General features: G+C 39.6%; 21 protein-coding genes and 1 long non-coding RNA gene across 28 annotated transcripts; 13 read left to right on the plus strand and 9 right to left on the minus strand.

Moving 5' to 3' along the window:
* Positions 1-220: 220 nt before the first annotated feature.
* Positions 221-44566, plus strand: LOC130691364 (trithorax group protein osa-like). The gene is made up of 10 exons (XM_057514304.2): positions 221-677; positions 10970-11071; positions 14050-14539; positions 14596-15011; positions 31457-31529; positions 35170-35353; positions 37207-37523; positions 40882-41183; positions 41267-41522; positions 41932-44566. The coding sequence occupies exons 1-10, from the start codon at positions 564-566 to the stop codon at positions 42075-42077; spliced, it is 2400 nt and encodes a 799-aa protein (XP_057370287.1). The 5' UTR covers positions 221-563; the 3' UTR covers positions 42078-44566.
* Positions 44567-48469: 3903 nt separating this feature from the next.
* Positions 48470-49115, plus strand: LOC130691398 (uncharacterized). The gene is made up of 2 exons (XM_057514348.2): positions 48470-48623; positions 48692-49115. Exons 1-2 carry the CDS (start codon positions 48547-48549, stop codon positions 49056-49058), a joined length of 444 nt encoding a protein of 147 aa, XP_057370331.1. The 5' UTR covers positions 48470-48546; the 3' UTR covers positions 49059-49115.
* Positions 49116-49487: 372 nt separating this feature from the next.
* Positions 49488-51780, plus strand: LOC130691372 (GATOR complex protein NPRL3-like). The gene is made up of 7 exons (XM_057514315.2): positions 49488-49610; positions 49681-49770; positions 49849-49955; positions 50022-50198; positions 50268-51173; positions 51246-51505; positions 51576-51780. Exons 1-7 carry the CDS (start codon positions 49580-49582, stop codon positions 51742-51744), a joined length of 1740 nt encoding a protein of 579 aa, XP_057370298.1. The 5' UTR covers positions 49488-49579; the 3' UTR covers positions 51745-51780.
* A 99-nt stretch (positions 51781-51879) lies between these two features.
* Positions 51880-55541, minus strand: LOC130691365 (kinesin-like protein KIF2A). The gene is made up of 15 exons (XM_057514305.2): positions 55402-55541; positions 55226-55320; positions 55047-55139; positions 54788-54857; positions 54596-54718; positions 54365-54518; positions 54056-54248; positions 53788-53985; positions 53585-53719; positions 53241-53417; positions 53046-53178; positions 52815-52969; positions 52587-52757; positions 52352-52532; positions 51880-52291 (listed from the first exon to the last, which is right to left on the minus strand). Exons 1-15 carry the CDS (start codon positions 55448-55450, stop codon positions 52098-52100), a joined length of 2121 nt encoding a protein of 706 aa, XP_057370288.1. The 5' UTR covers positions 55451-55541; the 3' UTR covers positions 51880-52097.
* Positions 55542-55550: 9 nt separating this feature from the next.
* On the plus strand, positions 55551-56727 carry LOC130691396 (COMM domain-containing protein 5-like). The gene is made up of 4 exons (XM_057514344.2): positions 55551-55893; positions 55968-56160; positions 56251-56370; positions 56426-56727. The coding sequence occupies exons 1-4, from the start codon at positions 55779-55781 to the stop codon at positions 56577-56579; spliced, it is 582 nt and encodes a 193-aa protein (XP_057370327.1). The 5' UTR covers positions 55551-55778; the 3' UTR covers positions 56580-56727.
* A 294-nt stretch (positions 56728-57021) lies between these two features.
* On the plus strand, positions 57022-59416 carry LOC130691371 (leucine-rich repeats and immunoglobulin-like domains protein 1). Its single transcript, XM_057514314.2, has 3 exons — positions 57022-57507; positions 57598-58135; positions 58439-59416. Exons 1-3 carry the CDS (start codon positions 57220-57222, stop codon positions 59371-59373), a joined length of 1761 nt encoding a protein of 586 aa, XP_057370297.2. The 5' UTR covers positions 57022-57219; the 3' UTR covers positions 59374-59416.
* Positions 59417-63040: 3624 nt separating this feature from the next.
* On the minus strand, positions 63041-65648 carry LOC130691370 (nuclear pore complex protein Nup54-like). Of its 3 annotated transcripts, XM_057514313.2 has the most exons (9): positions 65476-65648; positions 65191-65297; positions 64863-65103; positions 64533-64808; positions 64316-64466; positions 63823-64255; positions 63497-63760; positions 63312-63428; positions 63041-63249 (listed from the first exon to the last, which is right to left on the minus strand). In XM_057514313.2, the coding sequence occupies exons 1-9, from the start codon at positions 65531-65533 to the stop codon at positions 63151-63153; spliced, it is 1746 nt and encodes a 581-aa protein (XP_057370296.1). In that variant the 5' UTR covers positions 65534-65648; the 3' UTR covers positions 63041-63150. The 3 variants fall into 3 exon arrangements, with proteins under 3 accessions (XP_057370296.1, XP_059351167.1, XP_057370295.1); XM_059495184.1 differs by having other exon boundaries at positions 64863-65294; XM_057514312.2 differs by having other exon boundaries at positions 64863-65297; positions 65476-65647.
* Positions 65649-67191: 1543 nt separating this feature from the next.
* On the plus strand, positions 67192-71704 carry LOC130691040 (ATP-dependent translocase ABCB1-like). Its single transcript, XM_057513945.2, has 8 exons — positions 67192-67329; positions 67684-67784; positions 67927-68044; positions 68117-69148; positions 69218-69426; positions 69508-71036; positions 71112-71379; positions 71439-71704. Exons 3-8 carry the CDS (start codon positions 68029-68031, stop codon positions 71679-71681), a joined length of 3297 nt encoding a protein of 1098 aa, XP_057369928.1. The 5' UTR covers positions 67192-67329; positions 67684-67784; positions 67927-68028; the 3' UTR covers positions 71682-71704.
* Positions 71705-72767: 1063 nt separating this feature from the next.
* Positions 72768-74144, minus strand: LOC130691388 (CD2 antigen cytoplasmic tail-binding protein 2 homolog). The gene is made up of 3 exons (XM_057514336.2): positions 73862-74144; positions 72994-73796; positions 72768-72920 (listed from the first exon to the last, which is right to left on the minus strand). Exons 1-3 carry the CDS (start codon positions 74013-74015, stop codon positions 72819-72821), a joined length of 1059 nt encoding a protein of 352 aa, XP_057370319.1. The 5' UTR covers positions 74016-74144; the 3' UTR covers positions 72768-72818.
* Positions 74145-75416: 1272 nt separating this feature from the next.
* LOC130691394 (ras-related protein Rab-7a) lies at positions 75417-76700 on the minus strand. Its single transcript, XM_057514342.2, has 5 exons — positions 76542-76700; positions 76115-76353; positions 75859-76056; positions 75631-75789; positions 75417-75538 (listed from the first exon to the last, which is right to left on the minus strand). Exons 2-5 carry the CDS (start codon positions 76292-76294, stop codon positions 75449-75451), a joined length of 627 nt encoding a protein of 208 aa, XP_057370325.1. The 5' UTR covers positions 76295-76353; positions 76542-76700; the 3' UTR covers positions 75417-75448.
* A 250-nt stretch (positions 76701-76950) lies between these two features.
* Positions 76951-79494, plus strand: LOC130691368 (flap endonuclease GEN homolog 1-like). The gene is made up of 5 exons (XM_057514310.2): positions 76951-77094; positions 77221-77261; positions 77350-77406; positions 77470-78538; positions 78647-79494. Exons 1-5 carry the CDS (start codon positions 77038-77040, stop codon positions 79382-79384), a joined length of 1962 nt encoding a protein of 653 aa, XP_057370293.1. The 5' UTR covers positions 76951-77037; the 3' UTR covers positions 79385-79494.
* Positions 79495-80277: 783 nt separating this feature from the next.
* LOC130691399 (DNA polymerase epsilon subunit 4-like) lies at positions 80278-81005 on the plus strand. Its single transcript, XM_057514349.2, has 2 exons — positions 80278-80638; positions 80767-81005. The coding sequence occupies exons 1-2, from the start codon at positions 80396-80398 to the stop codon at positions 80908-80910; spliced, it is 387 nt and encodes a 128-aa protein (XP_057370332.1). The 5' UTR covers positions 80278-80395; the 3' UTR covers positions 80911-81005.
* A 3249-nt stretch (positions 81006-84254) lies between these two features.
* LOC130691373 (protein RFT1 homolog) lies at positions 84255-86909 on the plus strand. Of its 2 annotated transcripts, XM_057514316.2 has the most exons (10): positions 84260-84600; positions 84667-84767; positions 84829-84930; positions 85012-85201; positions 85268-85537; positions 85627-85677; positions 85741-86139; positions 86199-86389; positions 86452-86572; positions 86653-86909. In XM_057514316.2, exons 1-10 carry the CDS (start codon positions 84538-84540, stop codon positions 86800-86802), a joined length of 1638 nt encoding a protein of 545 aa, XP_057370299.1. In that variant the 5' UTR covers positions 84260-84537; the 3' UTR covers positions 86803-86909. The 2 variants fall into 2 exon arrangements, with proteins under 2 accessions (XP_059351439.1, XP_057370299.1); XM_059495456.1 differs by lacking the exon at positions 85627-85677 and having other exon boundaries at positions 84255-84600; positions 85268-85541; positions 85820-86139.
* LOC130691381 (uncharacterized) lies at positions 86841-88629 on the minus strand. Its single transcript, XM_057514328.2, has 5 exons — positions 88365-88629; positions 88146-88283; positions 87860-88081; positions 87676-87798; positions 86841-87614 (listed from the first exon to the last, which is right to left on the minus strand). Exons 1-5 carry the CDS (start codon positions 88413-88415, stop codon positions 86973-86975), a joined length of 1176 nt encoding a protein of 391 aa, XP_057370311.1. The 5' UTR covers positions 88416-88629; the 3' UTR covers positions 86841-86972.
* Positions 88630-89415: 786 nt separating this feature from the next.
* LOC130691378 (sphingomyelin phosphodiesterase 3-like) lies at positions 89416-91817 on the plus strand. The gene is made up of 10 exons (XM_057514323.2): positions 89416-89712; positions 89769-89925; positions 89993-90193; positions 90313-90501; positions 90573-90614; positions 90701-90813; positions 90881-91075; positions 91157-91223; positions 91284-91481; positions 91555-91817. Exons 1-10 carry the CDS (start codon positions 89602-89604, stop codon positions 91716-91718), a joined length of 1437 nt encoding a protein of 478 aa, XP_057370306.1. The 5' UTR covers positions 89416-89601; the 3' UTR covers positions 91719-91817.
* Positions 91818-92810: 993 nt separating this feature from the next.
* LOC130691379 (uncharacterized) lies at positions 92811-94804 on the plus strand. Its single transcript, XM_057514324.2, has 7 exons — positions 92811-93145; positions 93212-93364; positions 93438-93573; positions 93642-93769; positions 93829-93954; positions 94027-94256; positions 94343-94804. The coding sequence occupies exons 1-7, from the start codon at positions 92878-92880 to the stop codon at positions 94634-94636; spliced, it is 1335 nt and encodes a 444-aa protein (XP_057370307.1). The 5' UTR covers positions 92811-92877; the 3' UTR covers positions 94637-94804.
* Positions 94805-95272: 468 nt separating this feature from the next.
* Positions 95273-97024, minus strand: LOC130691380 (ZZ-type zinc finger-containing protein 3-like). 2 transcript variants are annotated; one of them, XM_057514327.2, is made up of 5 exons: positions 96751-96892; positions 96526-96677; positions 96046-96468; positions 95795-95953; positions 95273-95702 (listed from the first exon to the last, which is right to left on the minus strand). In XM_057514327.2, exons 2-5 carry the CDS (start codon positions 96655-96657, stop codon positions 95355-95357), a joined length of 1062 nt encoding a protein of 353 aa, XP_057370310.1. In that variant the 5' UTR covers positions 96658-96677; positions 96751-96892; the 3' UTR covers positions 95273-95354. The 2 variants fall into 2 exon arrangements, with proteins under 2 accessions (XP_057370310.1, XP_057370309.1); XM_057514326.2 differs by having other exon boundaries at positions 95291-95702; positions 96526-96685; positions 96751-97024.
* Positions 97025-98316: 1292 nt separating this feature from the next.
* Positions 98317-99022, plus strand: LOC132087963 (uncharacterized). The gene is made up of 3 exons (XR_009420971.1): positions 98317-98446; positions 98514-98807; positions 98897-99022. It is a non-coding gene; the product is annotated as an uncharacterized LOC132087963 (long non-coding RNA).
* A 379-nt stretch (positions 99023-99401) lies between these two features.
* On the minus strand, positions 99402-102030 carry LOC130691389 (uncharacterized). The gene is made up of 4 exons (XM_057514337.2): positions 101824-102030; positions 100621-101262; positions 100077-100195; positions 99402-99844 (listed from the first exon to the last, which is right to left on the minus strand). Exons 1-4 carry the CDS (start codon positions 101888-101890, stop codon positions 99677-99679), a joined length of 996 nt encoding a protein of 331 aa, XP_057370320.1. The 5' UTR covers positions 101891-102030; the 3' UTR covers positions 99402-99676.
* A 199-nt stretch (positions 102031-102229) lies between these two features.
* LOC130691362 (uncharacterized) lies at positions 102230-105695 on the minus strand. 3 transcript variants are annotated; one of them, XM_059495288.1, is made up of 13 exons: positions 105428-105695; positions 105240-105362; positions 104962-105171; positions 104775-104903; positions 104480-104668; positions 104183-104411; positions 103739-104115; positions 103546-103666; positions 103378-103484; positions 103188-103311; positions 103012-103113; positions 102799-102940; positions 102230-102721 (listed from the first exon to the last, which is right to left on the minus strand). In XM_059495288.1, exons 1-13 carry the CDS (start codon positions 105548-105550, stop codon positions 102334-102336), a joined length of 2364 nt encoding a protein of 787 aa, XP_059351271.1. In that variant the 5' UTR covers positions 105551-105695; the 3' UTR covers positions 102230-102333. The 3 variants fall into 3 exon arrangements, with proteins under 3 accessions (XP_059351271.1, XP_057370285.1, XP_059351273.1); XM_057514302.2 differs by having other exon boundaries at positions 103012-103125; positions 105428-105694; XM_059495290.1 differs by having other exon boundaries at positions 103012-103125; positions 105240-105372; positions 105428-105694.
* A 1394-nt stretch (positions 105696-107089) lies between these two features.
* Positions 107090-108908, plus strand: LOC130691376 (G patch domain-containing protein 3-like). Its single transcript, XM_057514318.2, has 2 exons — positions 107090-108329; positions 108405-108908. Exons 1-2 carry the CDS (start codon positions 107292-107294, stop codon positions 108852-108854), a joined length of 1488 nt encoding a protein of 495 aa, XP_057370301.1. The 5' UTR covers positions 107090-107291; the 3' UTR covers positions 108855-108908.
* Positions 108734-110681, minus strand: LOC130691382 (small ribosomal subunit protein mS29-like). Its single transcript, XM_057514329.2, has 8 exons — positions 110450-110681; positions 110162-110375; positions 110009-110101; positions 109797-109933; positions 109546-109706; positions 109342-109483; positions 109194-109286; positions 108734-109129 (listed from the first exon to the last, which is right to left on the minus strand). Exons 1-8 carry the CDS (start codon positions 110573-110575, stop codon positions 108929-108931), a joined length of 1167 nt encoding a protein of 388 aa, XP_057370312.1. The 5' UTR covers positions 110576-110681; the 3' UTR covers positions 108734-108928.
* Between the last annotated feature and the right edge of the window lie 24017 nt (positions 110682-134698).

The raw sequence follows: 134698 nt of genomic DNA on the forward strand, positions 1-134698 counted from the left end.
GAAGGCGGTGCTTATCCATCCCCAAGAGTAAAAGGCACCTGGTTGGCTTGTTGGCCAAACAGGCCTGTCGAAGAAGACGCGGGGTACGAAGAATAGAAGGAGGGAGGAGGAGGGGGATACCAAAAAAAAAAAAGGGGGCGCCACATATGCACAGACACACACACACACACATTCGAATAGTTGGACAATCCTCCAAAGTTGGTCCGCATTCATTGATTCGGTTGATCTCGGAGAGACAAGACCGCGCTTTTTTTTTGACCGTTGTTTTTTTTTCGGTTCTTTTTTTTCCCCTCCCTTTCACCTTAACGTGCGTGTGTGTGTGTGTTGGTGTCTTCAGCGTGGCGAACGGATTTTGACAGTGCTTCTTTTTTTTTTGCCCACAATTGTGTGTGTGTTAACGAAAAAAAAAAAAAAAAAAAAAACGAAACGAAAAGGGAGAACTTGTTGTTATTCTTCTTACCATTATTATTTCGGGGGGCGATTTTCGGTACATTGATTACCGGAAATTACTTGAACCAGTGTCGTCGGGGGATTGAAATCAGGAGAAACGAGAAGATTGATTGATGCTTTTGTCACCCGGCTCCGCTGAGAAAGTGTCCAAAATTCGCGTCAAAAACCGAGAACCCGTGCCCTCCTATCGGATGGATCGCAACGACGATGAAATCGATGCGATGATGGTGAGTCCCATTTTTTTTATATATTTAAATTTGATTCGATATTGTTTTTTTTTTTTCAATATTGCTTTCTGAACCGACCGGTCTTTGACCCAAGTAATTGAAACATTTTGCCTCCCCCCCCCCTTTTTTATGGTTCATTTTTTTTTGTGTGTGTTGTTGTGGGGGCTATGTTACGTGTTCATCGACCTGCCAAAGCTCTTGAGGGGGGTAAAAGGAAAAAAAGAAAGAAAGGATTGTCGGCTATTTTATTATGACCTGAAAAGAAAAAAAAAAAGGACATTTTTTTCTTTTCTGGTAGTCTACTTCTTTTTTTTTGTGTGTCTTTCGAGAAAAGAAATGTCACACAGCGTGTGACAGTTACCATGTGTTGTTTGAAGATTATGGCTAGTACATTGAGGCGTATTTAATCGACATTGAGAAGAAAGAGATGACCTTTGATGACCTCGCTTTTCTTTCCGCATCTATCAGTTTGACGCGAAAATGTCCAGTCATTTTTTTTTTCATTTTTATATACATATTTTTTTTTTCTGTTAGGGGGGAGAGAATTGATAATAGATAGGGAAAAAGGGAAGAGGAGGGGTTAAGTGGTATCAACTCTTTTTGGTATGAAAAATGCCCTTTCTTTTTTCCATCTAGCCTTGATATTTCCCCCCCCCCCCTCTAAAATAAGGGTGGGTAACCTTTTTTCTCTCTTTTTTTGTGAGCCCATCCCCCTTTTTTTCGTATCGAAATTGGCGCCCTTCCGATCGATTCGAATTGACAAGGGTAAGGGTTTTTTTTTTTTTTTTTTTTTTTTAAGTTGAGAAATAGGAGGAGAGGTCGCCTTTTTTTTTTCCAACAAAAGATCAAGAATGAAAAAACATCATTTTTATAATTGGTACTCGAACCATATTAAAATCTAGAAGAAAAAAGGTCAAAAAAAAAGAAGGGGGAGGGTTATTTTAGCCGATCGGTGAGTGGGAATGGTAGATAAAATTTGCATAGGATTTGAAATTGTGAAACGATTTCTTCGAACATCGACGATGGATAAAAAAAAAAAAAGGCCTGACCTGAAATGCGTCGAATAGAAACAAAAAGAAGGAAAGAAAAAATATCCGATGTACAAGTTAGTTTATATCTATGCCACCCACATGGTTCAAGGTCGGATGAATTTGACCTGTCTCTCTCTAGTTCTTGTGTTTGAAAAAATTAACGTGTATGCATGTTCTATCAAAGTCTCGGATGACGAGGCGGATTCGTCAGAGTTTCGTTTCACATCGTCGGGCATATTTTCTGAATCCCCCCCCCCCTTCTTCCTCCTTGTATCTTTGAATGCAAATGACAAATCGCTTATCATATTTTTGTTTATTTATCGAGTCACGTTTGGACGCCCCTCTGCTATGAGATGAATATCGAAGCGTCTGCGCATTTGAATGTCTGATTGATTGGCGCGCCATTGACTTTAAATCGCAAGCATTTGAATAGGCTCACGTCCCGCTGTCACATTTCCGTTTGGATGGCGTCACGCGTCCCCTCTATTCGAATTGATTCGAGATAAAAAAAAAAAGAAAAAGAATGGGAGTGGGTAGGGATTTAAATTAGAAAAAAAAAAAAAAATTCAGTTTGCGTGAGTCAGACGTGGACTGATTAATTGTGTCAAGTTGACCATATGGTTATAAAAGAAAGAAAGAAAGGGCTGGCGTTTCCTTGCCAACGTATTTGTAATCTGCCACGAGCAGCTGGAACGAGGGATCGATTTTTTTTGCCATCCTCAGCGCATTGTTTTCCGTTGCGGGGTGTTGTGGTTGCTTGCGGACACACGCATTATTGGGCCAAGTCATCCGAGACGATCATGCGTGTGAATCGCTTTGCAATTTGAATTAAGATGAAATCATAATAATGCGCCCCTGTTTTTTTCTTTTTCTTTTTTATTTCTTTTCTTTCTCGTGTGTGTGTGTGTGTGTGTGTGTGTGACCCAACCGAGGGCTTCTCGTTTCGCCAACAGCTGGAGGGCATGAAAATGTCGAGTAAAAACCGGTTTGGCCAAAATAATAATAATAATAAAAAAAATGTTTAAAAGAAAATCCCTTAATGGATCGCGGACACAGAAAATAACCCGAAAAAGCAGAAGCGTAGGAAGAAATATAAATTGGTGTGTGTGTGTGTGTGTGTGTGTCGGTCTATTAACCGTAGAGTAGTAGTAAGTAGTTGTGTAGAGGATGGATATGTAAAAAAAAAAAAAAAAGAGCGAACTGAGAGACACGGGATAGACTTGAATTTGATGGGGGTGAAATAACCTGCGTTTTGGTTCGAAGGTCGTTTTCCTTTTTTTTCTTCTTCTTCTTCTTCTGGTAGGACGACTATCTCGGATATTTTGCCTATAAGGAGGGAGAAGGGGGGGGGGCATTAAAAACACCCACTCTTTGTGAAAAAAAAAAAAACCCCTTTTGGTTCACAAATAAAAAGAGGGTATAAGCCCATAGAGTTAGAGAGAGAGAACGAGAAAGAAAGGCAAAAAAAAAAAAAAAAAAAATGCGCGACTGGGTGTCGCCATAAGATTTATGTCAATTTAGACCCTGTGTGTGTAGTAACCGATTGGTGTGTTTTTTCTCTCTTTTTTTTCTCTCCTTCTTCTCGGCTCCAGTCGTAAAAAAAAAAAAAACGCACACCCAAACCCTTTCGGAAGAAAAAAAAAAAGGGAGGCAAAAAAAAAAAAATCTGCAATTAATGAAGTCTGAAGTTTTTTTTTTTTTTTGCTTATTCACAAACCCGTTTCTTTTTCTTTCTTTCCCCAATTGAGCGGCTTCTCTTACGCGCAATGGCCGGGCCGTGTGTTCCGGTTACGACACTTACACACACACACACACACAACCTGTATATTTTGTATTACTCTATTTTTTTTTTCTTTTTTCGTTTTATGATTGAGAATTATTATTTTTTTTTTTTCGTATTCGAAACATGCGGATGTCAATCGATGTTGAGTTATCGCACTCGGTTCCGCTTTTTATTTTAAATTTACTTAAACCCCTCCCCCACCGTCCCTTCCAAACACACTAATATTGGGACCCAACCGGATGGAGCCATGTGTGTTCTGTCATTTTTTTCAATGTTTTTTTTTTTTACTCTCAAAGTCTCTTCCCCCCCCCCCCCCCTTTTCAATTTAGGGAATTTTTTTTTTTTTAATTTTTAGTTATTTTTTTTTTTTCAAAATGTTCCAGTGAGGGGGAGTAGAACACAAACAAGGGCGTTGCAAAAAATCACGGCACTGAAGGAAAGGGGGGGGGGACTGAATCCAAGGTGCACATTTTCAAGTCGAGATTGAAGCATGACTGGAACACAATTTTGTTTTCCCCCCACGTTGCAATACGTGTGATGGCTTGGCGCGCGCGTTATTTTAGACGCATTTCTTTTCACAAATGACCCGCTGCGGATGTGTATCTCCCCGCCGCGTAATCACTCGCATCGTAAAAAAAGGAAAAAGAAAGGAATCTTGGAAAACAAAAAAAAAAAAAAAAAAAAAAAGGGGGGGGGAAGAAGAGTTCCTTCAATAATTTAAATAAAATGGAGGAAAAAAAAAAAATAAAATGTCAAGAATGTGTGAGGTCATCACATTCAATATTTGAAGAACGGCATTTGGATTGTGCAGGAACGGGAAGAATGACGACAACGGCATGTCTGTTATCTCGAACTGATGATTTGTCACGATATCCTTTTCCAATGAATAAAATGAGTCGCTTCGGTGTTTTGTGTATGTGCGAGAGAAGGAAACGAAAGGGGGGGGGGGGGTACGGTAAAGGATTTTGTGTCAACTAAACGACCGAAACCTTAGTAAAAAAAACAAAAACAACAAAGAATCAAGACTATTTACTACTGGCAAAAGAGACAGGTGCATTAATTGAATCAGACGGGACACGGGATGAAGTGCGGCAACGTTATAAGCTCGTTACAGCGTCGTCGTCGTTTTGATCGCATGCGATCAATCTTGGCCCAAGTCTACGATATGACACACACACACAATGTTGAGTGCACACATTTCAAATGTGTGTGTCTACATTTTCGAATGTCGTATATGTTTTCCTTGTTTGCTTCTTGGATGATTGGATTACACGCGCACGCATAGGCCTTTTGCTCGAGCTTAACTCGTCCCCCCCACCTGGAAAACAAAATAATAATAATAATAATAAAAAAAAGGTACGGGTCACACGTACTAATAATAGGTTTCCTTGTCCTCCTCTTGTTTGTTTTCGATCGAAAAAAGAAACCTTAACGATATCAAGACGTCAGTCAAAATACCACCTTGCCTTGTCTCATTCACCCTCCTATTCGAGACGTGAGATTAGCAATAATGTCATTTCATTTTTTTTATACCGTGTTGATATCCAACGAACCTGTAAGTCACATTCAAGTAGAGTCAAGAGAAACCTTAGATGACAAATATCATCCCCACTCCCTTCCCCCCATCGACTGCGCGCTCTTTAAGATATCGTGATTCCATTTGTATATCATTTGCCGCACGCCCTCCCCCATCGTTCGTTTGCAAACGAGTTGAGTTTTTTTTTTTTTTTCCTATGTGTTTGACGTGCTGATTGAAGCCTTGCGTAGTGTTATGACCGCCTTATTTTTTTTTTTTTTTTTTTTTTTTTTTTTTTTTTAATGTCGTAGCGAACGCCTACGCCAAATATCAGTGTCAATGGATTTTCTGGGAATGAGGAAACGAGAGAGAGAAAGAATAAAAAAAAAAAAAGGAAAGACAATTTAGGACATGTTTGTTGATGCCGTTGAGGAAACAATTCACGCAAACTGATTGTCGTCCGGCTTTTGGTGTCCTGTGTGTGTGTGCGTGGGTGTGTGTGTGTGTGTGAGTAGTGTTTGAGTAGTGTTTGGCTCGTAAAAACCAACTCTTATCCTAACAAGAGGCCGGGTGTCCTGTTGTGTCAAATCTTTTTTTCTTTTTCTAACACACTTGACTGCGTGTGCGTGTTGTTATTATTCTAATAGGCAACAACAACAACGAGTCAGGTGGTGCATGGGAAAAATAAGACGGGCCGTTTATTCAAATGGTCGAACGGAGGGGGGAGAGAGAGAGAAGTCGATGCGCGTTTGATATCTCACGATTCTCTCGTCATTGATTATTATTTACAAGTTCCGCCCCGAGATTTTGTGAAACGTCGGACGGACTGGCTTTGGTCCGGTCTATTTTGAGCGGTGGGCCTTGGTGGTGGGCCACGCGTACCCCCCCCCCACCCCCCCCCCCCCCCCCCCCCCCCCCCCCCGGTGAGGTGGACGTCCACCATCATCATCATCGCGCACGAAACGAGCGTTTTATACGATACCTGGTGCGTGTTCCAGGCCTAGAAATGAATGAATTTCTTTCTTTCTTTCATTTCTCCCCGTTTTTTTTTGTGTGTATGGGCCCCATATTTTGATATGAAAGGTGGGCCCCCCCAAAAAAAAAACAACGATTCCCTTATAGTTTTTTTTTTTTGTGCTGTTGCTGTTGTTGTGTATTTCTTACCTCGCTGGGAGTTCTCTTGGAAGGTGGGGGGGCGTCATGGGGCGTCGGATGGACCATTAGCATTTGCATATCACCAATTACCCCCGCTGATTCTTCACCCTCCTCGCTCCAACTGCGATGGCCAACATTCCTGGCATATAACACACGTTTGATTTATAGACGGACACGAAACATCGCGAGCTGCTGTGCTCTGCCCTTTGCTCTTTTCCATCGTCTTCTTCTTTCTTCTTATGCGCGCGCGTGTGTGTGTGTGTGTGTGTGTGTATTAAATGCCTGGTACACGCGTGCGAGAGCTATGCGTCTCCACCCCCGCAGCAGAGGCCTTTTTTTTTTTTTTTTTCAGAGCAATTTTTCAATCCCCTGGATCTTTCTTCTTCTTCTTAGCGAGGATAAGAGGAGAGAATCCAGAGTGAGAATGGAAATCATCCATCAATAATAGGGAAGAAAAAGACGACGACTGCGTGTTTTGACTATCATGCCAGCGAATGAACAGTTAGGGTGTTACCCCCACCGTGACTGAATCGATATGTAATGGTAGACTATTGCAAACAACGTCTTTTGTTGGGACAGGAAATTTATTTCCATTTTATTTCCGTGGTTGGGGAAGAAGAAGAAAAAAAAAAAAAAAAAATTTATTTTTCATACTATAGTGTGTATGTATAAAAATGGGATGTTTCGTCCTCCAAGTGAGCACAAAAGAATAAGACACAAGATGGATATCAATGGCCCGTTATAAGAGTCGCGATTGGCTCTTGATACGAGGCCGTCTTCTTTCACAAGAGAGAGAGAGAGAAAAAAAAAGGGTAAAGAAGAAGAAGAAAAAAAAAAAAAAAAAGCCCAGCAGGTGACATTGTCTCTACTCTCACGGCCTGATCGTACCTGGTGATAGACACCGAGCATGGAATCCTTTATACTTACTACCCCCACCCACAAAATAAAAATGAGAAAAAAAAATGTATAAATAATATAGAAAGAAAGGGGGGGGGGGGGAAGGGGAGATGGATCTTGCTTGAACTTTTTTTTTTTCCAGGGTCAATAATAGGTCAACATTGTCTATCTCTTTCTCTCTGTCCTGTATGTGCGTATAGATATAAAACTTTAGGTACCAGGAATTCCGATTCATTTCCCTTTATAATTTATTCCTTCTCATTCTATCCTTGTCGCTATATTTTGATGGGAATGGCAACATTTTTGTTGTTGTTGTTTAAAACCTTATCGATCTTTATATATATTTTTTTTTTTTTGGACTGGTCACGTTCGATATTTTCATGAGAAATCGATTGAAATTGACACCGAGTACGACTGTCACTAAAACAAAGAGAAAAAAAAAAAGGAAGATTGTTTTTTTTTTTTTTTTCTAAGACGTTAGTCCCCACTAACACGCGGCCGTCTTGGGTTGTCTTCGGGCACAAACTTAGGTGGGCTTCCGTATAATTCCAATGGGTACGATTCAAAAAGAAAAAAAAAAGGGGGAAGGGGGAGAAGGACATTCAATCCACCAAGTTGAATTTCTAATCGGATTTTGCTTTGCCTCGGCGTCAAGAGTCGTGGTAAAACACACAATCCCATTACAAACGAGTACACGAACTGCTTGCCTTTTTGCATAGACACACGGATAGGGCGGCATCGAACGTTATTAATAAAAAAAAAAAGAAGAAGAAAAATTAGAATAAGAATAAGATGAGTGGACTGGCTGCTCGTTGGATGATGATGCACGTACAACATCCTGTGGATGTTGCCTAAAAATAGGCCTTCAAAGGTGGTGTTCATCACTGTCTGGCATCCGACTTGAATCACGTGATTGTAGGAGGGCGGGCAGGGCATTAGCTGCAAGAAGAAGACGCAGGAGCAACAGCAGCAAACAAGAAAATGAATAAGTGAATGCGGGGGGTCGGTCTTTTTTTTTTTTCTTCTTCTTCTTCTTTCTTCTTCTCCTCCACCACTCTCGCTTGGACCTCCCCCGCATAATGATTCAGTCAGCTGCTACTGTGTGTGTGTGTGTGTGTCTGTGCGTATACCAACACGAAGGGGGCCGATGAGAATAAGAAGAAGAGACAGAGATGAGCGTATTTATATACACGACGGCTTAGCGAATTTATTTAAAACCAAAATTTAAAAAACTTTTTTTTTTTTTTTTTTTTGTATTTTGAATTGTGTCGGCCCGCGATGTCGAATAAACAACCTCCCCGTTGCGTCGTGGTGTGCGCGCGCGTTGGTCCGGCACAGTCCCCTTTTCCCTGGCCGCTTTGGTGATCTATTGATGTTGGAATGCAAATTTTTTCTCTCTCTCTCTCTCTCTCTCTCTCTTTTTCAGTGGAGGCCTATTTATAAATGAAAACACGCTATTTGGCGGATGACGTCGCCGTGCTCCGGCTAGGTTTTCATTGGCACCTAAATTGATGATGGCTGGTTGCGAGTATGCAAATAGGTGCGAGTCTTTTTTTTTTTTTTTTTTTTTTTTTTTTTTGCCCATCGCCATCTTGAAATAACAAATCTAGAGATGGTGGTAGTAACATTTGAGACGCGCACACAGGGAGGGATGACGAAGAGAGGCGATCATTGTGCTGGTATGCGCAAACGGCCAAAATAGAATGCGTTTTTTTTTTTTCTCGGAAAATTAGAGCTGATGGAGGAGGAGGAACAATTGCTGCCGGGCTTGATTGAGGCCGGGCACGTGCGCAAGACGTTGGACTTCATTAAAATGTCGTTAGTGTCTTGTGCCTCTTCTAACGCGCACACAAACACACACACACACACACGACTCTCTTGATGCGCATTTTGACTGATGAGATCTCCCCTTCTTTTCCTCTTAAAAAACGAGGAGAGGAGAAGCACACAAGTTTGTTTTGGATTATTATTGCAAAGGCGAGGACAAAAAGAAGAAAAAAAAAGAGTAGGGGGGGGGGGGGGAGGGATGGCCAAAAAGGTTTGTTTGTGGTGTCACGGCGCAAAAGTCTGATTCAATCTGCTTCCACCACCCTGTGAAACGATGCAACACTCGTTGTGTGTGTGCGTCCGCTATTTATAAAACGGTGTGTGTAGGGGACGGTTTCAGACTAGGGGTTTCTTTTTCTCCAGCAGCTGCCACCTTCTCTCTCTCTATTCATAGCCGTTGTGTGTGTGCGCGAGAGGAACTTTTGGCCGACTAGAAGAAGTTGGGACGTGGTGGATGATGGTGATGATATTCCAAGAGGAGAACGCAGACACAAGTTGTTCCATCTCTCCAACCTCCCTCCCCCCCCCCCACCTCCAAAAGCCTTGATAGTTTCTAAATCGGGAAAATTTATTTAAGAAGAAGATGTACCGTAGCCGCTTGTCTCGGGTTATAGAAAATCGAGTCCCGACTGTCATTCGTCTTGCAGCAGCGGGAACCGACCCCAATAATCATTATTCATTAAGCTTCATCTTTCTCTCTCGCTCTCTCGGCTCTCCCGTGCTCCGGCTGCCGTCACACTTTTGGCTACCCTCCAAACCGACTTGCACCTGCAGAAAAGACAAATTGTCGTCTTGGCCTTATTTTCCCATCCTCCTTTTTTTCTTTTCTTTTTTTTTTTTTTTAAAGGACGGACTAATAATTTTTGATGTTAATAATACGCAAGAAGTAAAAATTGGTTTGGCTCCGGTCTCGTTGTCCAACCCGACTTCTTTGTTTGACACCTTATCTATCAAAGAGTTATCTCTATTTCGACGTGTGTTTCGTTATTGTTTTGTTTTTTTTTTTTTTTTTTTTTTTTTTTTTTTAAGTTTGACTCTGTGCTGTTCAGTTCATTGACGCCTTTACTGCGTTTCTCTATGGCAAAGAAAGTAGAAGAAAATATCGTCGATTTCCGACTAAAAACGGCCCCCCCCCTCCGCTCTGTCTTAATGGATTCTTTATATACAGAGTATTTAAATAGAAAGCGTTTTTTTTTTTTTTTTTTTTTTTTGTTGTATTCTCTGAATAAATATAGACACATCCGCCCCTTTAGCGATAGATTGCCGAGGTGGAAAGAGATAAGAGACGTTTTTCATTTTGCTTTCGACCAACCAAAAAAAAAAAAAAAAAAAAATCGACGTCGGATGGCATTTCTCTCTCCCTTCTTTTTTTTTTTTCGCTTCATGACGAACTCGTCAACACAGCGAAGAAAAAAGAGAGAGAGAGAGAAATGGATGGTGAAAGAATTGTGTCAACTCCACCCAAAAGTCGTCGACACAAAGTCACAACGTGTGGCGGTTTCCCCCTCCCCCCCCCTCTCTCTCTGGTAGCCCTAAGATGATGAACCTTTTTTTTTTCATTTTCTTTTGGTGTTCATCAGATTGATCCTCCGACTCGTCGTATTTGACCACACATTTTCAATTCTTATTTTTTTTTTTTTTTTTTTCGCCCGCCTTTTGTCGACACAACAGAGGGGGTGAGGAATAAAGAGAGAAGGTGGATAGGGGAGATGGGGGGAGGGGGGAGAGGACAGGAAAGAAGTGTGTACACTTGGCAGGTTATCGCTAAAAGGTTTGTTGACACGGAACTCGACCAAACAAAGTCCATCTGACCATTGCCCCGACGCTGCCTCTATAACATTTTGGAGTGGGGGGAGGGGGGGGGGCAGTAAAATAAAAAAAAATATGTCGTGTGTGTCTATTTTTGAGTGTTGGATCTTTTTTTTTTTTTTTTTTTTTTTTTCTTTTGTGTGTGTGTGTTGATTTCTTAAAAGCGTCAGATTTAGTTTTGTTTAGTAACGAGCGCTGCTGACGGATTTGTTCCATGAACTTGCGATGCTAATTTGTTTTTCTTTCATTTTCTTTTTTTTTTTTTTGCTCTCAGTCGGACGGGGAGGGCGATTCGAGTGACAACTTGGATCGTGACGATTCGAGCGACGACGGAGATCTGGACGACGGCGTTGGCAACGATCAGCTGAAGCGACAGGTATCGTCTATTCCTCCTTCATTCATTAAGCCTTGGGAAAACGAGAAACACACACGCACACACAAATTGGATTGGCATACAGTCACTCGTAAAATAGGAGAGAGAGAGCGTACTCTTCAAGTCGCTATTATTGTTTATGTCTGGCTGTTTGAGCAAGAGGAAATTGTTTCCCTTGAACGGCAAAAAAAAAAAAACGAAAAGAATGTCGTGTGATTTAAGGAAAAAAAAACAAAACAAAACATATTTATATGCGTACACGTAGATAAATAACTGCGAATGAACGGGGGGGGGGTAGGAGGGAGTACCGCGGGAGTCGCGGCTTTTATTTTTTTTTTTTTCTAAACCGGCGGCCAATAATTGAAGGTGGTTATTATTATTATTATTATTTTTTTCCTGTGAGCTAAACTATCCACTAAACTCGACAGATGAAATAAACAACCAATGGGAAGGGAAAGAGATCCGAAAAGTACAAGTCGCAAGCAAAGAGTTAACACAAATGAAACTCCTCCCCCCCCTTTTTTTTTTCTTGTTTGTGTGTGTGTGTGTGTGTCTTGCGGTGACACGATGACGAGGGCCGGTTGCTTGCGATACGCAGTCCAAAAGCTTTGCCGTGTCGTGGAAACAAGTCATAAAACGTTCATCGCACTCTGTTGCTCTTCGGGGCCTGGCCATCGTCATACGAGAGACACACGATGCCATGTTTCAAAACTATACCGTACGTTTAGATATATTCTACAACTACCAATCGTTTCTTTTCTCATTCTTTTGAAAGAAAAAAAAAAAGAAAAAAGGAATAAAATAAAAGAGGTGGGCTGGGGTGGTTTGAAGGTAAAAAAAAAAAAAAAAAAACGGGCGGCTGTGAAATGGTTGAGGTGGTATAGCGTTTGGTTCTTCTCACGGTAGCTGAGCGCACCTGTAAATGGCCCTCTCATTAGACTCATTAGAGGCCGTAACGATGACAACAGATAATCAACGTACATTTCTACCTCCTTTTCCCCCCTCAATTTGCATGCTTCCACGACTATACAGATATGTGTGTGTGTGTGTGTGTGTATATATAAGGGATTTACGTATATAGATGTGTGTGTATTTCTCTCGTACACACACGCGTACGTAGCGTCTATATATTTTAATGGCCCTCACATTTCTTTCTTTCAACTCTTTTCTTTTCGTTTCCCCTACTCTGTCTGTGTGTGTGTGTGTGTGTCTTAACTATTGCACTTCATCTACCTGGCAATGTCTCGTCATTTCTTTTTCTTTCTTCCCATCTCCTTTTACAAACTAATCACTTTTTTTTTTTCTCCTCCTCTTGAGGGGGGAGGGGATTATCCGGTGTGGAGGTAAAAAAAAAAAAAGGGCGGGTGCAAAAGAAAAGGAATATCGAATGAAGAATTCCGTCACGAGCTTGCCATTATTGCACTCGGTATACTTTGTCCCTGGCCCCTTCTTTCTCTCTCTCTCTCTTTTAATGTCTTTCCGTCTGCCTTTTTTTTTCTTTTTCTTTTTACCCTTTTATTTTTTATTTTTTATTTTTTTTTTCTTGCTTTTGTAAGAGAAGTATATATATTTATATATCTGGCTCATTCCCAGCAGCTTTTTACACAAGACTACCGAGACTCTGAACGACTTGTAATTATTTTTTTCCCGAGCTCCCTCTCCACCAATTACCTCCTTCTCCTTCCTTCTGTCTAGTAGTCCCCCCCCCCTCACACCCACCTTCGCTCTCTCTAGTCGCAATGAAATGGATCGTAACAATAATATATACAAGTGACATCGATACAACCAAAAGGTCGGACGGCCATTTCAACAAACCTTTGCCGTTGAAAAAAAAAAAAAAAAAAACGTTCCCATGATTTTGTTTGTTTGTTTCTTGTATACCGATTGCTTGTCTGTGTGTGTGTGTGTGTCTATTGCGCAGTGATAGAAACGCGTGCACCAGACTCCCCCTTTTTTTTTTCAACCCTTTTTTTTTTTTTTACACGTATTTATCTACGTATAGTATTTCACCTTCATCAACGCCATAGATAAAACGTGATTAGTCGACTTCTCTTCTCTCTTTTGTCGACCGCAAACAAACGAAAAAAAAAGAAAAAAAGAAAGAAAGAAAAAAAAAACTCTCGGCCGTTTCCTTTGACTATCTCTCTGAACCTGTAATCTAGCCGAAAATAAGGAAAGAGAGAGAGACGAGCAGTATATTAAATAAAAATGCACGACTTTCTTTTTGTGTGTGTGTGTGTGTGTGTGTGTGTGATATCCTTTGAGTAATTACTCATCCTCATTTTTTTTTTTTTTTTTAAACCAAGAAATTAGATAAAAAACTGTAAACATTTTAACGTTGCGAGGCCAAAGTGGCGCCGTTTCGATCTACCGGAAGAACTTAATATGTTTAAGTTTTTTTTTTTTTTTTCGTTTGGCTTTTTCTGTGTGGATTTATCGAATTACCACCCGGATTCTTTTTCGTTCCTTTTTTTAAGAACCCGAAATAGAGACGTAAAGTTGGCGCGGTTTAGAGATTCTATAAAACGCGTGTTTTTATTGTATTTTGTGCTCTTGTCGAACCAAGTGGTGTGGATGTGGATTTACCCCTATAACTTTGTGCGGCCGTAAAGTTTTTTTTTTTTTTTTTTTTTTTTTTTGTTGAAGGAACCCGAATGTTACCCGAACATAAATCTAACCCATCTCAATGTTATCTCTCTCTCTCTCTCTCTCAAAAAAAAAAAAAAAAAAAACTGTGCTTATTTATTTATTTTTTATTTTTTTTAATGCTCGGCGTCATTTCACAGTGTTTGTAGCGTAAAATCGGACATTTCCACTATGGCGATGGAGCTCGTTTTCTTTTTTTTTTTTTTTTTTTTTTTTTTTTAAAAAAAAAAAAAAAAAAAAAAAAATATTTTTTTTTTTTATTACCATTATTATTGTTGTACATATACGTAATTTTTGTTTTATTTTTATTTTGCAAATGAAAAAAAAAAAAATAGGACGGCGGTGATATGGACCAGGAATTGCAGGTTCACCAGGCGCTCCTGCGCCAAGCCGAAGCGGCCGCTCACATGCAGACGCTGATGCAGTCGCAGCTGGGCCTGTCGGGTTTCCCCAATTTGTCCAACTTTCCAGGCCTACCGGGTATGGCCGGTCTGGGTGGTCTCCATCCCGATTTACAAGCTCAGCTTCAAGCTCACATTCAAGCTCTTAGCGGAGGAGGAGGAGGAGGCGGCGGTGGTGGCAACGGACAGGCCGGTCAGCAAGGCACGGGCAACGGAACGAGCAACGGACACGGAAGCAGCAGCGGAAACGAGAGCCAATCTCCGCCGGCCGGCATGGGTCCGCCCAAGACTTCATCGCCGCTCAACAACGCATCGCAAAACAGTTTGCTGAGCTTGGCCAATTCGAGCCATCACAGCATGACGACGCCGGCCTCTTCGCCGTACAACAAGCAGCGTCATCATTCGAACAATGCCATTAGCCCGCCCGTCGCGGCAACGGAAAAAGCGGCGGCGGCGGCGGCGGCGGCAACGGCGGCAACGGCGGCAACGGCAACGGCCAACAGCATCAGCACCACAACAGCAAAGATTCGAAAGACGACGATCAGGACTCTATGGACGGCTCGACGTCGCCGTCGCCACCCGCTTCCATGCTGGCCAGCATCGCCGCGGCCGCTTCTGCTCTTCGTTCGCCGTCCGGTGGACTCTTGCCGCCTTCGTCGGCCGCCACTCATCCATACCTGGCTTCGGCCTTCTCCAACGCTCTTGGCGGACTCTCAGCCCTGACGAGCGGACTTTCGGTCGGCGGTGGTAACGGCAACGGAGCTCACGGATCGGCCGGTGGCCAGCACCCACCTTTGACCCCGTCGCCTTCTTCTGACTCGCCACAACAGACGGACGCTCCCCGGGCGCCCAATTCTTCCCAGCAATCTTGGACTTTTGAGGAGCAATTCAAACAAGTAAGTGCCTTCTTTCTTTTCTTTTCTTTTTGCTTGCCCTTCCTTTTTATTTTCGATTGGGGTGTGGTCGCACCTGTTTGAAATCAATAACGGCGTGGCGAGAAAAAGAAAAAAGGTTTTTTTTTTTTTTTTTTTTTTTTTTTTTTGAAATTTTTGAAATTCTTTCGGCAAAAGAAAAGAAAAATGTGTTGCGGCCAATTGATTACGTTGGAAGATGACGACGACTTGCTTTTTTTTTTTAATGACGAGCGCAATATAAAAAAGACAAGTTGAGAGTGGGGTGGGGGAATCGTCCGACAAGGGATGGGAGGAGGAGATTGTGGCGTGAAAAAAAGAAAAGAAAACGAGGATTTGTTTTTGATGGCAGATTCGCCAATGGTACAAAAATTCGAGATGGATTAATGACCACTCTTCGTCTCCCTTGGTCTTTCAAAATGGCTGCCGCTCGTTTGATGGCCCACATTTACGAAGCCAGAGCATCGTAAAAAATAAAAAAAAATAAAAAAAGCCCAAAAAGAAGGAAACGTTTGCCTCCGTCACCACCCACCAACCCACCCACCTCTTCTCCCGTATTGCCCGTCTCCTTGTCTTGCGTAAAGTTTTATTTTCGATTTTACATATTCGCCAGAACGCCGGGGTCTGAACAAAAACAAAAAAAAAAAAAAAAGAAAGAAAGAAAGAAAGAAAGAAAGAAAGAAATGTCTTGCGCGTCTCTTGGTCACGGCTATATTTAAACTGTTCCTTCTCCTTCTGCAATGATATTTGATGGAGGCAAAAGAACAAAACACGTCGTTTATTTGCGGGATGACTGGATTGCAAATCCAATCCAACGTTCGGACTCTCCTTTTTCTTATTTTTTTTTTATTTTTTTTTTTTTTTATTTACGTGGCTTCATTCTTGATACACATACTGCAACATTCTTATAGCCAGTGATTTATAGTACATGACTTGACTCTGCACACTCTTAATGCATCCGCCCTCCTTCCAGGGCGCAAATTCCAAGTTTTGTTCTTTTTTTTTTTTTCGCATCGAACCGGGCGTGTTTTTTTTGTTTTTTTTCTGTTTGTTTTTGTTTAGGGGGGGGGGGGGGGGCAAAAAAGCGTTGGAAAAAAAAATGTAAGCTGCAAAAACATTGGGGTTTGCATCCGTTTCCTTCGATGTGTTGAATTAGCATCTGGAGTAGGAGGAGCTTTTAGCGCCCCCGTTTTATTTTTTTTTTATTTTTTTTTTTTTTTTTCCCTTTGCCCGTTCTAACCGTCCGTGTCAAAGCTGTTTGATGCCAAGGTCCCCCCCTTATTTTCTTCGGAAGAAGAAGAAGCTCCTGGTCGTGCCCACCTCTCGTCGGACCAACTTATTTCTTATTCCATATGGCCACCACATGGGCTAATGGCAATGCCAGAACCCCATCTGATGAACCATACATTCCTTCCTATTTTATTTTATTTTATTTTTTTTTAACGCACAAACGGAGACGACGACGACGACCCCCCTCGCTTCTCTTTTCGACTTCTTAACGAACCCCACCCAAATTTTCGGAGGGGGGTAGGGGAATTTGGTGTGTGTGGGTTTAGGACGAGAAGAAGAAGAAGTGACTTCATGATTTTTTACACCACCCCTCTCTTTTGACTTTGGGGTGAGACGAGAAGGTCGTGTTGACGATAGGAAGAAGAAGAAGAAGGAAAGGGGGGGGGTGTAGATATCTCTCTCTCTCTCTCTCTTCAATTTTACCCTCTTCATGTATGTTTGTCTACCCCGTGTGTGTGTGTGTGTGTGTGCGTGTGTGTATTGAGTTTTTCTTATCATTTCCCCCCTCCGTTGTCTTTGAATTTTCTAACAGCGGCGGAAGAAGTTTAGGAGAAGGGGGAGGGGAAAGCGAAAAAAAAAAAGATGGCGCATGTTGTCTTGGGGAGATTTATGCGAGCTGCTGTTCCTCCCGACTGCCCTTTTTTTTTTTTTTTTTTTTTTTTTGGCTCCCGATGTATGAAGATATTTGGTTTGGTGGGGAAGGAGAAGGTCACATGGTGAAGAGTTGGGGTGGTGGTAGTGGGGGGGGGGAGGGAGGGGGAGATGGCGTCTGTCCCTCATCGTTCACCAAGGTAGTTAATAGATTAGGCGGTGCGGAAACACATACGGGCCGGATTCCGCTGCCATCTGTATAGAGGGCCAGCCCCACCCTGAAAAGCGTTTCGACGCTCTTCTCCTACTCCTCTATCCGCACGTGTTGTCTTTGCCGTTTTTTTTTTTTTTTTCTATTTCCTTTCTCTATTTTTTCTTTTATTTTTTTTTTTTCTTTTTAAATTTGACTTTGAAATTCCTTTTTCATACATCTAAATTTTCTGTTTTTCATTTGAAAAATGATCCATCATGGATGATGCACGCTAAAGCGACGTCTGACGACACCACCGGTGGATAAAGGGGCGGGCGTTGTTCACTAGGCCAATTTGAATACATTTGACTATCAATTTTCGTTTTGTTCTCTTTCCCTCAACCTATCAATCGACGCGCACGAGCCACGAGATCAAAGACTATTAAAAGGACCTTTTTTATTTCATCTTTTCTTTCTTCCTTCCCCCTTTTTACCTTGAAAAGAAGAGAGGGGGCAGTTACGTAAGTGATGGTCTCGACACGAGCGGCCGACACGTTCCAGGTGTTTTTCTTTTTTCTTTTTTTTTTTTTTTTCTTCTTCTTCTTCTTCTGTCGCTAGGTCCGTCGTCTTCTTCTTTTTGGCCGCTGGCCCACCCAACAAGGGAGCGGCTGCGTATATTTTTCCCACCGCCGCTTGTCCCCATGTCTTTTTTATTGGTAGCGAGAGGTGCCTCCGATTGAACCTGAAAAAAAAAAACACAACACAACACAACAATCTTGACCGTCTGTAAGAAGAAACATGCAAACGCGGACAGCCCAATCTTGATAAAACATTAGGAAACCCAAGCGTTTTTTTTTTTTTTTTTTTTTTTTTTTTTTTTTTTTTGGAGAGATGTGTTTATTCGGCCGATGCGCGGCTATCCCCCTTTTTCTTGGCCCCATCTACGTGTAACGTAGTTAACAAGATGGGGGCCTATGCGTTATACAATAGCCGTGGTGGCGGCCAGTCGGCTCTGTTTTTCTTTTTTTTTTTTTTTCCAACCTGTCCGAAAGAGCTACCTGATGACAGCCGACATTTATCAGCTTGGGAGGGGGGTAGAGCCGACACACGATTGATTCAAAAGCGGGTTCCTCTCTCTCTCTCTTTTTTTTTTTTTTGATTACAAATTCTACCTGTGTGTGTGTGTGTGTGTGTTTATCGAGTGTTGTTTTGGGCGGGGGGGAGATGCTGACGTCTTCTCGATGGGCCGACACGTGTTGTGTGGACAGTTAGGCGACAGGTGTATCTCCCATGTAAACTGTCAACGAGAAAGAAAATTCAATTGAGATGTATTTCGATTTCTTGTTTCATTTTTTTTTTTTTTTTTTTAATTCTATGACACGAAAAGAAGAAGAAGAAGAAAAAAAGCATCGAAACCTCGGCATTTATTTACTCTTCCCACACTTAAAGGTTCTTTTCAGTTTCGGGGGGAGGGGGGGGGGTGTTTAGAGGGGGGTAAAAAAGTTTTCTTTATTATTTTTATTTTTTTTTGCTCCCCACACGCTGTCGCTAACTGGTTCCAATCTGAAAGGGAAAAAAAAAATGGCCACCCCAACATCTTTTTATTATTATTTTTTTTTTTGGACTAAACTTTAACCAACACACACACACCCTAGAAGAAAAAGTTCTTACAAGTCGGTGTGTGTGTGTGTGTGTACGTACTCCGCCTTTATTTGTATTTAAAAAGTTCTCTCTTTCTTATATATATATCTACGAAGATAAGACTCACTCCCTATCGCTTGTGATGTGTGTGTGTGTATTTTGGCCTCTCCCCCCCCTCACACATCGCCCGTTTTTTTTTTTTTTCGGATAAAATCCGTGCGAAAAATAAAAATAAGTAAATAGATATTAAAATGTATGCGATGGGAAGGGACGTTTTTTTTTTTTTTTTTTTTTACACTGCAAGTGGAAGTCTCTCAGTTTAAGGGGAGGAAAAAAAAAAAAAGAGAGAGAGAGAGAGAGAGAGGGGGGGGGTTCGAACTTGTTTGCCACGATATCGAATTTCCTCTTTGGCTGTTTTGGCAGAACCGATTCGCCCTTTTTCTTTTTCGACTAGCAAATATACATACGTTTAACTCCACCCTACAATGTAGGCCTATTCCATTTTTGTTATTTCGCTCTCTCGCTCCCTCTCTCCCTATCTTTTTTTTTTGTTTTTTTTGTTTTCTTCCTTGTCCCTTTTATTTTTTTTTTTTTCTTCTTCTTCGAAATGGTGAAATGCAAAAAAAAAAAAAAAAAAAAAAAAAAAAAAAAAGAGACGAAAGATAAGAACGTCCGCTAGTGGCGTTCTTATCAATTCTTTACTCTTTACTTATACGAATAGATCCCGCTGTGCCATTTTTTTTTTTTTTTTTTTTTCGTTGTTGTTGCACGACAGGATGATGGCCCAAAAGTCTTGTTCGTGAAGACGTTGTTTAAAAAGAAGAAAAAAAAAAAAAAAAAGGACTCGTTTTTTTTTTTTTTTTTTTTTTCGGGGGTTCCCGTTTTTCACGCGTTACTTCCCTTTTCTTCTTCTTCCTCCCTTGTATTTTGAATGTTGTCGAGACACGCGTCGTACCTCCCCCGCCTCCTCCCCTCCCCCCCCCTTTCTCTTCATCCTGTGTCGAAGGCGTGTGTGGTGGTGGTGTTGTTGTTGAAGAAGAAGAAGAAGAAGAAGAAGAAGAAAAACTGGATAAATATTCACCAGGGGGGTTGAATGTTGTCTAATAATAGAATCACATTAGTTTTCCAGTTGGAGGAAGAGACACGCCGAGTTGATTGCAATTGGAAAGAGAGAGAGAGAGAGAGAGAGAGGGACTTGTTCTTTCTTTTTTTTTTTTCGTTAGAGAACATTTTGAATAAGAAGAAGAAGGAAAGCGTCTTGTTTTTGTTGGAGGAACAAAAACGGGTTCCCTATCGTTTATCGTGTGTGTGTGTGTGGGGGGGGGGGGGTGTCATTTGAAGAAGAAAAGAAAGATGGCAACCCAACTTCGTCCCTTTTTTTTTTTTTTCTTTTTTCTTTCTCGGTCTGAAAATTCCTATCGACGGCACAGCAGAGTCGGGAGCGTATAGATGTGTCTGAGCTGCAAATAATCTGTGCTATTTTTAACGCAACGAGTGGCGCACACACACAGATGCACACGCGCGAGCACATGCAGACGGTCATTAATAAATGCTAGATGGATGTTCTCTCCCTCAGGTCTCTCTCTCCTCCCAAACCCGTCCGCCCTCCCCGTCCCTATCTATATTTCCTTTTTCCGTCATAACACGCACATATTGAGCTGGAATTGCCACTTCCGTTTCTAGACCCTCTTATTTCTCGAAAAAAAACAAAATAAATAAATAAATATAAAATCCTTTTTTTTTTTTCTCGGGGGGGGGGGGGGGGGGGGTTCAATTTTTTTTTTTTTTTTTTTTTTTTTTTTGCCAATCACACGCATGAGGGCAAATCATCTTTTTATTTTATGATTAGGGCTTTGTTTTGACGATGGCGAATGAGAAGGGCATCATCCGAATGGAGCGGAAGTCAATTTTTTTTTTTTTTTATTGCCATATTTTTCTGCCAGGGTAGGTGGAGGAAGAGGGGTTCGAGTTGATTGTGTGTTGTTTGAAAAAAAAAAAAAAATATATCGACTGGGTTGGATCTCTTGCCACCACGTCTCGTTACGATGTGCAACAAGGGCTAATACATTCCGGATGCAGCTGTTGCAACCGAATAACAAGAGTGCGAAGATGTTCTTCCAACACGCAGCATCCCTCCCTCCCTCCCTTTTTTTTTTTTTTTCCTCTCTTACGTTCCATCCGCCTTCTTCGACTACCCCCACCATCTTTTTTTTTTTTTTTTTTTTTTTTGCCCCCTTCGAAATAGAGAGAAGTTCAACCAACAACATGTAACCCCTACGCACATACTGCACGACACAAGAAGAAGATGTCTTGGGATGTTGAAAGGGGGGGGGGGGGATTTCAAGATGTGCACGAGTTTTCTTCCAAAACAGTTTGGGGTGCAGCCCTTTTTTTTTTTTTTTTCCTCTCCACCAAACAGCAAAACGTAATATCAGCAATAGATTTTTATTTTTAAAAAGGGGGTAAAAATTTAAAAAGAAAAAAGAAGGAGAAGGAGATTGGATTCTAATTTGGTTTCACGGGGTTTCAGGCACGTACCGGACATCAACTCCGCATCCCCCCCCCCCCCCCCCTCCTTTTTTTTTTTTTTTTTTTTATGTCGCCTTCTCATCTGTTGTTTTTATTTTGAGTTTGAGGATTTCGTTTTGTCTTTAAATGTTTTCCACGTCTCTCCTCCCTTGTTCATTAAAAATAAGAAATGCAATTTAAATTTTCAAAAAAGAGATTGGGAAAATGGCGAATCCAATGACCATGCCTTGCTGGTTGATGCCTTTCAAAGTCATCAAACCGTTTTTTTTTTTTTTTTTTTTTAATCTTTTTTTTTTTTTTTTTTTTTTTTTTTTTTCGCCGTTTCGCCACGTTTCTTCTCTCGTTCTTAACCGGGGGAGGAAACGAGAAAAAAGGTTCTCTCGATCAGTCATTAACGTTGCGAGGGGGGGGGGGAGGAGGAGGAGAAAGAACAGAGTACTATATATATATATATATATATATATTCCCAATGGCATCCATCCACTCCCCCCCCCCCCTCTAAGAAACAGATGGCTCCGTATTCAGCACTCATCAGTCAACGATATCGAATTAACTTTGTCGAGTGACTTTTTCTTCTTCTTCCAAAGTTTGAAACACGATCCGGCAGGCAAAAAAAAAAAAAAAAAAAAAAAATATATATTAAAGGGGGGGGGGGGGGGGGGGGTGAGGCTGGAAAACGGTTCCAATGACCTTTTTTTTTTTTTTTTTTTTTAAAGTCCCTCCATGTGTCGTCTGTCAAAAAAAAAAAAAAAAAAAAAAAAAAAAAAAAAAAACTGCCAATAGATTTAATTTCAATTTCAATTTTTCTTTTTACCGGTCTCGTTTTGATTGAGACGCGCGGCCTCGTTACGCTCGCAAGTTGTTAAAGACAAACATTTTTGGATTTAAAAAAAAAATATATATATATATTTTTATTAGTTTTTGATGTTGGGTACGTTTTGCCTGCTTGTGTTTGTACACAAAGACCCCTCGGACGTGTGTGTCTATGTGTCTGTATATTATACACAATAGCCCCGAACACACACACACAGAAGAAAGGAAAGAAAAGAGATCAACGGGTGCTCTTTCTCTAGTAGACCTTTGGAGCCCTGTCGATAGCCATCGTAAAACATTATACTGGAACACTTGTAAATTCCCTTCTTTTTTTTTTTTTTTGCTCATACAAAAAAAAAAAGAATGGCATTCGACTTTGAGAAATGTGTTTCGATTCTTGTGTCGTATTTATTCGATCTGCCCTTGACTGTGTGGGTCATTACGAACAGTAAGAGAGGCCTCCGTTTTTGTTTTTTATATTTCAAATGTTGACCGTTACCGCCCGTTGGTCCTCGGCACATCAACGAACGAGACAAGATTTCGAAACAGACACACACACACATCGAGTCAAAGACTTGTCAATTGTTTCAAACGATAATGGCCGACCTGCCACCCGATATCGAAATGCAAGTGCTGCTGGTGCGCTGTGGGGGGGGGGGGGGGAATGGGACCAGACGCTTGTACCGTTTTCTCTTTTTGAAAGGCCTATTCCCGTGTCACATTGCAACTTTTTGCCTTTTATTTTTGTGGGGGGGGGGGGAAGGAGGTGGGGGTTCATATGATTCGCTTCCATCTTCTTTTCCCTTATACAGGCTCCTCTGCTCATCTGATTCCGCTAAAAAACTAAAAAAAAAAAAACTCTTGAGAAAGGGACTTGATTTTGACCAGAAACTTTGAAGTCTCTCTTTTGCCTACGAACTCGAGAGATCTGTTTAATTTTCTACCCCCCTCTCCCCATATTGACCCCCCTCCCTTTTTTTTTTTTTTTTTTTTGCCTTTCTATTCCCTCATCCTGTTGCTCATTTCCACCGTCTGGTTGAGATTGGTCGTGGGAAACAACGGGACTTGTGTGTGTGTGTGTGTGTACTCTATTGGTACAGAAACAAAAAAAAAAAATCAAAAATAAAAATGCTGGGGACATGACATTCCTTCTGTTTTTATGATATGTCCGACACTCGACGACGACCCTAAGCCAAACAAGAAAAAAAAAAAAAATCAATCCCACCAGACAGTTGCTGTTCGCCCCTTTCATTAAAAAAAAAAAAATGTATGAGCGTTGTGTGTAGTAGGCCTTCGCGCTGGTAAGGTAAATGACGCTCTTCTTCTTGTTGGACGCCATTTTGTTTTTGCGTCGTGCGAAAGGGACTTTCAGCTTTTCATTCAATTGAATAGAGAAACATTGGCATTTTATGGCGTGTCGCATTCATCCCGTGCATGAAATTTCTGCACGGCTTATTGCGATCGTAACCTGAATTTGAAACCGGTCCCTACTAAAACTCGTCAGTCAATTCGTCCTTGCAGGCCAACTAGACTTTCTTAAAAAAAAAAAAAAAAAAAAAAAAAAAATGATATGAGAAAGAAAGGTGGAACGTATTTTTATTTTTTAAAGACGAAATAAAAAAAAAAAGAAAAGATGGAGGGGAATAAAAAAAATCTCCCTGCGCATTTGCTGCTGTGAGGGATTGTCAACGATAGTTTTCTTCAATTTTATGGCGACTGCGGAACGGATTGATTGTAAATAACCTGCTGTTCAGTTCTCCTCCGTTTCTCTATATATCCCTCCACTTCTTTTTTTTCTTTTTTTTTGTTTTTACGATCATCTTCCAAAGTGGCGAATTCGCCATCTCTTTTTTCCTTTTTTTTTTTTCTTCTTCTTCTTCTTCTTCATTTTCTTTTGTTTGCAAGAAGAGAGCGAAGATGAAGGGAAACAAGTTTTTTTTTTTTTTTTTCATTTTATTATTATTTTTTTTTTTAAAGAACGAAGGTGTAGATTTTCGACGGCCATCGAGGGATGAAGCAGATTAGTAGCCGATGGACCATATGGAAAGTTTCTCTTTTTTTTTTTTTGCGCGCTGCGGGTTGTGCTGCCCTCGTCTTATTTTTTTTTTTTTATTGCCCGTCTGTCAGTTGGTAGGTTCTCGTGTGTGTGTGAGCGTGGGATGTGTGCAGTTGTTTCTTGACCACTTCCTCCACTTGGCAAAGAGAAAGAAAATTCACATCTTTTTCGCTCTCTCTCTCTCTCTCTCTGCCTTCCCCCGTTCTATGCGTCCATTTCTTGATGCGTTTCAAATTAAAATGGCACCGATATTCGATATCCTCTTTCTTTTCTTTTCTTTTGCAGACGAGTCATCTCGTCTGTTAAAACAGAGAAGCAGGGGATGGACAAAATTTCAAACAAAATGAGAAGGCAAACGCGGTGTGGGTGATGTCTGTAGCGATTTCAACGCCAGCATTCGACTCTAACCAGCTGCTGCTCGTTGATGGAAGCGAAAAAAAAAAAGAAAAGAAAGATGATGGCAGGGAGAGATAGAGGAGAAACACATTCGTGTCTTTCTTAATTTTTTTTTTGTTTTTTTTTCCCCTTTTCTTTTTAAAGCTCTTTTCTGTCTGGGCTCGTTTGATTGGGCAATCTCGATGAAAATGCATCGCCTCGAGTTTTGTTTGTCCCGTTTTGAAAAAAGAAAAACGAAATCTAAATGCAGCGCGTGCTGTTGGTGGTTGTCGATGGCGCAAAATGAGTCGAAAGTGTTCGATGCTCCCATCGGTGGTAATCGACTTTTTTTTTCAGATAGGGGAGACCCCTTTTCTTTTTTTTTTTTTTTCTTTTTTTCTTAAATCTTTGATTCTTTCAGAAGATGAGGAACAAACAAACGCGAGGTGATGGGGGCGCCACGAACTGGCGATAGTCCGGCCGTTTGCGTGACTGTCGGTCGTATGGCGCGCGCGCGTTTCAACTTGCGCGCGCGCGCGCGCGCTTATTTATATTTTTTTTTTCGAATTTTTTTTTTTTTTTTTTTTTCGTTTGAAAAAAAAAAAAATAATATAAATAAATAAAAGGCGTCGCGTTCAATATTATTACACTGCGGGGCCTCGGCGGAATTTATACGATCAAATTATCAGTGAAGAGGGGCAAGGACAAAGGGGGCGGAATGATGGAACGCCATCGCGCGCAACACTGTTTATTCGGTGGGTGCACGATGGGCGGGAATTTTGAAACGAGGAGGGACGGGCTGGATGACAGGAAAAGTCGGTTTGCTGGCTCACTCCACCACTTGTATACTTAACTCTTTTTTTTTTTTTTTTTTTTTTCCTCTCTGTGTGTGTGTACGTTTTTGTTTTTTTTCCCCGGATGTCTGACGTATTCTCATTTGAGAGAGAGAGAGGGAAAAGAAAAATGGACTCCCGGAAATAATCTCATCCCCCCCCCCCCCAACTGATTGTCCGCCTCCTGCAAACATTTTACCTCACACTCCGCCTCTCGTTATCTATCAGCGTTTACCTCCTTCGCATGGGATTGACTCTCTTTATTTATTTGTTTTTTTTTTTTTGTTTTTCACGCTTTTGCTCGTTGCCGTACATCGTGTCTGTAATGCGTTTGTGTTGTTTGGCAATCACGTAACGAGCCTTGTTTACTTATTGAACGCCACCTCCCCCTTTTCTTGAAAGAAAACGTTTGATTGTCTCGAGATTGGAGGAGATTGAAGAAATGTGGGACGTTAATTCATCGCTACAAAAAAAAAAAAAAAAAAAAAAAAAACTACTCTCTCTCCCCTCCATTTTAAAGAAAAACAAACTCACAGTTTTGCTAGTGGGGGCAATTTCTTAGTTCCACTCTATATATATAATTTTGAGGTAGTTATTCCTTTTTATTATTTGAAAAAAAAAAAAAAAAAAAAAAAAAAGTTATATACATTTTCGAGTCGAAAAGAGAAGGGTTGGGGGGGGGGGAGAATAGGAGGAGAAGTTGAGGGTTTGGTCGAGTCGAGGGGGCGTGTCGCCGTGCACGAAGTAGCTGTCGGGACTGGGTCCAAGAAGGAATTCTCTCCATTGAATTACGATGGCCGTTTAATACACCACTTGTATTATGCATATATATGTATATTATATGTATATATATATATATAACTTATATATATATATACATATAGCGAGAAAGAGGAAGAAAAAAAATAAGGGAAAATCTACTAGGCCCTACCTTTTATATGCTGAGCTTTGAGGTCAAGCGATCTCGCGTGCTTCTCTTCTGTCTAGCCAAGTTGCCTTTTTTTTTTTTTTCTCTCTTTAAATATTTTTTTCTTTATCCAAAGAAGAAAAAAAAAAAAAAAAAAAAAAGGAACTAATGAATGTTTTTTGATTGTTGTGTCTAATCAACTTGATATTTAAATGGCGCCACACCAGCCGCGTGTTGTTTGGCCCGTGTCTCTAAAATCGTGCACAACATGGACGGCTATCGAATGTAATCAACTTTTTGAATGTTGTTTGTGTGTGTGTGTCCTGTTGTTTTGAGGCCTTTTCTTTTCTCGTATGGACTGCCGTCTTTAAACCGTATTATTTTTACGAATTAAAAAAAAGCCAAACGATGATTTTTCTCAGGGCTGTGGTTTCAAAAAAAAAAAAAAAAAAAAAAAAAAAAAGACGGGCAATTTCTAACCTGCTCGGGCCATAGGGGCAATAATTGCTTTCTGATATTGGAGATTGAAGGGATCATCATCAGGCCAGCCAATTTTTTGTTTTGTTTTGTTTTGTTTTTTTCCCTTTGCCCCCCCTCTTCTGATTTCATGCCAAATTGATGGATGATATTTTTGCTAAATGCGTTTTCCTTCATCTTTTTCCCTTCTAAGGGTGGGGAGTTGTACGTTTCTTTCTTTCTTTCTTTCTTTTTATTTTTTTTTTTTTTTTTGATGGCTGATGAGTTTCTCATTTATTTATATATATATATTTTTTGCTATAGCCGATTCGAAATTGGCGCTCAAGGAAGAAGCCCTTCGGTTGTCGGTTCAATAGACTTAATCAGTCGATTTACATACAGTTGGGAGGGTGTTTTTTTTTCTCTCTCTCTCTCTCTCTCTCTCTCCCCCCCCCCCCTTCTCCGGGTGTAGTAGGGGGTTGGGAAGTTCGAACTCTTATGATCCTTAAATGGCAGGGTCCCGAGTATATATTTTTTTTCTTTTTTCTTCTTCGAACTTGTGGCTGCCGCCGCCGATTGCCGCCTTCTTCGTGTTTCTTCTTCTTTTACTCTTGCCTTTTTCTTTTTTTTTTTTTTTTTTTTCATCCGTTTTCTTTCTTGTTTTTATTTATCGTTTTATAGCCCTTCACTCATACATACACACACGTATTAACCCACACGCATAGACATCGGCACACAAATGTAGCAAACCCCTTTCCATTTAGCAGGACGGATGGAGCTGGTCCGTCCGTCGTCTTCTCCACTTTTTTATTTATCTATTCTTCTCTTCTTCTTCTTTTTTTTTTTTTTTCTTTTCTTTTCTTGTTGTTTTGTTGTTGTTATATATTTTAATAGGCTGCTATAAGGTTTCATAGACGTACGGTTAGGGTAAGGGTAGGTAAAAGAAGAAGAAGAAGAGGAGGAAGATCTTAATACCTGTGGAAATGCTCATCACAGGGCCAACAGCGCACAACACTTTTTGGCCATATCTCCTTTACCTCTCTCTGTTTTCGTGTGTGTGTGTGTGTGTGTTATATTTTATTTGGTGAATTTTCTTCGATGGCCGAAAGATAAGAACATGAAATGGGGGGGAGGTGGAATAGAGAAAGAGAGACGTAAAGAGATAAGACACAGGGTTAAACCATCACCTCGCCTTACTTCTTATAACCAACTATATATTTTTTTTTCTCTCTCTCTCTCTCTCTCTTTCGTCTTCGTTTCCCTCTCTCCCTTGTCTCGTTTTTTTTGGCTTCTACGGTCTATATACCTGTTTATGAACGATAGCCTGATCTGGAACTGCGATATCGATCGTCGACGGAATGCGCTTCTTTTCTTTCTGCCTTTCTTCTTCTTCTTCTTCTTATAACCACAGTTTTGTAGGCAGTACGTTGTTATTTTATTTTATTTTATTTTTTTTTTCATGATGGCTTTCAAGCAAGAGAGACTGCATTGTTGTTTTGCCGAGTTTTTACTTTCTATTGTCCCTCCTAGTCTATCGTTTCTCGGTTAAGAGGTTACCTCAAAGACACACATGCACACACACACACACGCACGTAGCCGAGAGACAGAGAAAAGAAGAGCCACATGATATATGGCTACTGTTTTTTTTTTGTTTTGTTTTTCTTCTTCTTCTTCTTCTTCTATTTGTTATTTATTTAGTTTTTTTTTTTTTTTTCGTGCTGTTGATGTTGGATTTAATATGGAACCAGTCTAGCTGAATAGGCCAATGTGTTTTGAAAGGACAACAAGCGCGGCCATTGTATTTTGGCATACGCGGCTTCTTCGGGGGGGGGGGGGAGGAAACGAAAGAAAAAAAAGATGGCGGCTGTGTTACGTTTACGCATTTCGTTCGGCTACTAGGAAACAAACATTGTGAAAACACAGTTTTTGTGGCGTGTCTTTTTAGGAAGTCGTTTGAAAACAAACATGAAACGAAAACGAAAGCAAATGGTTTTTTATTTTTCTTTGGCTCTGTCCACACCCCGTCGACGGGCTCCGATGTCAGGTGCGCCTGTGGGTTGGTTTGCGGTCGTAACGAGGCGCTCTCCTCTCTCTCGTACGCACCTGCGACGTTCCATCCCACGTGAATTGCCTTTCCGTTTTCTGTTTTGACATTTAGATTTTATTGTTGACGAGAGGAAGAAGAAAAAGAAGAGCACATGACATTTTTTTTTTTTTTTTTTCGGAATGTTAAAAAAAAAAAAAAAAAAAAAAAAAGAATTTAAAACAATTGGAAGAAACGGATGGAATGCATACGGAAAATGGTGGCTGGCATGTTGCTGATTGGGGGCTTTCCAAACAGCTACGACAATGAGATGATGTTTGTTTGCCGTCGTCGCATCAAAACACTGACGCAGACACGATATTTCGGCTTTAATGAATTTTTTTTTTTTTCGTTTTGTTTTGTTTTTTATTTTTAAATTTTTCCGTTTGTCCCCCGTGTCTCTTTAACGACGTGCTTCTTTTGGGCTGCTGCCTCATCAAGGCATGATTAATGATTGTGTTTGTCTTGGACTGGTAGCGCACTCTTTGATCCTGGCAGCAGTTGCAACAGGAAGAGCAAGAGGCCAGTCATTAAATTGTCGTTAGAATCGAAATCCATATGGTCTGCGACATGTTTTCAAACTGCGAGTCAAAAGATGAGATGAGAAAAATGAAGGAAAAAGAAGAAAGAAAAAAAAAAAGGGTGGATTGTAATCCTTGTGTCGCGTTGATGGATTTTTCTAGCTCCTTATTTATTTTTTTCTTTTTTTAGTTTTTCTTTTATCAATAGTTTTGTTGTTCTGTTTTGTTTTTTCTTCGACGTTCGTTCACTGCCGGAGTTGATCATCGGTTATGCTAACGAGTTTAGGGTAAAGATATATAAAAACATATCTGTTAGCGCCCACCTCTAAGTCACAGGTCGGGATGCTTAGACACACACACACGTTGGAAAGAGAGAGAGAGAGAGAGAAAGAAAAAAGGCAGAAAAAGATGCTTTCGATTTATGATGGTTTACGGTCTATCGGCGGCGCCGCCGCCGCCGCCGCCGAAGAAGCTTCCATCGAGACTGTTTGGCTTTACAATAGAACAAGACTTGAGAAGCCAATGTGTGCGTTCATCCATATTCAACGGTGCCGAGATAAAAAAAAAAAAGAAAGAAAATAAATAGAAGAGAGAGGATTCATTGCCAATCGGCCGCTGTCCGAACGTTGTCTGGTGAGGTGCGCGCGCGAGCGCGTCCGCTCTCAATTGTCCATCGCTTGTTGTGGGTAGCCTTTGGCTGCCATGGAGAATCTCTTTGAATTCTTCGTTGACCCTTTTTTTTTTTCTTCTTCTTCTTCTTCTTCTTCTTCTTCTTCTTCTTTGGCTATTCGATGGTTTATGCATATTGGTTTCATTCTAATTTCGGATAGCCGTTGTGAACGGACGCCAAAATAAAAGGAGAGGGGCTACTGTTTTTTTTTTTCTTTTTCTTCATCATCTGGCGATTATTTATTTAAATCGAGCGCGCCCGCAATCATGCGCCTTTCTTCGACTCGGTTCCTTTTTTTTTTTTTTTTTTGTTTTTTTGTTGTGTTCAAATGGAAAGACACAAGAGAACCCCGTTTGGCATTTGCATTCCAACATCAACGGCAGCCAGCCCATTTAATAATCTGCTTGGCATATTCATTCGGTTAGAAATTTATTGATTTGTCCCGTCGAAGAATTTTACTTTTTTTTTCTTCCTTTTCTTTTCTACATTTTACTTTAACGTTCCATAGCCTTCTTTGTTATTCTTTTGTTCAATTTTTCTTTTTTTTTTTTTTTGAATCCTGGCTATTGTTTGGACCAAGACACTGGGCCTGTAATAAAAAAAAAGGGTTTATTTATTTATTTATTTATTTTTTGTCTGTCGATAAAGTCTAACTCGTATTTGAATGCGCCATCTTTGGGACTGTAGGATCTCGCTGGTGTTGTCGAGCAATTGTGGTCTTGTCTGCCATTAACGCGACACAGACACAACACACAAGTACAAAGGGAAAAACCAAACGATCCTACAACACGTTTGTTTCCCTCGTTCCGATAAGACGTTTTTCTCTTGTGTGTGTGTGCAATACGCCACCTCCAGCTGCGTGGGAGGAGGAAACGATCCTCGATGTAGCCATTCTCTCTTCGTCTTTTATCATTTACCTTTTTTTTTTTTTTTTTTTTTTTTTTCAAAGAGAAACATTACAATTTTTCTTTTTATTCTTCAATATTTTTTCTTGTACCTACAATGTACGAGTTTCGTAAGGGATTTTTCGAGGTCGAAACGTATTCGTCTTGTCAAAGTGATGAATCTGGAAACATTACGCCATAACTGTTTGACTCCCTCCTCCTTCCCCCCTTACCCCCCTGCTGCTGCTGAATCGGTGGAGGGAGGTAGTGGTTGTTTGGTTGGTGGTGGTGGTTTGCCTGGTTGGTGGCTTACTCCTTAACTGCCGTCTTGTCTCGATAAATTTCTCCTACGGACTGTGAAACGTGGAAAAGTTACGATAATTACGAACGATTTGTTTGGCTGCCAATCAAAGTCTTTGAATGTCTTGTTGGTCTTTCTTTTCTTTTCTTTTTTTTTTTTATTTATTATTTTTCTTTGTGTTCATAGTTTCTTTTTTTTTCTTTCTTAAACGTGACTGTGTCATTCCCTTTCTGTTAAACTCAATTGCTAATTTTGAATTATTTTTCATTTTTTTTTTTTTTTCGTTGCAGTTGTACGAGCTGAACGACGATGCCGGACGCAAGGCTTTCCTCGACGAACTCTTTGACTTTATGCAGAAGAGAGGTAGGACGCTCTCTCTTGCTATTTCTTCTCTACGTTTATTCAATCGGAAAATTGCGTGTTATTTATTGTGGGTCTCGTTGATGAGCTAGCAAACAAGTGGGTTGGCCGTGTAGTTGCAAGTAGTTCGTACGCATTCCGCGCAGTGTGTACCGATCAAGATGTCCTTCTCCTTTTTTTATCATACAAAAAAAAAAAAAGCTTAAGAATTCTGGCGAAAAAGAAAAATGGGCTCTATCAGTTTTAGGTGCAGTATGCGACGAAGAAATTTATTTCTATATTTCCATGTAGAATGGGTAAAAAAAAAGTAAATAAAATAAAATAAAGGGACGCTTAGATGGGGATGAGAGGGGGGACTTGAGGCCGGCCTGGAAAAAGAAGAAGCAAATATGCAGCAAGAAACAGAAAAAAAAAGAAAGAAAGAAAGAAAGAGGGAAGATTTACAGCTAGAGAGAGTTTCCGATCAAATCCTTCAAAGTCAATAAAAAAAATTTCAACCTTCCAAATCCCAGCGAAATCCGCAGACCCCATCGGAGAGATCCCGGCGCGCGATAGGTCACCACCAGCATGCCCAGTATATATATATATATATTTTTTTCCCTCTCTTATTCCCCCCTCTGTCTTTTTTTTTTTTTTTTTTTTTTTTCATCTTTTACCTTTATTTGGCCATTTCTGAAAAAAAAAAAAAAAAAAAAAGTATAGGGACCACCTGTACATCGTACACGCGTTTTTGTTGCAGACTGGTCTCTCTCTCTCTCTTTCCCTCTTTTCCCTAAAATTCATATCAAACTTTTGACCGAGGCCATATAAAGCCAACTCTGAAGAGATTTTTCACCCTACTCGAAAAAATGGGGAGGCATATCACAGGTATATATATAGGGACCCGTATAAAAATGAGAAGCCCCCGAAAAAAAAAAAAAAAAAAAAAAAGGCCTGAATAATAGCCTTTCGAAGGTAGTTTACTAGTAGTGTATAGTAGGAATGGAAAAGAAAGATGCACATTTATATTTATATGTAATGGCGCCTGTATTCCCGTCCGTTATATGCTGGACACACAAGCCGAGACGGATGCAATACCGGACGGACCCGGGCAAAAAAATAGTTGTATATAACAGATATAACCTCCCCCCCCCCCCCCCCCGAAATCCTTCTCTGAATGTTGTTGTCGAAGTGGCGACTCTGTCTTGCTTTGCTCTTTGCTATTGCTGCTGCTTGTTAAAAGACAGGCCAGGCCAGCAGCCTTTTTTTTTTCTTTTTTCTTCCACCCGTGTCGGACACAGGGCGCGCGATTTATGAGCACAATAAATCACAATGGCAGCTTCCGATACGGGTTGGTAGGGGCAGTTCATTGCTTTTGCTCGCTCTAGTCTGCACCTCGAATAGTTTCAGCGTCTGAGACAGGGACACGAACGTGGCAAAAGAGAGAAAATAACAACAGCCAATTGAGTCAAATGTTTCAGCGAACGTCAGTCGTCGTTGCCACGTCTACGAATTCGATCGCAATAATTGCTCTCCGCGTGATTGACCTTTACGTCAGTTAAACTAATCTCTTACGTTTTTTTTTTCTCCCGCCATCTTCGGGATGAGGCCTCTTTTGAATGCTTAAGGAAAGAGGAGAAGAAGAAGAAATTAAATAGAGTAGGAACGGACAGCGAGCCTTTTAAGGCCCGTAGTTTGATAAACGATGCGTTTGAGATAACAAGAAGAAGTTGGAACGCTTGGCCGTATGAATCAAAAATTGAATAGAGCTAGAACGCGTCAGGGAGAGAAATTGAGGAAGCCACAAGAAATAACAAAAAAAAAAAAACAAATTAAATGGGGGGGGGGGGGAACGTTTCAAATAAAATATATCGAAAAAGAAAGAAGAGAGATGTGGGCCCTGCAAAGTCTTTAATAAACTCCCTCGTTTATAAAAGTCTACCAGTCGATTCAACGCCTTTCTTTTTTTTTTTTTTTTTTTTCTTTCTTTCTTTCTTTTTCCCTTACCTTTCTCGGAACGGTGAGCAAGAGGCGCACAGTAGATATTGTTTAGTATAATATGCGCGTGTATGCTGGGTGCTGTTGAACTTGCGCAAGCCGTTTGATTCACTGCGCTTTTATTCATCAGCCCTCCCGATATCGCCTTGAGAAGGAATAATAAATGAGAGTAACTTACAATACGGGACTAGTTGTGGATCAATAGGCAAAGAGCCGTTGATTTATACACGCTACACGCCCCTCGTGATTGTTCCGTTTCTCCGATCTTGACCCGTCGTTTTCTTCCCCCAGCTTTGCCACTCTGGGTTGTCTGTACACACGACAAGATTAGTGTGGCGTATCTTTAAAAAAAAAAAAAAATAAAAATAAATAAAATAACTCTTTTCATCTTCGCTAGTGTTTCACGATTTAAGTTGAGCTCGTTCTTTCGTGCACGCGGGTTTCGCGTCGCTGTTTCCGCGGGCGTGACGCTTCGTTCATGTTCTTTTTTTTTTTCGTTGTTGGCCCCGGTTCGATTGGCACCCTGCTTCTCATTACGATACACGGACAGATCCAACTTCGTTCGCCCCTCGTGTTGTTTATTTCTATTTGGACGTAGAGCTCTTTTTTTTTCTCTCTCTCTCTCTCTCTAAATTGCCCAGTTAGAAAGAAAAAAGGAAGAAACAAAAAATGCCTAAAAAAAAATAAAAAGAAGGGGTCCGTTTTTTTTTTTTTTTCTTTGTTGCGAGATGTAATCGCCACTATACACGCAGCGTGTGTTGTGCCCTCTCTTTATTCTCAGCTTAACACAAACTCCAGACCCCGTCTGTTTGAATTGGAATTGTCGAAGGCTTATTCATGCACGGCAGAAAACAACAACGCCAAACAGAAAGAAAAAAAAAAAAAAAAAAACGAGATGGGGAAAAAAAAAAAAAAAGGGGGAAAGGCTATTGTGATTTTCACATCGGCCCGCCTTTTAATGGCGCATATTAAAAAGAAGAAGAAGAAAAAAAAAAAAAAAAAAAAGCGCGAGGCAGGCCCCGAAAAAAAAAAAGGTTTTCAGACCCATCATTTTAATGTAATGTTATATAAACGTAATGTAATGAATCTTTTATTTTTGATATCGCGCTGGGGCCGATGCTTACGATGCCCATTTTTTTTTTTCTGGCTTTTCGTGCGTGATTCCCACCCACTCTGGCGCTTGATGATGATGCGCCCAGACCCCATTATTCTCGGACCACATAAATACAATATCTTATAAATAAGGGAGAATCGAAGCTTTTGTGTTTGTTTTTTTGTTTTCTTCTTTTTGTGGAATCGCTAGACAAAACATTTTTTTTTTTTTTTTTTTTTTTTTTTTTTTGTTTTGTTTTGAGCCAAGAAATAAAAAAAAGAAGAAAACTAATCAACCGGTGTTCTGGCCATTTAACGTACGTACGGGAGGAACAAAAAAAAAAAGAACAAGAGAGAATTTAAACGAACGAATTTGAACTGTTGGCTTTCGTCGCGTGTTGCGCATTTGAGAGAAAACGATTCAAATGATTCGAATGGCTTTGATTATGGGTTGGCCTTTTCATTAGATTTTTTCGATTAAAACGAAAAACATTTGAAAACATAGAAAAATAAATCGATTCTTACTAATGTTCGTTTTGTTGCTTCAAAAAAAAAAAACAAAAAAAAAAAACAGGCACGCCAATTACTCGTTTGCCTATCATGGCTAAACAGGTGTTGGATTTGTACGAGTTGTACAACCTGGTGGTGGCTCGCGGTGGACTCGTCGACGTCATCAACAAGAAACTGTGGCAAGAAATCATCAAAGGCCTACACCTGCCGTCGTCCATCACATCTGCCGCTTTTACCCTGCGCACTCAGTAAGTTATTTTAACCGTCACTTCGTTTTTGTTTCTTTTCCAGGTCGTAAGAATCGATCGTTTTCCTTCTTTTCCTTTTATTATTTGTATTTGTCGATTTTTAATTCTCTACTTGGATTCGTTTGCTCTTTTTTTTTTTTTTTTTATTTTATTTTCTTGGTGTTTTTTCCCCGCTGAGTTTCGACCGTTTGGCGGCACATCGGCAATAAAACAAAAAAAAAAGGAAGGAAAAAAAAAAAAAAAAAATCTGAAAACATGAAGAAAAGACACCCAAGCAGTTGCTAACGATATGTCTTCCATGATCCTCCTCATCTCTTGATTTACGTACTAGCACTTGGAGAGAAGCTCGTTTTTATTTCTCTTCTTCTTCCCTTTTAGCCGCTTGCAGCTATTGCCTCAACTCGGTAGGGAGTCTGGGCCCCCCTCCCCCTTCTCCTCCTTATATATATATTTTATTTTATTTCAAAAAGCCCCGCGCGCTAAAACAAAACGCAGCGAAAAAACACAAAACAAAAAACAGAACGAGACGAGTTGAGAAAAGGAAATTAAACGCAGTAGATACAACAGACAGTTTGAGAAGAAGAAGAAGAGACCATTTCGGGGTGGTCACATTTAAATAACAGGCCATCGCTTTTCCGGGCCTTTTTTTTTTTTTTTTTTTTTCTATTCCTTTTAAATGCGATTGTACCGAGTCTGTACATATCCGAAACTACCGGGCCAAGCGCATTCATCCATCCGTCCATCGAGTCCTTTTTTTTTTTTTTTTCAGTTCACCTACCCCTCCTTGGAAAAACATTAGATTGTCCCCTTCCTTCTGGACTCACCTACTCCGCCCTCTTGGTAGATATTTGATGATGGTATATATATCGTGTGTATATGTATATATATATGTATGCCTATGTCTGCATATGTGTGTGTGTGTATATATATATCGAGGTAGGCAGACTGGTTAAGAGAACTCGAAAAAAATAAAGAGGAGACGACCAGACCAAGGGGAAACAAAAGACTAGCGGTGGAAGGTCAATTATAGACCGGCACTAGTCGAGATAAATAGCACATCATTCCAACAGAGACAAGGTCTCTCTTTCTCTCTTCAGATATACTTTTTTTTTATTATTCTCCTTCCTCCTCCTCCTCCTCCTTCTTCTTCTTCTTCGTCTTCCCAATATGTAGATTTATATCCTTTTTTTTCTTTCGTATTGCCGATTTTGAAAAACTTTGAAAGAATGAGAGAAGGAGGAACGAGCTGTAGGTAAAGGGAAAAAAGAAATTAAAGAATACAAAAAAAAAAACAAGAAGAAGAAGAGGAGGAATGGAAGAAAAAGCGTTGCGATGTTTGAATTTTCCACGCGCGCTGTCATATGCGCTCTGCTGCTGCGCTGCAAACGACCTGGCGCCAATAACAATATATCTTGGGCGCCGCGTAAACCATTACGTGCTTCGTCAGTTCATTATTACCTTTGATGGCTCGCGAGGCTTTAGATACCTAACGTGCAAGGAATCGCACGTAGAACGAGAGAGGTCGAGGGTGGGATTTCCTCTTCTACAATTTCTCTTTTTTATTATTATTCCCCCCCCCCCCTTGTTTTTTTTTTTTTTTTTTTTTTTTCTGGGCGTCTTTCACGTTCAACAACATTTTCGGGACTGTTCTTCTTCATTTTGTTAACGTCTTCATCGTTGGCCCGAAGTACTCGAGCTACTTGCCTGCTACCAGCGTTTGTGTTTTGACTTTATTCTTTCCTTTGTTATTTAATCACCCCCCCCCCCCCCCATCTTTTTTTTTTTTTTGGAAGTGAATATCCTAATTTATTATTTTTCTTTTCTTTTTGTTTTTTTCTTTCTTTTTTTTAAAGGTACATGAAGTATTTGTATCCGTACGAATGCGAGAAGGAAAAATACAGTTCGCCAAACGAACTGCAAGCCGCTATTGACGGAAATCGGCGAGAGGGACGTCGATCCAGTTACGGCGCCTACGCCGATTTGGTTCCTCGCGGTAACGGCGGAGGCGGCGGATCGAACGGAGGTGGCGGCGGCGGAGGAAACGTCTCTGGAGCCGCCCAGCACGCCGCCTCTCTCAGCGCTCTCGCTTCACACATGTCGCATATGTCGCCGCTGAGTCTCGTCTCGCGCCCGTCAGCCCTCAACGGAAACGGCCACCATCATCGACCAGGTAGCGCATCATTGCCATTTATTTTTATTTAATTTTCCCCCCATTCTCCTCCTTTAAAAGGGGGGGGGGGGGTTTGATTAATGGTGTCCTGAAGCGGTGCACAAAAAAAAAAAAAAAATGAAAATAAGCCAAGTGGTTCATGGGCCTACACCGCTAATGAATGGACTTAAAATAATTATGAATCAGACTGGACGAGAATGTTGAGTGGAAACCTCCGAAAGCCATTTGGAATGGCCGCGAATCGTTGTTATAAAAAAAAAAAAGAGTTAAAAAAAAGAAAAGTACGAAAAAGGATGGAAGGAACGTTTGAAAATGATCGGTTAATGACGGAACGGAGTAAGCAAGTGGCCGCTCGGTGGAATGACCGCGCGCGTCCCGATGCCACGCGGCTCGCAACATTTTTTTTTTTTTTTTTTTTTTTTTTTTTATCCAAGGCGAAGCGCGCACAGGAGTTAAATAGAGCCGGCGTCAGTTATAGTAGTAGCCACGACCATTTCATGCGTATTAACTGGGCGCAACTCATTTCATTTTTCTCTCTCTTTCTTTCTGTTTCTCTTACTTTTTTTTTTTTTCTTTCCTGCTTACTTATTTATGCGATGATTTACATAGCCTCATTATCCATCTCTTTCTTATTTCTTTTCATTCGTCTCTCTGTCCATCTAGCCTTTCCATTCTCGGGAGCTTTTTTTTTTTTTTTTAAATGAAAAAAATATTCCTTAGTTGTTTTTTTTTTTTTTTTTTTTCACGATATAAAATGGCCCGCTCGTCTCTTGTCTGCGTGTGTTATGGCCACCTCTTTTGAGACGTAACAAATAAAGAAAACGAACGAAGCGAGCGCAAGAAGAGAAGAGAGAGAGAGAGAGAGAGATAAGAAAAAGGCGGGAGAGAGCCAGGCAGACGGAGGGAACGCGTCTATATCGTACAGAGGGAAGAATGAATAAGAGAGAGAGAGAGAGAGAGGCAAGGGTTTGAATAATTTGAGAGTAATTATGGTGCGCGGCCGTTATGTGGGAAGCGGTCGCGCAATCAGCCCGTTCACTCGTCCCCATAATCCTCAACACAGTATGTTTATTACAGAAATGTACAAAGACATATTTCAAGCAACTATGGGGCCATAGATATGCATACTGCAGCTCTCTACATGTGTAATATGTATGTGTGTATTTATACACATCCTGTAAGAGGCCATGCAAACGTTGGGTCATCAAGAGACACGACCCTCGAAAAAAAGAAAAGTCTTAAGCGGCTAGTTATGGCAGGATTGGGGCGAGAGTGGCCGTCTGTTGAATGAGAATTAAAGAAGAAGAAGAAAAAAAAAACATGGGTCGGAGACGACAAGCTAGTAAGGAAATGGCATTTGTTAGTCGTTAGTTGAAAGGCGGAAAAAAAAAGAGAAAAGAAAAGTGCGAGACAAGCCGAGTCCCACAAATCACGCGCCGGATCATTTATATCCGATTCGTCTTGACTTTGTGAATGTGCGTGTGTGTGTGTGTGTGTGGTGTGCCCCAATGTTGCTCACCTCCGACACGTCCTCCTCCTCGCAATGGCACATTTCAGTCCGCTTCGAAATTGAGCAGTGGGTCCGAGGCATTATTTATGAGCCTGCTCACGGTGATCGGAGCACGCAGTTTCCCGGAATGACCACAGCCATTCTTTTCTTTAGTCGTTTTTAGCTCTTTTTCTCAGCTTTTGTTTTGCTCGCTGCGAAGGTAAAAACCATCATTTTTCGAGTGATTTACGATTCAATTTATGCACTTGAGACTTTTGGTGGGGGGAGCTGACGTGGCCAGCCCCAACTGCCGACACGCTGGGCCACCCGTCAGGTTCTCAAGTCGTCGAGAAAGAAAGAAAAAAAAAAAGAAAACGATCGCACACAATGACCATTTCGATAGATTCAGGTGGGCAAACGACGTGGTGGAACATTATGCATCGCGAAGATTGTAGTTTTGCCCCCCCCCCCCTTCAGCGTACACGTAGCAAGCAAGCACATGCGTCCTACCCTTACGTGAACTTCGGTGCGCTTTACTCTGACAACTCGTTGACGAAGATTGCGCCGCTCGAAATTTACGACTCTTTGCACTGGTGGGAGAGACAGAGAGAGAGAGAGACGGGACGTGGGACACGCTGCCCCTTTTTTAGGTGCTCCATAATATTGCGTTGTGTGTTGAAGGGTATGCACGTGTGGTGCAAGTGAGGGGGAAAAAAAAAAAAGAAAAGAAGAAGAAACACTGGCGGAATCGAAAGGTAGTTATGGCGACGCTACAAACCAAATGGTGTAATAACGGCCCCCCCCTCTCTCTCTCTCTCTCTTCTTCTCCCGGTATCTATCATTCCCTCTCGCTTTCCCAAGTCCAACTCGTTTCCAGCAATCCTTTTTGTTCCGAACGCCTGATTTACGACTGTCATTATCCGTTAATTACAATGGTTATGACTTCTCTTCACCATGCGCGGAATACCAATACTCGGCCGAACAGTGACCTGGGCCGTGCACACACACTTGCAGGCCGCCGATTTACATTCTCCAGCCCGAAACGCCCGTTTATAGTGGGAAAACGACCCAACACTTAATCTTTTTTTTTCTTCTTCTTCTTCTTCTTCTTCTTCCTTTCTTTCCTTTTTCTTACGAAACTATTAAAAATAGAAAAGTCGAACAGTCCGTTTCTTTTTGTTTTCGATACCTTTCCCATCACACAATCAGGCCGGATACTTGAACCCGTCAGAGTTTAAAAAAAAAAAAAAAAAAAAAAAAAAAAAGAGAACAATTAACGACTCGATCCCTCGAGTCGATGTGATGACTGGGCCAGACATTTAGCTACTTATATAGACACAAATTTTCTTTTTTCTTGACTGGTGTATACGTTTTTTTTTGTTTTTGTTTTTTTCCTGTCTCGATTTCAAATGGCTACCGCAACCAGGAAGCCGCTAGCGCAGTACGACTATTTTTTTTTTTTTGGACGAATGATGTGGCGTGACGAACGTACGCTTACCACCCCCCTCTGTCTGCCTCGTTCGTAAAAAGAAAAAAAAAAGGATACCGTATATTTATTAAGAAATGCAGAAAGCTATCAAGCAAAGTAATAGCTCGTGATAAATTTAGGATCCCGGAAGAGAGAGAGAGAGAGAGAGCCGAGTGTTTTATTTTGTTAGCAAGTTGCGCTTGCAGCCAAGAAAATCATAATAATAAAAATGAAAACTGAAGACATGTGGTGGGCTATATAATCGTCCGTTTCACGGTCACAATCGTTTTTTTTTTTTCTTTCTCTTTAAAATGATGATGGAAATCTGAGCAATGTGTTCAACGTTTCATGGTTCTTTTTTTTTTATTTTTATGATTTGTTTTTGCCGACGTTCGACGTAGGATCGGATTCGCCGCCCAGTCAATCGCCCCACGAAGCTCTGGCCGAGTTGAACATGTCACGCATCCACCTGTGGAATATCTACAACAGCTTGGGCGGTGACGTCGGAGGAGACATGGCCGCCGCTATGGCCGCCGCCTCGCGCTTCCTTCCACAGACAGCCGCTACTGCCGGCACGGGATCTTCGGGATCACAGCCGCCTCAAACGGAGGCTCTCAACCTGGCTGCGGAACAACACGCTGCCGCCCAAGCAGCCGCCGCCGCTGCTGCCGCCCGTGCCCTCGAGCTCAACAAAGAGAACAAGGTACGAGATGAATACATCGATGAAACGATTGGAATGCGATGGTTGATTTATATGCATTCCTTTTTGGGGGGTTGCGTGAATAGGACAAGGATCGCGAATCGAGCGGACAGAAAAGCCGACGCGAGCGGAAGGAGGAAGAGCGCGAGAAACGGGATCGTGATCGCAGCTACGAACTACACGAAGATCGCTCCCAGTCGTCGATTCGCATTAAAGAGGAATCGCTCATGCAAGATGGTCCGCCGGCCAGCAAGCGCCTCCTTCTCGACGACGATGTCAGTCTCAACATGCGAATGACGCCCATTGGACTGCCCGGAGCCAACATTAAAATTACCAGCAGAGGTATGTTGCCCGAGCGAAATTGTGGCTTAGAAACAAAAAACAAAAAAAAAAATGGTGGGAAATTGGGTATTTAAAAAAAGAAAAAGAAAAATAAATTGAGCAGTGGTAGAAACGAAAAAAAAAAAATGAGTTTTTCTCATTTTATTTTTACTTTGACAAAGTCAAAGTCGTTTCTATGAGCGGCTAGGATAACGGGAGTAATCATTAGCTAATGTTGCCATTTGGTAGTTGAAATTTTTTATTATTATTTATTTATTTATTTTTTTTACTTTAAGAAACTTGCTGCATAATAACTCAAGGACTTGTTGACATTCTCACGAGCAATTTTCTCTCTTCAACATTCGTGGTCTATTGTTCGTGATTATCATTTACATTTTTTTTTTTCCATTTCTGTTTTTGTTTTTCTTAGGCGACACGCGCACAAATGACAATTCTCTAGTGGTCAGTATGGAGATCAACGGCATCGTTTACCAAGGTGTTCTGTTCGCCCAAGCGGCCGCTGCCGCTGCTGCCGCCACTGCTGCCTTGACACCTGCGCGAGGTCGATTAGCCTAGATGGCCTTCCATCACACGCATCCATCTTCAGCCTTCACCAAGCGTTTATCTCTCGCTCTTTTTCTCTCTTTCATATCGACACATATTTTTTTGCCTTCTTTTTCTTCTTCTTCCGTGTCGTTTTTTTTTCTTTTTTCAACAGTCTGTCTCAAAATCGCGTCTGTCTCAATTCACATAAATCCCAGATTTTGACCGGAATCCATTGCCCAAGACGAATGATCAACATTTATTTGCCAGGAACCTCTGGTAACGTTTTTCTTTTGTTTTTGTTTTTTCTCTCTTTCGCCCAGCCATTTGCCTACCCCTCCTCCCACCTCAGTTGCGTCACATTTTGGTTTGTCGTTCAGCGATTTCATTTTTTTTTTTTTTTTTTTTAATTTCAAAACTGGAGCAAAGAGTCAGTTATTTCACAAGACGAGTGTAGTAGATCTGTTGGGTATTCAATTTTTCTTTTTCTTTTCGTTTCTTTCGTCGCCATACAAGTTGGGTATGATAATCAAGTCGAATGACGAAATGGCATTCATCGTTTCGAACAAGACGGAAAAACGTTACCCACCTCCCTCCTCCGACACGATTCATACTAGTTGCAGATGACGACCGCGATGATGATGATGATGATAATGATGTCTCATCATCATTATTTGCCCTTGTCTCCAAAAACAAAACAAAAAATGAAAAAAAAAAAAAAAAATGAAACAAAGGGAGGATGAAAAAAAAAATCATGAATTTCTATTTTTGTTTTGGGTATTCTTTTCTTATTTCTCTTCGTGTCTCGTATGTAGAATGTCAATTTATAAAAACCCGTACATGGCGACAAATATCACAAGTTGCGCATCATCACTGTCGAATGGAATCGCCCATTGTCTTTAGCGTGTTCGTTTATTATTCGTTTTCACCGTTTATGTAGCATCAGAGCAGATCGAACAAAGAGGGCCGTAGCTAAGGGCTCTAAAGTGCAATGTTTTAAGAAGAAGAAAAAAATCAAAATAGATTGAGTGTGTATGGAGATTGTTCCAGCCGCCCCCCCCCCTTTTTTTTTTCTTAGTTTTAGTGTTTCCTTGAATCCGCATCACTTTCTCTATCTCTTCTGCCACCACCTTATTCTTCGTTGAAAATGACGAGTGGAACGGTTGATTCAAAAGACAAAAGTATACAAGAATGAAAATATGAATGGAATCGATATTTCTATTAAGGTCGTAGATCTCAGGGACTGACTTTTTTTTCATTTTTTTTTTTTTCATTACAAACCTTTGGGTTAAAAAAAAATTATGTGAGTAATAAAAAAAAAACAATCAGAAATCAACTAAAAACAGACTATCTATGAATAAATGATAGTGTGTGAAGAGGGCGAATCTACGATTGTGCGTTACCCTCAACGTTTATATATTTTTTTTTTTTTTTTGCGGAATCCGGATTTCCCGCGGAAGGAGAGCGCGTATTTGTAAACAAAACTCCGCCTCCCTCACCACAAAAACTCTTTTTCTCCTTGTTCTCTCTCTATTGCGGCCGGAAGCATATCCCTCACTACCCAAAGCTCTCCATTTTCTCTAATGTTTTCCCTTCGTCGATCGAGTATAGCAACTTCTTAAAGCATATTAGTATATTTTTTTTTATTTTTTTTTCCTTTTGTTGTTGCTGGATTCGTTATCTATAGTGTCTCTTTCTGTTTATGTTTTGCTGTCTTCACAGTGTTCCCATTTAGAGCGAAGTAGCTCATTCGTCAATTATTTGTCATGATCTTTTCCTTTTTTTTTTTTTTTTTTTTTTCTTAACTGTGTGCTGCGGTTTATTATTATTTTTTCTTTCGGGAAACGACGTACTTGTCCGTTTTATTTACATTTTCCACCCCCCCCCCATGACCTTTATTTCATTTTTGTTGAATGAATCTGGCTGGTATTTTCAGTGACAGCCGAAGTTGTATGCCTATATCTTCCTTCCTCTTCAATTGATTAGTATTATTATAATTAATTATTCATACCCGAATGAGGCGCCATTTGTTTTGAAAATCACGTCTTCGAGTTCTACATTTTCGATTACTAATCAACAACGACTGAATAGTATCACACACAAGGGCTGTTTTGGCTGGCCACGATCAAACGAAAATCTCCAAGTGCCTTTTTTTTGTCTTTGTTTATGTTCAGGATCCAATTCACAACAGTCTTTGCCAGTTTCTTGTGTGTGAATTCTAATCGACCTCTCCCCCTACTTCCCATCTTTCCCCCTTTAGTTTTACTATATTTTTAATTAGTTTTCGATGATTATGTTCTCTCTCTGTCTCTACAACATCTGTTCCAGTGCGTATGTGCGTGTGTCCGTTTGTGTATGAATGTGTGTATGGCGAAAATGTTAAAGCGTATCTGAATTCTGGCTTCTACTGTTTGTTCAGTTTTCCCTTTTTTTTTCCCCACCGTCAATCACGTATCTTATAGGTTATTTCTACTCTCCAAGTGTGTATAATAATACAACAGAAAAAACGTTTTAAAAATGAAGATTTTTGTTTTACATTGTCTTTTTATTTTTGTTTGATTTTTAAAAAGCGACGCGTCTCCCACGCATTTTCAACATCTCGAAGGATTTATTTTTTTTTTTGTCTGCTGGTACTCTAATGATTTCGTTAACCGCTATTTGATTAACTACTCTTTCTCTTGATGGGAAAAAAAAGAGAACAAGCAGTTGTTGATGTTTTTAGCTTTGATTATAACTTGGAGCCATCCCGACGCAACTTATTAGCAATCAGAATGAGTCATTGTCGAGGTTTCGCCTAGAGGCTCCGCTGTCGGCTCGTCCTTTTCGATGTTCATCTGTCACTTGACACCATTTGGCTAAGAATCACGAGACAGTCATTTCCATCAGTTACGGACACGCACAACACGGCCATCTTTATAAAGCAATTATACCTACACCAGGAGATTATCTACGTTAATATCAAAACACTTTTAACAGCCGGACGTTTTCACGGACGATTTTTTAAAACTGTTGTAACACGACATCGAGTCCCGCAATACGACCGGCATTGGTGGTACAGCACGCAGGTATTTAATACACGAAATTATCCTCTCACGTTCTTTTATAAAAGGCTGTCATTCTATCGCATCCAATGAATATGTCATGACCAACGTACGTGTGTTAGGGACAGGTGACGTAAGCTCTAATTCCAAAACGTCCAGTTTGCAGAGTAAACAAAAGAACCACAAAACCAAACCAGAACCGACAACAACCTCCTCTTTGGATTGGTCAAAATTTGGCCACGGCACGATAAGGTTCATGAGGTAAGTCGATAAGGTTTGTGTTTGCCCAAACTCATAACCGAGTTCGACAGTTTGCATTCGAGGTTGATTTCCAATGAAAGCCTACCAGACTAAAGGATAGTAAAAAACGAAAAGCGGCAATAACGCATCGGCCTTTCTGAGTTTTCGACGAGTAAAAACCGAAGCGAGGGGTACCAACAAATCTTGAAAAACAGTTCCGAAAGATTAGATAAGTAACTTCACACTCAGATCTAAGACATGCCGAGGACGTAGTCGAATGTTTGTCAAGGCGGCGATTCACTGCATTTCTCTCCATCACCATTTTTACTCTTCTTGCAGTGAATCGGAAAAGAGAACCGTTCAGGGAAAAGACGAAAAGTCATGAACTTGATTGTTCACGACCCTTCTTGGCTAATATTAAAGCCTTAACAAAAAAACCTCTTATCTTTTAATTTAGCTAGTTTTTGTACATTTTGTTTGGTCATACTGTATGTATTCGCTGTTGTTTTCCCTCTCTTGAGTTTGTTCGATGCGGTAAGTTTGACCATTCGGCAGGAACTCGAGCGACATCAAGAGTCAATAGACATCGAGGATTTTCCGTTTTTTACAGATAAAGAAACTCGTGCGTCTCGCGCTGTAAAACAAATACCGGGTAAATTTGTCAACCGATAATGCAAGCATAACAAATGGACAGGCTACAGGCAATGAAAACAAATGTATTGTAACCATCGTTTCTCCTAAACCCAACGTGGAAATTGCTCAAACATTCACACAACGCGGCTTAACTTTTTTTACGACGATTTGGTGACAAGAAAGTAAGCTTTCCCCATCATTCATACTGCAATATGTTACGAAATTTTGTCCTGTTTCTTAGTGAACGCAGGCTGCACATCGCCGAGTTCTTCTTCCTTTGAATTATAATGAACACTATTCTACGTTCCCCTGATCGTGGTTGACTATGGCCTTGACGTCGTAGTCTGGACAAATAACAACCTCTGGTGTAACTGATTGAATTTGCACAAGTATCATTAGAATTTTATGTTTATCTACTGCAGTTTGTGTTTGCCAACATAGAGCGCAAATGTCCACCGACCAGTCGTTGCTAACCAGCCAAAAGCCGTTATTTAAATAAGATGTGCAGGTTGGCATCACATCTTCCACCCAAACAAAGGGCAGTAATGGTAAGGCCACGTAGTACGTTTAGAATTTCGGTACGACTAATTTGCTCCCCTCCTTTTGACTTCCCCTGGTTAAAAGGACTGTTTTTCTTTATTTAACAATTGTTTCAAGACATTGTCGTGCAACGTTATATAGACTTGATGATATGCAGACAAATCTTTTCTATTCTATGGTTACTGGCGCGTGGAAAACAGTTTTTTAAGCGATTGCACAGTGTTTCTCCTTTTCTCGCACAGTTAAACAACGAGACGCGTATGTTAACTTACTAGTTGAAGTTAGCTCAAATTTATGTTTCAAAATGTTTAATTTTAAAATGAGACGATTGATAGAAAGTTTACAATTGCTGCAGGATGTCAAATTGATTTGTTTTTATCACACATATGAAAACGCACGTTGGAGATGCGTCATTAAAATACTGTAAGATAGAACGTTAGTGGCTGTTTGACCTAAGATAACTAATGCATCCTTAACGTTTTATAGTACGATCGGGGTTTGGTATTTGTTTCAATGACTAAATTTTACTACTGATTTTGATACAATTGCGTTTTTACGACGATTGGCCTACTATACAAGAAGGAAAACTATATAATTGTACCCCAAAGTTTTCCTCAAGTTGCTTTGCACTAGCATAAGAATTCATCTGGCAACGAATTCAAATATCAAATGGAAGGACTGGGACTGGGCGAATACTTACGTATCTTCTATACCTTTTATCCAAAAAAAATAACATGAGAATGATATGATCTATGATCTTAGTTTACAAAAATGGTGTGTTCGTATTTAGGCGAATTCTGAATAAACTTTTCTTTAAATTAAAAATAGACGTTGTGTGGAGTGACCCGATTTAATTTAGTACGACCTGTACTAAGTGCGATTGAGTTTGAAGGTTCCTACAGTAGGATGCCATCTAGTGTCAAAATAATGTAGCTTTGCTTGATAACATAAATCTGCCAACAACATCCAAAAGCAAAGAGTCGAATAACAAGTGCAACCTTAACGAAACATTTCCGACAGTTTCTTCGTACAAGGTAATATGTTGATTCGCAGACCTAGAGGTTCATTTGGTCCAATTGGTCTTGGACTAGTACTTCTGCTTGGTGCAGCCTCTGGAACGTATATTTGGGGACCAACCATACAGAATTACATGAACACAGATCCAGAAATTTTAGCATACAGAAAAAAAGCCAAGTTAGAAAGAGAGCTCGATACAACAGTCCAGAAAACTAAATAATCTTCATAACAGTGTAAGATTTTGCATTCACTTTTGCTCTGATATTGACAACGTTTTTATGACGTTTTACGCTTGTGTGAAAATTTCCTTTTCTTAAATTTTGTATTGCTGTAGCGTAGCCGCCATTTTGCTTTTCTCTGGACCGAACAGACGAAAGGGATATCTTGTAACAGTCTCTCATCAACAAGCGGTAATGTAACGTTCACAGAGTTACAATCCCATCCTTAACAAACTAATTTTAAAAGTTTTGTGTAATTATATTTCTATAGACATGCTTTCCATCAGAAGTGCAATCATTCAAAGCCGCCGTCTAGCATCAGGAGGTCATGGGCCTAGTGGACCCCAACTTACTGTTCATACTCTTAAAGCCATGTAGGACTCTTTAACATAATACTATTTTAAGGTAAAGTTTGTACAAAGTTTGTATTTTTGGAAAACAGGATTCCATCGGCCGCTGGCTATGGAGCAACTGCTGCAGCTCTTGGCTTGTACTTCACCGACTGGAAGCTTGTGTTACAATATATGCCTTTCTACAATGGCAAATTCGAAGAAAAGTGATTTTGGCAGTTTCAGCTGTATGAATGGTTATTGTAGATTGTTAATAAAAGATAATTGAACAAAGTTGTGTTTTTACAAAGGTATCGTGATACTAAACATATATGATTAAAGCATTAGTAAAGTGTTCTTCAGCCTCAGAAGCCCATTATTCGCCATCTAGCGTCAGAAGCAGAAGTAAGCTTTAGACTTTCTGCTGGATGAGGTTCAGTTGTAGGTAGTTTCAGTTGCTAAACTCGGTTAGTTTCGCGTCAATATGTTGGCCATAAGAAACATTAAGAGATTCATTTGTTTAAGAACGACAGAAGTCGATATCAGAATTCTGAAAAAGAGGTGATCAAACTTTGAATTAATTAATTTTTCTTTTAACCACATTTGACAATTGCTTAAATTTACCCCAGGACTGTTATGCAATCTGTTTCTGACAAAACCAATAAAACGCCTGAAGATCCCAATGCACCACTGAGCTTTTCAAAGTCCAAGGCTGCTAAGTGGTCTGCCAAGAATTCATTTAGTGGGCGAAATATTTCAGACGATTCACCGTGGTATCAGCCCTTTGCCATTTCAGCTAGTGTTGCAGCCATATTGCTGTGGTTTTGTGTCTTCCGAGAAGAAAATGATATTGATAAAGAACTGGGTAAAACTTTGTATGAAAGAGTTGATGGCATGGAAAGAAAACAACTGGAACTGGCGTTGAAGCACAGTGGTCCAGCAGTGGACACAATAGCAATCAGGAAAAGACTTGATGAGTTGGATTCCAATGGTTGATTTTGTACAGTCGATATAACTAGTGAAATTTGAATACATTAAGATAAAAAATTAAAAGCCCAAATTTACCTATTACGTAACTGTGGGTATCTTTTAGAAAACCATTGAAATCACTCATGTCAAAAATAAACAATTATACTGTTGGTTTTTCTTTATAAACCGTAGTATAGGTAATAATGTTTAATGTTGGAACTACCTTTGTCGACGGAGGCTTGAATTATGCTTGTAGGAAATCGCAAATCCTTTACTCAACGGAAATGGGTATGCCACATTGAACCATAAAGGGCGGTAAAAAATAATTGGCCAAATCTGTACCAATGCTCGTAACAATTTTTATTCGGTTTTACCACGATTAGATTTATGTTTAAAACACTTCATTTTGCACCTAGATGGAGTTGTTTTGTTGTCAAATTGGCAGACGACATCAAATGAATTGTATGGTTTCAGTTTTGTTAGTCAGCAGTTTTGTGCGATATTTGTTCACTGTTACGGCGACTTTTGATCAACAGTCATCGTAAGCAATGGATATTAACCCTTTAGCGGTTATATTGGGTAACTCTTCAAGTTTAAGTTAAGAAAGGTATAACATCGCAATAATGAATCCTTTGTCCCATGAATGTAGTTGAAAATGGTAGCAAAGGAGATCGTCTACTATTTCGCTTTCCGTATGACACGCAAGTTGCACCTAGCTACTCAAAGCGAACACGCACAAGTGGGTTACCTTGATTCGAGTCGTAGCTAAAAATGTGTTTTTTTTCTACATTTTTAAAAAATCTTTTGCATCATGCAGAGCAGCTACAAATTCCATACAGTCAGGGTAGTGCCGAAGATATGCCTAAAACACATATAGCATATTCTAGTACAATCAGTGGGAGTGTTCACAGCTTCCCCAGCAAAGTAAGCACTTTTACTATAAACTTTCTCCTGTATGAAGAATTTTTTAACCATATAGGTATATCTCAGGTGTTATCCAATTTATTTGCAGTGAAATCTGAGCTTTGTGGGAAAAAATTTGAAATAAAAATCAATGACATCCGTTTTGTTGGACACCCTCTTCTTGTTTACCAACAAGGTGAAGGAAAATCTGCTGGTTCTAGCCAAGAATCTGTTTTATCTTTCAATGTAGTTTTTGCTCTAAAGGTATAGGAATCCATTGAAAATTTAGCTGATGTAATATGGATTACTATACAGAAGCTCTTTGAAATATAGGCATCTGCAAGTCATGCAGTTGTTGACTGCTATCATGAAGTTAGCAAAAGGATAGCAGCTGCTCTGTGGCATGAAGAACGTAGAATGGCATACTTAAGTGAAGAAGCCAAAGTTATGACTTCAACTCAGGATGATGTTTCTTCTGGACTACCTGATGATCCTTTAGATGTCCCCTATCATTTGATCTTGCAGAGAAGTCAACTCGCTCGTGATTTGCGTCGCGTGTACGAAGACTTACAAATCTCGGGGAAGATACATTTACGAATCAATCGCTGGATTCTGATCAGCTGCTGCCTACCGCAAAAAATCTACCATCTGCTGGATCCTGGACTTGTTATTGAACCAGCAGACATCCATTCCTGCATGGAGGCATTGAGACCTTACCACGCAATTTTGTTGCTTGGCGACAAAGAAAAAATCATTAACAATCTACCCCTGGATTCTTCGCCTGCTTTAAAGCGACTTATAAGCCTTGCGAATCCGTTAAAAAGTTTACAAACTCTGGCAGCCGATGCCGATTTGACGCTGTCGCACGTCTTCCAGCTAGTGGGCCACATGCTATATTTCGGACACGCAACCGTAATATATCCTCTTTGCGACAGCAATGTTTACGTCCTTGCAGGCAGCGCTAACACATCTCCTCAGTCAAAACTGGCTGATGTCTTTTCTGAAACGTTTAACAGTGCGTGTTTAATTCAAATCATGTCTGAATTCTCCGTTCCGGTGTCCTTGAGTCAGAGAAGGAACCCACTCGCCACTCCAGAACAAGAATCTGAAGAGATACAAATTATCATATGGATGCTACAGCACCACTTGCTTATACAACTGCACACCTACGTGCAAATAGTTGTCGACGATATGCATCCGAGATTATTTAACAGAGGCTCGTTTCGTAGTGCAAAAACGGTAGTCTTGAAGTCGCATAAGTTTGTTTGTTTCAATTGTTAATGGGACTTTAACCATTGTTCCCAATCTTAGACACGAGTGACATTTGCTAGTCGCCAGTCAACTCCAGATGAACTGATTGCAGGGTCCAGTCTTACACGAATGCCCAGCGATAGCGATATGGCTTCTGTGATCAGTGACGAAGCATTATCCAGCCCACCGTCGCACAAAAGCATTAGCAGCAAAGCGACGTGGTCAAATATCCATTTGGCGTCGCTGAGTAATGCGGAGAGGGAGGCTGTCCTTCAAGTTGACGCAGCTGCAAATTCCGATGATATGGAACTTTTTGCCAGGTAGTTTTAAACGCAAAAGAAATAAAACAATTCTATTTTTCAAACTAACTAAGGCTATTTAAAAATATAGATTGTGTAAGTATTTTCGCGGTAAACATCATCTAGAAGAAATCATGTACTTGGAAAATGTTCGTAGGTCGAACCTTCTACATCTTATTGACAAGTTTCGGACAATCCTCGTTACATTCGAACATGAAGATTCAGCTTGTTCTGTTTTCTATAAGAATTCCACAACATAATGTTTCATTCATTAGGCGAATGAAATTGATGAATTTTAGTTGATGTAAAATTTTGTTCTATATTTTTGAAAAGAAACTTTACAAACAAACTTCTATTTTACTTTAACATGAAGACCGGAATTTTATTAGCACTAAAATCGCCCCATTAAATATATACAGAGATGCTAGAATCTAACTGGTAAATGCTCTGTTCTGCTACGTTAAACGCCTTTAACAAAGCATGGTAAATATAATGGCAATGAAGAGGTGCGGTACTGGTGTGGGTTGAAAAAAAATTATAATAAAATGATTTAACAAAAGAACTGGACATGTAGTGAGAGACAGATTGATTTTAGGAGCACAAGGATGGACTATCATTCGCAACGTTCCGCTTCTCGTAACTGATTTCCATTGTATGCCAGCGACCTAGGGTGGTGAAGCATCTTTGATCGATGATTGTCTACATCGTCTATTCCTAACTCTTTACGAGCTTGTATAAATTTCGTTTTTACAGACGAAATGTCGTCCTCAAATTCGGCCAAAACAGTAGACATCCTCAAAACGTACGCTGTAAAAACGATATACATTACAGCAACCCACCATAACCTTTTGGTAATCTTTGACAAACCTTCAAGGTCAAAATCGATTTGATCAGGAAGTTCAATTAATTTTGCAACAGTTTGATGCCATTTCGGAAAATTTTCAAGCAAATTACGATGGCCTTCAACTACGTCTTCTTCCATTTCCTGCAACCTAAATGCCGCTTCGTGGAAGGAATATAATTCGGCAGAAAGTTCTTCTTCCTCTTCCTGAAAATACAACTTGTTATTCGTAAGCTATAGAAATCTACAATTAGTACGAACGGTTATCAGTTGTAGGTTAGGTTCCGAGGCTGATGGACTTGACTTCAACAGATTTGGTTCATCTTCTCGAGGATCGCCGGAATCCACAGCGAGTTCTTTTACGCGATCAGCGTACCTGAGTGTATTAAGGGAATGCTCGCAGGAGGACATCCCTGGGCTTATCATTGCGATCTAAGAAGTAAAGTAGTCAAAGAGAATTTCAACAGACACACGTAAATTACGCTGTACCATGCAAGTTCTAGATTTCTCTCCTACGAAAGAATCTTTTAACACTTGAGTTAACTTAGAAGCGCGGAAGGGAAGATGCGCTCCTCGTCGACCAAGGGCCCTGATACATTCTTTCAAGGCCAACAGAGATTTATTAATTTCGGAGCCCTCCATTCCTAGAATGAGATTAAAAACAATTCATAAAATTGTAACTCGAAAAAAAAAACTATTGGTAAAAATAAAAACACGAACTAGTCTGTCTATCCGAAGAATTCGTATCTGCTCCTCTTTCGTTTCCTGCAAGGTCGACGAGCGAAAACTTTCCATGAAGGCGAGAACCAGTTCCAGCACGCAGAATTATTTGAAAGACGGCGTGTGAACGGGACTAGGATGAAAAAAAAATTAAAAAGTTATAAAATGCCAGTTTCGTGTTCAAATCCAGATTACAGAATTAGCATTTGCTGCTGTTTGGCCACTAGTCCGCATTCGACTACCATGACGGATCAAGTCCAACACTTGATCAACAGATTCGACGGGCCTTTCACATAAGCCCACAACTTGAACTTGTTGTTTTCCATCTTCCAATACACGTAGTTTAGCTTTTCCGTTTAATAAATCAAAAACCTAGAAAATAAACATTAGGTACAATTGTGTATATATATGTATGTAAACTATTATTCAAAAAGCGAAAAAAAAGATAAGTAGCTGAATTCATGAAAAACAAATCCCGCAAAATATTATTGAAAAATAAAATAAACAAAGGGAAATAAAATCATAATAATAAAACTTACTTTCCCGGAATAGATTTCGAAAAACGACGCCGACACTTTAAGTTGGAGATCACGGTATTTTGGCTGTAGAACTTTTTTAAAAACATCGGTTGCGGTCAAAACATAAATTCCGTTACCACAATTTTGACTTTTTCCCTGAAATCGATTACATAAGATCGCGTTCTTCAGATTAGGGAGCAAAAATATTTTTAAATTGTGATTACAAGGAACTCTCCACCCATAGTATGCGTCTTTCCACTTCCAGTTTGACCATAGGCAAAACAAGTAGCCATGCCTCCTTCGAAAAGTGTCCTGACCAACGGTCGTGCAGTGCAGCGATAGACAACTTCGTTATTACAATTTTCATCGAATGCAAAATCAAAGCGAAATTGTTGGTTTTCCAAATATTTAGTCAAATCAACCTAAAACGGTTTCAGTTAAAATAAAATTTTTTGCACCACGCCAAATTACTTGCTAACGTTTGCCTTTTACCTTCAATTTTGGCTCATGAACTATAATCCTCTGTTTGTCTGGAATTGATACTATATCAACCTCTTTTACATCTAACTCCTTTTTGTTCATGGGCCTTTTACGTACACATACAGTAATCTGAGGATCAGAACCTCCCTTATCAATAAAATCAGTATCTCTGATAGGATGATAATCCAACGATGCACAGAATTCCCTAGAATAAACCAAAATAATTAACTGCTTAAATAAAAAAGGAAAGAAATGTAAAATAAGTAAATAGATAAAGTAGGTGATTTTTGAATAAATTAAACTAAGAAGTTAAACCATTACTTAATCATGGCTGAAAATTCCCAGTTTACATTCCCTGGATCTTTTTTCATTAACGTTTTCTTTTCTTCTCTTGATTCAGCATTTCGAATTTTACGTTCTTCTCTATTCTTCTCCATCCTCTCTACTTCTTTGATTGGATTAGTACGCCGCCGAACTAAGTTGGCAAACATATTGTATATCAATGATGAGTGAAATTGGAATCAGCAAGCCACACTTTTTAAAGTAAGTCACCATTAGCCATAGAAGGTTGGGTTCTAGTATGAAAATTTGGTAATCCAGGAGTCAAATGGGTGCCCTGTTCTCCAGGTGATGGGATAACTGATAATTTTGGAGTACTACTTGATTTGATAGCATCTATTACATAAGACCCCGATGAGGTCAATCAAATTTCACATAATTTTCATATTTTATAATTGTCGTTACTTTGAGGAGTATGAGAATCTCGTACGTTTGAAGAAGTTCCATTTTTCGAGCCTGTCGTCGTCCTTCGAGACTTTAATATGAAATGGAAGGATTTTGTATATCATGGCGCAGAAACACAGTAACAGGTTTTGATAGTTTGTTAGTAAGGATAGTAAAAACATAGATTTCGAAAACTTTTCAGTTTAAAAATGCGATGTGTCAAAACAAATCAGCATTGCCAGAAAAATTAAAGTGCGATATATTCTTTGCGGATACGAACCACGTTTTTCGGTGTGGACTTGTTGGCCGGCGTGCCATCTAACGATCCCACGATTAGATGTGGATTTAGCGCAAGTATGATTTCTATTTCAATCTAGACGTAACAGAATAAACAAACAAGGAAAAATAAAAGATTTCAATGACTGTTTAACTTTTGCAACACGTTTTAATTTATTTTACCTCTTTAGCTTTAGTTTCCCCGTTTTCGAGCCATTCTACTGTTACTGTGCGATTTAAGGCATTCAAGCAACTTATTTTGGCTGGATGAATTCGACCTGGTATGACAAGAAATCAATAATAGGTATTTGGGTTTCTTATAGACGCCATCACTCAAATTGAAATAGAACTTCACTTACGATCCGTCCGTTTTATATCAACATTTAATCCCACAAATACTCGATCCATCTTTGTGACAGGTGCGTTTCAAATCACTCTTAGAGGTAAAATCGACGGACTACCTTCTGTGCATCCTTGAATTCAACTGCCCTGTTTCATCTGCTAAAAGATCATTAGGATGAAATAGTATGCCCTTTGGCTTCAACCAATGCGTAAAATTTGACAACGCCCATCGAAGAAGGTGTCAAAATTTGTCTGCTTGTTTTTATTGAATTAAACCATAAACTAAACATTGGATATTTGAGCTTATCGCTAATACTTTGTGCTTACCATTCGTGAGGACCAACTTGTAAATTATCGTTCATTTCAATTGACGCTAACAAAAGCAAGCTATATAATGAGCCCATCATCCAATTTATTGTTTGTGCTGGTTCCCAAACCTGTTGAGCAACTATCCAAACAACTACAGTCAAAAATGGTCGACCCTATAGTCCTCAAGACGCTGATTGATTGTAATTTCAGCCTCAGTGCACTTACAGGAAATGAGCTAAACTGAAATATTTAATGAAATATATGTTTGTAATAGTTTCTATTCGTTACTGGAGAGGTGAAGAGATACACCACAATGAATGGGAGAATGTTGTGAAAGAATCATACTTTCCTCAAACACTTTTGGAGGAGCTCTTCTCTGGAGTACTGAATGTAGTTTTTGCAGTTTTACGAATCCCTGAAAAATTATTCAATTCAAAATTAGTTTGTGATGAACTAATCCAGCTAGGGTAAAGCATAACAGACAGTGTTAACCAATAGCTTCACAAAACCAGTAACAACAGTGATTAATGGCACTGATTTGATGTTTCCAATTACAGATTCACAATGGAACAAGCTCATCACATCACAAATCTAAAAACTACTTTGAAGCCTGGTATATCATGTTTTATGAAGCTTCTTGGTGTTAAGTGGAGAATAGATGTCACCATATCAACAAGGTACAAAATTGCCCATATATTTGGTGTACTAAACATAATGAACTGTTTCAATTAGCAATGTGTGCCGGATACTGGAACCTTGGATTTTGATGGAATTTAATTTAAGCTCAGTAGGCCTAAAAACAATTCATGTTCCTTTAGCACAATTTCATAGTCTACGGTATCAAGTGGCTTTGTGCTTAACTCAGTTAGATAAGCTTTCAGTGTAGTATTCAGGATTATGTAGCCTTGTGTGAAAGTGGAAGTCTGGATGTTTGTTAAACGAAAATTTACCGAAAACAAAACTGTCTTGTTACCTTGACCAAATCTGCTTTATGCAAGCATAGCAACTCGAAATTACATTTGTGTTAAGATATTTTTTTTTTTTTTTTTTCCTAACAGCATTGACATTACATGGTAATTTGTTGCATCATTCGTGCATTGTACGATTTTTGTACACATAACGCGAATACCATCCATTGATTTTTAGGTATAGGACTCATCTCTGATTATCAGAAGACAGTGACGAGACCCACGTAAAATGTGTGTCGGAACTTCATTTTTATTGTTTCAGCTATCGTGCATCTTCCGTTAGTAAGCCTGGTCTCAGGTAATCGGGGCCAAGCCCTATTTAGATATATTTTACATTTATCGTGAATTTCCTCCCAGAACTGGATAAGCTACCCTTAAAAGTAGCGACAACCATACCGGAACCTTCAAGAGAGTATGACATCAGTAACCCCATAAACTGGAATGGCACAAATAATTGGTTGCACACTAATGTGATGAAACAATATTTCAGTAGAAACGGAAATTGTGGGCATGCATCTTCCGGAGGCAGCTATACCATATCTACCTCATCTGTAGCTGATGCGCACTAAATTCACTGATATAAATGCTGTAAATTCCAGTTTTCTTCCAGATTCCCAGTTTGTACTGTATGTGGACATTGTTATTTGTCTGCTGAAGAGGAAAATGAAAGCCGTCAGTGTGTTCCTCTTTTTCTTCGTTTTCCCAATAGATCCGTCTTCAGGACAGTCGCAAGTTAAAAGTGACAACCCGAACACTAAAAGTTTTCGCCAAATGAGCTGTGTGGAAAACTCGCCTACGACAGCTCTCTGCCCCTATTGGCCAAATGGCCAATTGCTACGCAAAGATGTAATGTATTGCTTATTATCCGTCCTAGTATTAAAAAAAAAATAATTTTATGTGCAATAAATAAGCTTAATTTCTCTTCCCGAATATTAGGTAATCTCTTTAACTGTCACAATGACAAGCATACAGCGCGTCGATGCATTGATGATAGCCAATCTTGGATTGAATTTATTTGTGCTACAAATGCCCAAATGTAATATTTCGGAGATTGAATCTAATGCTTTTTACACGCTTACGAGCCTAAAAGAGATCAACATGAGTGGGAATCGCCTAACACGTATTCCCACCAGACTTTTTGCCAATACCAGAGCGATCGCAAAAATAGACTTCAGCAATAACAACCTTGAGCTTCTTGATAACAGCTTATTCCAAGAACTTCAAAATCTGAATGTTCTAAACCTAAGCGGAAATCGGCTGGTATACTTCCCAGAAAACCTACCGCGGGTTCTTACTTATCTTAACTTGGAAAACAACATGATCAGTCAAATTGACACCCACACAAAACTGACAAATTTACAGCATCTGAACCTGTGCCAGAACAGAATCAGCAGTTTCAATTTCTTCGCCATGGAGTGTTCTAAACTGTATAGTTTATGCTTGGACGACGGAGTAGTGCGTCTAATACACAAGGGTAACTATCGCCATCATCATTTTCGCTATGATAGAACTTCATTGCAACAAAAAAAAAAAAAAAGTACAAAAGTACAAAAAACGATATAAGGATAGGGGTATTTACTTGCCCACCAGCGCCTATTTATTTTATGGAACTCGTACTGTAGTTAAAATTTCTACTGTGTTAAAAAAAAAAAAAAAAAAAAATTTCGCCAGAGTATTAGTACAGTTTATTACAGCAAAATGTTTATCCTTATATTGTTGATAAAATTACTTTCGAAATTGGTTTTCTACTATCGTTTTCTTTTACGCTATTTTTCAGACCTTCGTCAGCTGAACGATCTTCAAGAATTTGCAGTTAAAGGACAAAAATCTAAAAATGAAAAATTAGGCATCGACCACATAGGAAGCATTGGTGGCTGTAAAGGACTTCGGAAGCTAAAAATTGAACGATGCGATCTTGTTACTTTAGATATTTTGACGCAGTTTGCCGGGCTGGAAACGCTTGAATTAAAAGAAGTTTACACCGAGGGACAGCTCTCCCCTGCCTTTTTCAATGGTTGTTCGTATTTGGAAACACTTGATTTGACTGGCAGTCCCAAACTTGCTCAAGCGATCCTAGGAAATCTGGATATCAGGATTAAGTTTCAAAAACTGCACAAACTCACGGTAAAAGATTGTGACCTATTAGACCTGAACTGGATACCTGACAGAACGGACGTGCCGTCTGCTAATCGTCCTTTGCCGTTTCCATCACTTTCAAATGTAGACATTTCTGGCAATAACAGATTTGATTGCCAAGACGAAAGTGTAAAACAAGCGCTTTGTCGCTTTGATAATCTTAAAAGGAATGGTTATCCCGAAACAAAGATTGTAAACCGAAATTTTATACTTGAAAATCCAAACACCACGAACTGTCGCCAACAAATGTCAACGCATTCAATACTTCTTTTGAATTTCAACAATTGCCAAGAAACGGAAAGTTTTTCATCGTCTGCCCTACCGGGCTTATCGACGCCACCAACTACCGTCGATGAAACGGTGACAGATGAAATTTTTAAACCTAGAAATGATGACAATGGATCAAACAAAACTGTTTATATAGTTTTAGTTGTTATATTCGTAATCCTCTTAATTGTCCTTGGTACTATCCTTTGTGTTTATTTTCGAAAACGCAGATCCCAAACTGTTGCAGTTCCTGAATGTATGACCAAGCAGAGTTTTGATAACCCACAAACTATCCAGTCTGAGGTGTAGTTCTTTCGGAAAACACTTATATTTACTATTCCAAAAATGTAATTTAAAATTGATAGGTTGGGAAAGGTATTATAATAAACAGAATTTTTATGAAATTTGGTTTTACAGATAATATGTATCCTTTGTTCTTTTTTAACAAGCTATTTCAAAAGAAAAACTATGGAACTAACATTTCCCTGTAACTAAATTAATAAAGAAGGGCAATACAAAACATTTCCCGCGGCACTCGCCGTTGTCAACAAGGTCCCCTATGGCGGTCCGGATGGTCCCTCTGCAAACCCATAATGCAACATTATCTTTTATTCGTGTAAGAAACGGATAGTCGGATAGTCGTGTCTCTTGCATTCGTTTCTCCTTTCCTACGCTTACCACCCTTTCCCCCTTCGGTTGAGGTTTGCAATACTAAGACGCGAATTTGTATGGCAAGTTTTTAGTGCCATTTATTTCGGAAACTGGTGTGCGTTATTCTACATTGTTAGCTATAACTAAATGATATGACAAAAATAATGCTATTTTTGTAGTAATTTTTTGTATATTTTGTTGCATCATTCATACATGAATTATGTACATTTAATGTTATTATATTTCTGAAATGGTTTACGCCGGCACGTTTGTTTTGGAAAGCTTTTATAAAGGCATTGCTGCCACTATTTCTTTCAGAGTTGTAATCTTCTCCGATGTTTCCTCGTCCTCGGTAAATTCCCGAATGATTTTAATCATTTCTGATTGTCTGCTTCCGATGACTTTTCTTTGTAAGTTATATTCTAGAGTTTGCGAACCATTTCTGGTTTCTCCTCAAAATCGGCATCCGGCGTCTTCTCGTTGCCAACTACATCATTGAGTGAAGGTACCATTTCAAATTTCTGGTTCAAGTCCTCTTTCGTTGTCTGTACTGCATCCAGTATATCTGATGGTATGGGAATCTTCTCCAGTAGAGCATCAAAATTCACGTCCGCGGCTTTTTCTCTGTCACCTAGATCCGAAAGTAGACGAACCATTTCGGATATCTGGCTCAGGTGCTCTTTCGTCGTAACTTTGTCAGCAACGTTCGAAAATATGTCAACCTTTTGTAACCGAGTTTCGAAACCCACATCCGCTGATTTTTCGCTGTCATCTACGTCGGGCAGTACTTAAACCATTTCAGGTTTCTGTTCAAATTTCCTCCCCGGGTCCTTTTCTCCATCCTGAACATCCGAGAATCTAGAAATCATTTCTGATTTGTCGTCTAAGTCCCTTTCTGGTGCATTATTTTCCTGGGCTGTATTCGAAAGCAAGTTGGGTAGTTTCGATTTCTGGTGAATTTCTTTTCCGGTGCCTTTTCATCTCTCGTTACATTCAAAATTGTGTGAACCATTGCTGGTTTCTCGTCAAAATCGGCATCCGGCGTCTTCTGGTGGCCAACTACATCATTGAGTCATCCAGAATATCTGAGAAGGTAGAAATTATTTCTGATTTTTCGTCTAAGTCCCATGCTGTTGCATTATTTTCCTGGACTATATTCGAAAGTACTTTGGTGGTTTTCAATTTTTCTTCAACCTCCGCCTTTGGTGTACTTTGGTCTATCTTTCCACTACGATTCTTTACGGAAATCAACTTAGAGGCAATTTTTATTATCGACGCTCGCATGGGTGAGTACTGTGATGGTGGTACGGACGCGTTTAACTTGATCAGCTCTGATGCCACCTTCTCTGCTTTTTCTTCTAGAATCATGTTCAACAGCACGTTTATAATTCCAGCTCTTTCGTTAAAGTCAACCTCTGTTGTTTTTTCAACCTGGATTACATTCGAGAATACGTCTACAATTTCCGATTTGTCATGGAGTTGTGACTCTTCGGTATACTCTGTAGTCGATTCAAGTGTTTCTATTGGAGAAACTATTAGTGAGAGTATTCGCTCTACTTTGGCTCTGGTTTCATCGCTTCCATATTGATAAACAATGTTAGACAGTGCTGTAGCTGTTCTTAACTGTGTTTCTAGGGTTTTCTCCTCCTTTACAATTGCTGAAAGGATGGTTACCAACTGTGACTTGGTTTCGGTTTCTATTTCTTGAGAAGCAATCGTCAACAGAGTGTTTAATATCTTCCATTTCAGTACCTCGTCAGCATCTTGAGCAATGACTTCTGACATTAATTTCGCCATTTCCAATTTAAGGTCGGGGTTTGTTTCGTGTTTCGTCACAATCTGGAATAGGATGTTGGTCATTTTCTCTTTAATATCGGGGTCTATTCCATGGTTCAAAACGACTGATGACAATGTTCCTACCATTCTCCATCTATCCGTTGGATTAGTCTCCCTGGCAATAATAGATTTCATGAGTTTCATCATTTTTTCTTCCAATTCTAAGCTCTTTTTGGTCTTCTCGTTGACTTTTATTTCAGGGTTACCATCGCGAAAAACGATTGATGATAGCAGAATAACCATTTCTTCATCTAAACCGGGTAAAGCCACGTCAGAAAAAAGGATGGGCTCAAAATCGTCATCGCTGTCATTTCTTAAGAAGTCATTAAGAGGAAACATTCTTCCTTCTATTTCCCGAGCGCTGAATTCTGGTTTTTTAGCACTTGAATCATAGCTATTGAAACCACTGCTGGGATAAGGTGGGTTGTAAGCTGTAACACCATCTGGAAGTGACTGGTCGATATTAGAATATCCATTTATTTTGGAACTCTGAAGATCCATCTTCGTTGGATATTCTGTTTTGGGAATCACCATCATGATTACGCCCACTATACATCCCACGGCTAGAAGTGAAGTGGCCAGTGCGACGCACTTAATAAAAGTGGTTTTTTTTACGGAAACCATTGTCGTTGAAACGTGTTTAGCAGATTTTCAGATGGCAACGAAATCAAATATCTCTCTTACTTGAGTTCTACATGCAATCCCTCGAGTGAAAGAAGTGCGAAATTTCCAAGATTTCGTGAAATTTTCGCAAAACTACCGAGTTGGTACAGAATGTTTCGTGGAAATTCGATTATACGTGTGTAATCGCATATAGTTCAATATAATTTTTTCTCCGAAAGTGTCATATATTAATCGAAATGAAAGATAAACAAAGAAAAAAATTTTGGTGGAACCACACGGCATTACAGAAGCTTACGTTCGTTAGGGGGAAGCGGAAGCTGGGAAACTATTTTCACATGAAATAATTAGCTTTCTCTTATTCCACATTTGAATACCAAATTTTTAAATGTTAAATAAAAACTACGAAGCTGTTTAACAACTATTTTTGGCAAATTTGACGTCGGGGGCTCTATGTTATTCTCAGATAGCTATTTTGTTTAGATGCCAACCGAACGCCATTAGTACGGTTTTTCGCCGGCGATGGCGCCCCTGTGTTCGCCTTTTGAAATCCTGCCCTAAAGGATCATACTGCTTGCAAAAAAGTGTGTTCTAACCCTTGGCATTCCTATAGATCTGAATGTGTTGAATTGAGTGTTTTTTGATCAACGAAGATATTCAACGGTACGGTATCATACAATAAATACTAGTAGATGTCCAGTAAGACTGAAAGGATAAAAATAAAATTATTTGTATAAACGACTATGTAATCAATTCTCACCAGTAGAAAACATTCATGAGCCGTTGGTGATAAGAAAACTAGCACTTACTGTAGTCTACAGACACGTTATATATGGCATAAATAATGGGATAAAATAAAAATGGCTGGTGAACAGTACAAGTGCAAAATATATTTCTGTGTTAGAGCCTTCCGAAAATGGAATACAATAAAACAAATACTTTGCTTATCAAAAGCTCTCAAGTCATCCATTGACAAAATTAATGTTTCAAAGCATTATCTAAGACAAGTAAATCATTGAAATCTTCTTTAAGAATATTCATCAACTGAGCCATTCCTTCTTGCTGCGATTTCAATACCTGTACAGATGAGACATGGGGTCAGAGGATTTAAAGTTTGCACGTAATTTGTTTCATCTTACTTGTTTTAAATCATCCAAAACATTTGGTTCTATATTGTACCGTTCTGCCATTCTTTCTGCTGGCATAAAAGCAGATTGTCGCATCCTAATTTGTGATAGCAATTCATTTAGTCGACCCTGTTTTGTTAAAATATAGCTGATTAATCTATCTAAATCCTTTATTAAGAATAATAAGGTTTGTTTACTCTAAATTGCGTAGGGATACTGAGTTCGTTGTGCACAGACTCGAGTTGCACTCTTAATCGTTCTTCTTCTGGTTGCAGGGCGAAGCCCTCTTTTCGTGAGCACTCTTGTTTTATCAGAACTTTAAGGATTCGATGCTGCAAATCTATGTATCGTCGTCGCTGTTCGCTTAGCGCTACTGATGTTTCGGATGCTCGCGATTGCAGGTTAGCTAATTCTTCTGCTAATTTGTCCAATGTTCCTTGGTGTCGGCGAGTTTCCTTTTCCTGTAATAAATATATTTGTTATTAAGCCCATCAAATGTGGTTTCAAAAACTTTTAAGAAAACCTGAAGATGAAGATGGCGAACAAGATCGCCAAATCCAATCAATGGTATAGGTATGAAATTATCACGATCAGGATTTTCCGACTGCGCTTGTTTCCAGATTCGAGCATCGATACCAGCCGGAGGAGATGCCAGATATTCCCGCAATTGTTCGGGCGTTGGTCGCACCCTTGGAACGCAGGAAACAACGCCGAGCGTGCTGAGTTGACCACGAGCTGTTTGCATCATTCCAGATGGCTGCTGGCTCCATAGGAATGAGGACAGCTCAATGGCAGGTACCTTGTGGATGGCACCGGTTGCTGATCGTTCTTGAACACAGATAAGGACTTCTGTTTTATTTATGTCCAACCCCGAAACACCCTCCACGGTCACGTTAAGGTTCGGCTTGTTTCCCAGTGCTGTAGTTATGACACTTACTAATTGGGCTTGATCTCGACTGGGAAAATTGGCACATTAGTTATACTTATAAATAGTATGACACACAATACATCCATACCGAATGTCTGCTTCAGGTTTGTTAAATAGCAATACAATTATTCCATCTTCATTCTTTCCTTGTGGTAGTTTGCTATAACCAATCGCTTTGAAACGACACAATGAATTTTCCGCAGTATATTGTACAGCACTGGCCGTGCCAGAGTAAAAACCTATATATAGATAAATACTGTAGACTGCAAGTTGAATTCGGCAATTTAAGTACGTGTAAAGGATACCTTTTCCGGTTCCCCATGCCGCTTGCAGAAGATTCCAACGGGCCAAGATTGCGTCTCGCTCATCACCATAAACGTTACAATAAAGTACAGAAGACAAAACAGATTCTACTTGTGTGCCGGCTTGCTGCGCGGGAGGGGTAGGCTGTGGTTGTGTTTGTTGACCAAACAGCCCGGTTGAAGGTGCTGTGCTTCCAAATGCAGGGGTCCCTAAAGAAAAGGATGTACCTGATGGTGCAGTCCCAGTACTTCCAAGGGATGCCCCGAATGATCCACCTCCTACCAAAAAAGGTCAAGATTACCTAACAGAAGATGTATTATGTAAATGGTTACCAGTTCCAGAAAAAAGTCCGGTAGACGTTGAAGCAGTAGATGTTCCCAGACCAAAGCCGAAGCCAGTATTACTAGTCTGTGGCTGCCCAAATCCGAATGTTGGAGCCCCAAGGTTGGTTTGAGTTCCTCCGAAACCGAAAGTGGGAGCAGCTGAACTTGTTTGTGTTCCACTAAAACCAAATGAAGGAGCAGTGCTAGTCTGTGTAGCTCCAAATCCAAAGCCTGGGGTTGCTGAAGTAGCCTGTGTTGTACCAAATCCAAAGGTAGGTGCTGCTGCTGTGGTGTTTGTTTGTTGGGTGCCAAATCCTAGTGCAGGTGTAGCATTTACTTGTTGGGTTCCAAATGAAAAGGGTTGATTTGCTGTGTTGACCTGCTGTCCCCCAAATCCTCCAAATGAAGTGGTACCAGTTTGCCCAGTTCCTCCAAACAACCCTCCTGGAACGTAGATGTGACACACAAATTAACAAAAATAAGAAGAGAAGGACTAACTTGCGGCTGCATGCATGCTACAGTGTAAACACGTAATTCATGTTGTGAGAAACCGATCAAGTCCTTTTCCATTTATCTGGCTGTGGATGTAGTTTGACAACATAAACACCATGTTACAATTTACCTGTAGTTGATGTAGAAGATTGGGCAGGTTGGAAAAGGGAACCACTAGAAAATGACATCCTGGTAATATAAATTTCTTTTGTTTCAGATCGGCTTCGAGTTTTGTGTGAATGGTGTAATATAGACAAACACAGTTGAAGCAGCCGGTTGTTCGTTTTCCTACTTCAAACTCGATGCTACAATATTATAGGCTACAGCACTACAACAGCTGGGACAACTGTTGGGAGTGGAAGGGTGCAGGAGTTTGCGGCTAAATAAAATGCGGGCGTTATCTGCGGAAATCCCAGCCTTTTACCACAATTTCGTTTTAATTTACTCTAACAACCCGCTTCTCCGAAAGCGAAAACGACCTAGGCGTGCCAGGTCAGTAAGGTTTGATTATAACTATTTAATTATAGCTACTAATTGATAACCGATAATACTGTGACAAAAATGGGGTGTGAGTATTACATCCTGCAACGCGAGTAACTACATTTCTTATTTTTTAAATATTTTTTTACTTAACATAGAACACAAGGAACATTACACAAACATTAGCTGCTTGAAGGCTAGTTCTGGCCAGTTTTGTTTCGAAATACTAACTATGTCGGTTATTAGTTTCGTGAGGCAATAATCTTCAGCTGGAAGTCATTACAGCCATTCTAGTCGTACTAGTGGTATGGGTGTGACCAAGAATCAACATTTTTCACGGGATCGTGTGATTTGGAGAATCAGATTTTTAGCTTGTTCCAGAAACGTGACAATAGTGGGATAAAGATGCTTGCTTGAATTACACAGCGAACAATAACTTTTGACTTGTACTATATACAGCACCAATAATACCGTGGAATCGTTTCACAACGAAGAAAAGAGGACTACGTTTAAAATATTAACAACCAAAATATAAAATGAATAAATGATATGAATGGAATAAAATAAATAAATAGAATTATTAAATAAATAAAAAATAAGATTATAAATTTTTTTTCTTCCTTTTTTTTTAAAGGCACTGGTATCAGAAACGTATTTACGAGAAATAGCTGGTTTACCTGTTGAACAGCATTGTAACGCCACATAATATGAAGCTCCGATACCGGTGACGTTCCAGTGGGCGACCTGCTCAAACTGTGCAAGTACATTGCAGTAGCAATCGAGCGGCAGCCTTAACGTTGTGCACGTCGTTTGTGATCATGGGTGTAACAGAGAAAAAAACACTGTCAATGGAAGGTCGAGCTGTTTCCTATATTCTTCTTTTTAGATTTGCATCAACGTCCGATGTGTGGTTAACGATTGTATCCATAGTGTCGGCCGTTTCTGCTGGTATTTCACTTCCTGTCTTGATAATTCTTTTTGGCAAACTTACGGATAGTTTTGCCCGTGAAGAAAGCTCAGGTTGTTCAAATGGCGATAACAGTACCGGACGCGACACGACTCGTATTAATAATGGAACTCAACTTGAGTAAGAAATCGTTTTTGCAACCAGTAATTAAGAACTACGTACCAACTGATAAAAGTCTAAACGTATATTTAAACTGCTTTTACACTAGCATTCTAACTTTTAAGCTAACTGCCTATATTCCATACCTAATCAATGTTTTGTAGCCTAATGCAGATGTTGTTTTTTTTTCTCTTAATTTATCCTTTAATTGTCTCTTGCTGAATTGTTTTCACAGGCGACGATCTATTCACGGAGCATTTTTTTTTCTTATTTTATGTTTTTGTTGCCAGCAGGCTCGTTCCCGAAAGCCCGATGAAACGTAATCTCCTTATGGAAGATGTAATTACATATTGCATCGAAAGTGCCACTGTGGGACTTGCCTCACTCGTTCTACATGCCGTCTTCGTGGCGTGCCTTAACGTGGCAGCTTATAATCAGGTCTAGTATCAATTTCCATTCAAAGTTTAAACATGTTGCTTTTATCTCACTAGCAGTAAATACTGTTGTTGTTCTCTAACTCGGTAAACGTAGTAGTCAGCAGATACGGTAGAAATCGGACAAAAATAATGCGAATGCATGGTGCAGTTGATAACAGTGCTAGGTTAAAACACAACCGTCAGCCGTAGGCACGTCGTAACAGTCATAATCCAATATTTCGCCACTTACCACTGGCTAATTGTTTCAACTAAGTAAATGAAGCTTTTCAAAGAAAACGTGGATTCAAGGAAAAGATATTGGGGGTTTAAATGATACTTGTATCGTATAACGTACATAAAAGTCTTTTATCAACAGGGACGCAGAATGAGAAGTTTACTGTTTGAGGCCGTTCTGTTTCAAGAGATAGCTTGGCACGACACTCGGCATCCGCAGGATTTTGTCTCACAGTCAACAGAGTAAGCTTGGCAGTTTGTATAACAATAACAGCTTTAACAGTGCCCAGCAAATATTTAATGCCTCTACCGCATCTGCTTGGGCACTTCTCTTCACGCTTTTTTTCAAAATTTACATGTTTTTTAAACGTTTCTTTGTTTGTAGTAATGTCCGAAAAATCGAAGAGAGTATAGGCGAAAAATTAGGATTAATTATATACTACGCATCAGCTTTTGCTGCCTGTACTATTACTGCATTGTACCATGGATGGAAACTAACCATGGTTTGATTTGTTAATGTCATTTTTACATTTTATATATTATTTTGAAAGACATACCTCATTCCTATGCCTTAGGTTATCTTATCACCTCTTCCTCTGCTGGTTGCTACAACTTTTTCCTCTCAAAGCAACAAACAAAGTTTAGGCTGCAGGAACTTGATGCCAGTTCGAGAGCTATCGCAAATGCTGAAGAAGTTTTTGAGGGCCTTCGAACAGTTGTGGCATTTGGAGGGCAACAGAAAGAGCTGCAGCGCTTCCAGCAAGAAATGCAACCCATTGAATTTGCTACCTTCAGGCGCAGCCTCTTAAGCGGCCTGGAAGCTGGATTGTGGTGGCTCCTAACATTCGTATCTTACGCCTTGGCATTTTGGTACGGAGTGGGCATGGTCTTGTCCTCTTCGTCCTCCTCCTCCGACAACATACCGATTCAGGGAAAACAAAAATATTCAGTGGCAACTTTCAACATAGTTTTTTTTAACGTTCTTTATGGGGGGACTAAAATTAGCCAAATTCTTAGTCTGATCGAAATATTTTCTACTGGAAAAGTGGCAGCTAATTCGGTGTTCAAAACAATCGACACCTTAAGAATCACACAACTTCTTCAAAGGAGGAAGAACCACAATTCATTTGAAAAAATTGAAGGATTGATGGAGTTTGATGGAGTCCAATTCAGCTACCCCTCAAGACCGAATGTGCCTGTTTTGAAAGGCATCTCTTTCAGCATTCCACCTGGAAAAACAGTAGCTTTAGTTGGACCATCTGGATGTGGCAAAACAACATTGATACAACTCATTCAAAGACTGTACGACCCGATCTACGGTGTGATTCGTCTGGACGGTATATCGCTAAATCAATACGATCCGATTTGGTTGCGACGTCATATAGGCATCGTTGGTCAAGAGCCTGTTCTCTTTGCAGCCACCATTAGAGAAAACATTCTATTAGGGGGTTGTTTTAATGGAACTGAACACCGAGAACTATTGCTGGTAGAGATGCAACATGCCGCAAGACAGGCTCTTGTTCATGATTTTATCCAGTCGCTTCCCCTAGGATACGAAACAGTAATTGGTGACGGTGGCACTCAGCTAAGTGGCGGCCAGAAACAATGTGAAATGACGATTCATTTTAAAATTCAGGAAAAATATTCTAATGGATAATTTGATTTTCAATATTTAGGTATTGCCATAGCTCGAGCTCTAATGAGAGATCCAAAAATTCTCCTTTTAGATGAGCCAACATCAGCTTTGGATAAATTGAGTGAAGTTGCAGTACAGAAAGCTTTGGATAGCGTTTGTAGAGGAAGAACTTGCTTTATTATTGCGCATCGGATGGCAACCATTCGGAAAGCCGACTTAATCCTCGTTCTACATGGCGGACTCATTGCCGTATATCACTTTCAGTTCTAAAATTACTATTATGCCAGTAATTAGCTTTAGTACTTAACTATAAAATTATATTTCAATTAGGAATGCGGATCTCACGAAGTCTTAATGGCTAAAGGAGGATTGTATTCTAGCCTTGTTACTAAATCAAATTCAGTTGATGGTCAAACGTGTTCACGAATTGCTGAACCATGTCCTGAAATCATACCAATCCAATCAAACCATTCGGCTCTTTTCGCTTCGGAAAATGGACTTCCAAATTTGACGAACTTGAATGGCGTAAAAGCTCAGTATAGAAGGACTATACCTCAGCGTATGCTTCATGGAGAAATAAATTCACGGAAGAAGCCTTATACTTCGTTAACAAAAATCGTAGGATCTAATCGGCAGTTGTTACCATACGTTGCCTTTGGTGTTTTGGGATCGATCACCACGGGACTTTGCCAACCAATCTTTTGCATTGTTTTTGGAGAAACACTCAACCTTTTGAGCATTGGAATACGCGCACAAACAGAGATTGAAGAAATTACAGCCAACTTTCTATGTGTCTTCTTGGTTCTAGCCGTTGTTGCGGGCACCGCTGGATTTGTCCAAACATTCACTTTCTCATTGACTGGTAGTCGATTGTTGTTACAACTCCGAATGTTGAGCTATCAGTCAATATTAAATCAAGAAATAAGTTGGTTTGATCGACCAGAAAATAACGTAGGTGCTCTCTGCACGCGTTTGATGAGCGATCCATCTAACATTCAAGCAGTGGTTGGTTTGCGAACAGGTGCAGTCATCCAAGGTCTATCAGCGTTGATCTTCTCGCTAGCTTTAGCTTTCTACTACCAGTGGAAACTAGCGTTAGTTGGGTCCATATTCATCCCTGTGTTGTTAATAATCTTTGTGATAGATTCGAAACTAGGAGTGACGCAAAACTCGGTAGAAGAAAACAAAATTATCGAAGATTCGAACCGTATAGCTACGGAAACCATCTCCAACATTCGTACAGTGGTGGGCCTTAACAAACAAGAACATTTTCATACAAGCTACACAGAAATATTAAATATGGGACAACAGACTCTTAGAAGAAGAGCAGCAGTTCGTGGCTTGGTATGCTCGTTGGCCTCAAATCTCGATACGCTTGTTTCTATCTTTTTTATGTTTTATGGGGGTTACCTGGTTCAAAACGAAGCCACACCCGTTAAAAATGTGTTCGCTGTCTCTGAGTCTCTCGTTTATGGCATGGAAAACGTTGGAAAAGATTTGTCGCTCATGCCGAATTTTAAAAAAGCGTGTGATTCGGCCGGCCGTTTTTGCAGTTTATTGGATACTGACGTTGATTCTAGCAACGCTTCTCCTACACACAAATCAACTGGTGATGTCCCTGCGGATTTATTGGAGCAAATTAAATTCGAGAATATACGATTCAGTTATCCTATTCGGGCTGATGTACCAGTTCTAGATGAATTCAGTGTCGTTATTCAGCCGGGGCAAACGGTGGCACTAGTCGGACCCAACGGTTCGGGAAAATCCACGTGTCTTCAACTACTTCAACGCTTTTATGACCCCAGTCGAGGAAGTATTCATTTCAATCGATGTCCTTTGGCAGATTTCTCAAAAAAATCGTAACAGCATTTCTGTTTTATCACACTGTATGGGCATATATCTTTATGAATAATCATGTTATTGAATGACGACAGTTTACGGTTCCGGCTTGGCCTGGTCTGCCAGGAACCAGTTCTCTTCAACCGGACCATTGGCGAGAACATTGCGTACGGGGACAATACTCGCCAGGCACTCGCTGAGGAACTTATGGAATCTGCTCGTCAAGCCAACATACACCATTGGATTGAGTCGCTACCCAACGGTTATGAGACAATCGTGGGGCATCGTGGAGCTCAGTTAAGCGGCGGTCAGAAACAGCGTGTGGCCATAGCTAGAGCCCTTCTTAGACGACCTCAAATCCTAGTAAATACAACTAGGAATTATATTCATTCCAATAGTTAAACGTTAGAATTTAAATTAAGATTTTAGACGAAGCGACGTCTGCTCTGGATCCAGAATCTGAACTTTTGGTACAGCAAGCGCTCAATCAAGCTCAGGTTGGCCGTACTTGCATTGTTATTTCCCACAGCTTGCAGTCAATCAGTAGCGCGGATCTCATACTTGTATTGAACCGGGGAAAAATTCAAGAACAAGGTAATCATCAGCAATTAATGGAACTTGGAGGCTTATATCATCAACTGTTCACATCAGAAAAAATTGGCTGACAAGTATAGCGTAAAGAACGGAATGTCTAACCCGCCAGCAGTGGATACTAAACTGTACCAGAGAATTTCTTATCGATGACTTTGATTTCGTACAATTTGTTTAGCAAATTTCAAAAGCAAATAAACCAAAACTTTCGCTGACAGTGCTGCCGCGGCAAATTCACCTTTATTTAAGTATTTATTTTCGTCCCAAATTTGTCCACCTATAAGGGTGTTCTCAACTGGTAAATATTGCGTAACTGGGCATTAAAAAAATAAAGGCCAGACTGATACTCTGCTGAACAATTTCACAAAACAAGGAAAAATGAAACCCAGAGGCAACCAAAGCTATTATGATAAAAAACATCTTCTTCACATCATAAGAATAAATGTCAATCAAAGTAAATCGAACCGGGATTCCCTTTTTCTTACCCGGCATTGCTTGCTGTATACAACTAAGGAACCCATTTGGTTTATTATTATTATTATTTATGTTTATTTGCACACAGGTTTTCCATTGGTTGGAAGACTTTTTCCTTTTTGTTTTATACAACAAAGCCTTCGCTTTCTATTGAGTTTGCTGCAGGATTTTATGAAAACTTTACTCGCATAAGCTCGAGATACATTCTTGAAGGAAGGGGAATGGATCGGAGCAGGCCATGCATAGTACAGGTCTAGAAATTTCATACGAGCGAATCAGGCTAAAAAAATGCAAGTAACTCTAAATTCTCAGCCTAATAAGGAGGTTCACACAAGAAAAGCTAAGCATTTCGTTTTGTTCTTTTCCAATACATCTTTTTAGGTGCTTATATTATCATTACATGACTGTTCCAACTCAAACAAAAATACGTTTCTAAAAGGAATTTCGTACAAATTTGCAGTTTTGTGATTTACGTCAGATTCAGTGCCCAGAGCGGTGTGTTCATTTCCAATTCACAACTAACTGTTTCAGCCATCGGAGAATCTGAATCATGTTTATAACTTGTAAACCATGTAAATCATAACCATAAGCAAATCACCATCAATAAATTTATTGAAATTTATAGCTGAATGATAAAGCCATTGGCTTGGCTGCCTTATTAAAAAACGAACATGGAAGAAAGGATATTGTAAATAACGATACCATTCAGTAAAACTGAAGGAAATTTATTAGGTGGATCAGAGATACAGATCAAAGTCGATTCGTCTCGAGGTATAGAAATCTCCTTGTTGACCAACACGGCGCACCCACACGCCCGATTCAAAGTAGCCTTGGTTTACCTGAAAATCGTATTAAATTAGGTTTAGCAGTCTCACTAGGTTCACAGTCAGTAAAATTATTAAAAAGACCAACCCAATCAAGCATCTCGGCTGTACTATGCGGTCCATGTACTTCGGAGTCATCCTCTTGTTTCCACTTAAATTCCCATTGTACAGTTTCTGAGGTTTTTACTTCGTTGGTTGTAGCTTGGCTTTCGCCTTCCTCGAATCGAACCTTCTTAGTTACAGGTTCATTCTCAGCTGACTCTGACTTCTGTTTGTCAGAACCATCACTTGCTTTATTCTTCTCGTCAAACATGTCCCCAAACATATCGAGATCGTTGATCGGTTTCGATGCAACCTCTTCTATTTTTTTTACTTTGTAACATATTCCTTCAAATGTTTCTTGATAAATATCCATGTTCCCCATTTCAGAAAGGATCTTATTAGCAAGCTCAGTTAATTTAGCTATAGATTCCTTATTTAATGTGCTTTCTTTGTTGCCTTCTTCATCTGGTTGTTTTTTCTTCTTTTTCCATCTTTCAGATGCTGTTTGTACTTTACCACCTCCTAATCGTTTCAGGGCTTTAAGGACTGTTTCTCCAGGTAAAAGAATGGTAAGCATTTCTTTGTATGCAGGGATGGGGTCAAATTTCTTCAAGTAGTCAGTTGCATCCATGCTCTCTTCATCTGATGGGATTTTGTTGGAAGCTGATTGAGAATTCACTTTTACCCAATCAATATTGTCTAACCAATGGTCTTTCACTTCATCTTTCTCTCGCTTGCCAAATATATAAGTGCCCTCTTTGTCAATATCTCCTTCTTCCATTTCTTCCTTCATGTTAAATGGTGTAATCTGGATTTCTCCATCAAATTCTTGAGTAGGATCTTCTTGTCCTGATGAAATGGTTGGAATTATAATGTTTTTGTAGTAGATATAATATACAATAAAGCAAAATTACCTTCTATGTCATCCTCCTTCATCATCTCGTATTTGTCAACGTTTTCGGCATCATTTTCGTCACCACTTTCATCGCCGTCAGAAAAATCACCTTGATCAACATTCCCCGTTTCTAGGGAATCTTCTTCTAACTCTCCGTGTTTTCTTTTCGGCATTTTGCTCAATAAAACACCTTGTGTCTGAAGAAATATAACTTGGGCAACGCTTTTTCACCTAAGAGTTTTTTTTACAGATAGTTCAAATTATTCTTCAAAACCCAGTATAATTGTTTATGATATCTAGCAGACGATCATGCAAGGGCGCATGATCGTCGACTAATGTGCTTGTTGCTACAAAATGCTTGCTGGTTGTAGACTTTGTAGTTATCCTTGGCCGTGCTGACTCCTGGTTGTATATTTACAGGGCGGCAAACTACCGACATATGCGTGTTTTCGTTTGGACTTTGTTCATTTGTCACACTAGTATTCTCGAATAATTTACTTATATAACGAATAAATCAAAATTGTCGAGCACTCTAAAATCATTTTATCTTTAAGACGACAAACGGGCTTTGTCTGTTTTCCTCCAAGAAGCAATTTTGCTTTCAATTTTGAATTCATTTGTTAATTCTTGCGTCCTTTCAAAGACAAAAAGAAAACGCAAATTGATAACAGAATACCAACGAAGAAATGCACGCTCGTATGAAAACACACAGATTTGGTTTTCCTAAATAGTCTCACCATGAGCAGAAAACGACCGAGTCAAGTCGTGTAATCGCAGATCAACGCGCAATTGGTCGTCGATTACATCTTGTGTTCTAGGCACGTTCAGAAAAGAAAACCTTTTGCCGAATTATTAATTCAGTTACAGTCATTACAACAGCTACGTGCAAGCCTAAAATGTATTATAACTTTTCATTCACCAAGCTACCCCAAAGTTTTTCGAACCATTTCAAGGAAATGAGACGATCAAACGAACACAAAATAGGAAAAAAAAATCATACCAACGAAGCTCATACCAAGACCTTTCGTTCCTTTTCTTAAATGATTGCCTTATTTAACAAGTAATTTGATTGAAAAGGTTGCCTCGGATGACATAATGATACAATATTGGATTTCAGGAGAAAAGGGAACTTAAGATTTAGTTGCTACTGTTTGCACATATCGGCTGTGAAATGGTAAATACGATATCAAAAATTAAGAACTACCGAGGTGCAATACATAAAACGCTAGGAAAAAAAAGCAATGTCGGGTTATCCACGCGCGAAAAACAGATTAAAGAAGAAAACGTATGTATTCATATATTTATAGGGAGGGGTATCAGCAGTAATCAACGTTCCGCTGTCGGAGGAAATTTTCTCACCTAAGTATTATCATCGGCTAAACATTCCAAGCGGAATGGTAAATCAATTATAGGTAGATGAGAACTATATGCTACATTAACGACCTGTAGTACCAAAGTTGTCTTTAGCCATAGAACGTTTGGTCATTAAAAAATAAACCGCTCTAATCTTGGACATTCCCTTTAAGAAAAAAAAAATTCCAGCAGTGCCGATTCAAAACGGGGATTAGGAGAAAAATACGAAAAACTTTCGAAACAAATACGCCAACTAGCATGAACAAGAATCTTGCCGACCATTTCCTCGTTGATCGCCTGGAGTTAGTTTGATCTGTTCAGGAAATTCATTGTAAAGGTCAACCTACCAACAAAAACCAAATAGAGTATTTAAACATATAGTTTTCAATTGTTTGTGTTTCCATGATCCAACAGTTTGGAAGTAGAAGTCCTCACCTGGGTTTCCTGAGCCAGAGCATTTCTAGCTATTGTTTGGAAGGCTTGTTCAACATTTATTCCTTCCTTTGCACTAGTTTCAAAGTATGGAATATCATTTTTGGCATGACACCACTGTTGAGCCCTCTTGGTTGAAACAGCTCGATTTTCTAAATCAACCTGTCAAAAATGGATGAGAGATCTAGTATACTACTACTGAATAACTAAAAAATATTGTTAAATTTTTACCTTGTTTCCAAGGACTACAAAAGGGAAATTTTCAGGATCCCTGGGTGATGCTTGAATAAGGAACTCATCTCTCCAAGAATCTAGAGCTTTGAAACTAGTAGGAGAGGTAACATCAAAAACTAGAACACAACAGTCAGCTCCTCGATAGAAAGCAACTCCTAGAGACTGGAAACGTTCCTGGCCTGCTGTATCCCAAATCTGGAAATAAACATGGTATTATTGTGGTACATGGAATCAATAGAATTACAATAAGTACCTGCATTGTCACAAGGCGATCATCAACCATGACTTCTTTAGTGAGGAAATCTGCCCCAATGGTGGCTTTATATTGGTTGGAGAACTTGCGGTTGACATATTGGTTCATCAAAGAAGTTTTTCCAACACCAGAATCACCAAGAATGATGACTTTCAGTAGAATCTTTCGTCGAGATGCCATTATGACGGATCAGAATGAAATTTTTGTTGGTAAAGATCGTATTGACTGATGTTGAATCTCTACGTAGAACATCCAGAACAAAAGGAAATTTGTTTATACGTAAATATACGCCCAGAACAAGTAAATGAAATAAAAACGATTGCTCGTTCGATTGAATTTTCACAGAAAAACAGTTTAGCAACAACAAATCGGCAAAATGAACAATAAAAAGCTTAACACACCAAAATCGCATAAAAATAAAACATACCACTTCTATAATTGCCCCAGTTTTGTGAACAACACAACGTCGAAACGACACAATGAACGATAGATAGAATGTACCCACCAGACAACCAACACTACTGCGAATGAGAGAACACTGACTAATCGCGTTAGGGTGTTCTCGGTCTCACTGTGCCAGAGAATAATCGTGTTTTTCAGGTTTACTCTTGTGAGTTTTTTCTCGTCCTTCTTAATGTTATGAAAATTTCTCATTTCATATCTTCGAAGGTAAAATACAAGTACCGTGAAGGTTCTCATTTTATTATATGTGAATTGATATGTAAAATTTGCAAGAAATGAGGAAACCATGTGGCAACATGGCACTAAAAGTAATTGTTAAACAACGCTGTCTGCTTAGCTTTTTATTTCAAATTTGAAATTAAGCGTTCAAGCTGAATTTAAACATATCAAACTTAACCTAAACATATTTGAACATTGTATAATGTTGACCGAATGTAAATTCTGCTAAGGCATTTACAATAATGGGGGTGAAATATCTATGGAGCATTGTGGAACCTATTTGCAAAGAGAAACCTGTGGTAGGGTCTTATATACTCTTAATTAAATCACCATTTTATTTGATCATAATCTTTGCTTTGACTTTATTCACATAAAACAATGACATGTAACATAAGTCTTGTTTTGTTGAAATTGTTTCCCTACAGGCAGAACTATTTGGAAAACGATTAGCCATAGACACTGCTTGGTAATCATTATTCATGTTTGTTTATTTTTGGTTTTGTTTTACTCGTTTATTTTCTTTTTTTTCTTTTTATATTGCTTGGCCGTGCTAGCTGGGTTGTCAGTGACAATCAAGTTTTGCCATCACATATAGCAAAGCCTCATTTAAGGTAAAATAACTATACTCTATAATTTCTAACAATTTGTTAACAATTATTGTCCTTTGAATTTAGAAATCTTTTCTTTAGAACTGCCTCTCTTTTGGAGAATGGCATAGATCCAATATATGTCCTAGAAGGTAAAGCCCCAGAACTGAAGAGAAAAGTAATGAAAAAAAGAAACGAGGCAAGATTTGGAACATGTCAAACAATCACATCTGGGTCAGCTAGTACCACCCAAAACTCAACTGGACGTTGTAGATACAAATTTATTCAACAAGAATGCAAGGAACTGCTTACTGCATTGGGAGTTATCACCATAACTAGCATGGGGGAAGCGGAAGCCGCATGTGCTGGCCTTAACCGTCAAGGAGCAGTAGATGGATGTATCACCGTCGATGGTGATGCCTTTTTATACGGCGCAAAAATTGTTTATCGCAATCTTAGCACGGACATAACCAATTTTGTTTGTCAAGAGTATTCAATGGATTTGATAGAGACTCGTCTGAATTTATCCCGGGACAAACTTGTTGCAATGGCCATATTATTCGGATGCGACTATTTGCCCGATGGAGTACCTGGAGTTGGAAAAGAATCTGCTCTTCGCGTGCTTTCAACCTGGAAAAATGGCCAGGCTTTAGAAATCCTAAAATCGTGGGTTTCCGAGGAAACTTTTAGCGATAGCATTCCCCTACGCCCTGCGCACTGTTCGCAATGTAAACATCCGGGTTCCTTACGCGCTCACGCAAAATCTGGCTGCCTACAATGTAAAACAACAAGTGTTGGATGCAAACCGTCGAGTAGAGTTTGCCACTGTGAATGGCACCTTAACGAGGTCCACTATGAAGAAGTAGCTATCCGTGAGAAAATGAAGCGTTTAAAGGAATTAAATCTAGAAGAAATTTTCGACGAGTTCAAAAATGAAGATCATTTGAACAGAAAGTGTGGTGATATCCAGCCGTGGCAAATGCCTTGTATTCAGACATTTCTTGATATCGCCACAAAGAAGCTCAAGTGGGAACCGCACTATGCAGCCGCCAAAGTTCTCCCACTTTTAAGTCGATGGATTATTATTCACGGAAAAAATCATTGTCAAAAGCAATTTGCAGTTACACCGCTGCGTATTTTGAAGAAGCGAGTTAAGGTAGGAAAAATTAGCTACATATATTCACGCATGAAGATTGTGTGGTACATTAAAGTCTGTAGTGAACACTATTTTAAAAATTGTCCTTTTATTTAAATTTTTTTCTAGCGTGGATGTCCGATGTATGAAGTCGAATGGAAGTTTAATAATGAGAACGAAAATTTCCCTAGCAATTTCAACACCTTGGAGCCACAGTTTTTGATCGAAAAAGATTTTTTTTTTTTGATACCAGTACCCGTACCAAAACCCTTGAAACCAAGCAGAAGGAAAAATGCTTCAAAAATAATTAAACCATGTGACGATGTGAGGAAACTTGATGTGGTGGAAATGTTCAGAAATATGAATCTCGAGACCAGAAAAAAACTAAATTCATCAACTGTATCAGAAGATTCGAGCCTCTTTGATTTATCAGGGGGAACGGATGACTCCGATTTGTCTGCTATAGTAAACCATATTTGTAACAAAAAAACAAAATCTGCTGACAATGGTCGAATACCCGATTCCGATCCAGATTTTCATTTCCATGAAGAAAAATCGAGTTTCACGTCAAGCCCGTCGAAGTCCCCTGTGCTGCCACAAGATTCGCTATGCAACTATATGATTCAGAAACTTGATCTGCAACGACGTGACGAACGCCCACTTCCAAATTTCAGCTTAAATTTCTCGCTTGGGAAATTTTTGGAAACCTCTAGTACTGTCGCACATTCTCGGTTAAATGATACTAATTCTGCAGTCATGTTTTCTACACCCTTGAAGCAGTCAAGTAATTCAAAGGAAAACGCCGAGCAAGATAGTTTCGCCACTCCTTCTCCATTGGCGGAGCGCTTCAGTCGCGTCCGCATTTAACAAGAACATCTCTCAAGAGTATTTTTCAACAAATTAAAAATTTTTTCATGAAAACGTTTCGACAATGACTGAAACAACTGCAAAGAAGAAAACAATAAACTTGCAACATGTATCCTTCTATTTTGTTCTACAGTATTTTGCCAAGAAAGAACGTCAAGAAGAATCCCCGGAGCAATAATCAACGATTACGGATTTTAGTAAAGAATTCGATTTTAAGTTTCATACACCGAGAAAAATAAGGGAAGAGATCACAGAACAGTGACCGGAGTGCCACCATTTCTAGTGGCGAAATCTGCCTTTGCGCGGCTTCTCTCGCCCATCAGAGTATATATGAATAAAACATCTTTTCGACATTTGTTTGGGAAAGTGCTGGTACGGCCCACGGCCGTACCACTACCTTGTAGTAACAGATTTTTTTGTATATCACATAGATTATTTGGTTGGTCGCAGGCCGTACAGTACTAAAGAACAGTATGTTCGTCTCATTGCAGCCGTTTGTCAACGTCAAACCTGAAGTATACCTTCACGGTCAAACGTCAAAAAAAGCTATATCAGAAAAATAGATTTTATTTGATTTTTGAGACACGCGAAGCATCATTTCAGAATATCTTTGTATCGTCTCTATAATGGCCATTCGGTACTGATATGTATCTTAACGTATATCTTACGTGTTATCTGATTTGTTACTTATTCGACTATGGAAAACTGTGCCTATTAGTGGGATAGTTCTTACCGCTAGATTTGGTAAAACACGTAGGAAGGAATTAGTATCGAGCTTATAGAAGTCACGATGTATCGCTTCGCTATATCGATGATATCGATAAATACTGTATGTCGGGCGGGAAACGTTTTCGCCTTTCGCCCTTGTTGTAGTCTGCTTGGCTTACTTAAAAAAATAGTGGTCTCGAGCTGACGCCTGAAAGCTGCATTATTCTGGTTACGTTTAGGTGATGAATGGTGAAAATTATCAAGTACTGGTAGGACCTTGGTTATTCAAGTGAGAGTTTAAAAATGGACCAAATGGAGGAAAACGAAATTGAGCTAGAAACAGTTGTGATAGATGACAATGCTGACAGTGCTGACTACAATATTGTGCCAACAGACATCGTAAGCGCTACCACAACTGTAGAAGACAGCAACAAAGTTGAAAAGCTTGTCAAATTTCCTATCACACGAATCAAACATCTAGTGAAGATGGATCCAGATGTCAACCTTTGTAGTCAAGAAGCTTTATTCCTAATCACAAAAACAACGGTAAGCCATAAACAAAATTATGACACACTACACTTATTAATCTACAAGTTTGTTTTTATGGTTTTATGTATTTCATTTACAAAATTAAAGTTCAAACATTGAATGATTTACCTCTGCCTTTCTTTCAGGAATTCTTTGTTGAATGTCTATCCAAAGAAGCTTATTCCTATACTGCACAAGCCAAAAAGAAAACTGTCCAAAAGAAAGATGTGGAACAGGCAATAGATGCAGTTGATGCTCTGGCTTTCCTTGAGGGTGTTTTGGACTCATAACAGATGCAATCTGTGTTAACAGTTATTCCATATAAGCTGTCACTTGACCAAATGTGTGGCTTTAAATAGAAATGTGTTGCAATTTTTTAAGTGAACTACCAAACCTTAGTATACTTTCTTTCCCCAAACTATAGATACTTAAAACTATATTAAGATAGCCTATTACTAGCGAAGTATTTTAACGGAAATTTTTTAAACATAAGTAATTATTCATAAAACTTCGAAGTTCGGGAATGATTAGCGCAGCCAAGGGGAGTACGGAAATGCGTTAGTGAATATCTATCTTAATGGTAGCGTAAAAATTCGGGAAAATTTACCAGCTAATCATATAACATATCCCACGATCCAAGCCTAGAAAGGATTTGGTTCGTGATGCCCCTTGTACGCAAGCCTTCACAGTGGACGTTGACGGCGCATTTAAAAATATAATTTATAATAGGATAAGTACATGATAGCATAATTAAGTATCGGTCTCTATTAGATTGTAATCAGGCGATCGACGATCTCATACGTGATGCCCCTTGTAGGCTAACGTTCACAACTTTTTATGACTAAATGTTTAATAGTATATAATTTATAATAGTACTGTAGTATTAATCTAGAGTCGTTCAGGAAACAAAACGGCGTAGATAACTCTTACAGCGTATATTTAACGCAATTGTCTTTCAACGGTGATGGTTAGCTGAAACAATACAAAATGATCTGCAATCGGTTGCTCATTGCGTAGGCTGAAAATAGGCTCCATTTAAACAATAACACCGGTGTGCCCATTACATTGTTAGGTTAGTACATAGTTGTCGACTGTCCATAAATGTCGGCTACTTCATCACCATTGACAAGTTCATAAGATTAACTAGATTATTCAATAATCGTCAATTGCATAACTCAGACCATTCGATATACGTCGACTAGATCCTCCATCGGCTAGTCGATTGACATCAACTAGTTCATCATCATCGACTAGTTCATCGTCATCGACTAGTTCATGTGCTTCGACTAGACTAGTCGATAACCATCGACTCGCCTATAAGTAAAAACTGGTAAATAAAAGTCGAATACTCCATAAGTCAGCAATAAAATCTGACGCATCATGTAGATCTTTAAGATACACTTATAAAAAGTGTATTTATATTGATTCTCATGAACCGCAAACCTTTTCATATTTCCCGCTACACTAAAAGATGTAGTGTTGCTTTAAAAAATTGGCTGTATTGTCGTTTGGATTTATTAGAGCACGAACCTGATCAATAAGCGGCAACTTCTCATTAAACAGTCAAATACACTGATTGAAAAAAGAAGGTGCAATTCGTCTTAAAGGATCGCCTAGTAGTTCGCGACCATGTTGCATGTAGGGCTCGGCCCCGATCGTCTTTGATCGGGGCAAACCGCGGTTTTTCATTTAAAAATCGTCAAACCATCGGTTCGGTTTGGCCATTTTTGACTGCGGTTTGGTTTTCGGTTTGCAACTGGGCCAAACCGGTTTGAACCGCCAATAAAATTTTTTTTTGGAAATTTTGCTTAAATTCCAAATCAAATAATTATTACTAATTGTTGTGAGCGTAATGGCGGTCAGCAACTTGTTATAAATCAAATTTCCGATCAGATTTGTAGGCATCGCAATCGAAAATCAGTCGATCTTTCCACCATCTAGCAACAACATTTGTTACTGATGATTGTCTGTGCAAACCGCAAATCCACGGTGCAAACCGTAAAACCGCGGTGCAAACCGTGCAAAACCGCAATTTACACCGCGGGTATAAACTGCAGGTACAAACCGTCAAACAAAGGTTCGATCGGTTTGAAAAAAACAACAAACCGAACCGCACTGGTTTGACCTTTTTTAAAAAAAAACCGCGCGGGTCGGCCAAAATCGTACCCGATCGTCGCGGGGCCGAGCCCTAGTTGCATGAAACGCATTGTCTACAGTCAACATGGTCTCAGTACATATGTACTAAGTAGTACATAGTTGCAGATGCACTTTTTCTTATGGGGTACATGATAAACGCGCAGGGCGTTAGTCAATTGTTTTTTTGGAATATTGTCTGCTTGGAGTTTTTCCACGCTGAAATGTGGAAAAAGACACGTAATTGTAAATTAAATGAGAACCCATGAAATAAATTTGTTTAACTTATCTTAGTTAATATTTAAGATTTTCTATCTAAGACAGAATACAGAAATTCTATAGACCCAAACAAAATGTAAATATGTACAAATTACAATTTTTTACACTTATTTACACTTTTTAAAATTTGAACTTGGCGCGGTAAAAAAATGGCCGCCATAATGGTTTATCAAAAACCACTTTTCAAACGTAATTTTTGGGATTAAATAATGCATCCTATAAATAAACGTTTATAACAACTTGTTCCTGGAATCACCAGCAACAAAAATATTATAATGATTTCGTGTTTTGACGAAGGTTAAGCATCAAACAATCAATTCAAAGTTTCGTCTTTTTCACACACCCCCTCCCCTTTCTAAAATCATGAAATCCCTTAATAATTATTTATGAGAAAAATAAACAGTCAAAATTGACAAATTTTGCATCAATCGATAGCTCTTATCAAGAACTATCTAATTCTATGAAAGTTATGTTAAATTTTCAGAAAAGGAAAAGTTTAAGCGTAACATCAATTTTTTTGTTTTTATCAGTTGCGTCCATTAGAATCTTAGATCGAAAAACAACAAAAACACATTTTGCCTTTAAGATTTTTTCCCTTTGAAAATTGTTAATAACAATTACACAAAAATAGATAGCCCTTACCAAGGGCTATTTACTGTAATTAATCAACTAATTATTGCAATTAATTTAGCTGACAAATAATTTAAAAAAATTTCTTTTATATTTTTTTATTTCAATTACCACACAAATTGTACATATTCATTATATAAGCAGAATAAATATATATAATATATATTATAGTATTTTATATGTATAATAGTATTGTACATATATAATAGTAATATATATAAATATCTATGTATAATTGTAACATATACATTAGTATTTATATTGTACATATTACGTCATTGGAAAAATTTACATCAACCGAATTCATGTTATTTCAAGTAATTTCATTAATTAAAAGACATGCGCTACACGCATTATTGTTTAACTGGTTTAACTTTAGTGGTTTAACCACTAAAGCAACCAAATCAAGGCCCTAGTGGCGACAACGCACACTTTCTCCATATAGAAAACTGTAGGCGCGATTATGTACTAAGTAGTACATATTGCCTCGCGACCAGCCTGTCTACAGTAGCAGACGATCTTGCTTTCTGTTTTGATTTAGACTGCTATTTTTCCTTTCATCCATAGTTGCTGCCACAATGGTGAACAAATTCAGTGGATGTTTGCTTGTGTCTTAAACTAATGTGTGGAACATAGAAGTGGAAGCAAGAGATAAAGAAACATCTTAAGATAAGGCTATAGTAAATGATTACATAATTGGGTGATATTTCCATAGCCATACAATTGTCTGGATGCAATCAGATGCATGTATAGTCTCAGCAAACCCAGTCAAAACTTTAATCTGCTAGTCATTGTTTTTTGTTCACCTTACCTGGAGGGATCACCATTAGCAATATTTTTACCTCATACTACAGTTAGCATCATAAACATTAAACATGGATGGTGACAAGATTCTGGAGGGAAGTATTAAAGCTGCCTCATATAATATGATTCTGCAGGTAACATCCTCCAATATGAAAAAAATATTGTGTATTAGAAATAACTTCATTTTTCTATTTCAATAGGTGGCCTTCCGAATCATCACTTTTATTCTGAATGGCCTAGTCCTTCATAATGTAGACAAAGATGTACTTGGTATTTTGAATGTTCGCCTAATGCTATTAATGTATTAACTTTCCCTATTACAGTTGTGTTTTTTTTAATCCACTTAAAATTTTTAATTACAGCATGACCATTCTTTTCATCTCACGTGAGGCATTCCGCAGAGGATGTATGAGCAAGACAAGAGAACACAACTGGCCTCAAGTGATAAATCTTTTGTGGCTAACGTAAGTATCAAGTTAAAAGTAGTTCTTCTAAAAGGTTTTTTTCCCATCCCTTTCATAACCTATATAATGATTTCGTTGTAGGGTGCCAAGTGTAATTATTTGTTCATTTTCATTCTGTTACATTTGGTTGCATTGGCTAGAACTTCCAGCAGAAAAGTATGTTGCAGATTATAAATTTGCAGTCTACATATTTGGCATAAGCTGTGTGATAGAATCATTTGTAGAGCCTGTCTACCTTTTTTCCCAGGCATTTCAGTATGTTAGATGGAGAGTATGTGTGAGAACAGCAGGGATGGGAAAAACAAAATGTATAAAGTCCAAAATGTTTCTCTTTCAGATCTTTGTCGATTGTGTTATGATGCTTATCAGAGTTGGCACACTAGTTGTGTCAGTGTTGTACTACCCAGCTTACACCATCAAAGCAACGGCGTGTGGACAAGTGGCAGTTTCTACCGTCCTTGTAGTGCTATATTGGTTTTATTTTTACCAACAGTTTCAAAGGAAGGCAAACCTTATCAAAAATAAGGATTTACATAAAGATGACCCTTTATTGGCACTACCATTGAATTCCGTGCTTGACTTTTTCCCTAAAAGAATCCAAGGACAGGTCTGTACAAATATTACTTCGGGTTATTATCGTTATCGATGGATAATGAAAAGAAGTAAACTTTAAATTCTATTTTGGTTTTTCTTTAGACCTTCATCGAAAGTGATCTTGCATTCCTTACATGGGGATTTTTCAAGCAAGTATGGCAGTCATTATCAACCATTTTAAGTTCATCAAAAATTTATCACCTTTTTTTATAACAGGGAATCTTAAAACAAGTGTTAACGGAAGGGGAAAGATATGTTATGACGGTGTTTGCAGTCTTGAGTTTTGCTGAGCAAGGTGTTTATGACGTCGTTAACAATCTAGGATCCATGGCTGCTCGATTTATTTTTCTTCCAATTGAGGAGAGCAGCTATTTTTACTTTGCACAAATGCTAAATAGACAGATCCCAATTGAACAACAGCCCCGTCAAGAAATCGAACAAGTTGCTCGAGTTCTGTACAGACTTTTAAGGGCGCTTAGTCTTATAGGCTCCATTATAGTTGTCTTTGGATTCTCATATTCCCATCTACTCCTTCGTCTTTATGGAGGCATCACTTTAACTGATGGACCTGGCCCGTTGTTAATGAAAACTCATTGCCTTTCCGTTTGCCTCATGGTTTGTTGGAAACATGTGTACAAAAGTTTTTCTTTTATTTCCTTTCTTTTTAAATCAAGGCCATCAATGGAGTAACCGAAGCATATGTATTTGCTGCCATGAGCTCCAAAGAGTTAGACAAGTATAATGGGCTGATGGTTATTCTCTCGTGCGTATTCTTGTTTCTGTCATGGTTGCTGAGCCGTGCTGTGGGAAGCGTTGGATTCATTCTGGCTAATTGCGTCAATATGCTTTTAAGAATCATTCACAGGTAATGCCTTAATCAGGTTGAAAGCAATTCATCATTTGTTTACCTAATTTATTTTTCTCTAGCCTCTGGTTTATTAGCGGGCAATATCAAAATTTGGGATTCAAGCCATTGCGTGGCATGATACCTACTATGCTTGAAACTTCATCTTTAGTTTTCGCATTCGCCATAACGGCAACTTCGTCCGTAAGTTGAAAATTTGTATTTACAAAAAATGGCACCTGTCTCTTAGCATATTTAGACACGTTTATTTTTCCTCTTCATAGTTGCTTGTATACCCAGAATCTGCCATTTTTCATGTTATCATCGGTGCAATCTGTGGTCTTGCTGTGATTGGTGCTGTACTGTACGAGGAACCCGAATTGATGCGCACAGTAGTGATTGCCGTTAAAAAACGTCTTGGAAAGGTAGACTAATGAAAACCTAAAAATTTCATTCGCCATCAAACAGGATGAAACGTTTAAACTGTGTATTGATAACATAATAAAAGAGCAACGTACTAATAGAACATTTAATACTTAAAGTAACGCTAATCGTGTTCTCTGCATTTCTTTTAGTAAAAGATGACATTTGATGCTCCTCTGGGTTACATAATGTGCATTGGATAGTGGCGACCGAAGTACTCGTAATAAAGGGTACAAAGGGTGCAAATTTCTGAATTATGGTTGATCCAGTAACTGTCTGTATCGCGCTTCTGGGAAGAATGTGATTCGCCTAAATCCTGTCGATGAGTAAAATCCGTATCTTCAACTTCCCAGCCCATTCGACGACGGCCTTCGCATGATAATCTATCAAAAGTTGACGGTGAAGGGCTATCCCTCGGTTGATACTGATCTTGAAATCCCCACCCGTATTTTTTTTCGTATTCTGGTTCATACAACTTCATGCCTTGATTTATTTTAGGCTTTCGGCGAAGTAAACTCGAAACCGTATCCATATGTGAATTGCTTCTTTGCATAGGGGACGGCGCCCTTCGTGCTGCAACATAATTGGACGTGGCTGTTGCACGATTCACATTATGGGAAGGCGGCGGAACAGACGGTGTGCGCCCGATGAGTCGATCGTCAACACGCCTAACGCAAAAGATTTGCCGCTTTCCAGGCTTAAGTAACCTGGGAGGTTCAGGTCGCGATATCGCCATTCTTTGACATGGCCGAAGAGGATAAGCATTTTCTGACCAGTGGGTCGCAAATGAAGGTTCGTTAAGTGGAGCCTCATAGTGAGGATTCTAGCAAAGTAGATGCCGACTTAGTTTTGGAACGTAAAAAACATTATGGATGTTCAAGTACCTCAGAAGCTTTTAGCCCAAGAGTTAAGTTGTAGCCTCCATCGCGAGAAATTTCAAGAGAACAATCGTTGATACGTACAAGTCGTACTGTGATCGTCGCATTCACGTATGGATTTGCGATTCCCTAAAGTAGACATGCGAGCGTTAGCTCGTAAGCACCTGAACCTTCTCAACCAAATTTTCACCGGAAAATGATGTGTAGTATGCATAATCATGGTGTGCTGCTCAGTTCGAATTTGTTTCTCTCTAATTATCTCCGGACTCTCAAAAACAATATCGTTCACATCTGTATTAAATGAGGCGAGAACCTTGGATCCCATTTGATATAGTTGCACCAGTTCAACACACAATCTTTCGCCAATTAAAGCAGAGTAGAGATGCCTAGAAGCACTACACAAAGGAAAAGTCTAGAAAGAAAAATTTCGTTTGTGTACTTGTGTAGTACAAATCGTTATAACTATGATTTTTTACCCGTTCTACCCGCATCTTCTCGTCTACATGCAGTGGGAACCGAGCCTTTAATAAACGGCTCCGTAGATACCATCCTAGTAAGCCCACACGTAAATGTATCCATTTAGATGGATCTAACCGAGTGTTTGGGCAAATCACCTTTCGAAAGTGGGAAAAAAAGAAGCAAATTATCCAAATTATCATTATTTCAATAGTATTTCGTAGAGCCTTTGCACTTACCGAATTGATTTGGATTTCGAAGACGATTTTCAGCGATGTTCTCTTCATCATGAAACCGCAACCATGGTAACGCAAAACATTGACTTTTTATATTCTCCTCGGTAGAAAAAAATACAATAGAACAACCGACTGATATAGCTGTAGAGGGCAGTAGATCCTATGCTATTCCTACGACGATATTCTCTACATCTTTAAGCATTATTCACTGTTGACGAAAAATTTTCTATATAACCGGATTTCACTTCTGCCAGTAATACCAACTCATGCTGTAATTTTGTCAACCGTGCCAACCTATTAGAGATCTGCTCCGATCCAAGCGGGGTGCAATTTTGCCGATCGGGGAAGCATTTCGGAGTTTCGGTAAGGGCTTTCGAGTATGGGAGTGACCTGACTTTTCATCCTAGGTTTCAATCAGGAGTGATTAATCAGGGTGCACATCCCAGTACAATCCATCAAATGTTTTCTTGGCAAAATCGATCTTCGGGCTTACCAAACAGCTGACATCATTAGTTGGTTTTCTTTTCAGCGTCGTTATTTTATTCCCTTTAAAATGATACCAGGGCTCTCGGTGTGACACGCGCCCCACTATACTGGAGAAGGAGTTCCCCGATCGTTTGCGATTTACTTTTCTCGAGGCAGGGAGGCAATCCCCATTAATGCTAGTCTAATCCTTCATCACATGGCACTATAATTCTATTTGAATGTTTTTTTAATACGCTAAAATACTTGATGAAATTCTACTTTATGTTGGCATCGGTGATTTGAAAGTTCAGAACAAACGGCAAAAATGACTAATAAACGTATTCGATGACAAAATCTTGGAAGCCTTTCGAATTTTGAAGAAAACGGTTAATTAAAGGGTTCTTTGATTGATTTATATTCACCCCAGATTAGGTAACTCAACAAAACATAAGACGTAAAGCAAAACTGGCAAAAATAATTTTATCAAATTTTGTAGAAGCAGGTAGAAGTGGAAATTTGAAAAACAGCACTGGGAAATAAAATTTTCGTCTGCAAATCTTCGCCACTCTCTTCCGTTTCTTTAGTGCTTTCTCGTGTTCCTTATGTCGTTTTCAAGTTTTTTAAATTAATGAAATACCCTTAGTGCTATTACGAATTTGTAGACCGCATTTCGTCCATCAGAATCGTGTCTGGATTTAAAGAAAAGTTTCCCGGATCATTCCACCAACCTGTCTAAATTCAACAAAATGATATTGCCAGAAACAACTCATGTCTAATGTCTTGCAGAATGAGTTTCTCGAAAAGCGAAATGTCAGGAATATCAAAAATTTTATCTCATCATTCTAGTTCAATTGCTTCAGCCCTGGACCAAATATCTTTTTTCATGGTTCTTTGTTTTACAGTTTCATGTATTTGGTTAATTACTATACTGTTTCATCATAGGTCTATCCATGGGCAACAGTTTTAAGCAAAATAATAGCTTATTACTTCATTCCAGACTTGAATTCCTTTGACTGGTGGAGTAATGTTAAAGAAAAGTTCTTGTTTGGTCCTTTATTGTGTATTTTTTTTCTGGGACTATTTCCTGTTGGAGTAGCAGGTGTTTGTTTTCTTCATTATTATTATCATTGTTATTTTGAAGTTCTTAGGAATTATTGACTTTGTAGGCTTTCTCTTGTGGATATTCATTTGTTCTGCCTTTCCACGCAAAAAGTACTCATATTTGGAGTTAGGCACAAAAGGGAATAAACAAAGTGAAGAAACTAAGGAAGTATTTACCTTAGCTTGTGCAAATGTCTTGTTGGCAAATGAAGTTTTCTGCAGATGGAACAACAATGGAAATCCGATGGCTAGATCTAAATTAATAGGCACGTGTTATTCAAATATTGCTATTCCCTCATTGTAGGAAAGAGTTAGAAGAATATTACTATATTACATTAGTGTAAAAATAACCCCACAACTAAAACAAAAACATCACAAATTGCAGGGCAAAAACTGCTGCAGCAAACACCTTACTATCTTCAAAATCTTCTTCTCCCGCAACTGTGTAAGAAGGATACTGTTATAGCAGACCTCCCAGATGTAGATATTCTTTGTGTGCAAGAAGTCTGGGAAAGATATTGGGCTGCAACAATGATTGATCAACTAGGACTTAAATACAGTTACTTCATCCATGGTACATTTTATCTAGTAATGTGAAAACGATACAACAAACGTGCTCGTTAAAAATATCTTATCCTATATTAGATGTCGGAGATCATCGATTAACGTCGAACTGTTGTTTATTTGGTAAACGTCGGATAAGAATCGAAAGAGATGAAAAACAAAATTTAGCTGTCTACGTCAGACTCTTAATAGCTTTTATCGATTTGAAGGAAGTGGTTTATTCGTCGCATGTAAATACCCGATTCTCGCCGTAGAATTTCAACCGTTTCAGTTTCGAACTCATTATGCCAAATTCTTCTCATATGGAGTTCTTTGTTTGAAGGTAAATTGATGTTGATGCCAGTTCTGTCCACTTAACATTCCAGTCAATTGCACAAAACAAATTCTAGATACAAATCAATAAGGAACGAATAGCATATGTTGCAAATTTACACGGGCAAGCCTACCAGGGAAAAGAACCAGTTCTCTATCATCAGCTTAGCGAGTCTCTTTCTGCAATTAACGCTTTCCGACTAAAGACTCGGCTACCGGAAGAGAACGTTATTTTTGATGCGGTTTGTGGCGATTTTAACTTTGATAACATGGTAAGTTATTGTTTTTGTTTGAAGGTTTTTATTAACTACCTTTTGAGTGATCAAAGGCTTTCCCAAACTTTCCTGGTAAAGTCCCCAGGTGACGCAGCCACACAAAACCATCCGCTTTTTAACCAGTATATTGACGCCTGTTCAAAAAGTATACACCCTCTTTTATCGTTAAAAGCCTATTAACTATGGAATTGTTTTCGAAATTCAGAGCCAGGAGAGGACCATCACTGGACTGTAGGAACAGAGCTGCGCCAATTACGAATGCATGAACCCATTGTTTCAACAGCGGAAGCCTTGCGTCACGTTCTTATTGATGACGTAAAGCGCAGACAATACGTTCTTGACGCCGATGTCGTAGAACAAACTACAGCGCTTGCATCCATAGACCCTTCGACGAATGAAGATGGTAATTCAAAGATTCATTTTTTTTGGTCCTATTAGTGATGTGGCGGTATTCGCTTCTGTTTCCTTTACAACAGGAAAAGTTGTACGTGAAAGTTGGGGAGGTAAACGGCGGATTGACAGGATTTTGTTAAGGAAAGATTCACCCGCTCAAGTAGTAGGGTATGGTTTCAGCTCAGTTTTGGCTGGGTTAACTGATCACATCCCAGTCGCGGTAAGTCTCAAAGTAACAACTGATTAGCAAAATATGGCAAAATATGTTCGTCAGTGCACTGTATTTTCTGCATTTTAGCACACCATGCATGTCTCCGACACGCGCCTAATGTTTTTTTTCCAAAATATATTTAAACGTGCATAGATTCTTTCAAATCTGAATTGAAGTTAATATGCTGCGGAAACACAGTTGATTAATATATTGACATCGTCGCAGCATTATAGAAAAAGCGAAATCTAGTTCCAAAGAGGTTAAAAAAAATTCGTCATCCACTGAATTAGTAACGGTTAAGTAGCCTCTTTCGAAAGGAAGGAAGCAATTAAGAATACTTTTGTTACTGAAAACGCCAAAGTAGTTAGGCTGATACTTCCGCCGTTGAATAGGGGAGCTGACACGTTACTTTTTTTTAACGTTTTTCTACCTGCAATGGGAGCGTGGCGGAATCCAACAGCTAGCATATGTGTGATTTGCTCTAACGGGACATTGGGTGTCATGCAGAAAATTACAATGGCAGTTTTTCACTGATGTGTTTCTTGTAGCACTTCCTGACATTCATCATAAATGCATAGTTGATACTAGTTATTTATACGAATGGCTACAGACACTATTGACAGATGGAATCTGCAACAATCTTTCAGTTTACGAACAATAATAATATAAGTTTAAGTTAATAATGAAAGTTATAATTGATAAAACAATAAGATTGTTGCTGGCTCGTAACGTATCTATAGTTACTACAATGAAAGCTCTGAATTGAATTTACCGCAAACGTAGCTCTGTAATTATCATTAAATTTAATAAGGGCAATCTTTATAAAAAAGAAATAACTATTGCAATATATAGATATATATAGTCTATATTTCACCGTAATAAAATCACGTTTGTAGACTTATCTTATTCATAGATAATCATTTTAGTTAAGATTGGTAATGCTAAATTCCGAACTTGTACACACATAAGGAACATCAGCCATATAGAGACAAAGAAGTTTTCATATGGTAAACGCATAACACATGGATGAACTCTACAGAATGACATCGCCCACATTTTTAACGCAGAATCGGGTACCAACTACATCGTATATAAGAGGAAGCACATCGTCGAAATGTCAATCTTCAGTAGCTTGCTTCTTAGTCAACACATTCCTTTACACCGTGCGTGTTTCCAAGCTCGTCTTATAACTGAAATGCTTCAAGGCCACTTGATTTTGTTATTTTGTGTGCTCATCAATAGTTGTGTTTATTGCCAGTTATACCAGGGGCATGCTGAAGAACAAAATATTCACGCAAATCAGCGCTCGTCGCTAAAAGGTTATTTTGGTAATAGCTGGCGACGACAGGTTTTAGGTGGTAACTCGGAAGTACCGATCCTAACCAACAACACCGTTTCTCCTACCAGTCTTACTGGAATGTCAAGTGCTGATGTGGAAGATGTTGGAACACGCGATGGAAAATGTACTGTATAACACTCATTTCGACAGAAATTAGAATAGACGATTAACAAATTTTAACTTTTGCTAGTTTTTTCGCTGTTTACGGTCGTGAAATTTGCCAATGACGACTGCACAACTGCAGCTAATGAAAACGGTACCTGTTACTCGGCATCCGAGTGCAGCGCTAGGGGTGGAATGTCCAGTGGGTCTTGCGCCGGTGGATTTGGTGTCTGCTGCACTTGTTCGTTAAGCCTAATCAATTAATTACGTTGAGCCCGAATCGAACTTTCCACTTACGCTATATCGGTTTGTAGTTTCTTACACCTGTGGCCAAACGACGTACCAGAATTCTTCATATTTTTCAAACATTAATTATCCTTCGAGCTATGATGGCACAGGATCATGTCAACTTACAGTGAACAAGGTATCAAACAACGTGTGTCAGCTAAGGTAAATAACAACCAAATAAAAAAATGAAACTAATAAGCGTTGGATGATTTATAAAATTTGAAATTTAGATTGGACTTTTTTGTAATGGTCCTGATACAACCTGAAACGAACGATAGCAACTGCAACCGAGATCAGTTTATTGTTACAGGTGGAAGTCGCGTACCAGCCATTTGCGGGACAAATAATGGGCAACACAGTAAGAACTAGTTCTGTTAGGAAGACTTTTAAATTTTAGCTTGTCCAAATACTTTGTAGTGTACATCGAAACTGGATTGCTCGGGAATAGTCCGATTACGTTGACGGTGGTTACAAGTGGAACCGGCTTTGCTCGTCAATGGAGGATAAAAGTGACCCAGATGAATTGCGATTCTATCAGCAGAGGTGATACATTTGATCATATCATTTAAATCAACACCGGAAATGCCTTTAGGATAAGTGTGTGTCTGTACTTAGCTCCAAACGGTTGCCTGCAATACTTCACGGGCGTGTCAGGTACGATACGATCGTTCAACTATGATGGAACTTCCGGCCGCCAACTTTCAAATCAAGATTACAGCATATGCATCCGTACTGAAAGCAATTTTTGCAGTATCGCATATAACGTATGTGCCGGTGGAGTGTATTCTATTACTGGTCCCACCGGAGGCTCGGCTACTGCTCAAGGAACACCAATTGGAGCATTGGTAAAAACGGACAGCAGCACAGCACAAAGATTTGGTCCATGACTGAAATGTAAATGACATGAGCGTATTTGATATTTTTTTAACAGGTGGGGGCTACTACGTGCAATACAGATTGGCTTACTATTCCGTGTGCTTCCGATAATGGTCGAACAATCCAAAGAGGAAATACTATATGCCAAGATCGCTTGTGCGGAGATGCATTCGCTTCGGTGGTTCAGGCTACCAGTGGGACTGTCATCACCAGCGTACGGCCCTTCCAAGTCACCGTTCACTTCGATGCTTTTGAGGCGATCGTGCCAACATCGGTGACTAACGTTCAAGGACAATTCAATAACCGAGGATTTTGCCTTAGTTATATCCAACAACCATGCACTTCATAATCCCCTCCCAACAAAAAAAGAATAAAAATAACAATAAATTTAATTTAAAGAATCAAATTTGGCTCTAGATGCATCTAGAAACAAAATTGACAAACAATAATGTAGAATTTACTGGCCTATTTTCATTAAATAGTATATGTGATTAATAAATCGCACTTATTAACTGTCCATTGCCTCTGAAGTTTCATGTTCATACTCTTTACGTCTTCACCGTTAAACAAGGAACGTGGAGTACGATGTAACAGATATAACGGCTATTATGCAACCAATACCTACTACGCGACTACTACAATTTACTAGTTTACCTACTTCCTCGGAGCCCGTGCAGTACGTGAAAGTAGTTTAGTTTATTAGCGCACTAGCCAGACATGCGAAAGTTTGTGAGAAGGGGATATAGATGACAGCTATGGAATAGGATCATTGCTAACGGTTCTCTTTTTATGCTGAGTCCAGTGTTTTAATAATTTTGGAAACAGTACGGAATGTACTAAGCACCAAACGATTGATCATTCATTGTTCATACACATGTACAATTAGCGCTTAGCTATAAACTTGCGGAACGTTTAGAGTGCTTTAATGGACACGTCGCATCTGACGCAATTATGAGCGATAGTAGAGATGCAAACAAACACTATACGTAAACTAAGCTGGCGAGCAAAATACATGTATCACATTAATTACATGAAAAATTTACAACAAATACGTTCGATATATTTTTTCAATTTTCCGTCATGAAATTTGGTTGCAGATAGCTGGGTCCTTGACGAGGTAGCGGTTCTGATTTAAGTATAGGAGTCATTTTGTGATTAGGTTGATGATAGCCACCTTTAGAAGCTAATTGGAAGGCACACTTTTCACACAGATCAGTTGAAACGTTTGAGGGGCACAGAAAGCAGTGCCAACGGGTGCCCGAAATTGGATCAAGGCCACAATGATCGCAACGATAACCATAATGAATCATCATACCAAGATGGTTTTGCTTAGACTTGATCCGTTTCATTAACTTCAGCCACATGAGTTCACTATATCCTTCAGACATTTTCAACGAATCCGGAACATCTTCGTCCTAGTTTTAGATTAACCAAAAATATTTAGTGTATAAGATGTATACATATTTTGAATTTTAAAATTTAAAATATATAATTTCATTTTCCATACAGAGACTTGAATATCTTCATGTTTCGGTGCTGGACTAGGCTCATTAAATAATTCAGAGCTATCGTCCAAGTCATTCATGTAGACCGGTGGGGTAGCTGATGCGAAAAAGGTTGAGGATGGAAAGAGAAATCTATTGTTCCTTTGATGTCGATGACCAGACTGGAAAGGAAATGGCAATTTGTTTTATCTGATCCTTTTAAATTTGAAATACTAAAAGTTCGTAGCACTAAAAAATTATTTAAAGACTGTACTTTGCGATTGTTGCTATACTGAGTGAAATTGTAAGTTCTTCCAGGAACTGGAAGTCCTGCTTTCTGGAGCTTTATAAAATATTTTTGAACTCTACTTTGTACTTGAAGAGGTGTCCTATTTCCGAGGGCTCTAGCAATCTTTCTAAATCGCTCCATCTCTACTTGTTCTGGTGGATATATAACAAGCAACTCTTCCAGCCGTTTCTGCTCTTCAGGAGTCCAAAGCTGATTGAAAGTTTCTGGTTTTTTCTGATTGAACTCTCTTCCTCGTACCAACAGTTTTCCATCTTTGCCTCTTTCTGCATCTTTGGAGGTTTCACTATCACTGTTGTTAGTAGACAAAGGCTTTTGATTTTCTGTAGCCTTTTCTTCAAGATTCTCAGGTATAACTACCCCATATTTTGACCAATTTATTTCTGGAATCTATTTGATAAACATTTTGTTACTTCCATAATACCTACTGAATCGCTTATAACTAACCTCTGCAATGACTTGAGGTTGGGGGAAATCCATGTTCTCACCTCTCTGTAGTTTTTCAATAAATGCTAAAGGTGATTCCAGGGCTTCTTTCTTCAGAGGTATTATTTTTTCCATGTTCTGCACAGCAATCATTCGCTGCCCTTCAAGCACTGCTAATGTTCTTATTGAAGATGGATAGAAAGTAAAATAAGACTTCAAATTAAATAACTAATTGGTGCAACAAACCTTAGCAATGCTTGATAATCTGCATTTCCCTTTAAAGCTAGCTGGTCAGTTTCAAAACAGTATTCTCCAAAACTGTCCAGGTTTTCTTCTGCCCACCCAACACTTTCATTATCCTTTAGACCTTCATCATTTTTCCCTTCCACCCTTTCTGCCATTTCTTATCGTAATGTATTTTATTTGCTGACTGAATTAAATTGTCGAGAGCCCATGTGCGTAAAGTGGCGCACTGTTTTTCCAACCATATGCAGAAAAGACACTTGAAAAATTTAAATAAACGTGACAGTAACACAACTTGGAACCATGATATTAAACAGAATGGTACTAAACAGTAACCACTTTGGGGGCGAAAACAGTACTTCAGATCAACGAAAAGGGTGCGATTTTTTCGTGTCAAAATAATGCTAGTGGTGGTATAAAAAATTATGCACGTCGTGGATTTTTATCTATGGGAATTCTGACGTCTGAACCCAACTACAAGAGTAGAAACAATTATTTAGCGTATCATGGTGCTACGGCAGGTCAGTATTAGCATGGTGTAGCCTGCTAGAAGAACCGAATGAACGTTGACTTTGACACCTACGAATGCAAACATTTAAATGTTTAGCTTTTGTCGTTGATACATGAATAACACTTGCCATTACTTTCTATTTCAGAAAACTGAGTTTCGATCTCAGTCTGTTTTCTGTTATTTTTTCCATGATAATGTCAGCTAGAGTTCTCCTTGGTGCTGGATTGGGATTCAAAAACAGTGCCAGGGCTTTTTTATCATCTTCATCAACTTGCTATAGAACTGAACATTAGAAACTACATCAGACTAGAGCTAATCATTTAACTTACCACATCTTCCCCAAACTGTGAATCATTTTCAAAGTCTGATTTTCCACTGTTACATTCATCTTCTTCAAGGTCTGCACCCAATGATGTGGCTCGTACCTAAAAAAAATTAAACTGAACAATGTCTAACATTTAATATATTAGAGTACGAATATGTTAGAGTACGTCCGTACCAGTGTAGAGTCCGCAAAAAGGCGTCCCGACGCCGCTGGCGGCATTGACGACAGTGCGGGAGAATGCGCCTCTCACTGGATACGATGACGCAAACGATCCTAAAATGTTGCTAGTCCCGATGGCGATCATCTCTTGACTGACATCGACGCGACTCCTTTTGGCTATCCATTTGCATTTCCATCCATGTAATCCAGACATGTTTAAAAGAAACTAATAACATCATCTCCGTATAACAGCTGCTTTAAATATACCCTACCTTAGGATTTGGCAATCGCAATCGATTCAATTACGGCGACTAATGGAGAAATGTAAAGTGCAGAACCTAGATTTTTGCAAATGTCCACGAAAGAGTATGTCTTTCCGTCTGCCTCCAACGAAAAGGGCGGCGCTTTGAATGGAGGGAATCCGCTAGGAATCTCACCTAATTGTATAAACGTTAGCTATTTAAGGGAAAGTTTGCAAAATGAAATGCGTTGCTTTTTAATGGCGAAATAGCATTGTTTTGTTGAAATATCTTCCGCAACGCTTATACACACTGGAACTACAAGCACTGCAACAACAGGCATTGCAACAGCAACAGGCCTTACGGCATCAACAAACTGCGACGCACCAGAGTGGCTAACCGGGGTCGGCCGGAATTTCACCTAGTTACCATTATACTGCCAATACACAGCCTCGTAGCTCAGGGGTAATATTCTAATAATTTTTTTTAAAACTGCATTTAATTTAAAAATGTGTCTTGTTTCAAAATTCAGGGATCGTACCGAACCATGTATGACTACGATGCCGATGACAACGGCGAAGTTTCCTTCCGCGATGGCGATGTTATCGTCGATTGCAAACCGATCGACGAGGGATGGATGATGGACACAGTCCTGAGGACAGGCCGATCCGGAATGGTATCGGCAAACTACATCTAACCTCTCAGCTAATGTTTTCGTTCTTTATTGCCCTTACGCCTGATCCTTTTGATTTCTGTCTTCTTTGCTCCTTTTGTCGAAATCCCTAGAAACCATTGTCCTTCCTGCACGCAACACATTCAAATTTGGGTTTGTTTTGTTTATGTATTTCTTTTTTTGTATTTTGATTGTCCATAATTAAATTTAATGATAATAATGTTTTTTTTCTATTTCAACAGAATTCCCGCAGCTAACATATCCGATGCCTGGTGATATTTAGTCTTGGTCTTCAGATTATTATATTGCACTAAATAAAGGGCAGCTACGTCACTTGCCCTTAAACACCTGAACACAGGACGACGGGGCTGTTTTTCCAAGGTTTGCTTCGTTCCTTTTTCTACTTACTTTTTGTCTTCACCATTCATTGCTTGAAAGTTTCGTTCTTTAGCTCGAATTTAAATTTTTCTTTCACGAACTCGAACCTATGTTCTTGTACACCATGGTATTAGCATGGAAAGCCAAATTTCGTACTTGCAAGCACGCAATTTATCAGCAAAAAACTATGGTGGCGGAAAAATGTATGTCAATACGGTTCTCTAAGGTACGGCAATTTTATGGACAAAGTATAAGAACGATTTCATGAATGTTTTAATTTTTCGTTTCCCTATTTCTCGTTCAGTAAACAAATATTTCACCATACCAGACACGCTTTATGGGAATAATGATCAAATTATAGGGCATAGAAAAAAAGAGATTTTATTAAATTTTAGTTCTGTGTTACAACATAATCTATGATATCCCCAGAATGATTTAAAAAGCCTTACGCAGGAAGACGATCCTGTTAATTACGTAAGTTTCGCGTATTACGACATATGCTGATTAACAAACATGTAAAATTCTTCATTTCCTTGACTTGGATAAAAAAAAATATGATTCTCAATTGCTCTAGGGCATGAACCAGATAAAATGCATGCGAATATTATTGATTTGGTAATGAGAATGAATTTTTTGCAAATGGATCACCATAGGTCTTCTACAGAAGAGATCTTTTTGCCGAAAAGTTCTGTTTCAAATTTACTCAGAACTTCTAGATGAGGAGGACTGGGTTGAACTGCCGGCCGCAAGCACTTTACATAGTAAAAAGAATCCTCCAGAGTACAGCTTTTATCTTGCATCAGCACGGCCATCTGGAAAAAAACCCAATTCATTTTATGGCTTATACAGTACTGCTCCCATTACCAAAGCTTTAAAAATCTCTAGATTAAATTTTAATAGTGAGAGAATATTCATTCTTAAAAACGTAAATTTTCCTAAATTATGGTGTTTGATAAAATGGTGATATAGTCAAAAGCATCTTGAACTTCACCAGCCACAATTCGAGTAACATAAATCACTATTATAAAAAAGAAACAAAATTACAGTTAATGTTGCGCTGCGATTGACGCCTTGGTCCCCCAAGATTAGTACACGTCCTTTTTCTTGAATTGCTTTTATGGCAAACGATGTTGCTCCTTTAAGTGCGTTATACAGTTCTTGACCTAAAATTTATGAAATAGCAATAATGTATTGGTAGTCGAGAAATACTTGTGTTAGATTTTCGGCGACTAGGCTTGTGTGTGCAAAAATGAACACATAAACATGAATACATGAAATTCGGAATTCTGCATCAACATCAATTTTAACTACAGCTTCAACTTTGACATGTAATTACTGTTTGTTAAAGACGAAATTCTATGAGCCTACATGTTCATTGAAACTGTAAAATGCCTCTATCTCAACTGGGAAACGCGTGCGTGCTGTTGTTTGAAGTACCACATCTAAAGAGCTATTTTTGGATGAAATTTTTTCTTTGTATATGTTAACGGAAAACATAGTGCATGTGTACATCGTCGTACTATCGTACATTTTTTTTACCGTGTTAGTCTCAACCTCAGACAATTGTCTTCGAACGGAGTCTGTTTACCTTTCAGCGTTTCACTCCAGTTGACTGTTAAGCAAGTCATGCCGGGAAAGGCCAATGCAGGTCCTGTCTGTCCAATGTGGATCAAATGGGTAATGTTTAGATTCAATAGAATAGTGGTGTTCGATCCTTGTTCCATTCTTCCAAGCCACATTGTATCTTCCATGATGATGGACGGATACCAACCAAGTGCTAGTTGACGCTCTGGAACTCCAGAACAATTCGAAGCAATCATATAAGGCAATGATCGCTCTATTTGTACTATTCCGCCACAAATGCAGAACGGGTCTAACTGGGCGCTTTGCAATAAAGTTTGGACTCTCTTCATATTTGAATCTTGGTTTTCGTCGCTTCCATCTTGGTCATAGAGGATAATAAGCGTGTACTTGCTCAAGTCCTGAAGGTTTTCTAACGGAAGGGTTCCATACCAACGTGCAGAGAGGATATGCCTCTCGAGGAATGAGTTTTCGTCGCGGACGTCTACCAACATCAAATAATCCGGATTGCTCATGTATGGTGCATAAAATCCATCGTAGAATAAGTTGTGGAACTGACATGGTGATATGCTGTGGTGCTTGTCTCGCCCCTCTTCTGGATCCAATGGAATGGGCACTTTTTTCAAACCTTTTGATTCTTCAAGTGAGGCTGGCAAATTAAATTGTACGTTAAGCGCAGGTGTTTCAAAAAGTTAAATCTTATTTCGTGAGAAGCAACAGGCACTGTGATCTAATTCCGAAATAGTTTCGTTACTCAAGAGCCACAGAAGTAGTGGGCTTGAAACCTTTCAAAGTAGCGCACTCCAACGCCGGTTCTCCAGTTCAAGATTGTATACGTCATTTCCCCAAAATAGAACACATTTTCCGGATTTAATCGCAAAAAAAAACTCTTTCCTGGCGTCTCACGATATTTAAAAAAAGTTGAATAACGCACTTAGAATATAAATACTATAAAAGAACAAGATGTAAAAAAAATGTACGCGAAATTTTTTTTCTTAGCCGCTATTGATAGGCCAGGTCTCGACCGTCTTTTTACAGGAAATGTAATATAAAAGAACCTGAAAAAGTTTTGAGTTTAAACTGTAACAGTATTTTAAATGCCTGTCTATCCTATGATAGGGAAATACAATCAAATATTTCTTTGATCTTCTTTTAAGAATTAGTTTCCCCTGCTAAGGATTACATTTAATTAACTTAAAGAGCGACTTACCGAGTTGATATTGTGATAATCTATCGTAAGCGGCTTTCTGTTGGTCTTTACTCCCTACGCAGCCCATGTTGCTCACTAGTTTCGCAGCAAACAAGAAACCAAATAAAAACCTGGCTATAAAAATATTCTGCTCGATAGAACTCCCAATGTTTTCAATATTTCGTTGCACATCGAACACTTCTTGCCACCAAGAGCCTCAAGAACTCTATAGACCAGATCTGAAGACTTCCGTATACTTGGCGTCGATCGAAATGAAATCGTCGACGAACGCAAATATAAGAATGCGTTCCGTAAAGCAACAGTGTGGCTGGCAGCCGGTGTACACGGAATGCTCATAGGATCTCTTTCTGGTCACGTGTTTAGATGGGAATACACATTTTACTTTACGGATCAGTATTTATGGTCCTTATTGCTGACAAGAAAAATTTGTATTTTAATCAATCACAGTGTGGTATTATATAATGCTTATTCCCCAATAATAAGATTCGGAAATAATTGTAATAAGATATTTCATGTAGAAAACTCAGTAAGCAGGGAATATATAACTGGCAACACAGAGGGATCCTCGACCAGAATTTCAGCGTGCCAGCTATTTTTAACTGATAAAATTCGAACTAGAACAAGAAACGAATCGGGAGTAACCATAGCTAATTCTGTCGGTTTCTCAGCCATTTGGAATTTGTCCAATTCTCCGTACTCGACAGCTTTCAGGAGTTTTTGAGGTTGAGGGAGAAACAAAGCACTGGAGTAGCATTTCTCGCTTTGGCTAACAATTCGATCCCATAACTCAACAAACGACTTGCTTGAAGACAGTGGATTTAGAAAGTCTTCCAATTTGAGTTGAATAGGCTCAAGGCCTGAAAGAAATATCCGACCGTCCGTAGTGCTCATTACAACCCTGTACCAACAAATGACAAAATGGAAATTAAAATATTATTGAGATATTTTTTAGTATTTAGATTTACTTATAGTTACCTTGCTTCGATGGTTGCGGCCGAACATACCAACGGATGTACCTGAAGGCAGGCTTTTCTCACCTGGTCGACTTCCAATACTGGAATGTAAATAGGTTCGGCACGACCCCACTTCGGGTCCACTATGAAATCGATTTTTAATCCTTGCAAAAAATTTAAAGAGGTAATATTAACTTCCGTGATTTGTTGGATTACGACAGAAAAAAGTTATTACCAACAAATTCCGGGTGGAGGTTCTCTGCATTTTTTATCAAAGATATCTCCAAGGGAAAATAGAACGATCGAAAGGATCGCTTTCGATCTAATGACCAGTATACTGGAAGAGATTCTATTACAAATATACTTACAAAAGATTTCGGAAAAGCCATTAGTTTTAATTTTTTTTGTCACCTGGTCTTGTGTCACCGATTTTGTTGTAATCGAAAAGGATTTTCACAAAAATCAATGGATAATCGGTTTTTTCTATTTTCCCAGTTGACGACAAGTCCATGTCAGCATCAAAAGCGTCCTTCAACTATATGAAAAAAGGGAAAATATCCATAAAAAATAAAATGAGAAAAAACAACAATAGTTCTATTACGCTATCAGTATTAACATGTGTTATAAGTGAGCGAAGCATCCATGCCCGTTGTTTCACATCTGACTCTGAATGCGATGTCTCGACCAAGGATAACACCGTTTTTAATTCTGAAATATATGTAGAGTAATTAACTTTTCGCATTTCATGTAGGTGAACATGTTATAATACCTGGTTGAAAAATCTCGTAATCTTGATTCCTAATCAATGCCTGGCATAGTTCTAGCACTGCGATTCCACAATTTGAATTTTTTTTTTCTTCCAAGCAATTTCGTATAATGCGAAGAATCATCTAAAACATATATATATATATATTATGGATCAATGAAAGAATAATAAAAAAGATGGTGGGTTAATTTAGTACCCGAGGTTGGCAAAATTCGTATCGGTACAGAGTTGCTTCCATGAAAAACTGGATCAGATGTTCCATGTGGGGCATCACGATAGAAATCTCCATATCATCGAAAGCATCGACAAGTCCCAAGGTTATTGCATCCGGTAATTGTCCCGGTTGGTTTGCACCAAAATGCTTTAGGAAGTCTATGATATGAGGCAAACAAGCAGGGTGTCGGGCACCTAAAGCGACGGTGCTGTGCAACACAATTTGGGCTGCATTGGTGGGAAAGTTACTTTCAAGCATATCACGCATCACTCGAAAAACTGAAGCCAATGCACGACTAGTGCCATTTTTTATTGCAAAGGCAATCAAGTTTTCAAAGTGTTGGTAAAAGAGGGTGGGATCTAAAAAAAAAAATATAAACTTTTATAACAGGAACCATTAAGTTTTCGAAAATAGAAACAGATCAACCTAGTGATTGGTTGTACAGAGCCTTGTTCATAAGCAATAGTTTTTTAAGACGAGCATCAGCTCCATCGAAATCGTTGGGTTCAAATTGCCGTATTTCAAACCTGCTTTTTTTCAGATGCAGCGACGAAGCTAGCCAATCCAGAGATATCAAGTTGCGTCCAACAGGCATCGCAGGATGAGTGCAATAGAGGAAAACAGCGGTTTCGTCTGTAATTCCACCAAGGCATTCCTGCATGTGGCGATACACAATTGAATTATTTTTATTTTCTAACTAAAATCCGTAAGGCATTTTGTTACCTGAATAGATGTGATTGTCTGTAGAACGCACAAGTCAAAGGTGGTCTTATATCTCTCGAGTAATTTTTCGAGCGAATTATTTAGCTCAGTTTGAAAACCCACGCGGCAAATACCTAAAATGTTTTTTGCCACTGTTACCATCGTAAATGGTCCTAATGAAGGCATAAGTTCAAGGAGGTCGCAAAGAACCTATTTGAGTAATAAAATGTCCCCAAGCATTTACAAGCAAAAAACAGAACGTCAATATGCTTATAAATGGATGTGGTGACCATGTAATAAGTCGCAATCGTGTTACCCGTGACTGGTTCGGAATAGAATTAGTAGCATTTCTGATAATTAATGAAGTTATCTCTGATGCTTTGTCTCTTAAATGGTCATGATTTAAGAAGTCAAAAAAGTTTTCTATTTGTGTTCCCAGGATTCCCTGTTAAAATTTAAACTGCTAGATCTATTTATGCATTTTAAATTAAGATTTTAATTACTTGTGTGCTCATTTCTATTTCAATCAGGCAGTCCATTGAGGTCAAACAAGTAGAGATAGGCTCTGATTTGTTTTCCAAAACATTCAGCAAAAACTGAACAACATCAACAACCACCTCTTGGCTTGGTTGGTATGTGAGTAAGACTGTGACAATAACTTCAAGTAATTTGCATTTCATATCAGTTTTGAGAAGGTTCATATTATAAATATTCTGCAAGAAGAACCAGCACTTCTTATAATTTTTCTCGTAACCATAAAAAAAATTACCTTGTTTCATACCTGAAGGCTTAGGATTGCAAACTCTAGCTCAGATAATTGAATAGTTGAATCGGAACAGATGATTGGAACTAAATCAAGTATTATGTTGACTAAGTGAGATTCATATGAGACATCTCCTAAAAGCTGAAAAACTCTTTGAAGATAAATATATCAATAAGCAAAACTTCATAACCAACAAATAATCTTACCTTAAGCAGATTGTCAAGAGTTTCATTGGAACACACACAGTCTTTAATTATCTTTTTTAGTCTATCGGGGCAGTCAGGTGGTAAGTAAGAGAATACAGTTAACATGTTAGTTTCTTTTGACATTTTTTCAATAGTTTCTTAATACTGGATGCTTTTTATTCAACAATGAATGACACTTTTGTTTTGCCATAAATTACTGCTGAGATCCAAACACCTTAACAGGTGGATATTCCTTCCACTTCAAACTGACTTCAGAACTTTTAAGCTACCGAAAAACAACAAACAGTATGTAGGGGCGGGACCACGTAAATCGTTGTACTAGGAGCGTGGAAAGGGATGGTGTGGAAATAGAAGAGCTGAATATCGTGGAAGTTGTAACTATGGGGGGGGGGGGGGGGAACGTGGGAATAATCTTGATACGGATCCTCCATTAAGCGATGAATCGCGGGAAACATACGTTTGGGTCTGTCCATTTTGGTGGTGAGCTCCAAATTTTGAATACACTATATATGATACTTACATAAACATACGGTACGTCACTTGTTCCGACACATACAGTATCCTCCAGAAAAAAGAGGCACCCCCCTGGTCGCTGAAAATAAAATAATATATTACTAGCGCTAGATGGCATTTAATTTTTGCAACATATAAACAAAAAAAGCATGCGTTTTTTTTTGTTTGTTTGTTTTGACGGCAAAATTCCAGACGGTTTGCCGATTTCCGATGTTTTTTTGTAATTTTGCTTCGAGCAAAATAAAAAAAACGAAAATTTGAGAAGTCTGGAGAAAGGCACACATTGTCTGAATCGTAACCTTTTCCCAACCTCACTTTTTTTTCAAAATTTTCCTTTGTCGTATTTCTACCCTCAGGAAATATTAGGAAAACTTATTGGCTAAAGGCGATTTTAGAATGCAGACAATATTATTTTAGGTTTTTTTCAATGAATCTAAATTAGAATTAAACAGGAGTTTTCCATCCAATTTAAGTTCAAATCTATCGATTACAAAAAGGCTTCAATTATGAATTGATGATAATGGCTGGTGAACGAAATACTAAATCTTATTTCGTTCGCCAGTTTTCTTAACTTAAATAATAGTCTTCTTAAAAATTTTCTGTTTAATTCTAATTTAGATTCATTGAAAAAAACCTAAAATAATATTGTCTGCATTCTAAAATCGCCTTTAGCCAATAAGTTTTCCTAATATTTCCTGAGGGTAGAAATACGACAAAGGAAAATTTTGAAAAAAAAGTGAGGTTGGGAAAAGGTTACGATTCAGACAATGTGTGCCTTTCTCCAGACTTCTCAAATTTTCGTTTTTTTTATTTTGCTCGAAGCAAAATTACAAAAAAACATCGGAAATCGGCAAACCGTCTGGAATTTTGCCGTCAAAACAAACAAACAAAAAAAACGCATGCTTTTTTTGTTTATATGTTGCAAAAATTAAATGCCATCTAGCGCTAGTAATATATTATTTTATTTTCAGCGACCAGGGGGGTGCCTCTTTTTTCTGGAGGATACTGTACATTATATCTGAACAGATCAACAAAATGTAAAATGCGGATTGAATAAGTTCGTCCTCATTGCCCATTCCTCCAAATAGGCTGCTGTTCTCTTTCTAATCGGCTAGCAGACAGACTACTTCCCGTGTTGTCCACAAAGAACTCGAGTGTGTACCAAAACTCAGAACCAATAGCAAAGGTAGATTATTGCTCTTCAAGAATTGTGATCCACGTTCGACGTTTCCATAGTAATATCTTTTTTTACTGGGAGATGCAGTGTGTTATGTACAATTAACTTATCGAAGGAAAAGCCCTAATCTGTGCTAACTGCTTTTTATTGTGCTAAGCAATAGCCAAAGACAGAATGGATTCTGTTTATTTGATGATCCTGAATATTCCGCGAAATTTCCATTCTTCAGATTTAAGAAGCTATTTTTCAGATTTTATTGAGAGTCAAGCGCACTTTACGTGTTTTCATTTTCGCCATCGACCGCAGCTCGAATTAATCAATCCTTCGGAAGCCTTCAGTTTTGAGGAAAACAACTTCTACCTTAACAGCACGAGCGGAATTAAAAGTGCACCTGCATCAAATCTGCTAATCAAAGATTCAGTCTGTTGTATTGTGAAATTATTCAGTAAAGAAGCAAGAACAGAGGCCATAAGGAAATACAACTTGCAAAATTGGGTTGACAAACATGAGAGATTCTTACCAAGTAGATGTATTGCCATCGCTATAACTGTAGTGGAAGAATATGTGAGAAATTCTCTAGATTCTTCAATTTGCATAAATGATGGGAAAGTAGAACTTAAGCTATCAAAACAGAAAATTGAACAAATGGTTGAATTAAAACCTCCTCCTCTCATGCCCCGAGGAAATGTAGGCACATCTACAAAACATTTTCTGAATCTAATTAACTCATGCCGTCTACCCAGCAATCTTATAGGGAAATTAGGATTAAATTTCCCTAAGACCAAAACTCGAAGATATGGCAATGTTCCTTTCAACTATGAAAATCATACATGTGAGAAAATTGAACTACCTGTTTCTTCATTGACGAACTCAACAAACAGCAACAATAAAATAAAAATATTTCCTCATGAACCAAATTCCTACTCAGCAAAAAAGTGTACAAACAAAGGAGACACAATGGATGATGATGATGTCGAGCAGGAGTGGGATAGACACGAAGCTTTGCATGACGATGTGACTGAACAAGAGAGAAACAAAGAAAGACTTTATGAAGAAGAGATGGAAGTTGTGTGGGAAAAAGGAGGGCCTGGCATCGTTTGGTACACAGACGCACAACGATGGCAAGAAGCTGAAGGAGACTTTGACGAACAGACAGCCGATGACTGGGATGTTGACTATTCTGTTTACTTTGAAGAAAATGGTGGTGACAAGGTATGTGCATGTTTTCTTATTTATTTCAAAAGAAATCAAGTTATTTAATTAATTCCGCTTTGTTTTATTGCCCAGGATGCAAGAGACTGTGCAGAGATGCGTCGGAGTACCATGTGGCGCCAGGGTAATGTAGAAACCGTTTTCAAAAAACCACAAATACTACCACTACGACGAAAGTCGTTCATGGAACATTCCACGGGAAGAAATGTTGTCGGTCCATTCGAGAAGCATACCAAAGGAATTGGCCGCCGCCTAATGGAAAAGCAAGGATGGCGTGATGGCTTGGGTTTGGGAGTCGCTCAGAAAGGAATAGCTCAGCCTATTGAAAGCGATGGTCAGAAGCCAAGAGAAAGGAAAGGGTTGGGTTATTTTGGCGAGCGATTACCACGATTCCGCGTGGCGAATTCAAGTAAAGCTAAGTGTGTTTTTATCGCAACCGCTTATGATAGCCCTGCTGACACAGATCCTCCGGAATCTCTTAATAGAAGAAATCAACCGACCACCATGAAATATCGGCATAAATGAATACAATTAATTTAATATTATTTTGTTAAATAGACGTTTCAAACTATGACAGAACATGTATTCTTGTTTTGTTTTCAGTATGGGGCGACAAGCTTCATCAGGCTGAGAGGGTGGTTGCCGCTAGTAAAGCTTAATTCAGCTCGCCCCCTGTCAGTGCGAGCTTTAGGTTGCTGAAGCCAATTTCGTTCAATGTAATAGTCGATTTGCGAGTGAAATTCTTTTTCATTATAGTTGGGGACCTCGATTGGGATAAATGGGTCTAAATGCTCAAAACCCTGCGACGAAAAAATTTATTTGGATAATATTCCAGTATGCAACAATATACAATAAAAAACCTACTTGTTTTCCCAATTGGTATCTTGGAAGAGGAGACTCGCGCAGTTCCGACGGATGGGCCGCGGCATCAACAGATACAATGATTGCTCCGTTATTCTAACATTACACAATAAAAAAATCATTCAATTTTCACTCAATCTTTTACGTTTACCCAATCATTCCTTGTAAGGGAAAGGAATGCATCGGTGAGCGCAAATTCCGTAGGCAAAACAAATGATTTGTCTTCTCTTCGTACTCTTGATTTCGGCGAAAAGAAGGCGTTAAATCCATCGATGACAACTAGAACGCGACACCTGCACAGGCCATACTGGTTGTACTAGCTACGAAGTTGCTTTATCTGGTAATCAAAACGTACCGTTTGCCTACAGCTGCTTTTTTTAGTTCACCCAATAAAGCAGCTACGCAATCTGTTGCATATTTTGCCCTGTTCAAACCCAAATCTATCAATTCGCTTAATGAGGAGCCTGCAGCTGTCATTTCTCGCTTGCTCCACGTATAAGTTTCGGTTGTCTGCAACTGTAACAAGTTAGCAATAAAAAGAACGATACCTTATATCAGCTTCTACCATGTAAGACTAGGAATGTTACGCTGAAAATGTAATTTTACCTGAAGTTTTTGCATTAGTGGTCCATTCTGTGTGCTAAAATGCCTTAACCATTCTACTGATTCAATTGGATGATCATACTTATTTGGATGAATCGCAGAAGGTGTGCAACCTTTAGGGAACCTAACCCAATTAGGAACTGGAAAGAGATGAAATTGCTGGGCTACTATTGCAATTCATTATTTTAAAAATTAATTTTTCGCAATTTACTTACCCCACGGTACATGAACCAAGACCATTCCAGCACTGCTGCCATAATGGAGGATATGTGCCAGGGAAACTGATTTTCCTGACCCAGTCTTTCCATCTGTGTTGCTAAACTAATTAACAGTTACCTGAGCTGTTTTTTATTTTATTTTTTACTTACACAACACAAATCTGGTAACCGGAGCATCAAAGTTGGTTTTGTTTAAATATGTAATTAGCTCAATTGCAGGCTTCCTAACCATGATGGACAATCCATTTAGGGTGTCACTCAGTTCTTTATACTCCTTTGGTAATCCTCCTCCAGCAAAAAGTTGCTTTTTGATTGTTTGTGAAATTGAATAGAAATGTCCATCATGATCCTTCTTGTGATTTACCTGCAAAATCAGAGAATTATTTATCAGCTAAAATTAGAAATACTGTGAGATACTGCATATACACCTAGACTTACTGGATCAAGTTCATTAGTTCGAAATGTATCTGTTATTGTTTCTGTTATTGGCATGGTATTGGCACTCAATGACGAAAATCTTCGCCAGATCCGAAAAACCTTACCGGTTGGAGAAAAGCGTATCATTTTGCAAAACTAACTTTGTTCCAATAAGGGCTTACGGCTCTTTTGGTTTAGGAATACGTTTTTTAAAATCCGTTATTGTTAGCCAATTCAACTTTATTTTACTAATATCTCTTGGTATCCACGTTAACAACAATAATGTCTATGCCGGTGAATGCAGACGCCAAATTCAGCATGTCATAGTATGGGAGTATAGATTGGCCCCGATTTGCTCTAATCGGGGTACCCGCCCTGAACAAGGCGATTCGTAGCTCAATCGGGGACCACATCGCCAACCGGGACGATGCGGGATAAAAATCAGGGCTTTTCCCGAAAGCCCCGGCGCCATTTTAAAACATGGGGGTTGTTACAGTTTCGGGTTAAAAATCGGAGTATACGGTAGACCTGCCGTAATCGCGATTGAAATTTCTATTAAAAATTCTATCGGTGAATAAGTCATTTTAAACTAGCCGACATTGGTTTTTTTTCGATTTTTTCGAAGGTTTCGAAAGTTTCGCTTTCGAAGATTTTTCGATTATCGGTGAACGGTGAAGAGACTCTTTAGCCAAGGGCAGGCTTGCTGTACGCTTAAATTTTTAAGCGGGTGCGCCGCACCACTCAAAGAAAATTGAGCGTGATTGGTGAACCGCTCAATTGCTAGTTAAGAGGTGCGGCGCTCAAAATTTGCGCTATCGCACATTTTGCCTTCTGCCATCTGCTGTCTGCTATATCTACGACGGTTGCCTAGGGAACGATACTTGCTTGTGCATGACTTGTAATTTTTGAAAGAGTCGGCTGCAATAATTTAGAAATAGTTATGATATCGACCGTTAGGTGGCGCTATTTTCCGTGGTAATGACACTTTTTGAGCGGGGTACTCATCGCACATTTTTTTTTGAGCGTAGCGGTAATCACGCTCAAATGCCGTTAAGCGGTTCGGCCGCTTAAAAATTTCAGCGGAGCGGAAATTCGCTCAAATTTTGTGCGCGCTCACGGCAAGCCTGGTGAAGGGACCTTTATTTACTTACATGGAACTAAGCTTAGCTAACGATATACGAGCTTACCATAGAAAGTAAATTTCTTACCGCTAGGCAATGCCTAAAAACAATCGGAAAAATAATCGCAAAAAAATTTATCGAAAATCAAAATTTTTCAAAAAATATTATCGCTAAATTTTCAATTTGCGATTATCGAAAGGTACCAATTTTTGGCCGAGAAATAATCGAATGGCAAGTGAGTAGGGTATTTATTTCTTTTTGCTGAAAATAACTTTCAATTAACAGTACCATCTAGCGGTGATGGTTTAATCATTGCTGTTGTAACGAAGCCAATATACGTTTTACTCGATATCCCCTTTCTATGTATCATTATTAGCCAAATATATTGTCACGGCCATGAATATTGTACCAAGATAGAGACGTCGTGCTTCAGATTAAAAGATAATGTGTATTTCACCACAAGGTTCCATAACACAACTGCCAACTAACTGCCCTAACCAATTAATCAAAAAGCCCCCACAGGTGTGCAAAGTCGCTCCTTTTATATCCGGCGACGAGGGTGGTGCTCCAAAGGACGGCCATAGCTGGGGCGGGATTTCCATCCTAGCGCTGTTGTCGCTACCGCGGTGACGACTCGAATATTGCCAACGTGACAATATTGTCACGGCCATGGATCTTTACCTGTCACGGCCATGGATCTTTACCAAGATAGAGACGTCGTGCTTCAGATTAAAAGATAATGTGTATTTCACCACAAGGTTCCATAACACAACTGCAAAACTAACTGCTCTAACCAATTAATCAAAAAGCCCCCACAGGTGTGCCAAGTCGCCCCTTTTATATCCGGCGACGAGGGTGGTGCTCCAAAGGACGGCCATAACTGGGGCGGGATTTCCATCCTAGCGCTGTTGTCGCTACCGCGGTGACGAATCGAATATTTCCGACGCGACAATATATAAACATATGAATTGCACAATTGCACAACTGCGCTATTACAGTATGGCCCCATAACATACGCAACAGAATGATCTAAATGAACACCTCCTAGCTGACGCATCGTATGTCATCGGCATCACGCCGCTTATAGCAACATTTTTTATTGGCGGCTCAGGTAATTGCGCAGCAATTAACCAATTGCACAATGTGTGAGGTTTCTTGATGAACTCAAGAGCTGAAGAAAGCTAGTTACCGACATGTATCTGACTCTAGCAGTCAAGCTCCAATTCATCTAGTGCCTTCTCTAATTCTTAGTATTGTGTTACAGAACTGATATGTGTCCTCGTGTTTTAATTGAGTATTCAATTATCCGTGTCTTGTTCTATCGACGTGCCGACGGGTTGTGTTACACCTCGTCTTCTTCTGTGTCTACTCTCGTGTTCCGCTCGTGCTACTGCGGTAAGCTTATAGTACGATTGTCCTATTACACTTTCGTTTCCCTTTTATCTAGTATAACTTTCTTATGTCTTTTATTCAAGCTCACTTGTACTTCCATGCTTAACTTAGGCAAATACAATCATCATTGTGAGTACAAACGCCTCTGAGTTCATTATCTCATCTTCATCATTATCTCATCTTCGTTAACCCCTTTGTTCCAAGTTTTCAACCGGTAGATGAAATTCCGCCCTCCATGGCCGTTGGACGCAATACCGATGAAAATGGAGAACAGACATTTCAACAATCTCAGATCCGATACGAATCAGTTGATAAGAAGGTTAATCTTTATCGAATGGTAAAGGGCAGCGGTATTCGATCCTTCGATCCCGCGACGTAGTATTTGTGGAGGGTAATAAACTGGTCCGTTGGTATTTAGACTACAAGGAATTGAATCTTGGCCTTCAAGGGTGACGGAAGAGCTGTAACGGGTCTGAGATCTAACACGGGTTTGAACGTTGCGAGGCATTAGAGTGGCTGTGTGAAAGAATAGGTTCCCTGGCCTGTCGCTTGTTTGAAATTGGTTATCTTCAGGAGCGAATTGGTGTATGTCTGTGCTGTTTCCACGAACTAAGCCATTATTTTAACGAAATTAGCATTGGTTTGATCTTTTTATGCCAACTGTCGCAAATGAAGACAAAAAGGGCTGTCAGATCGCTCATGTAACGAAGCCAATATACGCCTTCAAGTTATATTTTCCTTTCTGTCGTATCTTTAATAATTAGTAAGTATAAGCATATCAATTGCAAAACCATGTGCGCAGCAAGGGTGACTCAGATGAACACCCTGCTAGCTACATCACCAACATCACGTCACATTAGACACATCTCCTGATTGGCTGCACGCATGAGTTCTACAAGCACCTCCAATAATGCCAATTTGCCAATATGCAAAGTTCCATGGTGAACCCGAAAAAAGGGAAAGATCAGACAAGAACTTACATCTGAGTGAAGTAGTTGCCTGAAGGTACCCTTGTGTCGCTTACGTTAGTAGTGTAAAGAAGCAAATAAATGTTTTTATTCGATATGCCTTCCCGTTTATTCTTTGTATATGACTCATGTGTTACGCCATATAAACTGCGCAGTAGTGTATTATATTACATCGGCACCTTGCCGCTTAGCAACATTTGTGATTGGCTGCTTAGGCGTTGATCTGTATTGCACCATCAACTTAATATATCAAATTTCATTAGTTGCGACATGTAATTGCGCAGTTGTTAATTGCTGTGCAATATGCGAGGTTCCGTGGTGAACCAAGATCTGAGTAAGTTTAGTTGTCGATGAGCCTCTGACTCTTACAGGCGGAGTTCAAGTTCAGCTAGTGCTTCCCCATTGATAAATTGGTGCAAGTGAATTGAGCTGTGTCACGTGCTTGTCTGAGTGTTCGGTTCACCCATATTGTTTACCCACGTGCCGACGAACTCCTGTTAACGCTGCCTTCTCTTATATCCTCGCCCGTGCTCCGCTCAAGCCACCGCGGTAAGCTTATACTACAGTATCATATTACACTCCGACTTCTCTTTCTTTAGTCTGACTCCTTTTGTACTATCCCAACTGACTTCTGTACCGCTTAGCCCTACTTGGATAAATATAAATCATCGTGTGGGTAAATCGCCTCCGAGTTCGATTCATTCCAATTTGTCTTAATTCCGTAAAGTACATCTTCTCACAGAGAAGATGCTTTACATAATGGTGGCAGCGATTTCTCGGACTCACCCACAATGACTGATAATATTTTCCACAGTAGGCCTAAACTTTCTCGAACGCCTGTTGCCGCTACTAACATTTCTGTTGAGGCCACTACACCTATTGACGAATCTGTAGCGAGAGCTATCAATTTTGAAGCATTACCCACTGCTAAGTCTGCCGTTGCTGATAAGTTTACGGGGTGTAAGACTTCCAATAGGAAAACAAACGCTATTAAAAAGTCCGCTTCCCCTGTTTTAAAACCAAGGGCGATTCCTGATAGCTCTCAGAAGAGGAAGTTAAGATCAAATTCCGCATACGAGTCGGTACCTGGTCTAGACATATCGAACGCTCGCAAACCTCAGGTCCAGCGCACAGAGAAAACCTCGACTTTTACGAAGTCACCCTCCCTTTTAGACAGAATTGTAGGACATCTTTCGCCAAAACGAAGGTCCGTTTCCCAGCAAACTTCTCCCACCAAATCTTTCTCGATTGCCGTTTCGAATTTCTTTTCGGAAAAGAGAGCAGCCAATGGAAGAACAGCTCAACGTGAGTCTCAAGCATCTTTTGCAAGAAGTCAAAAAGAACGAAAACAACATCTTTCAGTCACCGAAAAGCCAGCTGCCGTTCCTATTACTAACCCTCCAAAGCCTCAAGGAGAGGGAGAAGGATTTTCAGTCAAGCGACCCGAAAATCTGGGATCACCTTGTCCAGTTGATGCTCGACGTCCAGAGGAATTACCACGTGGAACAGCCGACGCAGACGAATTGGAAACAACCGAGGATTCTCCTGACGTACCTGACATCCATTCTGGAAGTGAAAGTCAGTGGACCGATACCGAAGAAGACGAAGAAGCAGACAGGGGAGGTTGTGACGGAGCTCAAGGGGATTTTCACCCGGCACGCGAGACAGGTTTTGACTTGTCTACACGGTCAAATCTACAATCTCATCGATCTGCAAAAGATCACACCAACGAGAGCGGGAAGAATTTTCGGGTTCGTTCCGAGAAAAGATATCGAAACCACCGACGAGGACGGCAGATACGTGGAGATAATCACCGTAGTGAGCGACATATCAATCCATCTGGAAGAAATCTTACTGGCATCACAACGAGCATTCTTGAAGGAAGTGAACAACCTAGCGTCGTACTTGGAAAAACTAAACTTAATCAACAATTTGGAGGTGCTGCAACCAGAAATTCAACTTCTCTTGGACAAACTGAACAATTTTCCGGAAGCCAACAACCCAGTCAACGCACAGGAGGCCAACAACATCAAACCACTAATCACGCAAACGGAAATACGATTGAAACAAGCGCTGTTGTGCATACAAACGAACATTACCCAACTACAAGCCACACCGGCCCAACACACATCGCCGCTGTCGGAAACAACCTCGCAAGAACGGCGGACACACAGCAGACGCCAACGTTGCAGACGATCAATCAATCGAATCGTTCCTCACATCCAACCCTCCAGACGACCGGAAGAGATACCAGAGGGCATCAGGCAATTTCGAGTGGCATTCCAGAACTCCCTCCGAATCCACAACGAGGAACAATAAATTTCCCTTCATTTAATCCAAACATGGCTAGTTCTTCATCCCCATCACGGGCAGCCACGGTCAACGACTTGAACGATCTTCAGACTACCCAACATACCTTCGCGCGCTTACAACTGCTTCCTTCTTTTTCAGGGAGTCCAATTTCTCGTTTTGATTCCTGGATCGAATCCTTTGAAAGCGTAATTGAGGGGTCAGGATGGTCAGAGGAGAAGGTTATTCAGATGTTGCGAGCAAAAATGACTGATAAGGCTTTTTCCGTAGTGCAAAATATTGTCAAAGATCATCCTCATGACTATACGTCTATTAAAGAAGCTTTACTTGATCACTTTCACGGGGACGAAAACGTTGACTTGTATATTAAGAAATTTAATAAGGCTAAACGGAAACCGGGAGAAAAAATAATTGATTATGCTCATCGTCTTCAGGAAATCTTTAAAAAAGCGTATCCTGTAGGCCATATCGAGCGTTCCTTTTCAATTATTCTCATGCAGAAATTTATCGAAGGTTTGGATTCCAAGTTACAGGCGAAAGTTAAGTACAAAGAATTTGGCGACTTTAACGCACTGGTTGCAACGACACGCGTTTATGCTGTTCGCTTGGAAGCACTCGAATCTGACCGTGAAAAACATGAGTTTGTTAGGGCGATCGACGAGTCGAAAGGTGCAGAAAATACAGAATTGCATGAGATTAAGCAGATGTTAATCGATCAGAAAGCAATAGTCAATCAGGCCGTCGCGAATATACGTCAAGGGAACAAGATCGTAGACACTCCGAAATCGGAGAAGGATGAAATTAAAGACGCGCTGCGCGAGCTCAGTCAGGCGGTCAAACAACTCCAAATTAATAAGAAGGATAATGTTTCTTCTTCGGCGGGTGCCCCATATAAAAAAAGGGTATCATTTCAAACAGGCAACGGCAATCGGGAAAGGAACTGGAAGACAAACCCTCCACCTTTCCCTAAGAGTAACACCCACCCGTATCAAGGGGATAAGAACCAAAATAGGCCTACAAATTATATGCCATCTTCGCCAAGATCTGGTCATAATCCGAACAATGGGCCTATTGAGAATGTAATAACTTGCAACTATTGTGGGTTTCGGGGTCACACACAATCGGAGTGCCGTAAATTTCAACGGTATATGTTGGAACAAGCACAGCCCCCAATTTGCTATTCTTGCCGTGAGATCGGCCATAAATCAAACAATTGTCCCAAGTATAGGGCCAGTAGGCCTAATATTCCGGGTCCCCCTCAGCATCAGGGAAACCAATAAGTATCAACTGTAACTTCGGGTCAGTTGATAGGGTACCTCAGTTGAAATCCCGACAAGTTGCGAAATTAACAACAATAATAAACGAATCGACCCCCAGAATTCCATTACAAATTTTTCAGATCCCTTTACAGGCATTATTTGACACAGGCGCGTCTAGAAGCATAATTCACGAGAAGATATTTCAAAAGCTTCCCTCGAGAAATCAAGTAACCTGCAGTCAGCTTGATTTCGATTTATACGATGTGGGAGATAACAAGTTGCATACGCTGGGTAAAGTTACATTGCCCGTACGTTACGGAGAGTCCGTTTTACGGCAAGAGTTCATTGTTACAAATGGTGTTTCTGAAGACTGTATCCTTGGATGGGATGCAATCCAGAAACACGGGTTTCGGCTTGACGGAGAAGCCAAACGTATTTACTTAGCCAGGGATGAGCAGGGATCAGCCATCTCTAGGGCACCAGACATGGCAATTACGACGGTCAAAAAGACGACGCTAGTTCGTCAGACGGCGCTCGTAATCGCAGCGCAAATGACAGGTTCATTTCCGTATGTCCCCCCTAATAGCACATTTATTTTTACCCCAGCAGAGGATTTGCCGGCCGGTATTTTTATTGAAGAATTTGTTGGAACTGTATCGGGAGATGGGAAATATCAAATTATGGTCGAAAACCATTCGTTAAGTCAAGTCATACTTCCTAGGAATACAACCTTAGGCCAAATCGAAGTAATTCATAACGTAATTGGTAAGATTGCCTTATGTCAACCAGAGGAAAAGCCTACACAAAAACGGGAGCTAGTTTTAATTTCGGAAGTCGACGCTGAATTTCAAGCTCCGCTCTCAAGTTTATTAAATGACTTTCATGACTTGTTCGCAACAAAAGACTCGGAATTAGGGAGCACTAATCTCATTAAGCATACGATCGATACCCAAGGAAGAGGCCCTATCCGGCAACGACCCTATCGAGTTACGAACCACCAAAGAAAGATACTGGAGGATAAAGTGCAGGAAATGATGGACGCAAATGTAATACAATATTCTCATTCTCCATGGGCGTCACCTGTGGTTTTGGTTGAGAAGAAAGGCGGAGACGTGAGGTTTTGCGTTGATTATCGGAAATTAAATAGCATTACAAAAAAAGATTCATTCCCTATGCCAAGGATTGATGAAACGTTAGATAAATTATATGGGAAGAAATTTTTTACGACCCTCGATTTGGCCTCCGGCTACTGGCAAATTCAAGTGAATGAACCAGACATTGAAAAAACCGCTTTTGTAGTAGAAAACAATCTTTACGAGTTTAAAAGGATGGCGTTTGGCTTGTGCAATGCACCCGCCACATTTCAAAGATTAATGAATTATGTACTGAAAGACGTTTTGGGACATAAAGCGTTAGTTTATTTGGATGACGTCATTATATTTTCGGATACTTTTGATAATCATTTGAAAGATATTCGGGAAATTTTTACCTTATTGAAAACTGCCAATTTAAAATTAAAACTTAAGAAATGTCAATTCGTTAAACGTTCTGTAAATTATTTGGGCCACGTCATTTCGACTGAGGGAATTAAACCTGATCCTGGAAAAATCGACAAAATATTAAATTACAAAACGCCTACTTCTGCCGATGAGGTGAGGTCATTTCTCGGGTTAGCAGGTTATTATAGGAGATTTATTCCCAACTTTGGTTCAATCGCAAAACCTCTGACTAGGTTAACTCACAAAGATCTTAGTAAAAGACCTTTTACCTGGGGAGACGAAGAACAAGTCGCGTTTGTAAAGTTGCGGACATCCCTGGTTACACCGCCGGTTCTCGCATATCCAAATTTTAATGAAAAATTTATTCTTTTCACTGACGCATGCGACTATGGTATTGGGGCCGTCTTATCTCAAATGCAAAACGGCCAAGAGCACCCGATAGCGTACTCCAGTAGGCAGTTAACTAAGGCGGAAATGAAGTATAGTACAACCGAAAAAGAAGCTCTGGCAGTCGTGGATGCCATTAAACATTTCCGTCACTATCTCTTGGATAAACCCTTTGAGATAATTAGTGACCATCGTCCTTTGCAGTGGCTTAAAAATCAGAAGGATAATAATGGAAGGTTAGGGAGGTGGGCCATTTTATTGGCTGCAACAAATTATGAATTAAAATATAGGCCAGGCCGTGTTCACCAGAACGCGGACTGTTTGTCTAGATTAAAAATAGCTAGCATTCAAACTGGGAAGGATATTAAATTGATCTGCGAAAAAACAACAGGAGGACGACCTCTGTATAGCCATCAAGAATTATCTGGAAGAAGGAGAGCTGGATGAAATTTTTACATTGTCCAAACCCGAGTGGGTAAAGGAAATTGAATATTTTGAGGTAATTGAAGGAATACTTTATAGACGGGAACTGCCATCTCAGAGTAATAAAAGGAACGACACCCATCATCAATTAGTTTTGCCATTATCCCTACGCCACCTAGTGCTTAAAGAATTACACGACGCACCGATGGGTGGACATTTGGCATTTTATAAGACCTATATGAAAGTCAAAAATAATTATTATTGGCCCAACATGAGAGGCGATGTTAAAGAATATTGCCGGGCTTGTGAAGTTTGCATAGCCAACACTGCTTCACCCTATCGAGCACTTTTGCATCCGCACGAAATTGCGAAGGCTCCTTTTGATGTAATTGGAATGGACTTTCTGGGTCCTATTACACCAGTTTCGCCCAATGGTAATAGTTACATTTTAGTTATTACAGATTATTTTAGCCGTTGGGTTGAGGCTGTTGCTTTAAAAGATCAAACTGCTCAGACAACAGCAGAATGTGTATATAAAACTGTTATTGTTAGACATGGTATGCCTAAGGCAATTATTTCTGATCGTGGGACAAATTTCACGTCCAAGTTATTTCGCTATTTTTGTAAAAAATTGAAGATCGATCAGAGGTTAACCACCGCTTATAACCCTGCTAGTAATGGGGAGACGGAAAGGTTCAATCGAACTTTAACGTCTATGTTAAGAAAAGAATTAAAAGACGGCGAGCATGCCAATTGGGAAGAAATATTAGATGATGTTTTATTTGCGTATCGTAGCTCGGTCCACTCTTCGACATTGGACACTCCATATTATTTACTTCACGGTAGGGACCCAAACATTCCTATTAACGAATTTCTTAATGCATCTCCCAAAACATTCAAATCTTCTTCTGACTATGTTGGGAATCTGACAGAACGTTTGCGTTATAGTTTTCAAAGAGTTAGAGAGGAAAGCGAAAAAGCTAGAAAGCGCCAAAGGGAACAATATAACAAGCGCGCGAAAGAAAAACGATATGTGATAGGCGATCGGGTGTTATTGGATATTCGAGTAGTCAAGGAAGGAGATAGCAAGAAATTTACTTCGAAATATAAAGGGCCTTATAGAATAGTAAACGTTTATTCAAATAATACTGTAGACATTGCTGATAATTCATATATATGTCAGCGTACGCATGTAAATAGATTAAAACCCTTGTATGAAACAATGCTGTGGAAACATGAGCATTGTCCGCCACTTGAGACCCCTTTGGAATTCGAGAGCCGATTCCGGAAGTCTATTGCGACTCAAACTAATGTGCGTGAACACGAGCACGATGTCGAAACCGCAAGGCAACAAAACACCGAGTCCGAAGCCGTATCAGAAGTGGTATCAGACACTTATTCGGCAAATCATCAACTTGTGCGAGAAGACAATGTGATCGGCCCGTCTCATCTGTCGTTCGAAGGACGATTAACCTCGAGTGACAATTGCGATGTGACGAATGATGCTCAGCATCCAATGCCACTTTCCGAAAATACTCCTATATACGCTGATAGTGATTCCGACCTTCAACAAGTAGAGCCCAAAGATGATGTGACAGCAGCGTTATTGCATCAAGAAGTCACCCGACGCCCTCAGCGAAATCGGAGAAAACCGATTCGTTACAGGGACGAAATGTAGCGTCATCATACATCCTAGTTCGATTGCCGAACCAATACCGAGTGATTACTATATAAACCGTACGTTAAGTGAAGGAAGACACAACTTCTTGTACTCTCTGAGAACAACGACGACAACTGTTCTGTCTGTTTTGCCATTTCTTCACGTACAAAGAAGCGTTAAGAAGCCAACATGGACAACAAGTCTGAACCCATCTCTGAGCCCGTGACCAACGACTGGATACCTATGGTGTCCATCCCACTCCCCGTCGCGGAGGCCCTCTTGGTAGACCTCACGACGTCGTCCGGAGACGCCTCGACGGCCGAACGTGACGCGCCGGATTCACCAGATCCCTCACCAATCGACGACGAGGAGACCGCGGCCCGAAACCCGCCGGGGACGTCCGAGATGGAGGATGCCATCGATTTTAGCCGCGGCAGACCCCGCACCTCGGACTGGCACCTCGATGCAGCCTGGGAGCAGAAGCAGCTGGAAATCAAGACAAATCAGTTGATCGCCCGTCTTCTCATCACCCTGTATGACAAGAAATGGAGTGACGCCGTCTTCACCCTAAAGGCGATCCTCGACCTGGACCCCGAAAGGCGCCATCCACCGCTCTATGGTTGGACATCGTGCCACTGGGACTTGCCCGAGAAGAGACCCAGCACGGACGATCAACAGAAGGACCCCAACGCAAAGAAGCCGAGATACTTCTAAGTCGTACGAGGACAACCGAAGAAATCGAGGAAGGAGGAAGCTTTTTCATTCGACCCTCTTTCAGTCCTCGTTATGTGTTATTCCTGATATTTCTCCTTCAATTTTTATGTTTACATTTACCATACTTTAATATTTACCTTTATTTTGATTTCACATACCAATATTCGCTTTAACTCTCCTTGCTGCTATCCATCGAAATAAACTCATTGGTTGCTTAATCGTTTGTCAAAAAAAAAAAAAAAAAAAAAAAAAAAAAAAAAAAAAAAAAAAAAAAAAGAAAAAAAAAAAAAAAAAAAATAGAAACAAAACATGATAATAAAACACTTAGTGGCTAACAAACAACAATATCTATGAACGTATTATCCGTTACAACATGTATCTTGTTTTTCATGTCGTGCACTTTAACTTTCTCAATTTACGCCCCGTAGTCATTCCCTTGTTTGACAGCCCATAGTATAAGTCCACATAGATTCTGATAAGTAGAGCCTTTTGAGTAGAGAAAAAAAATAATAAATAACAAAAAATCTTTTGCTTCAGAAAAAATTTTTTAGCTTGATCATACCTTCATCAAGACCCGTAAATGAGTGTCACAACATATCAATTTAGTAGTCACAAATTAAGTAGCTCCCCTTTGTAGATTCCTATTGCCAAACTAACACGGTAGATGTGGAGACATTACCATACTAACCAACAAAAACAACACCAAGAGAAAAAAAAAAAAAAAAAAAAGGATAAGAAAGAAAAGAAATACCTTTATATATTGTCAAAAACACATATATAACGCACAAATGATTTTCTGAACCGCAATGTCAAATTTCGTTTCCTATTTCCCTTCCTATCTCCTACACGTCACTTTCGTTATTTTTCAACGAATAGGTCCAAATCGTAGCCGTAACTTTTATACTCTCATTCCAATATGCCACGCAATACTGTTCACTTTCCCTTTCGTTCGTACACTACAGCTTGGCCATAGCCAACATCAAGAATACAGTATTAGCGCCGCCTCCCTTTTCCTGGAACTAATACTACTCTTGGACCTTGGACCTTCGCGGCAAAATCCTTTCCCGTCGCAAACTTCTAAACATTTCTTTTCTCGTCTTCCCTGATCAACTGTCCTGTATTTTCTTACTTTCCCTTTCCGATAATTATGGTCATCTTTTTCTCTTTCCAACGATACTAAATAATATAAAAAACAAGTTGTCCTTCCCCCTTAAAACAAAACTTTATTCTAGTGCCCTTTTTCCTTTCTCTTTTCCGTAGCCTACTAATAAAGCCGACGGGAAAAGCCGTTGACCTTGCGACAGCCGTAGGCTATTTTTCACTTCCTCACTTCTTCTTGTATGTTTTTGTTTTGTTTTGTGTTACTTAGTTAAGAAGCCCACACGATGACATTTTTCTTTTGTTAAGTCACATATTTTCTTTTGTCTGTATGTACCGGCCGGATATAGAAATGTCCCCCTCTGCATTCCTGCTGCTATTATGCGTGTACGGATTACATTCCCAGGCCTTCGAGACTACCGTATGCAATTGCGCGGAACCAGTGAAGGTGGGAATTCTTCAATTCTCCGATGAGAATTGTCAACCGACATCCACCGATATTAAAGCCACCAAGGTGAAATACGCCGTGTATAGTGAAGAACGCGCCGCGACTAAATTCCCGGGTTACATCTGTGCCCGTTGGAAAAATATCCGACACATCACAATGACCTTCTTCGGGCAACTATTGGTTGTGCCGGATAAAATCCCAATTGATACTACCCCCGCCGACTGCAACGAAATGATTGACAACAAGAGGTGCAATGATAACCGGATGACTTTTGTCGACGGAAAATTTGTGTTCGACAATGAACCAGATATCTCTGGATACTGGTTACAAACAATTGATTCGTCAATCATAAACTGCGTTCTCGAGAAAGTCGAACTTTTCCAGCAAAAGGAGGATGCAGACTTCTCAACACCCATCGGAATTGCTTCTGCTACGTCCGGCAATTTGTCGCACAATCACTTAACACTGATTTGGGACAAAACCTACACACAGAAGACCAAAGTAACTACCAGACTCGTCGAAGACGGCATCGGTATGCTGACCCGATTGCCAGGAGAAAAACCACTCCTTAGACTCCAAGATGACAAAAACCAATTGGACTTCCACCTGACACCAGTACTGCGCTGCGTTTCAGTACAACAAAATTGCTCCAATAGAACTTCTTCATATGAAATCGTCGGCCAATCCAAACTCTTCGTCACGACGGCAGCCATAATGGAAAAAGCAACCCCAGTGGAGACCCGAGCGCCACTCGGCGCCGAAAACTTAAATATTCCGGCCAATATCCAGTACATCCGTGATCAACTCACCGACCACGAGAATGAATTGGCACGACAGGTTCAACTACTTCAATGTGAAGCTCGTAAAGCCAAACATGAAAGGGCCGTCACAACCGCCCAATATAATGGATGGCTAGCGGCCTCACAATTAAACTTACCCCGGTGCACGAAATTACAAGCATTCGGGAAGACGGTCGTATTAATTCAATGTCAGGCCTTAAATGTCACATTTGAGACTGTATTGACTTCGTGCGGACCGCAACCAAAATTCCAAAATTATACGATTAACCTCGATGGCTGGGAACTCGTAAAATATTCTCCTTGTTATTGGACAAATGGATTTGTCAATTTCAATAACAAACCCTATGCCTTCCGTAATAATACGTGGGAACAACTCGAAGCCACAATTGTATTGCCTGAGCAAACGCTGGCACACTCTTTCCGCTACGAGAACGTCGAATTTTTCGACTACGAACACCAAAGTAACCCGGCATACACCGACAATATGCTTAACCACATGAACATCATGGCCGACATAGCAGCCGTGATCAACGAACATCCATCATCCGAATTTACGTCGCACGGTAAACCCAGCGCCACAAATATTTTCATAACGGCCTCCAGTGTCGGAGCTTACACATCTTGGTGGGAAACAATAAAAAATTACTTCTTCATCGGCATCATGTGCATCCTCGTATTACTCTTCCTACGCATCTGCTACTGTTGCGGTCTCTTCAAGATCTTCTGGGTTATATGCCGTCGCCCTCATAAACGTTCAACATCCTCCGGATCCATCCCCATGCATCAAGTCTGATTACGAGACGTAATCTCACGCCGCCGGGAGTGATGTAAAGAAGCAAATAAATGTTTTTATTCGATATGCCTTCCCGTTTATTCTTTGTATATGACTCATGTGTTACGCCATATAAACTGCGCAGTAGTGTATTATATTACATCGGCACCTTGCCGCTTAGCAACATTTGTGATTGGCTGCTTAGGCGTTGATCTGTATTGCACCATCAACTTTATATATCAAATTTCATTAGTTGCGACATGTAATTGCGCAGTTGTTAATTGCTGTGCAATATGCGAGGTTCCGTGGTGAACCAAGATCTGAGTAAGTTTAGTTGTCGATGAGCCTCTGACTCTTACAGGCGGAGTTCAAGTTCAGCTAGTGCTTCCCCATTGATAAATTGGTGCAAGTGAATTGAGCTGTGTCACGTGCTTGTCTGAGTGTTCGGTTCACCCATATTGTTTACCCACGTGCCGACGAACTCCTGTTAACGCTGCCTTCTCTTATATCCTCGCCCGTGCTCCACTCAAGCCACCGCGGTAAGCTTATACTACAGTATCATATTACACTCCGACTTCTCTTTCTTTAGTCTGACTCCTTTTGTACTATCCCAACTGACTTCTGTACCGCTTAGCCCTACTTGGATAAATATAAATCATCGTGTGGGTAAATCGCCTCCGAGTTCGATTCATTCCAATTTGTCTTAATTCCGTAAAGTACATCTTCTCACAGAGAAGATGCTTTACAGTAGTATTTTGTAGTAAACTGTACTCTTTAGCGTAAAGATTTATTGACTAAATAGATTTAATTGCATCTATTCGTACTTAATTAATTCCTGGACAGTGCGTTTGTCGTCGTGTAATACTTGTTCGATCCACTTGTTTGCGTGCTGCCTTCGTGAATGAGGTTATCACGTTCGCTTCCGTGTCAGTTTCTTTTCCGCTATCCGTGTTATCACGGGAAGATTTGGCTACAATTGTCTGTCTCTCTCTTTAGATTCCCTACTGTATCGTTATTTCTTTCTATGTTCTTGCCTCTGGTAGTACACTTGATTTAAAATAATACATTCATCATTGTGGATAATACTATTATTACTTTTGTCTTAATTACGTAAAGTCAGTCTTCCCACACGGGAAGATGTTTTACATTATGGTGGCAACGTTTTTCAGAACTCTACCACAATGATGGACGATGTTATTACAGGCGGGCATAAACTTTCTCATACACCTGTGAACTCTCCGCTAATTCCTGTAACACCCGTACTGCAAGTCAATGACGAAACGATCGCTAAGTTAATTAGTTTTGAAAAATTGTCAGCTCCTACCACGACCATCCCGCATACATTTCAAGGCTGTAAGACGTCAAGAAAAACAGAAGCCATTAAGCAATCTGCCTCTCCCGTTTTAACTCCAAAAGTACAGACAGATACCAACCAGATGAGAAAACTGAAGTCTAACACCGCGTACGAGGCCGTAGCCCCATCAGTTAAAACCAACACTAGGAAAATTTGGTCCCGTAGCAAAGCTTCCGTTGCACCTACTCAGCCCGCACCGTCTGTTTATGCAAAGTTAGCTTCTCGTTTTTCTCCCATAAAATCACCTGTAAAAACCGCGTCGAAAACTAGCTTTCTCTCAAGTACGATTATCGGTAATTTTCAAAAGAAGGGTCCACTAGATGGAAAATCACCCCAACTCGAGTCTCCATCGCCTATACCACGAGATCCAGACCAATCAATCGAGAATATTCCCAGCACCGACGAATCAGTTAACGTCCCTGCTACTAACGCTTAAGTACCACAAGGAGAGGGAGTTGGATTTCCGATCAACCGATTCCATAATTTGGGGACAACTAATATCGTTGATGCAAACAATCCAGCGGCGGTATCAATACCAAACCAAAGTGCCTCTGCCAAAGACACTCCTGAAATCCTTGCATGCAATTTTGGAAGCGAGAGCCAGTGGATCATCCAGGACGACGACGCAGGTTGCGGAGCCCCAAGTGACCGTGCTGATAGCAATATTCACAACATATGCGAGGGAGTTTTCGATTTTCCTACTAGGACAGACTTTCAGCATCCTCGAATTGCTGACATTCACGCCGGCGAACGACAAGAAACTCTTCAACTTTGCCCCCAGGGAAGGCTTACTCAACCACCGCGATGACGGGACATATTGCCTTCTCACACTAGAGATATCGGAGTTCTCAAACTACCTATAGGATACCCTGTGGGAGTCCCAGCGGACGTTTCTCACGGACAACCTGCACCTGGTCTCTTACCTAAGAAAAGCAGCAAGCAGCTGCAGTCCCTAATCAGTTTGGAGGCACTATTGCCGGAACTGAGATCTCTTCAGACCAAATTCCAACGAATTTAGACAGTTGCTGTGATACATCCAGAGGACCCAGGAAGAACAGCAAACCACCTCTACTCCGCATGTAGCGCCGCTGTCGGAACGCATCCCGAAGAGAAGCCGAGCACGTAAAAAAAACCGGCCTTCCAGCCAGTCACGCACTCAACACCCTACTCAAGCCCAGCACTCCAGCCAGCAGGCAGATCTGATAGTGCAACTCAGGCGATTACGAACAGCATTTCAGGACACCCTCAGTTTCACGGCGAAAGACGTTGAATCCTCCCATATTCGATCCCAACATGGCCAAATCTTGTTCCCCTTCACGGGCAACCAAAGTCAACGATTTAAATGATTTCCAGACAAACCAACACTTTTTCGCGCCTACAATTGCTTCCATCCTTTTCGGGAAGTCCAATTTCTCGCTTCGACTCTTGGCTAGAAACTTTTGAAAGCATAGTTGATGGGGCAGCATGGTCGGAAGAAAAGATTGTTCAGATGCTGCGAGCTAAAATAACAGATAAGGCTTTTTCAGTACTTCAAAACATTGTCAGACAGCATCCAAGTACGTATAAGGAATTTCGCGACTTGAACGAGCTTGTTGCATCAACGCGTGCTTATGCCGTTCGTTTGGAAGCTTTTGTAAAGAAGCAAATAAATGTTTTTATTCGATATGCCTTCCCGTTTATTCTTTATGTATGACTCATGTGTTACGCCATATAAACTGCGCAGTAGTGTATTATACTACATCGGCACCTTGCCGCTTAGCAACATTTGTGATTGGCTGCTTAGGCGTTGATCTGTATTGCACCATCAACTTAATGTATCAAATTTCATTAGTTGCGACATGTAATTGCGCAGTTGTTAATTGCTGTGCAATATGCGAGGTTTCGTGGTGAACCAAGATCTGAGTAAGTTTAGTCGTCGATGAGCCTCTGACTCTTACAGGTGGAGTTCAAGTTCAGCTAGTGCTCCCCCATTGATAAATCTGTGCAAGTGAATTGAGCTGTTTCACGTGCTTGCCTGAGTGTTCAGTTCACCCATATTGTTTACCCACGTGCCGACGAACTCCTGTTAACGCCGTCTTCTCTTATCCTATCCTCGCCCGTGCTATTACTGTAACGCAAATAAATATTTTTATTCAAAATACCTTTCCGTTTTAACAAGCCACCGCGGTAATCATATTACATCGCTTATACTACAGTATCATATTACACATGTAATTGCGCGAATTGTTGTGCAATTCTCTTTCTTTAGTCTGACTCCTTTTGTCTTATCCCAAACTGACTTCTGTACCGTTACTTCTTAGCCCTACTTGGATAAATATAAATCATCGTGTGGGTAAATCGCCTCCGAGTTCGATTCATTTCAATTTGTCTTAATTCCGTAAAGTACATCTTCTCACAGAGAAGATGCTTTACACTTTAGAGAAAGATCAGGAAAAACATGAATTTGTTAGGGCGATCGACGGGTGTTGTGACACAAAAAATTTTGAATTAAAAGACTTCAAACAAATGTTAATTGACCGGAAGGAAATAGTAAATAATGCCGTTGCTAATATTAGTCAAGGGAATTAGAATGCGGGAGATCCCGAAAGACAACAGGGAACATTAGGGATGTTCTTCATGAACTCACGCAAGCAGTAAAAAAACTCTAAAGGGACAAGAAAGATCATTCTTCTTCTCCAACAGGCAACCCTTATAAGAAACAAGTTTCGTTCCAAACCAATAGCGGCAATCAAGACAGAAATTGGAGACCTCCTCATCGTCCCCATTCTAACACAAAGTCTTACCAACATGCGGGATTCTCCAATAGACCTACTCAGTCCCCACCCTCGTTTTCGAGACCTATTAATGATTCAAGAAATAGGCTTACTCAAACTGGAATAAGTTGCAATTTCTACGGTTTTCGTGGGCATACACAATCGGATTGCCGTAACTTCCAACGGCATAATTTGGAACAAGCACAGCCGTCAATGTGTTATTCTTGTCGTGAAATCGGACACAAATCGAATAACTGTCCTAAGTTCAGGAGCTCCGATAGGCCGAATATTCCAGGTCCCCCTCAGCGTCAGGGAAACCAATAGATATCAACTGTAACTTCTGGTCAGTTGATAGGGAGCCTCAGTTAAAATCCCAAAGAGTCGCAAAATTAACAACTATAACAAATGAATCGACCACTAGAATTCCATTAAAAATTTTTCAGATACCGTTACAAGCATTATTTGATACAGGCGCGTCTAAAAGTATAATTCACGAGAGAGTATTTCAGAAGTTACCCCCGAGAGGTCAAGCGATCTGCAGTCAGCTTGATTTCGATTTGTATGATGTAGGGGAGAAAAAGTTACAAACGCTGGGAAGAGTTACATTGCCCGTACGATACGGAGAGTCAGTTCTAAGACAAGAGTTTATTATTACGAATGGTGTTTCTGAAGACTGTATCCTTGGATGGGATGCAATCCAGAAACACGGTTTTCGGCTTGACGGAGAAGCCAGGAGCGTTTATTTAGCAAGGGATGAGCAGGGATCAGCCATCTCTAGGGTACCAGACATGGCAGTTACGACGGTCAAAAAGATGACGTTATTTCGTCAGACTTCGCTAGTAGTTGCAACGCAAATGAAAGGTTCATTTCCGTATGTCCCCCCTAATACCACATTTATGTTTACCCCAGCAGAGGATTTGCCGAACGGTATTTTTATTGAGGAATTCATTGGAAACGTAGCTAAAGATGGGAAATATCAAACTATGGTCGAGAATCATGCGTTAAATCAAGTCATACTTCCTAGGAACACTACATTAGGCGTAATCGAGATTATTCATAACGTAATTGGGAAAATTGTTTTAAGTAAATTAGAGGAAAAGCCTACTATTACAAGTGAGCCCGTTTTAATTTCAGAAGTCGACGCTGAATTTCAAGCTCCGCTCTCAAAACTATTAAATGACTTTCACGACTTGTTCGCAGCAAAAGATTCAGAATTAGGGAACACTAATCTCATTAAACATACAATTGATACACAAGGAAGAGGCCCTATTCGACAACGCCCTTATCCAGTTACAAATAATCAAAGAAAAATATTGGAAGATAAAGTACAGGAAATGTTGGATGCTAATGTGATCCAATATTCACATTCGCCATGGGCTACACCTGTGGTTTTAGTGGAAAAGAAGGGTGGAGAAGTAAGATTTTGCGTTGACTATAGGAAATTAAATAGTATTACGAAAAAGGATTCATTCCCTATGCCTAGGATAGATGAAACATTGGACAAATTGTATGGGAAGAAATTTTTCACCACTCTTGATTTAGCTTCAGGTTATTGGCAAATTCAAGTTGATGAGCCGGCTATTGAAAAAACAGCATTTGTAGTAGAAAATAACCTTTACGAATTTTAGCGTATGGCATTTGGATTGTGCAATGCGCCTGCGACATTTCAAAGACTAATGAATTATGTACTGAAAGACGTTTTGGGAAGTAAGGCGTTAGTTTACTTGGATGACGTAATCGTCTTTTCGGACACTTTTGACGATCACTTGAAGGATATTCGCGAAATCTTTGAGTTATTGAAAAATGCCAATCTAAAATTAAAACTTAAAAAATGCCAGTTCATTAAAAGTTCAGTTAATTATTTAGGCCATGTCATCTCGACTGACGGTATCAAACCTGATCCGAGTAAAATTGAGAAAATAGTTAATTATAAAACGCCCGCTTCAGTAAATGAAGTCAAATCATTTCTGGGTCTAGCTGGGTATTACAGAAGATTTATTCAAAATTTTGGATCAATCGCTAAACCATTGCCTAGATTAACCCATAAAGATCTTAGAAGGAAACCTTTTAATTGGGGAAACGAAGAAAATATTGCTTCCGAAACCTTGCGTACATCTCTAGTGACTCCACCAGTACTTGCTTACCCCAATTTCAACGAGAAATTTTTCTTTTTCACCGATGCATGCGATTATGGCATTGGAGCGGTACTGTCCCAAATTCAAAATGGTCACGAGCACCCAATTGCGTATTCCAGTAGACAGCTAACGAAGGCAGAAGCTAAATACAGTACGACTGAAAAAAGGCACTTGCGGTTATCGATGCGATTAAGCATTTTCGACATTACCTTTTAGACCAACCTTTTGAGATCATTAGTGATCATCGTCCACTTCAATGGCTTAAAAATCAGAAAGATAACAATGGGAGATTAGGAAGATGGGCTATACTGTTGGCCGCAACAAATTATGAATTAAAATACAGACCGGGACGTATTCACCAAAACGCTGATTGCTTGTCACGCTCAAAAATAGCTAGTATCTAAACCGAACGTAATATTAAGTTAATTTGTGAAAAACAATTAGAAGACGACCTTTGCATAGCCATTCGGAATTATCTAGATAACGGTGAACTTGAAGAAGTTTTTCTCCAATCTAAGCCAGATTGGGTAAAAGTAAAGATCTAAAGATCTAAGTATCTAAAAGTAAAGAATCATTATTATTGGCCTACCATGCGAAAAGACATCAAAGAATACTGTCAGGCTTGTGAGGTATGAATTGCCAACACTTCGTCAAATTACAGAGCGTTATTGCATCCTCATGAAATTGCAAAGACCCCTTTTCAAGTTATAGGCATGGCTTTTCTAGGCCCTATCACACCAGTTTCGCCCAATGGTAACAGTTACATTTTAGTTATCACAGATTATTTTAGCCGATGGGTGGAAGCTGTTGCTTTAAAGGATCAGACTGCGCAGACAACAGCAGAATGTGTATACAAAACAATTATAGTTAGACACGGTATGCCTAAAACTATTCTTTCAGATCGCGGAACCAATTTCACGTCGAAATTATTTCGTTACTTTTGTAAAAAATTAAAAATTGATCAACGGCTAACAACCGCTTATAATCCAGCTAGTAACGGAGAAACAGAAAGGTTTAATAGAACATTAACAACAATGTTGAGGAAAGCATTGAAAGACGGAGAGCATGCAAATTGGGAAGATTTGCTGGATGATGTTTTGTTTGCTTATCGTAGTTCTGTCCATTCTTCTACACTGGACACCCCTTATTACTTATTACACGGTAGAGACCCCAATTCACCCATCAATGAATTTCTTGACGCGTCCCCAAAAACATTTATATCCGCATCCGATTACGTAGGTAACTTAGCCGAACGCTTGCGCTACAGTTTCCAACGCGTCCGTGGGGAGAGCGAAAAAGCCAGAAAACGTCAAAGGGAGCAATACAATAAAAGAGCGAATGTAAAACAATATTTGGTAGGAGATAGAGTCTTATTAGATATTAGAGTTGTAAAAGAGGGCGATAGTAGGAAATTTACTTCCAAATATAAAGGCCCTTATAGAATTGTAAAAGTATATTCCAATAATACAGTCGACATAGCCGACAATTCATACATATGTACACGTACGCACGTTTACCGTTTAAAACCCCTATATGAAACGATGTTATGGAAGGATGAACATTGTCCCCCTATCGAGTCGCCTTCAATATTCGAGAATCAATTCCGTAAATCGATCTCGACCCAAACAATGGGAAGTGAGGAACACCTGGAACAAGAAACAAGCGAAGTAAGAAATGGGGAACCGGAAAAAGAGTATCCAGATAGCGTGGATGTGGAAAATATGGAATCCGAAACGGTGGAAACTGAAAACATGGTGTCAGACACCGTGGAGTTAGAAACGACGAGGCTGGGAATTGACAAGCACCTCAATCTCCCACCAATTGCCGAAGATGATTCCAATGATAATTATGAAACGCAGCAGATAGCATCTGATGTCGTTCCGTCAGCAACAACGGCACCACAAAACGCAACCGGACGCCCGCAAAGGAATAGACAATTGCCAATGCGTTTCAGAGATTAAATCCGATAACTCATCCGCATGCAATTCTGTGATCGCGTTTCAGAGAAAAAACAAACAAACAAAAACTCGAAAGTATATAACGGCGAGTAGATCGAAAAGAGCCACATCTTTCCGACAACTCGTTATAGTCACAACTCTAACAAGATTTATCTCCACACCGCAAAGCATCATCAAAGTAAGATGGAAAACCAAACTAGCGTTCAACACGAACAAGACACCGTCGAAGGGACTGGTGACGAGTTGCAAGCTAACGAAGTGGTGACAACAACGGAGCCCACTGCTGACTTGTCCTGGGAGCCAGTGGCAGAAAACACGGCCGAGGGGGTCAACCCAACACCTCATTCCCCAGACCAGACTAGCCCAGACTCTTGGGATCAGGCCCATCGCAACAAAAGGCCAAGGCGCGATTGGTACGACCAATTGTAAGGTGGAAGAAAAAAAAAAAAAAAAGCGGAAGAGAACTTCTGTTTTTCCCTAATACCGTAGTCAATATGTTTGTTCCATAGGTTAGAACGCGCTTGTGCTTTTCCCTTCTTATGTTAAGCAAATCAATCGAATAAACATAGTAGAATTATGCAACAACAATTTTTTGGGTTTTCAACAAGGAAAACAACCAAACAAATGAGCAATGGCTGTGTTAAAAACCGCCATTTGACGAAAAAAAAAATATAAACATCGGAAAATAAATACCGAAGGCAGAATGTGCGCCATTGCAAAAGAAATAAGAAATCAATTGGAGCGTTAAACACTCATAAGAAAAAAAAAAATAAAAGAAAAGATGTTGGCGCGTCTAGAACTCAAGACTCCCGAGTCGTGGGCGGACGCTATACCGACTGAGCCACTTCGCCAACGGTCCAGGCCACACAAAACCCGATAGGTTTGAAGAAAAATAATAATTAGGATAAAACACGAAAAACAATTATTTAGTGACATCAGATCACCTTTATTACCTTGAAGTTAATCAAACTTCGTGAATGGTAAACCGAAAAACTTACCGTAGGATTTTTAAGAATTGAGGTGTTGACGAGTGTAGAGCGCGGTGCTCCCGAGACGTATGCGCCATACAACCAATACCAATCCAAAAATAACACCGACAAATAGTTCAATCTCCATATAGCAAGACAGCTTTAAAACCTTGTAACAATTAACCTCACCTGTTTTGTTGTCTTCCTTCACTTTTTCTAATTTCTCTATTACCTTTAACACACACTAAAAT

Source organism: Daphnia carinata, chromosome 1, assembly GCF_022539665.2.
Source record: "Daphnia carinata strain CSIRO-1 chromosome 1, CSIRO_AGI_Dcar_HiC_V3, whole genome shotgun sequence".
Lineage (NCBI taxonomy): Eukaryota > Metazoa > Arthropoda > Branchiopoda > Diplostraca > Daphniidae > Daphnia > Daphnia carinata.

Excerpts from the sequence above, each read along its gene's own strand:
- LOC130691396 (XM_057514344.2), top strand. The coding sequence starts at position 55,779 with ATGAGCCCATCATCCAATTTATTGTTTGTGCTGGTTCCCAAACCTGTT. Across the intron at positions 56,161-56,250 it reads GATGAACTAATCCAGCTAGG|ATTCACAATGGAACAAGCTC; the intron begins GTAAAGCATAAC and ends TTCCAATTACAG. Across the intron at positions 56,371-56,425 it reads GATGTCACCATATCAACAAG|CAATGTGTGCCGGATACTGG; the intron begins GTACAAAATTGC and ends TGTTTCAATTAG.
- LOC130691362 (XM_057514302.2), bottom strand. The coding sequence starts at position 105,550 with ATGTCAAAAGAAACTAACATGTTAACTGTATTCTCTTACTTACCACCT. Across the intron at positions 104,904-104,961 it reads AAATAGAAATGAGCACACAA|GGAATCCTGGGAACACAAAT; the intron begins GTAATTAAAATC and ends AAATTTTAACAG. Across the intron at positions 103,126-103,187 it reads AATCGGTGACACAAGACCAG|AATCTCTTCCAGTATACTGG; the intron begins GTGACAAAAAAA and ends TATTTGTAATAG.
- LOC130691372 (XM_057514315.2), top strand. The coding sequence starts at position 49,580 with ATGGATATTAACCCTTTAGCGGTTATATTGG. Across the intron at positions 49,771-49,848 it reads CTCAAAGCGAACACGCACAA|AGCAGCTACAAATTCCATAC; the intron begins GTGGGTTACCTT and ends TGCATCATGCAG. Across the intron at positions 51,174-51,245 it reads CGTTTCGTAGTGCAAAAACG|ACACGAGTGACATTTGCTAG; the intron begins GTAGTCTTGAAG and ends TCCCAATCTTAG.
- LOC130691373 (XM_057514316.2), top strand. The coding sequence starts at position 84,538 with ATGGATGGTGACAAGATTCTGGAGGGAAGTATTAAAGCTGCCTCATAT. Across the intron at positions 84,768-84,828 it reads GTTCGCCTAATGCTATTAAT|CATGACCATTCTTTTCATCT; the intron begins GTATTAACTTTC and ends TTTTAATTACAG. Across the intron at positions 86,390-86,451 it reads CTTTTAAGAATCATTCACAG|CCTCTGGTTTATTAGCGGGC; the intron begins GTAATGCCTTAA and ends ATTTTTCTCTAG.
- LOC130691368 (XM_057514310.2), top strand. The coding sequence starts at position 77,038 with ATGGGGGTGAAATATCTATGGAGCATTGTGGAACCTATTTGCAAAGAG. Across the intron at positions 77,095-77,220 it reads TTTGCAAAGAGAAACCTGTG|GCAGAACTATTTGGAAAACG; the intron begins GTAGGGTCTTAT and ends GTTTCCCTACAG. Across the intron at positions 77,262-77,349 it reads TTAGCCATAGACACTGCTTG|CTGGGTTGTCAGTGACAATC; the intron begins GTAATCATTATT and ends TGGCCGTGCTAG.
- LOC130691370 (XM_057514312.2), bottom strand. The coding sequence starts at position 65,533 with ATGTCATTTTCTAGTGGTTCCCTTTTCCAACCTGCCCAATCTTCTACA. Across the intron at positions 64,256-64,315 it reads AAACCTGAAGCAGACATTCG|TCGAGATCAAGCCCAATTAG; the intron begins GTATGGATGTAT and ends CAATTTTCCCAG. Across the intron at positions 63,250-63,311 it reads TTTTGGATGATTTAAAACAA|GTATTGAAATCGCAGCAAGA; the intron begins GTAAGATGAAAC and ends TCATCTGTACAG.
- LOC130691398 (XM_057514348.2), top strand. The coding sequence starts at position 48,547 with ATGTTGGCCATAAGAAACATTAAGAGATTCATTTGTTTAAGAACGACA. Across the intron at positions 48,624-48,691 it reads ATCAGAATTCTGAAAAAGAG|GACTGTTATGCAATCTGTTT; the intron begins GTGATCAAACTT and ends AATTTACCCCAG.
- LOC130691389 (XM_057514337.2), bottom strand. The coding sequence starts at position 101,890 with ATGGGCTGCGTAGGGAGTAAAGACCAACAGAAAGCCGCTTACGATAGA. Across the intron at positions 101,263-101,823 it reads ATTATCACAATATCAACTCG|CCTCACTTGAAGAATCAAAA; the intron begins GTAAGTCGCTCT and ends TTAATTTGCCAG. Across the intron at positions 100,196-100,620 it reads CTGGAGTGAAACGCTGAAAG|GTCAAGAACTGTATAACGCA; the intron begins GTAAACAGACTC and ends CATAAATTTTAG.
- LOC130691365 (XM_057514305.2), bottom strand. The coding sequence starts at position 55,450 with ATGGATCGAGTATTTGTGGGATTAAATGTTGATATAAAACGGACGGAT. Across the intron at positions 55,140-55,225 it reads GGGAAACTAAAGCTAAAGAG|ATTGAAATAGAAATCATACT; the intron begins GTAAAATAAATT and ends TGTTACGTCTAG. Across the intron at positions 53,720-53,787 it reads CTATGGGTGGAGAGTTCCTT|GGAAAAAGTCAAAATTGTGG; the intron begins GTAATCACAATT and ends AATCGATTTCAG.
- LOC130691364 (XM_057514304.2), top strand. The coding sequence starts at position 564 with ATGCTTTTGTCACCCGGCTCCGCTGAGAAAGTGTCCAAAATTCGCGTC. Across the intron at positions 37,524-40,881 it reads CGGCCACCATCATCGACCAG|GATCGGATTCGCCGCCCAGT; the intron begins GTAGCGCATCAT and ends CGTTCGACGTAG. Across the intron at positions 41,523-41,931 it reads CATTAAAATTACCAGCAGAG|GCGACACGCGCACAAATGAC; the intron begins GTATGTTGCCCG and ends TGTTTTTCTTAG.
- LOC130691040 (XM_057513945.2), top strand. Across the intron at positions 69,149-69,217 it reads AAGTGGCGGCCAGAAACAAT|GTATTGCCATAGCTCGAGCT; the intron begins GTGAAATGACGA and ends TTCAATATTTAG. Across the intron at positions 71,380-71,438 it reads TTAGACGACCTCAAATCCTA|ATTTTAGACGAAGCGACGTC; the intron begins GTAAATACAACT and ends ATTTAAATTAAG.
- LOC130691380 (XM_057514326.2), bottom strand. The coding sequence starts at position 96,905 with ATGGCAGAAAGGGTGGAAGGGAAAAATGATGAAGGTCTAAAGGATAAT. Across the intron at positions 96,686-96,750 it reads GATTATCAAGCATTGCTAAG|AACATTAGCAGTGCTTGAAG; the intron begins GTTTGTTGCACC and ends ATCTTCAATAAG. Across the intron at positions 95,954-96,045 it reads AGTATAGCAACAATCGCAAA|TCTGGTCATCGACATCAAAG; the intron begins GTACAGTCTTTA and ends TTTCCTTTCCAG.
- LOC130691371 (XM_057514314.2), top strand. The coding sequence starts at position 57,220 with ATGCGCACTAAATTCACTGATATAAATGCTGTAAATTCCAGTTTTCTT. Across the intron at positions 57,508-57,597 it reads GCCAATTGCTACGCAAAGAT|GTAATCTCTTTAACTGTCAC; the intron begins GTAATGTATTGC and ends CCCGAATATTAG. Across the intron at positions 58,136-58,438 it reads AGTGCGTCTAATACACAAGG|ACCTTCGTCAGCTGAACGAT; the intron begins GTAACTATCGCC and ends GCTATTTTTCAG.
- LOC130691376 (XM_057514318.2), top strand. The coding sequence starts at position 107,292 with ATGGATTCTGTTTATTTGATGATCCTGAATATTCCGCGAAATTTCCAT. Across the intron at positions 108,330-108,404 it reads AAGAAAATGGTGGTGACAAG|GATGCAAGAGACTGTGCAGA; the intron begins GTATGTGCATGT and ends TTTATTGCCCAG.
- LOC130691379 (XM_057514324.2), top strand. The coding sequence starts at position 92,878 with ATGCTTCAAGGCCACTTGATTTTGTTATTTTGTGTGCTCATCAATAGT. Across the intron at positions 93,770-93,828 it reads GACAAATAATGGGCAACACA|TGTACATCGAAACTGGATTG; the intron begins GTAAGAACTAGT and ends AATACTTTGTAG. Across the intron at positions 93,955-94,026 it reads TTGCGATTCTATCAGCAGAG|CTCCAAACGGTTGCCTGCAA; the intron begins GTGATACATTTG and ends GTCTGTACTTAG.
- LOC130691381 (XM_057514328.2), bottom strand. The coding sequence starts at position 88,415 with ATGATGAAGAGAACATCGCTGAAAATCGTCTTCGAAATCCAAATCAAT. Across the intron at positions 88,082-88,145 it reads AGAAGATGCGGGTAGAACGG|ACTTTTCCTTTGTGTAGTGC; the intron begins GTAAAAAATCAT and ends TTTTCTTTCTAG. Across the intron at positions 87,799-87,859 it reads ATACTACACATCATTTTCCG|GGAATCGCAAATCCATACGT; the intron begins GTGAAAATTTGG and ends TGTCTACTTTAG.
- LOC130691378 (XM_057514323.2), top strand. The coding sequence starts at position 89,602 with ATGTCTTGCAGAATGAGTTTCTCGAAAAGCGAAATGTCAGGAATATCA. Across the intron at positions 90,615-90,700 it reads GTCGAACTGTTGTTTATTTG|GAAGTGGTTTATTCGTCGCA; the intron begins GTAAACGTCGGA and ends ATCGATTTGAAG. Across the intron at positions 91,482-91,554 it reads CCCTTCGACGAATGAAGATG|GAAAAGTTGTACGTGAAAGT; the intron begins GTAATTCAAAGA and ends CCTTTACAACAG.
- LOC130691399 (XM_057514349.2), top strand. The coding sequence starts at position 80,396 with ATGGACCAAATGGAGGAAAACGAAATTGAGCTAGAAACAGTTGTGATA. Across the intron at positions 80,639-80,766 it reads TCCTAATCACAAAAACAACG|GAATTCTTTGTTGAATGTCT; the intron begins GTAAGCCATAAA and ends CCTTTCTTTCAG.
- LOC130691382 (XM_057514329.2), bottom strand. The coding sequence starts at position 110,575 with ATGATACGCTTTTCTCCAACCGGTAAGGTTTTTCGGATCTGGCGAAGA. Across the intron at positions 110,102-110,161 it reads GGTTACCAGATTTGTGTTGT|ATGGAAAGACTGGGTCAGGA; the intron begins GTAAGTAAAAAA and ends TTAGCAACACAG. Across the intron at positions 109,130-109,193 it reads GATACCAATTGGGAAAACAA|GGTTTTGAGCATTTAGACCC; the intron begins GTAGGTTTTTTA and ends TTTTCGTCGCAG.
- LOC130691394 (XM_057514342.2), bottom strand. The coding sequence starts at position 76,294 with ATGGCATCTCGACGAAAGATTCTACTGAAAGTCATCATTCTTGGTGAT. Across the intron at positions 76,057-76,114 it reads ATCGCCTTGTGACAATGCAG|ATTTGGGATACAGCAGGCCA; the intron begins GTACTTATTGTA and ends GTTTATTTCCAG. Across the intron at positions 75,790-75,858 it reads TTGTAGTCCTTGGAAACAAG|GTTGATTTAGAAAATCGAGC; the intron begins GTAAAAATTTAA and ends CATTTTTGACAG.
- LOC130691388 (XM_057514336.2), bottom strand. The coding sequence starts at position 74,015 with ATGCCGAAAAGAAAACACGGAGAGTTAGAAGAAGATTCCCTAGAAACG. Across the intron at positions 73,797-73,861 it reads GAAGGAGGATGACATAGAAG|GACAAGAAGATCCTACTCAA; the intron begins GTAATTTTGCTT and ends CCATTTCATCAG. Across the intron at positions 72,921-72,993 it reads CAGCCGAGATGCTTGATTGG|GTAAACCAAGGCTACTTTGA; the intron begins GTTGGTCTTTTT and ends TACGATTTTCAG.